The sequence below is a fragment of the Cyprinodon tularosa genome, unplaced genomic scaffold (genome assembly GCF_016077235.1).
Source record: "Cyprinodon tularosa strain WSP-4 unplaced genomic scaffold, ASM1607723v1 ctg65, whole genome shotgun sequence".
Classification (NCBI taxonomy): domain Eukaryota; kingdom Metazoa; phylum Chordata; class Actinopteri; order Cyprinodontiformes; family Cyprinodontidae; genus Cyprinodon; species Cyprinodon tularosa.
This window is the reverse complement of record NW_024039396.1, coordinates 436,478-580,656: the sequence shown is the minus strand read 5'-3', so window position 1 is coordinate 580,656 and position 144,179 is coordinate 436,478. Positions and strand designations below refer to the sequence as shown.

Here is a 144,179-nt window from a genome sequence, read left to right as displayed (position 1 = left end):
TCAAACTATACTGTCCCCTATGCTTAAAGTTTATGGTCCATGATACGCTCATGTTATACAGGAGCTAATTTATAGAAATAAATCCCACCGTTAGAAGCTGTTAAATGGATAATGGAAACAGCAGCAGCCAAGCATTCTCAGAGAAGCATTAAAACCCATTTTTGCTGGCGTATGGAAAGTCATAAGCTGCATGGCGAGCTGATGCTAGCCAGCCAGAGAATATTGACAGAACAATCCATCTTTATAAAAGACAGCAAATAATACCAATCTATTTTCTAAAACCACATTATCAGATGCAATATATGACTACATAAATATACAGGAGGCTCATCGGCAGACACAGATAGGAGGAATCTGACGGGGTGTTATTCTATGGTAAGACGTGCCAAATAAAAAAGTAAGCTGTGTCTGTTTATTAATGTTGATCCCCTGGACTGCTTTTTGATATTTGCAGCAGTCTCTCTGATAAAAAAAATCCTTAATTCTTGTTGAATATCCAATATTCATTTCTCATCTAACATTGACTGTGTGAACATTTGAACTGTAATAATCTATTTGAAGAGCTTTACTTAGGTTCTGAAGTCATGGCACTAAAAAAATTCCCTAATAATGTTCTCCTAGCTGTATAGAATGAACATATATCTATGTGTGTCCAGTTATATCTCAATCATTCCACTCTAACCTAATTTTATCTACAGTTATAGAAAAAAAAAAACAGTGAACATTGATTTGTTAAGCTGTGTCTCAAAGCTCTTTATCTTTTTTTTCCTCTTTGAATTTCATAATGAAAAAACTAAAACTGACTATGTAGAGTACCTCTCAGCATGGTGGCCCCTTTGTTTCTTTAAAATTGCATTATCTTCCACGGATAAAACAGCCTTAAACATATGCCTAGTAAAACAGGCTAAATATTTATTTTCTTGAAAATTTCTTTAACTATTGAAGGATTCTTAAGTCTAATTCAGTCATCTTAAGAGTTCACAGATAAATATGCCCTGAAAATCTGCCTCACATTACAAAAATGTTGTTCCTTTTTTCTTACAAGAGAGCTGCATAACTTTAGATGAGTTACCATTGAGTAATGCTTTACATTTATTAAAGATAATTGATTTATAGGAATTTCAATTTGCAAACAGAAAGAGCTGATAGAATCATTCCTTACAGGCAACTATTTCATTGGGTAAACATGAAACATCTATTGCCATGAGAAGAAATTGCATTAAGGATCTCTTCATTTCAGATGTTCATGTTATTTTTCAGTTGCTGACAATTGAATGTCATATCGATGTTAAACAGGATAATGACTAAAAATTTGTATCATGATGATCATCATTTTTTAAGGTTTAAAGTACCTTTTATAAATAATATTTCAGCAGGTTTTGAACATGTTCTTTAAACCCACATTCTGTGCTTTTTTATGTAGCCTGCTTTTGCTTTAAGGATAAAATAATTTTAATTGATAGAGATAAAGGTTTGAAAACATCATTCTAGCTGTAATTAATCTTTATAACGTTTATAACAACCTACCTTCCTGTTTTTATTCATAATGTGGACTGCACATCCACATACTGTAGCTAAATACATCCTTCTCATTTTAATCACAAATTTAGTGATTAAAGTTGATTCTGAGCTGAAATGAGACTTTAATTTAGATAATGGAAACAAGTTGTTTTTTATGCTATTTTTTTAATTGTTGCTAATATTTCATAAATTTGTCAGTATACTTTAAAATTAAAGACAATTCTGCTCAATAATATTGTTGTTTATACACCAAGCAACATGACTATCAGATAAAGTGTGCCCCTATTTCCAACCTATAGAGATTAATGAATGTTATGTTTCTGCTATGAATTATAATCAAACAATACAAATGATCTGTTATGTTTGCATTAAGTTTCCTGGCCCATACCTGTAGGCTTTTAATGTTAAAGTTTTATTAACAGAAACACGATGATAAACTTGATACCACTTGAGGAATTTCCTTACCTGCAGCTTCTAGTAGCGTCTAATATCAGATCTACACTGTGGAGCTGATGCACACGAAAGAGGACAACTGTAGAAAGAAAATGGAGGAATCTGCAGTGAGAAGATTTTAAGGACAGTTGTTGTTAGCATATTGTGACCAAGATAATCTACATTATCAAACAGTGGCAGAAATGTATAATTACTACCTTAGTGTTACTGCTGGTACTACCTGTCTATTGATAAGCTAGAAATGCGGGTTCTGCTTAAGATGTGCTACATAGCTTCATAGAAGATGGATGCAAGTTGGTCTATTTACAGGATTTTGTATGATGCATACATGAGAAGGATGTGCAAAAAGCAGTAGCCAGTATATCATATGAAAAATCACAGCAGCTACAATATTGAGTAATAAACATAACATGGTGAGACTCACTATGTACAAAAATATTTTTTTATAAATGTGAGTAAAGTGCATTGTGAACATTACCATATCTAATGTAAAGACAACAAAGTAGAATATTATTGATTAATCTTTTTACAATGAGATTCATCTGAAACATGAAAACCACAAGTTCTTATAAAATGAACAGAGTTTTGGCAGATAAGAGGCAGGAAAGGCTCTCCAGATTCGAAACGGTGCTTCCTCACAAAAAGTTAGAAGTTTCAGATTTCTCAAACAACTCCTGTCAGGGATGGCTGACAACTTATTTGATCAGAATAGACGAACCACCACGGGGAACACGGACGTGGGCTGCAAACTGCTACATCTTCATCAGTAGAGTGCATATCAGATTGCAGGCCCGTCAGAAATTTGTGAAACCTTTTTTTAATTACCTTATTTTGGCAGCCTATATGAAGCCTTATTTGGACCCAAATAGGGCTGGGCAATAAGTAATTATTAATATTTATCACAATAGACCCCTGATCAACCTCAGTGGAAAACACAGGACATTGAATGGTGAATAAATTTACTGGGTTCTGATCCAGAACAGCACAGCATTCTAGGTGATATAGATGAAAGTATTTAGCTTCCTGTTAGGTCATACCTCTTCTTAAAGGAAAAATGTTATGCTTTAATAGACTTGTGGATACAATTTAAATCCCCCTTTTTCACCCCATACCTCATTTTAAAAATGTAAGCAAAGCACTAATCAAAGATTATTTATATCAATGAATATCATAATTTTTTAATATATTTATAATTCAATATTTAATTTTAGTTTTTTGAACAGATCCATCCAACTATCTCTTTAATTTGTTATTGGACTTATTATTTACTTCTTTGATTGTAATTTTATTTTTGGAGGTTTTGGGGTTGAAGAGGTGATTTTGTTTGTTTACATTAAATACAGCCGTCTTGGTATGTGTAATTCAATACTCTTCTGATTTATTTGTTTTAGAGGAGTTAAATTTTACAAAATACATCCAACTCTGTAAACTAACACCCCAAGTTGGTGTTTTTTCAATCAACCATTAAAAGCATCCACATTCTGCTCTTTCTTCTGCTTTTTTCAGATTTGTTTTGATGTCTCTGGCAGCACAGATGGATGAAAAACGTAAATGTTGATGAAGTTGCTTATTGTTGTACATCGCAAGCGGTTTAGTGGTTAGGAGTGGTTTTACAATGTGAACATATCAACCTTTAGATTGTACCATTATATACATAAGTACACTTTGTATGTTATGAAATGGTCTCTTAGGATTCCTAAAATTGCACAATTTTAAAGAAACATAACAGGAAAAGAGGAGAAGAAGGGTGGAACGAGGGATTTTTATGGCAATTATTGTGAAGCAATAGGAATTATTTTGGCTTACTGTTTTGACGTTGAAGGAAGGAGAGGGGATGGAGCGGAGTGAGGCTGAAGATCCAGGATGTGACTAGAAGAAGTGTTTGAGAGAGTGGGTATGCGACTGCTGGAAATGACAGCTGCAGTGGATGATGGTGCAGGGGGGGAGGTCTGTCAGAAAGGTGATGGCGTGGAGGATCCGGGGGTTGGTGTGGAAACCGACTTGAGTGTTAGAGAGAACACACAGAAACACTCCAGGGAAGCAGGAATACAAAGCAAAATCCTTTTCCTAAAGGATTCTTTATGCCACAGAGTCTGAGCATCAGGCAGAGTCTGGTCAAACAGCTCCTCACTCTTCTGCAGTCGAAGACATGCATTTACAGTAAATGTATCATTTATAATAAAGCAGTTATTTATTATTCCACCTTTTGGTAGAGATCCTCAGTAAATGAAAGAGTTTCACACGGTTACCCAAACACCAGGATCATGGAGAATCTGCCTCATAAAATAATCATAATATTTCTTCATTGTTTAACTAGGCCTGGAGTTTATGATTATGCCAATGCACCGATAACATTATCCACTCATTTTTTCTGCAGGTATAAACCTCTTTAGATAAGATGCCTGAGAAAGTGCTTGAGTGACAGTTGTCTCTGGCTTTAGGAAGAATAGAGTCAGGCTTTTCCTTTCACACCTACTGCTCCTCATTGCCTATTAGAAGGCTGATATAAAGTCCCTACTCTTTTGTGCTTAACATAAAAACACATTCAAGAGTCAACATTTCTGTATCCAATTAAATTGTTCCTATTTTTGTAAAAACATTTGGACTGCCACTTATCACTATTCTATACATTTTTTTTTCTTTACAAATATCAAAATACCACAGTATGTTTGCTCAAGGCTATCATTTGTGAGGATTTAATAAGGATTTCAGACTAAAACTTCCATCAATAAAATCCAATATTTTATAAGCACAATTGGATATGAGTTATTTACCTAAAGGAATCTTATATTATAAAAGTAAAGGATTAGCGAGACAGCTTTTCAGTGTTTTGCTTTTTAACATTTACTTTTGATAAATCAAACAAAAACAGTGTCTTAGTTAAGTAAGGTCTTTAATGGAAGACATTGCAATGGCCTCCTTGCAGTGGTTGGCTGGCCAACATATTAGCTGCAGCTAGAGTGATTGACATGGTCAATGGGGCCTGGGATTAGAGATGGCTGTACAGAGTATTGGTGTAGAAAGTGTTGTGCTCCCTTCATTAGACAGGCTTGGGGAATGCCCCATCGACCCTATTCTGACCCCTCCAACACAATTACAACCCACAGGCCTGGCGCCGGTTATTGATGCCCATTACAGACATCGGCAGCTGCTCTGGGTTATGCTCTAACTTATAACATTAGCTTCAATGTGTCAGTCTTAGTAAGCTAGGAAAACACACCTGTCCTTGTGATTAAATTATTAAATGTATCTGATACACCAGTGTATGGTGTGACCCTTTGCTGAAACGTTTTTAGATCCATCCATCCATCCATCCATCCATCCATCCATCCATCCATCCATCCATCCATCCATCCATCCATCCATCCATCCATCCATCCATCCATCCATCCATCCATCCATCCATCATTGCTGAAAACAGCAAATGTTAAGAAGAATGGGTAAAATCTTACTTTAAAAAGGTGCTTTTAGACTATTTTCTTGTGCTTCTTTTATGTGGAAATAAATTTGTGGAAAGGGAACATCTGCTTGTAAACTGAGCTAAAACCCTATAAATAATGCCTAGTATTTCAATATTAATATGCTTTTCTTTTTCTCATTTGATGGAAAAGCGCAGACAATTTAAAATCATATTCATGAAGTAGCACCCATTTATATAATTTGATTTTAAAAACATACAAAAATCAAATAAACGATCTAAAAAAAATCACTGACTTGAAAGACATAATTTAATCAGGTTGGTCTGCCAGTAAGGACTCTTGCCAAAAGTCATTCAAGTCTCACTCTGGGAATAAAACTTTTGTTGGAAAACGAAGGGGCACAGTCCACACCGGGTGTGAAGCATTCTCATAACTGTAGTCAGGTAGAGAAGAGGCATGACCGTATAATTTTATACTTATAGAAGAGAATGTGCTATTTTACCAGAGCAACAGATAGAAATTGATTTATAATTAATCAATAACCATTTAATAGAGAGCAAAACAGTTTCTTGAGAATCAGCTCAAATTAATTTCTAAAAAAATATCAATATATTCCAGAAGAAGGAGTATATGTGAAATCAAGTAATTTGACTTGTTGAGAGAACTGACCACCTCACTGTAAACCTCATTTCTCAATTTGATTGTTGAAATACTAGATGGTACTGTAATTACAGTAATTTACCTCATAACAACCTAGACTTAGTGTGTCTGTTATTTAAAACTGGTTTGAGATAAGTCTTCTGTAATTTGAAACCTTTAACTGGATTAAATCCTGTAACTGGATTAAAAGCATACGTAGATTTAAATGTTTTCACAGTAAAATTTTAAGAGCAGTAAATGATTCATCTTAAGCAAAAAAAAAAAAAAAAAAAAGATAAAAGGCATGTGATAGAACTGAAAAGGGTGAAAGAATGAGGTCTACAAATGTGGGCCAAGAGAACACTCTTAATTATAGAAAGACAATGTCCTGTCAGTTGTATACACACATTGCATTTTTATTACAGATAATATTTAACTTAACAGCAAGATTAAATTAAATTCAACTCTATACAGAACATTTATTTCAGTATTAGACAACCGCTTAACAAAATCAAGTGTGTATAATGATACTGTATATTATAGTGGCAAAAAAGAATGCATGAAGTTGTGATGACTTATTTTATTTTAATTGGTTTAAACCCACTAATTTCAGTTTAATCAAATTAAATGTACGTTATGGTTATGGTTCTTTCAATTCCAATTCCCAACAGATGTTCTATCCAGGCCGTTACAAGACAAGTGGGGGCAACTCGTCTTGATTATAGAAAAATCAATTTAATCTGACTTCAGTTCAATTTAAACCAGTTAATATAATTACATTCCAATTATATAGTCACATTTAGATAAGATAACAGATTTCTAGCAAAAGAAATTAATTGATTCAAAGATACTATTATCCTGGTGTTCAAAATATGGACCACTGTTAAAAGCTAAAATCTTCTATTGACCTTTAAAATCAGCAAACCAAAATGGAAAGTTAATTTGTTTCAAAGTTAAAAAGCAAAAGAAGAAAAACCTCCCCCTTAAACTTGAGAAAGAAATTACTTAAAGTAGTTTATAACTGTATTTAGACAGAATAGAATTTTGCAGACTGTAAGAGGGGATGTAGGTGTTATTATAGAAAGACTAGTCCATAATAATAAACCAGTAAAAGCGCTCTTTGTTGAATATTATCTCTCGGAGTTCCTGTTTTCCTCTGTCCTGTGTGTGTGTTGAACAGTATGTGTCTGTAGTTTACTCCTAAACGGTGCTCACTATTATATTTGTGATGTAATACTCAAGGTTGTACTGTAAGTATGCTCGAGGTGAAAATGCATCCAGAGCCCTTTTTCAACTTTTCATTTTCTCCAGCATGTTGGCAATAAGGCAAAGTTCAGGTTATTGATTTTCTCTACATCTTCTTATGGAAAGTGAAATTGTCCTTCTCTTCTTTTCTTAATTCAGTGTCTACACTTTCTAAATCACTCTGCAGCCTGATTCCAGTTGCAGCTTTTTATCTATATTTAGCACATTTGAAAGTCAGGTGCATACCTGCATGCAACAACGTCTGCTGTCATTGTGGCCACAGAGGACGCAGTGGTACAATGATAGATCATGGGAGGATTGTCTGTATAAATTTGAACATCTATAGATTGTCATAACAACATGGTATAATGACATGAGTTGGGGGGGAAAAGTACTGCTTGGGCCAGCATAGATTAATGCAGCAAAACAAACAAAAAAAAAGCCTAGATTGATTCTAAAGGTTGTTCAATTTTTTAATAAAAAAAACAAACAAATAAGAATTTTAAAGAAGTATTATTAAAGAGTCTGTAAATCTTGACAAGCAGCGGAGCCTTTCTAGTGAAATTTTCCTGTTTTTGTTATTAATATTCGATTTTTTTAGACCAACTTTTTTATGTATGTATTTATTTTGACTTGTTATTGTTATTTTTTTATGATTATGAAAAGTGTAATATACCTTAAATAATAGTCATCATTATTATGGTTGTGACTGAATAATTGTTATCATTATCATCCCCATCTCCTTGGCTTAAAACAGCATGTGTCTTTCACTCAAAAACTCCCAGTAGCACATGCAGTTTGCTCATTTAAAGTGAGCAGAAAAACCTGTATGCACGTCTTATACAGTTTTTCTAAATTGCTCACAACCTTCCTACTCATTGCAAGTGAAATAAGTTGGCAGGAAGAGTTTTTTTCACCCCATACAATTTAGAGCTCGTTTTTAATTCTTTCAAGATCAGACCTAAAGATTTGGGAATTCAAAATAGGTTGACAACCAGTCAAGGGTAAGAGCTGTTATACTGATGTGAGCTGTAATAGAATATGTTATGGTTCTCCCATTTGGGACTCTGAGTTTTTAGTTTTCACTTATTAGTTATTCTATTTTTTTTTTTTTTTTTTTTTTTATCTTTGGTTTAATTTTCGTTATATTCAAGCAGTCTTTAGTTTCTCTCTGTTGCATCCTTGTGCTTGTTTTCTTTCCCCTCGGTTTCTTTTTAGTTAGTTCCACTCACACCTGCTCCATATTCAGCTTATTGGCCCATCCTTTAAAGCGACCAAAGATCAATACTATCAAAAGCTAAAAAAATAAAAATAAAAAAAGGTAAAAAAAAATTGCTACATCTCAACTTTTTATAAAAACATCTTTGAACTCTCAAACAAGCCCAGATTGCTTCTCAGCAGCACCTTGTACTGTAGTTCTTATAGTCCTTTAGGAATCCTTAGCTTCCTATTCTCAGTATTAACAGAGAGTAGCCCCATTAATGAGTCTTTGTTCCTGTTTAGTGATGGGGGACATTTATGTCTCGGAAGGTAGCCTCTGAGATCATTAAATTGTGGATAATTAGATAAATGCAAGGGTCACTAGCAGGGAGGAAGTCAAGAATATCCCTGCTTAGTGGTAGTGGCTGTTAAAATCATTAAATGGAGAGTGCTGAAAATAGACTGAAAAATGCAGGCAGCAATTAAGACCAATTAAAAACGACCAGACAAAGACAAAGCTGTGCTTAGCTCCCATCTAAAGCCCAGAACTACTTCAGGATGCATAGTAATTGTTATAACTTCTAAGAATCAATGAGGTGGACAGCTCAATTTAATCATACCTGCGTGATCTTGTGGAAATGATAGTGATGAAGTACAATTAAGAAGCAATACTTAACCATCCCCTGTATCAGCAGGTCTGTTTCAAGTTTTCATTTTTTATGTCAAAATGAGACAAATTGAGGTACCTAAGAGAAGATAAAGGGTTGATATTCTGGGCAAAGGAGGAGAAGATGAAATGAAATCGAAAGAGATTAGACCCATATCGAGAAGAGCGTCCAGCAGATTTATCTCCATCATCACACATTCTTCCTTATCTAAACTGTTTACTTTTTTATCTATGGGCATCATGCAGTCAGTGGAAAAAATGATAAGCCTCTTGATTAAAATAAAAAAAAGAAGGAAAGAATGAACAGCTATATACAATTTGTTTTGGACATGTCAAGGAAACACTGTGTCCTGGTGTTTGACAGGTGTGCCTTTCATTGTAGCTTATAGCAGGTGTGTTGGCCAGCTATGTGTTTGCTACAGCTGACCTCGCTGCTCTGGCATTGGGCAATTAGTCCATAAAATGGCTGAGTGTAAATCTCCTGCTGGAAGGGTTTGGCAGGGCCAATGCAAGGTGAGTCCCACAATGAGGAATTAAACACATATTGTTTGCTAACAGGAGTTTGATGATGTCAAAATGGGTAAACAGTATGGATGGGGACATGAATGCTCCTCTATGGGATTACTGATGCAGCAATGGTGTCTAGATTGTTGTCATAGGAAATTGCTCCACATGGTTCTTTAGAGTCTGCCAGGGAATAATGAGCCATGTGAATAAACACAAGATAGACAAGTGGCTAATATAGAAGGACATATATATATATATATATATATATATATGAGAAAGAGACAATGTGGCTTTTTCTTCACAGAACCTATGGTTGATTTGTGAATATTGTTGCCTGTTGTGTGCTGCGAGGCGTACAGGGCTGATAGGGGAAATTGGGAATTTATTTCCTGTATATTCAGTGTCCAGGAAGAAGAGTGCACCTTGACCCTCTCTTCAAATAAAACAGAGTTTGACCTGCATTGACCCAAAACCTTGAAATGGACTCCATTAAATGACAAGCGAAACAGTCAGAGGGCACCTTTGAGTTTATGGCTTACCTGCACACAGTCTCCTCTCATCCTTTGGCATTTGTTAAGGAATACATGGTCGATTATGCCATTTATGTTTCTACTCAGATGAAGGGATCACATATTAGATGTAATCTATTACCATCTCCTTAGAAAGTGAGCTACCTTCTCTAGGATGTGGTATTGGAAATCACGCATTATTGTATGATAGTATTACATGTTATGATACTGCAAATTGTTGCCTCACATGATGGGTACGGATGCCTTGCAGCAATGTGAGGGCTATCAGGCATAACACTAAAATCAATAGAACACTACTTCCATGATTTATAATCTCATTAGATGGCTGGTAGTAAAAAAAAGGCCTTACATGATTGAATATTACTATTTCCACTGTTTAGATTCAGTGCTCTTATTTTACTGCTTGTTGACCATGGGTTGTTCCTCCCAATCAATGCTTTTGCATCTGTGAAATGTGTTGATGTTAAAGCAATTCCACCCTTTGCAAGTAATCAAAAAGGTTTTAAAGTTTTTTGTTTATGTTAAAACATTCTTTAGATATATGATATTATACTATTTTAACCTTACATAAAACACTATAGTTGTATAGTATTTGCAAGTGATATTAACTCAATATATATAAGAAGGTAAAAGTGGTGAAGAAGTCTTGCTAAAGGATAAATCAAATAACAGAATGTTTAAGAAAGGCCAGTCTAAGTTAGCCTCGTGAGACCATCCTGATCTCGCGAGCTTTCAAGGTTTCACTCGCAGATCAGTCTGGAGACTCTCCGTTAAAGAAAATTTGGAGCCGTTCTCCAAACGAACGTCCAATCAGCGTTGGCTTTGAGGCGAGCTGAGATGTGACGCAACGAGAAGCGCGACAGTTCAGTCTAAAGAACATGGCGGCTTCAGCCGATGAAACTAGTGTTAGCGTGGCTATCGAGCAAGTTTTATCGGAATTACAGAGTATTTCTTCACTGAAAGAAGAGCAAAACACTGCTCTGGAGGCTTTTCTCAGAGGAAAAGATGTTTTTGCTCTTCTCCCGACTGGTTTCGGCAAGAGTAGCCTGGCTTGTGGTTGTGTTTTCGTTGTCGCTCTGTTAGTACGTCATATGCTATCACCAACATAGGCCAATCAGCTAACCAGTATTTTCGCACCTTCCCAAAATTACTTCGACGGAAGGTTTCCAGATGCATATGCGGAGCAAACCCATCTGGCTGAGTCAGGTTAAGTCTAAGTGGCATTAAATGTGGCATGAACGTTGTTACTTAATAGGCTGAGTGGTTCAGGAAGAGGTAATTTACTCACAACCATCCTTAGGATTAAAGAGAATAGTCAAAAAGAGAAAAATAAAAAGAAAACTGCATTGATAATGTCATAGCGTAATTACCAGACTGGTTTAAAATGATAAAAAAAAAACATTAAAAAAAACAAACAAAAACGTAACAATAAATAGAATAGCCTCTTGTTATAGCTCAGTTCTGCATGTACATATCATGTTTAAGCGCACCTGTAGTCAAACCTTGAAGCACCAGAAGATCTTAACAGTTGCCACTGCTGTTGGCAAACTGGCCCATCAATATTGTTACAGTTTGATTACACTGATAAACAAACAGGATGGATCTGTCCTGCTTGGTACATATAAATAATTCATGCAGCTGTTGATTGAGTTAAGAAAGGAGAATTAGAATGACACACTTTGGATCCCCTGGCTCTCTTGGGCCTCTGCTGGGGGGCAAGGTGCCCTTGGGTCTCTGGACCAATGGATGGATCTGCTCTGGCTGCTGGCTAAAAATACAGGCCCATGGTTGCAGCCCCCTAAGGGTCCTGCACTGTGGATGCTGGGTATTCCCCTGGGCTTCCCTCTGCAGGGGGATGCAGTTTTCCCCGGGTTGGTCTCCCTGTGGCTCCCACGTTCTGCAAGCCCATTGGGTGTCTCGGTCTTTGATCTCCTTTGTATCTGCTTCGGGACTTGCCAGGTCATTGGCTTATGAGTCTGGCCACAAACATTATCATAAGCGTTGGTCTACTGGGGGTATTCATGCTTAAAACACATCTCAGGGCAATGGAAGTTATACCCATGGGTCTGTGAATTCCTGGATGACTGCCAGTCACACTGGTCACTCAGAACTTCAGTGAGAGGATCCAAGGAGACCGACAGGTAGCCTCTCATGCGTGATTTATAAACGTAACACATCAGAACCTCTACCTGCATGGATATTTATAGCTACTTTGTTTACTGTCAGTGGGAGTGAGGAAAGAATGAAACGCAGTCATCAGCAAGCAGACGTTCACAACAGTACTGTCATTGTCAAGACGACGATTGGACAAGACCCACAAGCTTTGGAGCCAGCAAAGTAAGCCTACGTCTAAAAAGTATACAGCTGCCTTGTAAAGTAGGTTGCAACATACATTGTTTGTTCTTAGTAACTACCCATATGTTGAATAGCAGATGCTAAGCTCTAAATAGCAATGTGATATCCATATCTACTGTCATAGCTCTGTTGTGACTTTTAAATTCTCTTTACAGCAGAGCTTAAACTTTTAAAGGCGGTATTGTATTTTTATGTGAAAAAAAATAAAATATGTTCCTGTAAATATAAAACAACAAAACATTATATAATGTAAGCAAATTTAATATAAAACTGGAGTAGTGTAATGTGTGGAAGGATGAGACAATTTCGGGTACTTCATTAGATTAGAGATGCTTGTAATCAACGTGGATAAATCTTTGTTCTCAGACATGAAAAACAGAATTACATGTACAACTTGCACAGACAAATCACAGGAACATTTAGCATTACATTAAGTTAGTCATCTTAGTTTACGAATGCCTTCCTTCAATCCATGGGGCTCTGTGTCATTGCCTTGCATCTCTCCTCTTAGTCTGTGCAAGCAATCTGCGTATGCTAAATACCTGCTACGTTATGGCTCCATGTTTAGTCGTCACTGCATATGTTTCCGTCTGAACTCTCCAGCTCCATCCCTGCATTAAAACGGAAAACTGTTCCATTCAACAGAGAGTGTATACATATGACAGCTAATTTAATGGTCAAGTTTTGTAAGGTGCCATGTTAGATGAGAGTAAATATTATGGCATTACAACTAAGTGAAAAGTAATTAGTTAGATTATCTCTTTATTGATTAAAGCTACAGTGTGTAATTTTCAGCGACATCTAGCGGTCAGACTGCAGACTGCAGCAACATGAACATCTCCCCCCCACCGCTTCTCCCCCCAACAGTACGGCGAGCGTTACGGGACAAAATGTCTTCCACGACGTCCGCATCACCTACCTTCTCAAGTGATGAGGTTTGTTTACATAGATAATTTTACAGATAGTATTTCATTAGTCTGTGTAGGGTATAGATTTCATGTAGACTTAAGATAATAAATATACCCGTTATTTTTTCTACATCGTTGTGACGTTTTGGTGAGCTGCTTTGCATGGTGATATAAACAGACGAAGTAATTGTAGTCATTAGTTTAACAGCGAGATTGTGTTCGCTGGAAGAATATATATTCCCCGTTTACAGAGTCCAAGTCATGTTTGTGGCACGGGGGTTACAAGGCGAGGAAGAGGGAGAGGAAGAGGGCAGAGAGGCCGGGGTGGGCGTGCAGCCAGGGCCAGGCGAGGGAGAGGTGCCAGTGGGGTGACTAGAGCAGAGGAGGAAAGGCTTGAAGATCTCCAAAGGAGCCAGAGAGAAGTAACCGAGGTATATATCCGTAGCTCGCTAATATGCAGCTTCATATATCTGTCTCTCTCACACTCACACACGCCACTATCAGATGTGGTAATTTTATGAAGCTGTGGCCTTATCTAGGTAATGCTACCTGACATCTTGACAATAGTTTGGTTGAAACGGGATGTGGGGGTGGGGTATTACGTGTATAAAAAGACAATTGTGTGTGTAGGATTAATTACATGTCCAACAGAAAACTGGCAACTTGAGCGTCACTTTGAAAACCTTTTTCCTCCATCAGTGACTTCCATCGTGTAAATGCCGTGCCAATGTTGATCCGTGTTTTTTGCCGTTTCTTGTCACGCTTGCGTTTATTCTCGTTGTGTTTCCGCTTCTTAGATGACGGGGGTTCGGTGTCCGCCGCTTTTCGTTGTGATACAGAGTAGGCATGATCCTCCATTCGTCTGATGTTTGGCCACACAGTGCCAAACAGTTTGCAAAGTCACTCACGCCTGCCGCCTTGTTCACCTTTCTTGTTACTGAAGCGCTGTATACCTGCTTCTTCCTCTTCTTTGGTTTCAGGCAGACTAAACGCTTCTCAGGCATAATACTGCCATCTATTGTTCAGTACCGTCTCAGTTAATCTCTCTCAACTTGCCGTAGTTACTTTCGAGCGTAATGGGCGATCTCGCAATCGCTAGTTTGTTGGCTCTGCGCTTGCCGTAGCGCAAAGATGTCTGCCTCCATGGCTGCGAGACCCGCTCCTATGTAATTATAAATAACGAATTCTAAGGCAACGCAAATATTATGGTTAAAAGGCTGAGCTCATAGGTGATGATAAATAACATAGTTATGTATAATATATTAAATTTCTGACTTTATATCCCTGTAATTATTACACACTGTAGCTTTAAGTGCATATACTTTCAAAACTGAATATTTATTGTTTGCACTTGTGGCCTTTATTTAAAAGTCAGCGGAAGGAAAATGGGCTTTAAAAAGGGGTATAACAAAGCTGCGAAGATCAAGGGGCTGGGAATCAAACACTTAAAGGCCTCATGGAGGACTGAGACCTCAATACAGTACGTGTCCCCCTACAATTTGTATTTCAATGTGTAACTTTGTAAAATGTTAATAAAATTTGTAATATTCCTTCTGTAAATTCAGTGGAATTTGTGTAATATTTAAACAGCTTTAAGTGTAAAAGTTCTCATCCTTTAGAATGAATATATGCATTGAGGTTCTTTGCCATAAGCTCAATGAAACGGCCAAGGTTACTACGGTGGTATGGTGAGATAATGGGTGAAAACCCATTGCACAGAAGTGCCTGCAGCCTTGAACACTTTATCAACTGACATTCAATAACTTGGTGTTGATTGTAACCAGAGAATCAATAGCTCCCATTTGGGATGTAGAACGTTGTGGTAATAGACAGTGGCAGCATGGGGTCACCTCTGTTTATTGCTTCGAGTCTTTCATTGCTCAAGAGTGCCAACCAAGAAAGATGCTTACATTTTCCTTTCCGGCATCATCAATCAGGGGCAGGAAGAACTATTCCAGCATAATATGCGGATGTTATAGTGCATATGTCAAATAAACTGTCAGATCGGAATTCCTCAGCCTGCTTAATTTCAAGCAATTGCTGATCAATTTTACGGTTTTTGATTAATAGGTGGTGAAGAACTCTTGGTGGTGAAGAATTTTTATGAAACCTTGGCTTATTTTTTGCTCTGATAAAATGCTGAGTTCTCTTATCTTAATTTTTTTTTAATATTCTGCCATTTTATAAAACCAGTTTTCATTGTCAAGCATATTTGTGAGGTAAAGGGAAAAGAATACATGGCTTGAAATTTTGTTGAGGCAGTTCTTTCAGTTTTTTACTCCATGCTTTTTTTGCATGGAGTAGAGAACTGAAAGTTTGCAAGTTTTTTGCAGCAACTACCTGTTTTTCCTTCCAGGATTGTCCTGTATTTAGCTCCATTGACATTATCATGAATTCTTACCATTTCAATGTCCCTGCTAGAAGACAGTATCCCCATAGCATGATGTGGCCACTCTCATGTTTTACTGTTGGGATGGTGTTTTCAAGCACAGCTAGTTTTCTATAATAAATAACATTTTGTGTGTAGGACAAAATGTTTAATCTTGATCCCACAGACAGACAAGGTGCATTTGTCATCTTCTAGAGGGATTTTTCTAACAGTTCTAGAATTGCATGGTCCATGACAAGAAAGTTGTCCTTTCAAGAGATTATTTCACCTCCACCACTGCAACTCTTTTAGAGTTACTATAGACTTTTTTTCTAAGGGGCAGAAGTGACCTAGAAGTTAGGGCATGGCACTTGGAAACCAGAGGGTCTGGGTTTCAGCCCAACTCCCACGGACTGCCACTCTGGGTCCCTGAGCAAAGACACATAACCCCTGATTGCTCCCTGAGCACCACTAAATAGGCAGCCCACTGCTCCTAAAATGCATAAGGGAATTTCTCCAGTGTGAGATTATTAAAGTTCAATTATTATTATGGCTTCCTATAATTATCCTTAAATAGTATAACCTTGTAGCTTTGGTGGTTGACCATGTATTGTTAGGGTTGCATTTGTTACATATATGTCCAACAGTGCAATGGTTTATATCCAAACCTTAGGATATTGCACAAGAATTTTGCTCTGCTTTATCTTCTTTTGCTTTATCTAAGCTTTATCTATTAGATGATGCTGTTTTTTTGGTGAAATTGTTATTAAAAGCATACCTTTGTCTCTTTTATTGAGGTACACAAAATAACCTACATTTCTAAAGGACAATATATCTTTGCTTGGAGTGCTAAACCTCTATTGTGTTCCAATTGATAGTTAAACTAGAGCTGAACCTGGAATATTTAAAATCAATGTCTTTTAATACATTATTTGAGTTAACATTAAGTAATAATCTTTGTAAGATATTTTCATAATTGTTTCAAAGCAAAGTACTCTTTGTACATATTTTGAAATCTCCACAAAAGTATTTCACTATTCAGGTATTTAGCTTAAAGAGATCATTTCAGTAATCTTAACAACTCAAAGCAATAATTATGAAGCTTGTTTAATTTTAAAGAGAGAAAAGGGCCATCTGTCTTTTTAAAGTGCTTGAATACACCGGTAATAAAACAGTGCTGAATTACTGAGTCACTAAGGAAGCAGGATGGCCAATTTTTTATTTATTTTTTTTTTTATAAACCAGGGAACTTAATAAGAAAACACAATAAGAAGACAAAAATAAAACTAAGCAAAATTCATTATGATATGAATGAAAACCTAGAAAGCATGGGAGCATACCCTTTGGATCAACATGAACCACAATTCTTAAGCAAAAAAAAAAGTTAATTATCTTGTGATGTTTACCTCAGACTGGTGATCTGTCCTGGGTGTTACCCGCCTCTCGCCCGTAGACAGCTTGAGATAGGCACCAGCACCCCTCGCGACCCCAGCTTGGATAAAGCGTGACAGAAAATGGATGGATGGATGTTTACCTCAAGCGATTGTTTGTTGATTTGACAAGGTAAAATCATTTCCAATCCTTGCCATATATTTTCTCCTCACAAAGAAGGTACAATTACATGAGAAATATAGAAAATACTTGCACTTGTGTTTGTCTAGCCCTTTAGGGTGAGGGTAATTTTATTTTAATATGCATGTTTTCCTGTTTCACTCCAACTATACATTAGATTGTTGAGTGATAGGAATATAAAGACATTTTATTTAGCCAGACATAATTAAAAAGTTTCAATATCAAATTGAAGCTGCAAGAAATGTCATTTGTCGCTGCTAACGCTAAACCATTACACATTAGACACTATCACATATAGCACTCTTAAAGTGACGTGCCATCACACCAGCATGCTGCACAGCATGTTAAATCACACACATCTCCCCCTTTTTCCATTTGGTTGCAGTCTGCTCTTGTTTTCTTATCAGAAGCACAGAAAATAAGATTCCTGCCCCCTGGGTATCATCATAATTCCCCACTAATCTGTGTGCCGAAAAATAAGCATGTTATCCCTCTGCAGGTCTGTTATTACTGATGGATTCTTGTCCACACTGTTATTGGAACTGCAATGTAGGAGAAGGTTTAGAGCTGATCCTAGAGACACGCTGATGACTTTATCCCACCTCTTACAGTAGGAAATAGAATGCACTGAAAGAAATGAAAGCAGGAAAAGAATAGAATATAGGAAATCCAGAGGTGTGTTTATGCTTACCCCTGGCAGGCACAACTACTTAGAGAGGCGTGATGAGCTCACATCACAACACAAATTATAGAGTAAAGCAAGGGCACAGGTGGAGGACTGCTGCTGAATTATTGGAAACAAAATACAAATTATGTCTTTGCTTTTGCAGTTAATTTATTTCTTAACTTTCTTTAACTGTATTACTTTTCTACCTTGAAACTACTTGAGAAAAATACATAAGCTGATTTTGTGAAACCTAAAACAGTATTCACCCTCTTCCTGGTTGCTGTTGCTGCAGAATGAAATGTGGGACCAACTCCAATGAGACAGTAGAAGCTGCAGTAAACTGGTTTGCTCCAATGACAACTATAATATATATATATATATATATATATATATATATATATATATATATATATATATATATATATATATCTTATATATATATATATCTTGTATATATATATATATATATATATATATATATATATATATATATATATATATATATATATATATATATATATATATATATATATATATTTATCCTTTTAATTTTCCAGTAATCATTTACCAAAGACTATTTTAATGTAAAGCTCAAACATGTTGCACGGTTTGTAGTAAAGTGTAGCAATGAAAATGTACAGTTTAAAACATAAAAGTTAATTGTCCTATTTTGTAATATGTATTGTTTTGCAATACAGTTTCTTTACATGTTTTTAACAGAAGATATCCTAAAAAATGTCCTTTTCTACAAAATGTTTTTACAGATTTCTTAGGACTATGTTTTTTTTTTTTGAAAAATATAATAACATGACCTATACATATATATATATATATATATATATATATATATATATATATATATATATATATATATATATATATATATATATATATATATATATATATATATATATATATATATATATATACTGTATGAATGTGTATGTGTGTTTATTGAGAAATGATTAGCCCACACAATATTTCTATGGTAATTTTTTACTTTTCTTAGCTAGTAGCCATCTTTTTCAGTGATCAGGCCTTTTGACACATGAATTGATTGTTTCACCAATGCATTTCTAACATTGACCTCAGCTGTAGAATCAGTTCATGTCTCTATTCCCTTTAGTGATGAATAATTAAGTAGGTAAAATTAAAGTAGTAAAGTGTGGATAGTGTGTGGATCAGAATTTTGTAAGTGATTTCTAATATGTGGCTGAACAGTGGAGCAGTGGATTCCCACCCCGGGGTCTTCCTGCATGGAGTTTGCATGTTCTCCCTGAGCATGTGTGGGTTCTCTCCAGGTACTCCGGCATCCTCCCCCAGTCCAAAAACACGACTATTAGGTTTAATGGCTTCTCTAAATTCTTCTTAAGTGTGAGTGTGTGTGTGTGGTTGAATGGTTGTTTGTCTCTTTGTTGCCCAATGATAGAATAGCAAACCTATCCAGGGTGTACCCCACCTCTTGCCCATCACCAGCTAGTGATAGGCACCAGCAACCCCCGTGACCCCTGCTGGGATAAGAGTGAAGGAAGATGGATGGATGGATGGATGGATGGATGGATGGATGGATGGATGGATGGATGGATGGATGGATGGATGGATGGATTTCTAATATCTGACATCTTTTTATGTTGATTATATTTGACCTTGATTAATTTTTAGGATATCTAATATAGCAACATGTCATAGATTTTTCTAGCTCTGTTGGCAATATGTTATATAGGGAATAGGGTTGTGATGTCATATCACAGCATAATGCCATGCTAGAGATGAGCAAGTACTCTATGGAATATCCAGGATTTAGCATCAGAGAGTCCAAGATATTGGAATCCAGGACAAGACCTTATTACCTTTGTAACATTAGAAAAAATATGGATATTTTGATGTTAGAAATGAATCTCAATGTAATAACAAGAAACGCCAATTTGCCCGAATATATTAAGAAAAATAACAGAAGCTTCTATAAAAAATGCAAGAAAAACACTCTGAGAGTGAAAGAAATACATTTTTTGGTATAACATAACCTTAGAGGCATTAATGCTGATACTGGCACTTACATTTTTTTCCTCTTTTAACTAGGTTTATTAGCTTTATAACTTTTCAATTAGCTTTTTACCTTTTTTTCTTAACCTTTTAACTTTTTTTCCCAACTTAATTTCCAGTAGGTAATATATCATTTAAGGGCTCATCTAATTGGTCAAATGCCAAAGTAAGATGTGCAGCCATGTAGCTGTATCTTTGCTGAATGGCTGTATATAGATCTTGTGCTTCTAGACCTCACTGAGGGACGGGGGGGACTCCATTTGTAAGGGGTATGCAGGTGATCAAAAACGGTAACTTCATATAAAAGGTTAACCATAAAATGAATGTCAATAAGGTGTCACGTCTTGGTTGGTGTTTGTGGACCCAAATGCAGAGGCAGAGAGGCAGAGGTGAGTTCTTGCAGATTTAATCAAAGGAAACAGTTTAACTAAGGCAGGAATCAAAAAATCCAATTAAAAATGTAAAGCAAACCAGAACCATGGAGACATCAGGGGAAACCAAACACGAGGAGCCAAGGAGAGACGAGGTATGAAGACAACAACATGAGAAGCCAGCAACGACAAGGAACCAACAAGGAGTAACTGCAGAGGAAGAGTATATGTGGTTGACTGAGACAATGGCAGGGCTAACGAGCTGACAAGGAGCAGGTGTGAGAGGAGACAACGAGGGAGCCAAGGGGAAAGGAACACACAAGAGGGCAACAGAGGAAAACAACGGAAAAACCTGAGAACTAACATAAATCTAGAAACTACAACAAAATAGGAATTAAACCAAAAAAACTAGAAAACAAGGAGCAAAGTAAAGCACAACATAACCAAAACCATGACAAAAGGTAAAGAAAACATAGAGAATTTGTAGATTTTTCCACCACCATTAGAAACAAGTGAACCCTATTTGTTGTACGGGTACAGTGCCCCAAGTGCTTCAAAGTGGTGTTGAGAAAATTGCATAATTTTATTGAAATTTATTACGGAATTATTTGCAAAAGACCAAACCAGGGTTCCTGTAACATCTAAGCTTTTTAAAGCTTTGTGTGCCAAAAATATGTTGAGGAACAAAGTGTCTGGGGAAAAAGTTATTCGAAGATACAGTAGCTGAATCTTTAAATCCTAAAAACCTATGAAACATCGACACTTTAATAACATGGTAGCTATGGAGCTGATTGTAAACCATAAAAAAGGTTTACCAGAAATGCTCTGTATACATTTAGAAAATGATTTCTCCCCTACATTAAATTACCTGGTATATCTGATTGGCCAGATTATGCTTTCAGTGACAGTCGCATAATGTGACATTGGCGGATTGACATCAGGAGGCGCCTATTGTGTTCCTAAATGAGATAACCTGTTGGTGACACTGCCAGTGAAGGTCCTTGATATAGAACACAATAAGAGGTTGCAGATGTGTTCACCCAAAGCCAGAATCAGCATAAAACTTGAATAGATTGAGCAGAACAGGTTTGGATGGAGTCTAACCTGTGCGCCCTCTGAGCTGATTGTCTCTATAGATTGTTGCTTTCTCTTCAGGAGCACAAAACCTTCATCCACAATCAAAGGTACATTGAATTCGTATTGACAAGTACTCAGCCGGCAGTGCTCGCAGACTGAAATCAATGACACGCCTGTTATACAAGTTTGCAGGCATCAATGAGAATTGCCACCTTAAGCCGGTGTGACGTGTAAAGCAGCTCAATTGTAGCTGCCCTTTTTCAAAGGGATCCAAAAAGAAAGGTTAGACCAAACTTATTTATCACATACATTGCTTTGCAATAGCAGTTACAAGCCTTCAATCATTTCACATTTTGTCACATTAGCCCCACAAACTGTAATGTATTTTGGGGGGATTTTTGCTATAGGCCCGAAGAAATGATTGGATATTTTTTAAAGGAGAAGGGAAATCATCATTGTTTACTTCTTTTTTTTTTTTTTAGTTTGGTTTGCTAATAGGAATCAAACTCTAGTCTTTGAGTTTGAAGCTTTTTTAGAAAGAAATTCTTACATGTAAATGAATAGTTAATGCATAATTTGTCTTGCAAAGTAGTTCAAGATTTGGAGAAATTAAAGCAGTGAGTGGGAGAAAAATGTTTGTCTTTATTTTTTCTCTTGAAAGGATTTTTGGTGAATAAAGGTCAGAGATAAAAATTGAGGCTTTCAATCTCACCTGGATTTGTTTTGTTTTTTTTCTTTTTGTAAATTCTTTTAAAATGAATATTAATTCAGGGTGATAGATTTTAATGACGTACAACAATGTTTCAATAGTTTATAAGCCATCACTATCTATTGTGTGGTATCATATCATCTCACAAATTTAGAGGACAATTCATCTGCAGTGTATGATGAGTTAAATTCATTAAACTGAGAGAACCCTTTACAGATGCAATACAAATTTTGAATTTTGAATGAATAGGTCTAAAACATTGAGGGGCCTCTCCTGTTAACAGTCAGAGAAACAAGTGTAAAGTTGAGCTGTATATCAATTGGATCAGATATTAGCAAAAAAAAAAATATATATATGAATTATAAATGAGACTAAAACCAAAAAAGATAATCAGATCAAAGGTTTTGAACATATTTATGGGTTGGACCAGAAAAGTGATTATCACAGTCAAATTAATAAATGAGATGCAGGAATTTACAGACAGGGTTATCAAACTAGGGATAATAAATTTAGAAAGTTGGATGACTTTATCATAGTTGGTTGGGATGGAGTGCAGTTTGACATATTCTGTTAAAAGGTCATCTTTAGATATGAGAGGTTATTGTAAGCAGGCAAAAAAAACAATACAGTCAGCCATAGAAAGTTATTATTTAATGTCTAAAGTCAAAAGATATACACTGTCTAAGTGAGGCCCCTTTACTCAGACTTCCTCGAATAAAATCCAGTACAACCAAATCCTTTCACCCTAATAGAAATAACGTCTACCTTTGTGTGACTTATTGTTTGGTAAATCCAGTTGCTCTGTAAAGGCCTCACAGGACCAAAGACCGAGACGCATGGCAGACAGATCGGGGATAAACTGTGGGAACGTTTAAAGCAGGGTTAAGTTATAAAACACTCCCAACTTCAACATTTTGCAGCTGTTCAATCCATTATCCAATATGTGGTCGTCCACCTAAACTAACAAGCAGACGATAGTATCCTTATGGTGATGCATGGTGCTGGCATCATGCTGGACAGAGTTTTTATTTATTTATTTTTTCTGTAGTAACAAAGAAGCTATCCAGACTAAATGGGAAAATATCTGAAACTGGTTTGCTCATCGGCAGGACGACAGAGTTACCCTTTAATTAAAGCAAATTTATGTGATTAAAAAGGCCCGGTCAAACCCAGAAAGAAATCCAATAATTAATCCTAACAAGGACTTCAAGTTCTTCAAGACAAATCAAGTTATTGTCTTTTTCCATCCATTTTGCAACAACTGGAAAAATGTAGTCAAGACCAGGATGGTTATGCATTTAACATCAAAGAACAATGAATGTGCGTATGTGAAAAATCTGCAACCCTGTTACGTGTATAGTTTGCATGCAATCCTACACATCCATGACGATCTGTCTCTGTCAGGTTGGCTTATACCTGAAAAGCTTAGCAGCTGGATCTGCAGTCAGTAACATTTCACCTCTAATTCCCCTTAAATGTATAAGCACAGCTGTCACAGCTGCACTGAATATCCATGTTGCCTTATGTGTGATGGTGGGGTCAAATGTGAGGTGCTGGTGAAAGTTTTCATGGCAGCTGTTGGTGTGGGCCAGCGGAATGCTGCATTGGTTGAGTGCATAGGAGAGTAGATGGGTGCATTCAGCAGAAAAAGTAGAAAAATGCTTGTCTCTCAAACACAGCCCTAATAGTCAAGTTCCCATGTTGTAAGGTCATTGCTTTTACAAGTGTAAACTGATGTAACATTCATTTCTCCAAATACATGCATTACATCTTCTACATACAATGAATTCACACATCAAGTACCTCTGACATGTTGAAGAAATGGAGTAGTTCGGTTGTCAAAGAAGATGATAGCATACAGTGTAATATGATGGAAATTGCCTCTTAGATTTGGCTTGTTCTCTGGATATTGTTTTAGGAGTTTTATATTGGAAAAAAAATATATACATATATCATGAAAGAATACTACCTTTATTTAACATTGCGTAAACCCCCCAAAAATAATATGCCAGCAGGACACATTGATGTTACAGAGAAATCTTGTATAAAATGGGAGTGATCTACTGGCATATACAATAAAAAGTGTCATATAATATGACTGTGACCCTGTAAAGGTTTTTAAAAAAATGTTTGCCACAAATCAACTTTAAACATGTGAATTGTGTGACAGCAACTATACTTATTGTAAGGTTCAAAGTTGTACGGAACAAAGTAGTGCTCACCAGAATCAGAACCCCTAACCATCCACCACCTAATTAGGAGCATACCCTAGCGTTGAAGGGAGGTCATACTGTACGGACATGTGAAGACCCCACACAATACTAAAGCTCATTTTGTCCTTTTGTAACAAAATTATGTCAGAGTTTGATCAGCCTCTAGTGTGTTTTTCCACTTTATTTTGTCTGTGACTCCAAATTCAGGTCTTCATTGGTTAATAGCTTGGATTTCTATTGAGGATTTTTGTGTAATTTTGTTGTCAGCACATTCAACTTTGTACAGAACTAACTATTCAATTAGAATATTTCATTCCTCAGATCTAGGGTGTGTTATCTGAGTGTTCCCAATATTTTTCTGAGCAGTTTATTTATAGTCATTGAAAAAGATAATTTGGTTGGTTTTCAACACTCAGGTAGGGCCAGCTTTGAGGCCCCCACCTGTGCATCGTGGTGGACCGATTACTGTCAGAGCTGTCAGGAGTCTGGCTGCTTTCAACCCAGTCTCATGGGAAAATGTACCCCCACTACGTTGGTCCACACTGCAAAACGTAGTGGAGGTACATTAATGGCCATTTTTTTGTGGTACTGTTACGTTTCTTCTGCCTATACGCTTTCTATTGTTTTACGTCCTAGTCACGTGACTTTCAAGATTCCAGCTGGGAGAAGAAAAAAAATAAATATATGGCCGACATTCGCTCATTTTTTGTGGAAAGATTAATGACTTGAGTTTGTTTTTGCATTAAAATGAGTTTTGATAACATTTCTAGTGAGAAATATATAGTTTGTTGCCAGAATATTTACTCAGGGAATGTACATATTCACTTGCTTGTTCGTTTCTTGCAAAGATTTTTCAAGATAATGTGAAACTGTAACATTTTGGTATAAACATGGCTGAGATTTCTCTAACTTTTAGTGGGAAAATCAATAATTTCAATCAGTTTCTGCATTTAAATGGGTTTTGATCACATTTATAGCGAGAAGTGTAGGGTTTATTTACATAATATTTACTTCGTGAACATACATAATCACCCGCTTGCTAGTTTTTGCTACGGTTTTTCGGATCTCGTCAGGATTATGTGAAATTGCAACGTTTTGGCTGCTAGCCATCGCCTAGCATTTAGCTGCCGCCCCGATTCAACATTGAATTCTTTGTGATTTAACCCCATTTGACGGATCAAACCCTCGCCACTGCGTACGTTGCGTCTGAGGTTGATTTTCAGATCAATGCATTACGTCGTGGCATACGGGAGAAACTAATTAAACTAGTTAAAAAAAGGATCATGGGTTAAGATCGGATGTGTTTAAATTGGAAATCTACCGGATCCTTTGTGCATTTCACTTCCTGTTTGGTGCGATCTCATTGATGGGTTTTGACCAAAGAGGAACTAAAAAAAAAAAAAAAAAAAAAATTTAAATACACAACCAGCATATCTGGAATCAATGACAGAGAGCATACATAATCACCCGCTTGCTAGTTTTTGCTACGGTTTTTCGGATCTCGTCAGGATTATGTGAAATTGCAACGTTTTGGCTGCTAGCCATCGCCTAGCATTTAGCTGCCGCCCCGATTCAACATTGAATTCTTTGTGATTTAACTCCATCTGACGGATCAAACCCTCGCCACTGCGTGCGTTGCGTCTGAGGTTGATTTTCAGATCAATGCATTACGTCGTGGCATACGGGAGAAACTAATTAAACTAGTTTAAAAAAAAGGATCATGGGTTAAGATCGGATGTGTTTTATTTGGAAATCTACCGGATCCTTTGTGCAATTAACTTCCTGTTTGGTGCGATCTCATTGATGGGTTTTGACCAGATTTTGACCAAAGAGGAACTAAAAAAAAAAAAAAAACTATTTGAATACACAACCAGCATATCTGGAATCAGTGACAGAGAGCGACTGGGACCAGAAGTTTATTAATTTCTCCCCACTGATTTCCATTCAAAATGTTTTCTATCCCACCGGGCTCTAGGGAAGGGGCGGGCATACCGCCACCTACTGTTCATGAGTGTGTAGCAACATTGTTTTACATCTATTAAATTCTATTTTTTAATTTTGTATTCTGAAGATAAATAAATAATGCTTTCCTTAATCTATAAATATCTTTTATATTTTCTTTATTTCCCAATAATCCTTTAAGACTCCATTCTTGGCCTGTCCTCTTTTCAATTTCTTCCTTTCAGGTTCATATGTCTTGCAGTTCATCAATACATCTGCATTTTCTATCTCTCCACATCCTTCACATTTATCATTATTTTTCCTCCCTATTAAGTATAAATTGTCATTTAAATAAGTATGACCTACTCTTAATCTGATCATTATTATTTCTTCCCTTCGGTTTCTCTCATTAATATTTCTATTTAATACTGACTTTTGTACTTTATATAACCTTCTTCCTTTTTATCTTCATTCCACCTTTTTTTGCCATTTTTCAATTTCTTTCGTCTTAATAAATGATTTTCCTTTCCCTAAAGGAATTTTTTTTTAGTTCCTCTTTGGTCAAAACCCATCAATGAGATCGCACCAAACAGGAAGTGAAATGCACAAAGGATCCGGTAGATTTCCAATTTAAACACATCCGATCTTAACCCATGATCCTTTTTTTAACTAGTTTAATTAGTTTCTCCCGTATGCCACGACGTAATGCATTGATCTGAAAATCAACCTCAGACGCAACGCCGCAGTGGCGAGGGTTTGATCCGTCAGATGGAGTTAAATCACAAAGAATTCAATGTGGAATCGGGGCGGCAGCTAAATGCTAGGCGATGGGTAGCAGCCTAAACGTTGCAATTTCACATAATCCTGACGAGATCCGAAAAACCGTAGCAAAAACTAGCAAGCGGGTGATTATGTATGCTCTCTGTCATTGATTCCAGATATGCTGGTTGTGTATTTAAATTGTTTTTTATTTTTTTTTTAGTTCCTCTTTGGTCAAAATCTGGTCAAAACCCATCAATGAGATCGCACCAAACAGGAAGTGAAATGCACAAAGGATCCGGTAGATTTCCAAATTAAACACATCCGATCTTAACCCATGATCCTTTTTTTTAACTAGTTTAATTAGTTTCTCCCGTATGCCACGACGTAATGCATTGATCTGAAAATCCACCTCAGACGCAACGTACGCAGTGGCGAGGGTTTGATCCGTCAGATGGATTTAAATCACAAAGAATTCAATGTTGAATCGGGGCGGCAGCTAAATGCTAGGCGATAGGTAGCAGCCAAAACGTTGCAATTTCACATAATCCTGACGAGATCCGAAAAACCGTAGCAAAAACTAGCAAGCGGGTGATTATGTATGTTCACTAAGTAAATATTATGTAAATAAACCCTACACTTCTCGCTATAAATGTAATCAAAAACCCATTTAAATGCAGAAACTGATTGAAATTATTGATTTTCCCACTAAAAGTTAGAGAAATCTCAGCCATGTTTATACCAAAATGTTACAGTTTCACATTATCTTGAAAAATCTTTGCAAGAAACGAACAAGCAAGTGAATATGTACATTCCCTGAGTAAATATTCTGGCAACAAACTATACATTTCTCACTAGAAATATAATCAAAACTCATTTTAATGCAAAAACAAACTCAAGTCATTAATCTTTCCACAAAAAAATGAGCGAATGTCGGCCATATATTTATTTTTTTTCTTCTCCCAGCTGGAATCTTGAAAGTCACGTGACTAGGACGTAAAACAATAGAAAGCGTATAGGCAGAAGAAACGTAACAGTACCACAAAAAAATGGCCATTAATGTACCTCCACTACGTTTTCCAGCGTGGACCAACGTAGTGGGGGTACATTTTCCCATGAGACTGGGTTGCTGCTTTGGTGATTCATTCATAAACTGCACCCATTGAAATACTGCCAAATCAGGTTGCATTGATACCCGGATGACTCTGAACAGTGTATCAAATATCAAACCCCTCTACCTCTTGGATCATTGATGTTGTTTATTCACCTTGATGGGGTTTCAGACATCAGAACTGTGAGAAAAGATATTTCCTCTAGCCGGGTGTGACCATAAAAAAATAAAAACAGCAATTACATCTCTAAATAAACATCTGACTTTATTGGCAAGATTTTCTGGTTGTACGAAAGTTTAACCAATTGATATAAAACTTTAAACTAACTTTTGGTATTAGACTTTTTGTCCTGTGGAATTTGTAATCATAGACAGAATTTTCAAAATGGACATGTTGAAAAGGTTGACAGGCACCTCCCAACTGAAGCTCAGTTCTATATATATATATATATATATATATATATATATATATATATATATATATATATATATATATATATATATATATAAAATACATTTGCGGCTGGTGGAGGTTTCTTCAGGGGGGGTGCAATAAATTCAAAGTGGACACATACCAAAAACCAATCAAGTGTATACTAAGTTATCACACTGGTAAATTTAAATGAATGCCAGCAACAAAAAACATTAAAAAAAAACATAATTTCATGCACAGCTTTACTTTCTACTTAGATTTTGCCCTTCTGATGCTTTGTGAAGGCAAATCTGTCTTTTGCATGGTCCAATATTGTGTCACAGTGGGTGGATGAACATTTATAAATTACTTCTGCAATAAATGAATCACTTGGGATTTTTGTAATGTTTAAGGCATTAATAGGACAAAAGTCAGGCAGAGGAAGAGCCGATTTAAGCAGTGTTTTGACATGTCTAAGAAAAAAGAGTTTTTACAAATTGAATTAGAGACCTTAGCTCAAGATAATGCCTCCAGGTTTTGGTCAAGTACAGATATCCATTTTCAGGAATGCCATTAACACAAATACATATTTAAATAAACATGTCAAATCCAGTATTTGAACTTGCTGAGCATATGGGAAAAAACATGCCTATTTGAAAACACACACAGCTAAAGGACACAGCAAATGATTAATGAGAACTGGACTGGAGAAAAGAATTATAGGTTGGGGGGGTAAAGGACACAAGAAGGAGACAGGTTCACTGTCTATCAATATAAAATCCAGTCCGAATGAACAAAAGTTCCTCTAGATTTTTTTATGATTTATTTATTGCTGACTTCAATCCTCAATATCAAGTGTCCAGGGACACACTTGGGGGGGGGAGCTTTGTTGAGTTTCACCTTGTAGGAAATTTAACTACAACTATATGTATTCAACTTTACTACAATGCAAAACACTTTCTCTACCTGTGGTCATCAATCTCTATAACGCCTCCCTCAAGTGATTCAGACCCCCCCCCCCCCCCCCCCCCCCCCCCGGCCCCCAGGGATGCACGATATAATCGGCCCCCTATCGGTATCGCCCCGTATCGGCCTTAAAACTGAATATCGGACATCGGCCGCCCCACCGATATTTAACCCGATATTTGATCAGCTTCTGAGTTTCTAGAGTCTAAAAAAAAAAAAAATACGACTTCTTCTTCTTCCTCAAAAGCTTCTTTTTTACAGATTTAAAAACTTCTAAAGATGAGGGAAAAAATATTGATACATTAAAATATCACAATATCTTCATATGCTGATATATTGCCATTTAAAAACACCATATCAATCTCTTTTACTAATGAAATATTGCTATATGTCATCGTTATGCTACGAAATCCCCCGAAAATTCTAGAAATGTTGCCATATTTTTATATGTTGATATATTGACGTGGTATCGATCTATTTTACTAACAAAACCTGACAAGAATTTGCAAAATATCACGAGAGTTTGTAACAGAACGATGAAATTTCATGAGATTTTGAAAGTAAAATAGATCGATACCGCGTTTTTAAAAATCGATTTGATATCAGCATATGAAAATATATTTGAGTATATTATTTTTCAAAGTGTCAGAAATGGATAACAAAACTGCTATTTTCAATGACTACTTATTTTTGTTCAGCTTTAACATCAGTATCGATATCGGTTATCGGCTACATGAGTTTTAAAATATCGGCATATCGGATATCGGCCAAAATCCCAATATTGTGCATCCCTAGTTTTTACATATGCATAGATATACATACATATAAATATATATATACAGAAGAGCTATATGTGTATATATTTTATCTCTTTTTATTCTTATTTTTTATCTTTATTATATTGTGTAGTTGGATGTGTGTGTATATATATAAAACTGTAACTGGAGCGTGTAACAAAAGTAAATTCCCTCTGGGTTTATTAAAGTATTTCTGATTCTGATTGTAACGGAAATCAAGTCTTGCTTACCTTGTCACAGTAAAGCTCATGGCGATAGCTTTGTGTAAAGGAAGAATGATCCTATCTATGACCAATGCCACCTCTAGGCATCATGGTGTTCATCAAAGAACAATGGTCATCACATCCTGCCGCCCCCCTCCCTCTTTGAGGCATAATATGCTCTCCCTCTGCTAACTGTTTTTTTTTTTCTCCAGCACTTCACAGCTTCACTTCTTGATATGCAATGCCAGAAGTCTGCTTCTGATTCACATTTTCTACCCAATCCATTGTACCACAAGCAAACAGCACCTCTGTTCATCAAATGCTGTATTATGCCCTGGCTCCCTGGTTTGCCAACAAGACTCTTTGATGTCAAATTGACACTTTAGTGAGCAGCTCTTCATGGATTTGATATTGCCTGGCAACTGCAGAAAACCCACTCCTTGCGACTTCGTTAGGTCGAGGAGTGGCTGGTTGGGGATGACAGTCTGGATGGTGAAGAGGAAAGATTGTGATGGTATTAATAATAATGGTGATGCAGCTTTCTGTTTGGCTTGCCTCGAGGCAGCAGAGTAAAATTAAAGCCTAGAAAATCGGATTATAGAGTCCCCCGGGGAGGGATACCCAGTAGCCAGCTGATGAACGCTCATCTACTCTTAGCTGTACCATGCCCTACAAGGCCTGCTGTTTGCTGGGAGGCCAATTTGTTAACAGTTATTGCTCGTTAGTGCAACTTCCTGCTCATGAAAGGGGGTTTCCGAGCGGAGACAATAACCAAGGTCTATTGTGTTGCAATTATCACAGTTTGAGGGATGATGGTGGTTGATGCATTGCCTCTCAATTCTCTGGGTTTACTGATTGCCAATTTACTCCAAGAATCCCCCTCCCTTCCATTAACAACATCACCTGTGGTGCTGGAATAATAAATGTGGAGGAAATTATTTCTTATTTGTTGGAAGATGTCATCTTATGCCACTTTTAGTAGAATAGTGCACCGCAGTACTTAAATCTGTCAAGTTTTAATCCTAGAAAAAAAAAACACATACTTTTTTTTTAACAGTTTAAGATCACAGCATGAAATATGCTTGTTGCAGGTAAGACTTTAGCAATCATTTATATATTTTCAGAATTTATATTGAGGAGACTTAAAAATCTTGAATATATATAAGAAATTATCCCAAACTGTCATATTTTTTATAGCAGAGAAATGAAAATATACAAAATATATACAAAAAGAGCATTTGGAGGCAAATTGTTCTAAAATATATTCGGCATTATCATATGTGAACAATGTTAGCAAACAAACAAAACCTATAGTTTTTCCTCCTCAAAAAGACTTTTGAAAAATGTGTTAAATTGATGTGCTGCTACTTAACATTTGTAATTTTTACAACAGCCTTGCTATTCAGAAAATATTGTGAAGATCCATAAATTGTCCTCTTCTACTCAACCATACTCAAAAATAGTTCCTCGGTACAAAACAGTTTTTTTTTTTTCAAGAACAATAAAACAGTTCTTACTGTAAGGCAAGGGAAGGCAAGTTTATTTGCTCAGCACAATTCAGTACAAGGACAATTCAAAGTGCTTTACATGAATAAGATGATAAAATATATGAAATATAAAATCAGAATAAAAGCAAATACAGATTAAAAACATGTGTGAAAAGTGAAACAGTTGGCCCACCACCTTTAACTAATAATACCTCAGCAGTTTAACTTCAACAGTCAAAGGTAGCTCTAAACAAGTTTTTAACTCTGACTTTAAAAAACCCTCAGGCTTTGAGCAGTTTTACAGTTTTCTTTCCAGATAAGTGCAGCATAGGAACTAAATGCTGCTTCTCCATGTTTGGATCTAGTTCTGGGTATAAAGAGTAGGTCATTTTTGGTCATTTTATTAAGGATCCTCATCAGCTGTTGCCATGGCAAACAGTTAGTCTTTCTGGGGTCCAAATTAAAAACATACAATGCAAAGCACAGTCACAAAATAATATACTTCCAAAAATGGCATTTCTGAACACATAGTTTAGAAATGATCAGAGAATGCACAAAAGAACAAGTAAAATAAAACAGCCGAAATGGTAAATGGCATGTACTTATATAGCGCCTTTATTAAAGTCAGGAGACTTGACCAAAGCTCTTTACACTACATTCATTCACCCATTCATGCACACACTCACGTTGGCAAGCTACATTGTAGCCACAGCTGCCCTGGGGCTCACTGACAGAGGCGGGGCTGCCGTACACTGGCGCCACCGGGCCCTCTGACCACCATCAGTAGCCAATGCAGGTGACGTGTCTTGCCCAAGGACACAACGACACTGAAAGTCGGAGTCGGGGCTTGAACCGTCAACCCTTCGATTTCAGGGCAAACTCCTACATCCAACGCCACTGTCGCCCCATAAATAGACAATAAATGAAAACATCCAATAAAACAAAAACACTTCAGGGCATCAAATGGAGTCTCAGAATATTTTTTAAAAGATAATTTGCTATGAGTGCAGTAGATATATTGAGATAGATTATGACACAATGAAATGTGTCAATAATGCTTCCAAACTCTGTTGAAAGACACAATGATCTATAATAATAATAATAATAATATCTTTGATTTATATAGCGCCTTTCAGGACACCCAAGGTCGCTTTACAAGAGGTGAAGTAAGGGGGGGTAGGGACAGGGAGGGGGTTAGGAAGGGTAGGCAAGAGAGAAAAGGTGTGTTTTAAGGTTCTTTTGGAACTGTGTCAGGGAAGTTGCGGAACGGATAGGAGGGGGGAGGGCATTCCAAAGAGCCGGGGCCACTGCACAGAAAGCCCTGTCGCCAAAGGTCTTGAGTCTGGTACGGGGGATGGAAAGTAAGTTCTTGCTGTTGGAGCGCAGGGACCATGACTGAGTGAGTGGGTGAAGAAGGTCAGTGATGTACTTGGGTGCCAGAGAATGAAGTGCTTTGTAAGTGAGGAGGAGGATTTTGTAGCTGATGCGTTGTTTGATTGGCAGCCAATGGAGTTTCTTAAGGATGGGGGTGATGTGCTGCCAGGGCTTGGTGTGGGTTAACACCCTGGCAGCTGAGTTCTGGACGTACTGCAATCTGTCTAGGGCTTTGTTGGGCAGCCCAGACAGGACACCATTGCAGTAGTCCAGACTGGAGGTGACAAATGAATGAATGAGAGTTTCGGTGACTGAGTCGGTAAGTGACGGCCGGAGTCTTGAGATGTTACGGAGATGAAAGAAGGCAGATTTAGTGATGCTCTGGATGTGGAAACTGAGTGAGAGTGTGGAGTCCAAGATGACACCCAGGTTCTGCACTTTGGGCGATGGGGAGGTGGGACAGCCATCAATGACCAAGGTGAGGTCTCCAACCTTCCTGAGCAGCGGTGCTGGGGCCACCACCATGAGCTCGGTTTTGTGGGTGTTGAGTTTCAGAAGGTTGTTGGTCATCCAGGTTTTGATATCAAGGAGACAGTTGTTAAGTTGTATTTGTGGGAGTTCTGGGGAGGGCGTAGTGCTGACATACAGTTGGGTGTCGTCTGCGTAACAGTGGAAACTGAGTCCGTGGTTGCGGATGATCTGACCGAGGGGGAGCAAGTAGATGGTAAACAGCAGGGGACTAAGGACAGATCCCTGAGGAACGCCATGGTTAACTGTTGCAGTTGATGAGTTGGAGCCTTGCAGAGTGATATATTGTTTACGGTTGGAGAGGTAAGACTGAAACCAAGAGAGAGTGATGTCGGTGAGGCCGATGAGGTCTGAGAGACGGGAGAGGAGGATCGAGTGGGAAATAGTGTCAAAGGCAGCAGATAGGTCAAGGATGATGAGGACGGAGACAAGGCCGTCATCTGCAGCAATCAGGAGGTCGTTTGTTATTTTAATGAGGGCGGTTTCGGTGCTGTGATGGGGTCTAAAGCCCGATTGGAAAGGTTCAAAGAGCTCATGGTGGGACATGTGATGTTGTAGCTGAGCAGCCACTGCTCTTTCCAAGATCTTGCTCAGGAACGGAAGGTTAGAGATCGGACGGTAGTTGTTGGGGTCATCTGGGTCCAGGCCTGGCTTTTTAAGTGTTGGAGTCACGCCCGCCAGCTTGAAGCTGGAGGGTACCACACCAGAGCCAAGTGAGGCGTTGATGATGTCAGCCACCAGGGGGCAGATGGTGGGGAGACAGGCCTTCACAAGGGTCTTGGGTAGTGGATCCAGGCTGCAGGATGAGGTCCCAGCTTTGGTCAGAAGGGCGAGGACTTGATCAGCATCCAACAGAGAGAAGGTAGGGAGGCAGTGCTGTGGTGGGCAGGCAGAGGGATAGTACATGTCCTGCCGAGATAGTGTGGCCGGCGGGGGAGGTGTAGATGCCTGGAGCTGCTGGTGGATGGTGGCCACTTTCTGTTGGAAAAAGTCCAGGAATCTGGAGCAGAGATCAGCGGCATCAGAAGGTTGCGGCGCATCGGGGGGGTCAAGAAGACGATTGATGGTGGAAAAAAGCAATTTGGGATGCTTTTGTTGGCTATTTATAAGTGTCGAGTAGTGGAGTGTTTTTGCCTGGGTGAGAGCCTCTTTGTAGCACTTGACGTGGTCTCTGTAGGCTTCGAGGTGGACAGTCAGGCCGGATCTTTTGTAAAGCCTCTCAAGCCGACGCCCCATGGACTTAAGCCTCCGCAGCTCTGGGGTAAACCAGGGAGCGGGGCGGGTGTAGGAGACCAGTTTGGTGATGAGTGGAGCAACAGAGTCCAGGCTGAGGGCGAGGGCGCTGTTATAGTGTTCCACCAAGCCGTCAACAGTGCGGTTAGAGGGGTGGATGGCGAGGTTGGCAGCTAGGATGTTAGCCAGTGTAGGTATGCACACACGCTTTATGTTCCTGTATGTGATCAACCTTTTTTTTAGGCTGCTTAGGGAGGGACAGTGGGACAGAGAACAGAATGGCTTGGTGATCAGAAACAGCCAGGTCCGTGCAGCAGAGATTGAAGGGGCTTAAGCCAACACAGCACACCAGGTCCAGGGTGTGCCCCTTGGCATGTGTAGGGCCCTGTACATGTTGTTTAATGTCAAAACAGTCCAACAATGAGAGAAAATCCACAGCGAAGGAACAGCTGCTGGAGTCTACATGGATGTTAAAGTCACCCAGTATGAGAGTAGCTGGGGACATGGGGCAGACCGAAGCCAGCAGGTCCGAGAATTCCTGTAGAAAGCATGAGGAGGCTTTCGGGGGGCGGTAGACAAGAACCACCTGGAGCTGTGTGGCACCAGACAGCATGAAGTGAAGGCACTTAAATGATGATGTTGTGACTGGGATTTCTTTTAACTGGATGTCAGTGCGATGTATAACAGCCAAGCCGCCGCCACGGCCACAGCTGCGAGGCTTTTGGATGTAAGAATATCCAGAGGGAGTAGCTTGATTAAGTGTGATAAATTCATGAGGATTCTGCCATGTTTCGGTCAGGCAGAGAAAGTCCAAAGTTTCTATATCTATATATAAAAAATCTCTTTAGAGCATTGGTTTTTTAACATGGTAAAACAAGCTGCCCATTACTGGAACCTATAGTGTTGTGATTATGAACAGAATTACTAAAAACAATTTGTGAATGTATAAAAGCTGTAACATTACTATTCAGGACTGACTTAAACAGCATATGTGTATTAAAAAGCACCTTATTCTCAATAGTAAGAGTACTGTAGGCTTGAACTAGAAGACCTGAGTGGTCTGGGAGGTTGATACACTGACAACAAATCTGTTTTGTATTGAGGTGTTGATCCATTCAGTGATTTATAGACTAACAGAAGGATTTTAAAGTCTATTTTCTCTGCTACAGGGAGCCAGTGGAAAGACTTCAGACCCAGACTGATGTGTTCCACTTTACTGTACTAGGTGTTTTTTTTTTTAACCATAGCATCATTTTATATTTATTCTCTATATAAACAAATATATATTATTTAGACACAAGATACGATTTAAGGGCAACTTATTTTAAATAGTTGCACAAGACAATACTGTATGTTCAAAAAGCTATCATCTATACAGTTCATACAACAGAGAGAACCAACCAAACGCATAGTTTCGGCGAAGCTGTTCTAAACTGTCATGGCAACTTCAATTTATTCCTTAAAATAAAATTTCACACATAAGAAATTTGATCTTTGTATTTTGATTTTTATGCAGACATTATGTTTAAAAGTACAAAATGTTTGGTGATCTGAAATGTCGTTCTAAAATCAAATAAATTGCTTTCTTCAAATTTTGTATGGTTTTACATGATTCGGTTAGTCAAGGCAAAGCAAGTGGCATAGTTCATGTTTGTATTTTTAACATTTTGCATTTTAATGTTGCCCCAGCATTACATAGGCTTTCAGATTTAACATAGCCTGAATGATAGTGTGTTTGGGATTTCATTTTTTCCGCCACAATATTAAAGGGCAGTTACATATTCATGAGTAAAAATAGTGACTACCAAAACATTTACAAAATGTAGACGTTAAAACTTTGTCCATTGATTTCTGCTATGTTTTATAAATGCTGTAGGATTCACCAATAAAAAGTCTTCTTGTCATGATCTTGGCACTGATGACTGGCTTGGTTGTTCATTCCATTCACCTGTCTAGCTCCACCCAGTTTCTCATCACCGTTAGTCTGTGTCACCTGCTCTAGTCTCTATTTGACCTGCCCGCTCCCAGACATCAGTGACACTTTACATATTACCTCATAAATCATTACCATATAAACTTGACTTTTAGTTGAACACATTGTTAATGCTGTATCGATCCTCTTGATTAGATGTAAAGTTATTAATACTATATAACTTTTTGGCAACATGCTCAACTGATTTCAGTTCAATTTCTTTCCTTTATGCTTTGATTTTTTATATAATTGGACGTACAAGAATAAAACCATTTTGAGCTACAATCATGAATATAACTAATACGGATAAAGAAGTGAAAAATCGGTACGGATCAGTAATGTGTGGCAGTCTTTTTCTAAAAATGTTTTAGTTAAATAATAAGACAAGCCGAGAATTTAACATGCTCAGAAAGCTAACAGGTGAAGCTGGTAGAATAAGATGTTTTACAAACTTAAGAACAATCCGTTGTGCTCACAGTGTGCTGTCTCAAGGCTGTCAGTAGTATCTGTGCTTCTCACCGGACCTACTCACACAAAGGAGCATTGTGACACTGTGCCTCGATATTTATGAAGCAGCACTCCAGCACACGCCTCCCTCTCTGTGAGATCCCTCCTCTCTGCCCACCTTTCTCATAAATATTACAGGCATCTTCTTCAATATTCATAAGTTGGTATCGGTGTGGTCATGTGTGCTGAGACTGAGAGGGGTAAAGAGGGGGGAGTGTCTCAGTGAATGGGAGTCACAACTCTTGTGTGTGATCGTCTGAGTGTGAGGGTAAAACAGAGAGAGAGCAGGCGCCTGTTTCTACTTGTGCCGTCCGCTGAGGCTGCTGTGAGGCTTGCCACATCTGAACCCCTCTCCTGTTAGACTCAGCTGGAGCTTTCTGCCGCTCTGAGCAGCCGTTGGCTCTGAGTGCACGATTCTGTGAATGGGATGGCACGAAGAGATGCTTGCTGAGGAGTGACTGATGAGAACCAGCGCTCCAACGTGGATGGTGACCCCCCTGTGTCTGTGCCACCACTACTCGGGGAGATTTAGGCGCCTGGCGTTTCCACGACGACTATAATGGGCTGCAATCTGTGCACTTTACAGAAGAGAGAGGAACACTACAAGCTGCTGTATGAAATTGCACAGGTGAGTACTGGCATGGCAGACTGTGGCACTGAATCGCAATGTAGGTTTATGTAATTCTTTATGTATGCAGAGAGCAACACTACTCCGGAGGCTTGGTGGAAGTACATCAGGTCCAAGATGTAGGTAAAGGTAGAGAAGATGGATTAGTGCAGAAAATGAAATTGATGTAGAAAAATGGAGCACTGGCACTTACCCAACAGCAGAATGTGTTTGAGTAATGAGTAGTTGCTTAGAGAGCAGCTCGTGTGCAGCCCATTCATCCTGCCAGATGAGCTATGCTGAGAGAGCAACTTTTTATGTAATAGTCTCACCTGCTGTTTAAATGTTTGTATCCATTTCTTTGTAAGTCAAATTTCAGGGTCAATGAAAATATTTTGTTTTTTTAAAAAGATATATATTTTTGCCTCTCTTTAAGGATCCAAATTGATTTTGTTCTTGGTTTCTTAGAAAGCACCTAATGTTAATGTTCTGCATCCCAGTTTATACAATCAAGTATATATTCATGCAGATCTTAAAGGTTTGGAAAACCAACCTATTCTGTTAAATTCAATTCAATAAGACTTCAAATTATTTGAGTTTGTGATTCAAGTTTCTTCAAGAACTCCTGGCAGATGGCTGTGCCTGTGGGCAGGGAGAATCTCATGCAGCTTCTTACTTTGCAACCAATCTGGAGAAGGCTTTCATTGAAATCCTTTATTGTACCGAGGAGGGTCAGGGGTATCCATTTTGGTTTTCATTTTATAAAGCATCCTTATTTGAAAAATGCTTTTAAGACTTCCAATTCTCAGAGCAGAGGCTGCCTATCAGCTTGTCCAGTTTTTTTAAGTCACAGACTCTGATTTTTACTCGAGAAGCAGTACAGTCTGCCGTGTCCCTTCAGCTTCACTGCTCTGTCTTCAGTGTAACCTTTTGTCCAGATGAACACTGAGGTATTAATGCTCCTCCACCACTTCCTTTCCCCTTTATGGTCTTATACATATTTCTGCTTATTTGAAATTCTCTCTTGTCATGTTAACATTCTATATAAGATGCATATTCTCAAACCCCACCACAAAGCCTCACAAAGTCCACCTGTTCACAGCCTATGGTCGGTATATCTGTGTTTATGGTGAGCTTTACCAGATTTGTGTAAATAATGAATTGATCAATTCTTGTTTTTTATGTACCTTAAGGAGTCTGCAGTCCAAACTAGTTACCTGTGGGCTCGAAGGCAGAATATCCACTGAAGAAAAAGAACATTAATTTACATGTCTCTGGTTAGCTTAGATTCTCCACAGCCACATTTTTAATCATTTAACATTATTTACACTGTGGCCATTCTACAGATGGTTTGGGATTTTTGTTTATAATTTTTTTTTGTTCCCCTTAAATTTGAGGTAAACTTAGGTTCTGTCTATGGTACTCTGCATTTAAGTTTTTACAGTTTGTCAGTTAGGTGGCCCATCATGACAAAGGGGCTGCAAAATCGACAACATTTGAAAACATTAAAACAAAGATGGCTAAGTTTGAAGCCGCAATTCCGTCAGGCTACCCGATACACCTAACGGCCCTGACCTCCCTCTACAGACGTGCAATAACATAAACAACATAGGTGGATTTTTGTGCTTCAGTTCGAGTTTTAGTTTTAGAATTTGAAGAATCTATGCTTAAAAAGCTTTCTATTTATTATGGATTATACACCCACTACTTGATGCTCATTTGATTTTGGTCCACGCAAACACCTTTTGCTCTCTCTTCTGCATCAGTATATACATCTCACTTTTTCATTCCACTTTTTTAGCTTCTTTATCTGTGAGGCAGCACTAGTGCACCACCCATTGATGTTGCATAGGTATTACAATGCCTATTACAGCTTTGTTGGCTTTAAGCGATTTCGTCTTTGCACCTAAGTTTTTTGCTAAACTTGTTTCCACTTCATGTGGATAAAACCTTAGAGAAGATTGAGGGTCCATAAAATAAAAAAGGAAACATCCAAACCACAAAAAATAAATAGGGATGCAGAGGAGGCCATCTTACTGACAGAAGCAATTGGAAGTAGCTGAACAAGTATTCATGTCACCACCTCCAGTGTCTCCAGAAGCCCTCTTTCTATGACAGGCTAATAACTGTGAAACAGTGGATCGCTTGCAAGTGGAGTAGCACTCATCCTCTCCCCTCCCCTCTGGTAGTGACTGCCTTCACGCCGCTGTGATCACAGCCTCATTAGCCGTTTTATACAACCATCCTGTGCATTAATTAGACGTGAAACGTCTCTCTTTACCCTTGTGAAGTGACAGGGTGAGATGACGCGGGGGAGGTAAAACCAGTTTGCATTAACCACTGCCCATAGCTTTAAGCTTCTGTGGAACTTAAAATGCTTCCAAACACTGTTGATGTTCATTGTCAGGATGATACCGTCCACTATTAATGATTAAAAAAACTGTAGTACTTAGTCAGTAATGACTGCTTCTGCTTCCTTCAACTAAAAATGCAAGCAAATAGTGCCTTTTTATTGCTTTTTTTTCTGCTCTTTGCTTCAGCTGTTAAGAAATGGTCTCAACCTTTTTACTCATAGTTCAGAGCAGCGACTCAGTATTTGCATAGCGGGACCGGTCTCTTGGGTGCTGTTGGCTCTGACAACAGCTCTCTGGCTCGTCTGTCCACCCACTATTTAACTGAGCTCGTTCAGGCACGAGCTGCAACATCAGCACCTACTTTTTGATCACTATTGTGGGAGGCAAGATGGTAGGGTTATAGAGTGAGGAGGATAAATATGAGGATGGGAATAGTAAGCCATTAAACATGCAGAGTGGAAGGGAAATTAAGAAAGGTGGAAGAAATAAGTGAAATATCAGCCATAAGGGGGGAGGAATTGAAATTAAAGCGGGATGCAACACAGTGTATTTTGTGAAAGAAACAGCTCCTCTTACAGCTATGTACTCGTACAACTGCCAGAGGATGTCCTCTGAGACAAGAAAACAACCAGTGCATTCTTGGCAACAACATAGCAAGTTCAGGAAAACAAGAAACAACAAGTAGAAAAGAGAACGATACAGAGATGGACTCAGGAGATGCTTCTTGTGTAGCAGAGCTTTCTCTGCAGTTGTGCAAGTATGTCACTGCACGGTTTGGTGTGGAAATATGTGGGTTTGACAATTGAAACTGTTCTCGCTGCTCACACCATTGGTAATTTATGCTTTATTCTTTCAAACTGTGTCCAGAATGCTTAGTTTTTTTCCCTCACTATGTCTAGTATTGTAACTTCTCTTATGTAGGTATAGTGACGCTCATCTAAATGCATACATGTACCATTAATTGTGATTAATGCATGCAAATTAGCTAAATGTAGTTTGCTGCAGCCTGACTGACCAGCTTCTTTGCAGCTTTGCATAAGGCTGATGAATTAGTTGCAGGGGATAATGTCAGGCACCCTCCTATTCTTTTTCACATTTAGAAACTATTTTGACACTCTCCTCCACAGCCTGACCCCACAAGCTGTCGGAGATTTATTACTTGCCAGCTCCCCCTCTATGTCTCTGTATTTCCTCTATTCTTTTAGCTGCAGGTGTTCTGCATCAAAATTTGTTCACCTTTTCTCAGCTGGACTGCAGATCTATCTCAAAGAGCTGACTTTTTTTTTTTTTGTTTATTGACTCTGGCTGAACAAGGAGACAGAAACCTTGTGGCAGCGTTTCTCTTTCTGCCACCTACGACTGATTAACACTTGTCTGTCTTGCTGTAGCTGCTCTCGTCCTCTTTCTCCTCTGTTCGATTCCTCTTCTTGATTGATTGCATTACTGTCAACCTCACCTCAAGCTGCTCCTGGTTGGATTCCTCTCTCTAGGTAATCTCCCAGAAGTTTCCTACTCATCTATGGCCAGGGAGATGAAAAACTTTTTCTTTCCTTTGTCTCAAAGTTAGCTGTCTGAACTGGGGCACAAGATCTTGCAAATACGATAATTCTGTTCTAACTAAATTTCTCTATTTTACTGCACAGTCCTATTAGTATCAGCATCCATTCTCATCTTATAAAGCAAGAAAAAATGTATAGTATTGTCTCAGATTATCAGGGAGCATCCTTTAGTATTGCCATCTATTGGGTCTGTGTTTGAAACTCATCCTTTAAAAGGACTTCTTGAGCTTCTTTTCTTTTTAAAGCCATTTTCTCAGGGAAAAAACAACATTCTCCCTGGGGTTTCTTTAATTACCAATTGTAGTTCTTGCATGACTGGAATTGTGGGCAAGACGACCCTAAGGGAGTCCATTCTGCCCTTACATTTAAGAAACATTTGGCAGTAAAGACTAGCTTGGATGTATGCATGGATAGATGAATGGAAATTGCTTTCTCAATTAAACTTAAACTGGTTTTGTAAATCACAATCGAACATCAGCTCAACATTGAGAGATAACTGGAAAGCAAGGTCTTTAATTAGCTGTCTTGTCATGTTTGTTTTTACTTTATAGCCTCCACCTTTAAGGCTGTTTTTTTTTTATATATAAATATATTATTAAAAGATCTAAAATATTTACATCTCATCTTTTGTTAGATAATATTTTTAGTTTCTGTGGCTCATTACACAGAGTACCATAGACAATTTACTATTATTATTTTTTCGCTATGTAAAAGGACTTTGTGACTTCCTTGGCCATGAGGTTCCCTTGTGTGTGGCTCATATTTTCAGTACACATTGTGTGTGTTCTGCTAAATGCAGTGATGTGTGACACTTTGGAGCCTAATTAACAGAATGGCAGATGTTGAGGAGTGGCGGTTTAGCGTAGATCAGTCAGAAAGAGATTTTTTGTAAAATACAAGTTCATTAATGACCTGAAATGTCTTTTTGCTACAGTTATCCCGTAAAAATAAAGGTCAAAGAGAAGCTGCTATATCTGTCAAACTCAACATTTAAGGAACCACTGTGCAATATTAGCAGCCAAAAAAACGTTATGTTGCTGGGTAATGACATTTCCAACCTCATGTTTTATGTTTGATCCTTAAATCTTTTTTTTTTTTTTTTCTAAATACCAGCTGACGTTTTTTAAAGCACCAAGGCAAGTTTGCAAAGTTTTATTAGGCACAAGAAGAATCACTTTCCACCGCATTTGAGAAATAAATGGAAAGCAGCTTCTCGGCTCAATGAGGCACAGCGGTCCCTGATAACTTGCTGATGCATATGAATGAGAATGAGGCACCAATACACACACACACACACACACACACACACACACACACTCTCCATGCACAAATCTCTACAGGAAACCAAAACTTATTCTTGCTGAATATTTTAATATAAATCCAGAAAACAGGGTTGAAGAATCTCCAACTGTGACAGTTCTCAGAGTCAACTGAATTGTAATTTAGTGTCAGAGTACATTGACTCCATGTTGAGTTGGGTGACAGGGTTGGCAGGACTGGGCAGGTGGACATGAACTAAAGCAGATGCTTTTTCTTTTTCTTCCCTGAGGTGAAAGGCAATTCCCCAGAGCTTGGCCGTATATCGGAGAAGAGACTGTGTTTTGTGCTCTAGCAGCAGATTTGAAAGCTGTGGACCAGAGACGTTCTTAGAAGGATACAGTTGACTTGTTGCTGCGGCTGCTTCTGCAACACCGCCAACCATGTGTGTAATGGATGTCCACTAAATGAAAGGTTGAAGAACTATCAGAACTGCCAGGTTTACTAAGAAAGAAGCTTGGCAAACCAAAGCAAGAAGCTTGAATCAACACATACAGGGAGGCTACAAAAAAGATTACATTGGAGTCTTCTGTCAAAGACTCAAATGAAGACTTTAGCGCTGCAAAATGTGAGATAATTTTATTGCACATAATTTAATTCATCCATCAGTATTTTGGCTCATTGCCTTCAGCATGTCTCTGTCCAGTAGAGTTTGATGCTTCACTAAGTTTAAATCAACATATGCACTATATACTTAAGTAGATCTAAAATGCATATAAAATAAAACAGTTAATAACTAATAATGTTTCAGATATGCCTCTTTAACCGTCAATGTTTACAGATAGTTTGTCTCAGTTTTGACAGGCAAGTCTCAATGTGCAGCTCTTGCAAATTATCTGCTTTTGAAGGTTACTGTAAAAGTCTAAAACATGATCTAAAACATAAATATCTTTGCTGTTTGTTTCTTAATATATGTCTCATTTTGCAGATCGAGAAAATCTGAAATTAAAAGCAGGAATATTTCCTATTCGGAGATAAAGAGAACTTAAATATTATCAAGATGAAGACAGTTATGTTTTTTGTTTTATGCGTTTCTTTTTTTTTTTTTAAACAATAAAAATCCAGTGTAACAGCAGGAATGTCTCCCTTCAAACATTTTTTTTAGGACTAATAAAACAAGTAAGTTAGGTAGCAGTAATCCCAAGCCATCTTGAGTTTTGCTATTCTGGCATAAAAGCACCAAGATAATTATTATTTTATTTACACAGTGTATAACAGAGGAAATAAAGACATAATGAACATAAAGTAAACATTTTAAATTGTCTTTAGGAATTTGTCAGTGTTTAACAAGGAAAGTTGTTCTTAAAGAACAAAATGACAGCTAAAAAAAACAACAGAACAGATAAACATTGCAGTATTCCATTCAACCTTCCTATGACATGTAGAAAGTATTTTTCTCTCTCCTAATAGCTCACAAGTTTCTCTCAATCTGCAATAAAAAGTTGTTGCTTTTTTTAATTATTTTTCTTCTCTTTGCCTATGTAACAAATAGTGTTTTTTTATAGCCATTTTCAGTTTTGTTGTTTACATACAGAGCATCAAAAGAAAAAGACCCTAACCTTTAGTTTTAGTTATCATCAGTCAGAGCCAGTTAATTGTAAAATCAGATACATTAAGTCAGTTTCTCTTTATTTTTCTATTTTCTTTGTATGACCCGGTGATTCTACAGCTTCTCTGCTCCCTGAACATCTGCTGCGGTATTTTCCTGTGATGGCTTTGATGGTACATTAATGCTGTTGAACCATGTTCCCCCTCAATACAACATCTTCAGCAATAGCTCCAGACAGTTAGTTGCAAATGCTCTCATCCATCTTCTCGTCCCATTATTTTTTCTTTTGAAAGATGCCCCCAACCATTAAAATTGATAGGAGTAAAGACAGAGAAGCGGGAAGAGAGAAAGAGAAAAAAGGTGCGCTTTGATTGATCTCCTGTCTACCCTGCAAAGATTAGCCTGAGATGAAATTTTGGCACCACTTTTCCAATTTTCAAAACAATACAAAGGTCCAAAATGCAGACACACTAATCATTTTCATGTGTAATGGAAGACTAACCCTTCTATATCCCTCATGTCCCTATCATATATTCTATTCTTTATATTTATATATTCTGCTCTTTCTGTGCTGTTGTTTGATTTCAGCACAATGTTTTATTGGCTGCCATTGCTTCGCAATGTCTTTTCATGTAGATTGAGATTTAAATTTACAGTTGACATTATACATTCAGATGTGATTAAGCTTAGGTTTTATATTTGCTTTTTGGCTGCTCAAAATGAACTTCTAACCTCTTAGAGGTCAAGAAGCTTTCTTTTAGGTATATAATGCTATTAACTAAAATTTCTTTGCCTTCTCATTGCCTCACTGTGAGCTCATAGTTATAGGTTTTATTAAGAGATGCACCAATCCAGGTTTTTTTTCTAGTCCAATCTAATACCGATACCTGGGCTGATCGTAATCCTCTAATATCCTATACCGATCCGATTCATTGAATTAACCATATATATTGGCCATATCAATGAAGGCTTTAGCCTTGTACAAAAAAGATAACAACTTTACTCAAATATAAGTGTATTTTATATTATTAACTAATAAATAAACAGGAAAAAGAAATAAGTACTGTACAAGTTTCATGTAAAGTGCACTGAATTGGATCTGAATTATACATTTGGTGACATGTTTCAGTGTTTCAGATTTAAGTGGCTAATAGCAAAACATTTTCAATGCATTATTGTACATAGGGAGATGATATTGGAAACATAACTGAAGTCCAGGACATATGATTTTGCGCCACAGAAATGAGCTATACTCCTCGAATGGAGACTATGCCTCATGTGCCACGAGGTGTCATAATGTCAACGGGTTATATCACTAACTGCTAAATCTCACTATGAAGGAGCAAAAGGGATTTAAGAGGAAGCTGATGAAATGACCTTTCCTTCTTCCATGTGTTTTTTATCTCAGTAAGAACCAGGCTGCCCTTTTCAGCCTCATATCAAACCTCCCTTGTTGTCTTCATGCTGCTCTCCAACCCAACACAGACGTGGCTCTTGAGAATCAGTTTTTATTCTCTTGTCTTTGCTTCCATCTTACGTTTTTCTTTCAGTTTTCTGAAAGTTCCTCCCCAAACAGAACCACACAAACAAACAATAAAACAACTTTCTTAAGGTGAGTAAAGCCATTTATCGGGAAAGAAATTACTCTATAACTCACTGGCAGGTGTCCGATAGCTATTTTTGTTTGCCTATTATTCAGCAGCATTGTGGAAGGAATGCAATCAACAGCAATAAACAACAAAAGCAATAAATAATTTGTTTTTTCAATCTAAAAATTACTAGAATAATAAAACTATTTGAGTTGTTTTGCCCACCCGGTCCTGGATCAAACGTGAACTGAACCAGATTGTAAGAGTTGACTAATGGGTTTCAGCAGCTCCTGTAGGTTTTAAATTTGAAATACTTAGAGAAATGACCGTATAATCTTAAGGTTAACAAAAGAAAACTGAAATTGCCAAATTAACTGTTCATGTTTGCATTTGCTTGGGGCGATGTTTTAGTTCTACATTCATGTTGCTTATTTCCTATTCCACCACATCCAAAAGCTCCCTGTTGGATAGTGATGTGGGGATTGAGGAGGCCATTTTGATGCATTAAGCTCATTTTTCACGAAGCCAGGTTAGGATTTCTGCTTTGTTACATTGAGCCTTACCCTGCTGGAAGTCACCTGTAGAAAGTTGGTTCAATGTGGTCATAAAGGGGTGGACTTTTTTAACAACAGTACTCATGTGGTCTTTATCATTAGTATTATGCTCTTTTGGCATCAATGAGACTAATGTGTGCCTAGAAATGATTCCATAAATTATAACACCACCACAAGCAGCCAGAACCGTTGATGGGAGTCAAGATGGATGTCTGCCATTTGAATGCTGCGGCTCAAATTGATACTCTTTGGTACAGGCAATGTTTTCCAGAACTTTAATTTTCCAAGTTTTTTTTTTCTGCGTGTTTGAATTTTCCCTCAGATTTCTGTTAGAGTACCCAAGTGGTCATAGCTGTTGTTTTTTTGCAGCTGTTGCCAATCCAGATATAGCGTAATAGGCCTTTTGGGATGATAGTTTGATTTCTTGGCAGACCATCTGAAATTAATGTTCAAATTCCCTTTCCTCTAAAATGTGATTTCACTATGGGAACTCATACAACCACATCTAGATATCAAACTGCATTCTATTAACATGTAGTTTTGCAAAAACTTAATCAAATGTGCCTACAAAAAAATAAACAGATGCATCTAAAAAGATGGAGACTAAGAGTAAATCCCTGTAAAAATCTGTAAAAATGGATGATGATTCAAAATTCAATTTCAAACCGTTTTTCAATGTTTAGTAAAAAAGTACTAACTTCTGTCTCAACATCATTAAATTAGCTTTTGGGTTAAAGAAATTAGGCTTTTTGTGTGAGTGGGTTTAACACCCAGTGGAGGTACGTTTAGGTTTTACTTTGGATGTGCTACATCCTGGGCCACTTTTCTGTATATTTGTCAGATTGAGTGGAGGTTTTGGAGGACCTAAATGCAGAGACGGAAGCTGAAGTGGTTTATTGCAGATTTAAAAAGGTGGAAACTGAGACAAAATACAAAAAAAAAAAAATACAGAAAACCAAAAAACTAGAAGACAACAGGGAAAACACACATAAGAATCCAGAAACGACAAAAAAACAGCACTGAGGAACTACACAGAGAGATTATATGGAAAACAGAACTAGGCTAATCAGCTGATAGGGAGCAGGTGAGGATAGAAGTAACTAGAAGGGAGCTAGGGTAAAGGAGGCTGGCACAAGTGGGCTAAAGACGGTAAAAAAGAAATACATATGAACTCAAAAAATACAAGCAAAAACAACTAGAAAAACACAAAAGGGGAAATGAAACTAATGAAAAAAAAACAAAAAAAAAACTTAAACAGATCCAAAACCATGGCAACATGAGGATTAAATCAAAGTATATGATCCTTAGTGAGTAATACCCTTCTTAGAGCAGTTTTACTCACTAATTCTCACCAAAATCACAATATCAACTTCAGTACAACTGTGGGAACAACAGACTATAAATAATAATGAACTAGACGCATTATTATCTCAATAGCAATCCCTAGTGGATCAAATCATAATTTTAATGAATGAATCCAATAAAGGAGAATTCATGATATTACTCTGGCTGACAAAAAAATAAGATATTTTCTGTTCTATTTTTTTCTTTGCTTTCACACTGGCTGAGAAAGAAACGGAACAAAGAAGATATACATATTCTCCCTTGTTATTATTACTATTATTATCACAAATAAATTTAAAATTATACATTTTGCATCATGCCTTTTACTCCCTCGTTACTCAGTGCAGTTAAATATGTAAAAACATGCTGTTTATGGGAGTCTTTCTGTGGATGTGGGCTTAGAAATGTGTTTGTGTGGAAAGAGTCGGCATACAACTAAGGCCATTTAATTATGCACATGCATGTGTATTTTTATGTTTTTGCTCGGACTAAATGATATTCAAAAATGTGTACGTTTTGGTACCATCAGTGTGTGAACAGACCAGGCAGCTAGCACAAACAGTGGAGAAACAAATAGCTGTTGGGTGGGATCCACAGTGGGGGGAGTCTACGCATCTGCATCCAGGGTGCCACTTAGCTGATTATCTGTGTTTAAGCAGACAGAGGAGTCTTCATTAATTCTATCTATTCACATTAATGCATTACTCGTCTTTTTCCAATTAGAGAGTATTGTGTGGTGGGATGTCAACCAAGGTCCAAAAATAAAGACCTGTTAAGAGTGAGAAAGAATTTTAAGGTTTCTACTTAATGAACTCACAATTTTGTATTGCATGTTAATTGATCAAAACAGGTTAATATTTTAATGTGATTTCCCCCCCCCTTTGTTTTATGTCAGAAGCTCATTTTAAATATTGACACTCAAGCTTACACTGATTCTGCTGTCTGCAATGTCTGATATTCTCTGGAGTTGTGATAACTTGTATTACCTACTGCTGCGTTTTAACTCTAGTGCGACTGAAGGCTGAATACACAAGGGGCTGTAAACTGAGAGAGCAACAAACAACCCATTGCTATGTAATCGGAAAGTGATGGCATTCTTAACAGAGAATAAAATCCATCTCACTTTCTATCAGTTGTATATAGCTTCCCTCTTTTATCTTGGGTAGATCATATTACTGTTTCTCAAGAATGAAAACAATGAGGCTAGGATTTCTTGGACAAATAGCTGAGGTAAATGCTGACATGAAAACAATGCTAATACAGTTTTAACCTTTAGAGTTCTAATACCTACTTTAATCAGATGCCAGGGTGTAAGGCTGAGGTCTTTTTCTATTGTATTACCTGACATCTCTGAGGTAAAGGTTGTAATGAAAGAAAGTTGAACTCCTGAACTTGAATACAGGCATTCTGGGTTTAATAAACTGCTCCTTTCTTAGTCATACACTTTTTCCCTCTATTCTCTTGGAAACAAAAAAAAAATAAAAAATCACCCTGAAAAAAAGTTGGGGGGAAATAATGTTGCGGTACAGAACTTCTTTAGACAGACAAATCATTCAGATAATATTTTTTTTAAACCCTTTCGTAATTTTCAAGATCTTGATTCCAAAACAGCTAGAGATATTATTTTAAGGCAGAGTAGCACCTCTTGCAAGTCCCAAATGTATTTATTTTTCATCTCAAACTGGCTATAGTGTGCATAGAGAGGCTCCTATAACACATAGGTTGAGCAGATGTCCCGATCTGTACAGAACTATCAATCAAAATACAAAGCAACACCCTACTTCATGACCAACCTGCACATCATGCTCCTAAAACAGAAAAGGCTGGATTCCAATATATAAAATACAAAGGGGACAGCGTTTAAAGAAAAGAAAACAGCCACAAAGACCATGGAACGTTAAATACTGAATGAGGGCAGTGAAAGGTGATAGTCAGACAGCTTTTTGTGAGGTTTGTTGTTCTTTCAAATTAAATTTTGTAAAGATTGGGAATAAGAAGCTGTTCATCTCCCGCATCCTAATCATCAGCATCCTCTTTGTTTCATAGTAATTGTTTTGAATAGGATAAACATTGTTCTTTATCTGTTTTCTGTATGAGCTCCTATCGATGGGTGAAGGACTTTATTGCAATGTTTTATTTAGGGTCGGGACTTTAACGCATTCATTTCGATTAATTCATTTGAAACATTTTAACATATAAAAAAATGTAGGCAATAATAAATTTTTCTTTTATATACATACTAAAATCCCAAGCAGACACCTTTGTACTCACTGTTTCTTGTACACCCGTGAATCTGACGCACATGCAGCATCGCAGGTGTTGGTCCAATGTGGTTATTCAAGCTTAAAACCATCATGGCTTGAAGTGAATACAAGTTCTGCGGCAAGGTGTACTTACCGAATACCTCAAATCAGTATGGACATATAAGCTGTGGTGGAAGTGTGTTTGCGGTTGCCATAATAAGTGCTATAACAGTGCTGGCAGTTAGGAAGACGCTAGGGCCAGGAACATGGAATATTTGTGCGAGCAACTGGCTTAATGAGAAATGGCAGCTTCAGTGGCCTAAATGTTTTAATTGCACTAAATGCTGCACACTGAATAGCAGTTGTTAAGCTCCTAAAGACGATGCTTTATGCAGAGCTGAACTAGTTCGGTCAGTATTAGAAATAAAACGTTATCTTCTCTTTACAGCCGATATTGTGTGATGTTGCTGTATATATTATATATATATTTTTTTTCATATTTTTTACTATGTATATATATGGGTTCTAGTTTTTGATTAAATGCAATTCCTTTTGATTAATTTGTTATATTGATTGTGTATGTCCAAGTCTGCCTCATTGGCAGTTTCAAAACTGGCTATTTTATCTGCAATTCAGAGATTTTATTTTGTATTTTCCCCAAAGCAGGTGTGTATTACTTTGCCACCGTGTCAGATGCATGACATTGCCCGCCAAATAACTGCATAGGTCTAGCAAAAATAGACCAGGGGTCTAACTCAGTTGGAGCCACGCAAGCACAATGGCCGAGAACGATGTGCATTCTGACCAACTCCCTGCATTATCAATGAGCTTCAAGTGCCACGAAAGCATGTGATCCTATTTTCTGTTGGATCGGAAACTAAACTGTGTCCAGTGTGTTCAGGCCTTCACTCCATAATGCATTTGATGCAGACAGATGGATGTTCCAAACCTGTATATGAAGGCATATGCCTAACAAACCCAAATTTACACACCTACACCCAACCCCACAATTTGTAACCTATAATGGGGCTATAAGGACATGAAACTCCAAATTTTTACTTAAGATTTTTCCAAATGTTTGATTCAGGATGCTGCCTTTGTGTGTTGGTCTGTGAAAAGTGACAGTTTTTTGGCAAGGAAAGCTGTTATTACATGTATATATAGGTTGTTCTATAATTATAATGTACAATTTTGGTAAAAAGAAGTCAGTTTGATTTGTTCTCAAGATCACTGCACTTCGGACAAACCAAAATGTTTCAAAGTTTATACTGCTTGGTTTTTGGTTTGCAGTAAATTTTAGAAATTTGGATGTTGTCATGATGCTTTTAGGTGATCTGACCCACATGAAGAAAACCACACAGAGAACCAGGGGAAAGTTTAACAGGTTTATTGAGGAGAACCACAGGAAGCTGAATCTGGAACTCAGAGAGCTGATGAACCGGGACTAGAAGTGAGAAGGGAAGTTCACAGCGGTTAGGTCAGTGGCAGTTCAGTAGGAAACTCGACTGAGTTCTTCAATATTGAGGAAGCGGGACTCACTTTGGAGGGGGTTTCGGTCTTTCCCTTGAATCCAGAAATTGTGGGTTTATCCAGAGGAAGGGCAACTCGTTGGAGGGCGGACAGGTTGGTTTTGGTTGGACCCGAGGAGCAATTTGAGCGGACTGCCACTTGGAATTCCGAAGGTACTTGAGGTTTATCCCCTGCTCAGAGTGAACACAAACGATCCTTCCAGGGGGAGAAGGCCAAACATCCAGTTAGCAGGAAGGTTTCCTGCCGAAAGGCAAAGAGAAAAAACAATGTTAAAACTCAGAGAAACAAAGACTCAGGTTACTCAGCTAATCTCAGCTTGGCTAGAGTACCCAAAACTGGCAAACACTCTGGCGTCGAGGTAGTGGCAGTCAACGGCTCAAATACTCCTCAGTGATGAACCAATGAGCCACAGGCGTGCAGGACAGGGCACCACCTGGTGGTGGAGGGAGACAAACACAAAACAACCCACACAAACCGGATTGCTAATAGATGTGGGGCTCTAATTTCTCTCTTTTTTTTTAACAATTAGCAATATACTCACTGTGATGTTACCAAAACCGTTCAGCTCTGAATAGATAAGAGTTAATAACACTGTTTGTACAGGATTTCTCTTATCGGTAATATTTAGTGTACTAAATATCTAATGGTCTGACTGGACACTTAGCATACTGAATATTACAAATAAGAGGGGGAATTTGCACATGGTCAAGTAATCACTCATTTAATAAGAAATGACAAAAAAGAAAAAGAAACGTATTCCATTCCCATCTACCAACAACTAAGAGAAAAATAACAAGAAACTTCCTCATCCTCAGTGATAAGTATCAGCAACAACATCGCTGGTGACATTTAGAGAAATAGAAAGGGGCCAAGCCAAAAGCTGGGTGCACCATCTATGTTAGATAAAGACAAGCGACAAAGTTTCACAAGCTTTCATTGAGAGCATTTTTTGTTCCTTATCTCCCTGTTTTCCTACTAACCTCTTCACATCCTAAAGCTTACTTCTTTTTTCAACCTCTGCCAGACTGCTGAAACTCAGAAAATGTGAGATGACTGTGGAAGCCTTGCTTTAAAATATTTCCACCGCTGTGTGAGGGAATAGCTATCGATGGCACACATCAGATAATCATTCTGTGCATGCCTGTTTGGGGGTGGAGGGCATTGGGGGAGTCATAGTGACAAAAAGCCCACACCCCCTCCCGGATAAGGAAGCCTTGCTGGGTGTCACTCCACAGGTCAGAAGACACCCCCCTGCAGCTCCCATGATAAGCCCAGTCTGACAGCCATTTGATGGGAAGGCCGCCCCACTCTCACACCTCCCTGCTCTGAGGCTCACATAGCCAAGCTCTGGGGAGGAAAGTGATAAGAAGATCTACGGATGCATTTAAAGATGCTGAACCCTGAGGATTCAGTTAGAGCCGCTATTAATACCTAAGCAGTCAACAATAAGACCCAAAAATACCCTACTTGTATGATGTTGTTGTTTAAAGCTTACGGTAATGTTATATGTTCAGACTGAAATGTGGTGTGGTAGGCATGCTGTTGTTTTACTATAACTGCCACCGTAACACTGACACACTGACACAAATACAAGGCTTTAAATAGCCACATGTTGAGATGTTCACATATCCTTTTTTTAAATATATATCTTTCCTTCTATATAAAGATATGAATGTACCATAAGTGTAGGATTAAATTGATTGGACATCTTGGTTTATAGGTTATTCAACTGAGCTGCAATAGATGCTAAAATTATGTGAATATACAGGTCTATTTGAAACATAATTCAAGGTTATAATATATTTTCAAGATGGATTTATGTAACCAGCATTAAACAACCCGAATTAGTGCTAAAGGAAACGGAAAAACAATTTATAGACAGAAATGGAATAGAAATATACAGAATATACAAAACACTTTTTTTAAAAATTACAATTTTTTTCAGAAAAAATGCTATTTATACATAACGAGGATTTTTGAGTTACAAAATGCAATATGGCTCTGCCTATATAGTCATGCCAGCCAGCGAAAACAAAGCTCCGTCAAACTCAGGACAGTTTTAACCACTACAAAGTGAGGCACATTGTTACCTGAGGCATTTAATGAGACATTTTGCCTGATCAGCAAATAAGGAAAAGACAACATTTAAATTTTTTTTCTACAACAAGTCGATAAAGTTTTTTCAAGACAGCAACAGACAAATCAAAGTTAAAGCTCATGCTTTCCATAGACAGAAGAGGAATAATGAACACACTCATGGTGGCTTTGAGTGAAATTGTGTCGTTTACAGTGACAAAAGCAGGTGAGTGAATATGGTCTTTGTTTTCATGTGCATAATCATGCTGTGTATAAAGTTTTAAACGTCCATAGCCTCACGTTGCTTTTGTTTATAAACACCAGCTTTTGTAATTAATTAATCGACACAACATTTTCCAAGCTAAATATAAGCAAACACTTTAATTAGGAAACATTGTAGAAAACAGCTGTTTCCTACAAATCACAAGACATCTCTAGAAGTTTATATTTGCAAACCCTTGCCGTTGGGAGCTGTTACTTGTCCATCATGTTTTTCTGCGCTGAGATGGCTGTGGAGGTAACGGTTTTCCAAGGTGTGCTGCCCCAGGGGGCACGGAAGCTCAGATGAGGGAATTTGGTTGCGGGGTCTTCATAAATTAGTCTTCTCAAAACTTTTTTGCATCTTCAATCCTTCAATCTGTGCTGGTATTGACAGGTAGCTAATTTCTTGGTTCCTCTTTGACCATGACCCTTTTCTACAGGAAGTAATTGTTCTTCTGCTTCAAGTGTACTCTGCTTTTCCAGAATGAGATCCAAATAGGGAGACACAGTATTTTTTAACCCATTATCTGGAGCTAAATCACATAACATAGCAAAAAAGGCAAATTTAAAAAGCTTGCAAACCTAAGGCATAAGCCGTTTAGAGTTGCTATTGACTTTTCCATTTAAGCTTTTAACTGAAACATCCGTAATTATAGTCTGCCGTGCATTTTTTTTTCTTTCCTTTATCATGTTACTGCAATCTACTTCTTTATTCAATTGTTTTCTCATCTATGTTTTTGCTTAAATGTGCTACAGGTTTACATTGCCAAATCTGTGTCACCTTAGTTAAACAGAAGTCACTTTGACCAACCATGTTCTGGAAAGCTAAACTCAGACCACTACCAGACCACTTGGAAATCACTAAAATAAAACCTGTACACACTTTGAAGAAAGTTAAAGTCATAAAAGGTGGAGCATCATTTGTCATTTTAAAGAAACCCCCAAATAACTGAGAAAAGCATTGGCATCCATTACTGTGGAAAGGTTTAAAATACCTTTTCCTTGGTCATTGGATTCTAGAGAAACACTGTGAGAATGTTTATCGAAAAGGGGAGAAACACAGGCTTTGATTGCCTATGGCTATTAGGAAGAGAGACTAGAGAAGATGGCATTAAAGGAAAAATATAGACTAAACATCTGTCTGCAGGTACCCTTGCAATTATGACAAATGTCTGCTGTAAATAATGACACAACCAATTAAATAATTTAGGGGGAAGATATTTTTATTGAATGACTGCATTGCATGATGGCACAGTTTGTAGCAGTCTTTCATTGCAGGAAGAATTTTCCGGGTTTGATTCCTGGCCTAGGTAACCTGACTCCGCCAGATGGATTTGCTCCGCATATCCATCTGGAAACCTTCCGTTGAAGTTATTTTGGGAAGGGGCGAAAATACTGGTTAGCTGATTGGCCTATGTTGGTGATAGACGGGCCAAATAAACCAATCAGATCAACGACGCATATGACGTAACAGAGTGACGATGAAGAGGAGCCAATTGATAGATCAAACTCTTGCCGAAACCAGTCGGGAAAAGAGCCAACGCTGATTGGACGTTCGTTTGGTGAACGGCTCCAAATTTTCTTCAACGGAGAGTCTCCAGACTGATTAGCGAGTGAAATCTTGAAAGCTCGCGAGATCAGGATGGTCTCACGAGGCTATGGCCTAGGGTCTTTCGGCATGGAGTTTGCATGTTCTCCCCATGCCGGCATTTTTTCTCTGGCTTCCTCACACATTCCAGAAAACATGACTGTTGGGGTGATTAGCTTCTCCTAACAGTTATAAGGTGTGAGTGTTTGCATGGCTGAATGTCTCTGTGTTGCCCTGCGACAGACTGGTGCCTGTCCACCAAGGACACTGGCCCCACTGCCCCATCCTGCCTGACAAAATAAGTTGGAAAGGATGGATGGATGTGTGTTTGTTGATCCTTCAATAAATTAGATCCTGGTCTAAAAAGAAAATATTATTTTGTGTGAACTCTTCTTTTTGTATTTGTTTAATGATACTAAATATGAAAAAAAGGGAAAAGAAAAAAGTCAGTGAGGAAAAAAAAACATTGTGCAACAATAAAGATATATTTCAAACATTTAACATAGCAAGGAAAGACGCCATTTTATTGTAGAAAACATATTTCCAGCCTGCTTAGTTAATTCGGTCATATGCATAAAGATTAAATTTTTTTTTTGGACACAACACATTGTTGTTAAACAGCTTCTCACAGAAGTTCACAGTCAGAAGAAGATGCAGTCATTGGATTCTTGGAATGGTGACCGTGTTTTCTCCCTCAAAGCGCTGCAGTCAAACCGGCACCTCCTACACAATCCAGATCTCCTCACATGCTGCCTGCCTCAGAGTCTCAACACCATGAGGCAAACTGGCAGAGTGGAAAGCTGCCGCGAATGGTGCCCTATTTCTTCTTACAGAAACATAATGTTGCAGTTGGGGATTGAGTAATTCAATGCCGGAGGTGTTTTGACCTTACCTTTAAAAAGATTACTGGGTGCCACCTATACTCACAGTTGTAGATGTGTCCTAAATTTTCTTCCTGTTTGGATTAACTGAGTGTGCAACTGATTGTGCAGCTGTTCAGAGGATCTCCATCTGAAGTTAAGTTATTTTCTCTGTGATATCTCTGTATCTAAGTAACTCTAACTGACTACTTTAAAACATAGCACCTTCTGCTGCACTTTTCTACTGAGCACTTGTCAGTTTCACACGGTTTTATTTCTGATAGCAAGAAGTAGCTAGCCTAGGCTAGCGCTAGCTTAGCATTGCTATGGCTTCTCTCTCTCCCTCCCTTGACTCTTTTCCAACTCTTCCTTCTTCCTCTCCTCTCTCCTGCTCTCTGTGTCAGATGTTCAGTTATTCCTCTGCCTCCTTTAGTGATAATGGGATGTGTAATAAGTGTAGTATTTTTGTAGCTTTGGAGGCGAGGGTGTCAGAGTTAGAATCCAGGCTTCAGGCTGTTGAAGTAGGCCCCCCACGTAGCTGTCCTCCAAAAGTGCCTGAGCAGCCAGGCGATTGGGTAACTGTACGCAGAAAGCGTAGTCGTGGATCTCTGCCCACTGGTCACCACCAACCCGTTCACGTTTCTAACCGGTTTTCCCCACTCAGTGACACACCCACTGAGAAGCCCACTCTGGTGATTGGCAGCTCCATAGTCAGAAACGTGGCATTAGAGACACCAGGGACCATAGTCAAATGTTTGCCGGGGGCCAGAACGGGCGACATCAAATCCTACCTGAAACTACTGGCTAAGGATAAGGTTAAATACAGTAAGATTGTTATTCACGCTGGTGGTAATGACACCCGGTTACGCCGATCGGAGGTCACTAAAATTAGTGTTGCTTCGGTGTGTAAGTTTGCCAAAAAAATGTCGGACTCCGTAATTTTCTCTGGTCCCCTCCCTGATCTGACCAGTGATGACATGTTTAGCCGCATGTCGTCATTCAATCGCTGGTTGTCTAGGTGGTGCCCTGAAAACAACGTGGGCTACATTAATAATTGGCAATCCTTTTGGGGAAAGCCTGGTCTGATTCGGAGAGACGGCATCCATCCCACTTTGGATGGTGCAGCTCTTCTTTCTAGGAATCTGGCCACATTTATTAGTCCTCCAAAACCCTGACCACCCAGGGTGCAGACCAGGAAGCAGAGTTGTAGTTTAACACACATCTCTGCAGCTTCTCTACTGTTACCCACTCTTTACTCCATCCAGACAGTGTCTTGCCCACGACCAAAATCTAATAAATTAGCAAAGATTCCCAAAGGAGTAAATCATGATAATCTAATTAAAATCAAAATAACTCCAATTGGGGAAAAAGTTAAAACAATTAAATGCGGTCTGTTTAACATAAGATCGCTTTCCTCTAAAAGTCTACTAGTTAATGACTTGATTTGTGATAATCACATTGACTTGTTTTGCCTTACAGAAACCTGGCTGCAGCAAGAGGATTATGTGAGCATAAATGAGGCAACTCCTTCAAGCTATTTAAATTTTCACATCCCCAGAAGTTCTGGGCGAGGAGGAGGAGTAGCAACAATCTTCGAGTCTGACTTACTGATTACTCCCAAAACAATTAATTCCTACAACTCTTTTGAACATTTAACCCTTAATTTCCCTGATCCAAATTTCAAGGCAAGAAAACCTCTTCTTTTTGTAACTTTGTATCGTCCACCAGGTCCTTACTCTGAATTTTTAGATGAGTTTTCAGAGTTCCTTTCTGATTTGGTATTAAATACTGACAGGGTCATCATAGTGGGAGATTTTAACATCCATGCTGACATTGAAGGCGATAGCTTAAGAGCAGCCTTTAATGCTATCTTAGACACTATTGGCTTTGTTCAAAATGTGAATAGTCCCACGCATTCTCATCTTCATACTTTGGATCTTGTGCTGACATACGGCATAGAATGTGAAGAAATAACAGTATTTCCTCACAACCCTGTCCTCTCTGAACACTTTCTAGTAACCTTCAGGATTACTTTAACAGAGTTCTCCTCCCCCAAAAGAAGGTTCAATTTTAGTAGATCTTTATCAGATAGTGCAGTTATAAATTTTAAAGAATCTGCTTCACTTTCTCTCTGCTCTGTGTCACTGAGCAGTGCTGCAGAGTGCAAAAGCTTAGCTTATTCCCCTTCACAGGTTGATGATTTTGTTGAGGGGGTTGCTAGTTCTCTGCGTATTGCCTTAGACAACGCAGCTCCTTTGAAAATGAAAACCGTTAAAAATAGAAAGCTTGCTCCTTGGTTTAATGCAGAGCTGCGTACTTTGAAGCAAAATGCTAGGAAACTGGAGAGAAAATATCGCTCCACAGGCCTGCGAGAGTCCTTCCTAGTCTGGAAAAATGGTTTACTGCTGTATAAGAGGACCCTTTGTAAAGCAAGAGCAGCATACTTCTCCTCATTAATAGAGGAGAATAAGAATAATCCTAGATTTCTTTTTAATACAGTTGCCAAACTCACCCAGAGCCATAGCTCTGTTGAACTGTCCATTCCACCTGCTCTTAGCAGCAATGATTTTATGGGATTCTTTATAAATAAGATTGATCTTATTAAAAATAAGATCATAAGCACTCCTCTATCCGCGATTGTACCTGAGGTAGTCATGGAATCTGAACCGGGTTTAGACTGCTTTGATCCAGTTGAACTCTCTGAATTAGCAAAATTATTGTCTTCATCTAAGCCTTCAACTTGTATGTTAGATCCAGTTCCAACCAGGTTATTTAAGGAGGATTCCCTTTGATCTCCTCCTCCATTTTAGATGTGATTAATCTATCTCTGTTACAGGGATATGTACCTAAAGCTTTTAAGGTTGCTGTAGTTAAACCTCTGCTTAAGAAACCGTCTCTTGACCCAGATGACTTGGTCAATTATAGACCTATATCCAATCTTCCTTTCTTATCCAAAATTCTTGAGAAAGTAGTTGCCAAACAAGTTTGCGATCACTTCCACCATAATGAACTTTTTGAAGAGTTTCAGTCTGGCTTTAGAGCTCATCATAGCACTGAAACAGCTCTGGTGAAAGTCACTAATGATATTCTCATGGCCTCAGATAATGGACTTGTATCTGTGCTCGTCCTGTTGGATCTTAGTGCTGCATTTGATACAGTTGACCATAATATTCTTTTAGAAAGACTTGAATATTTTGTTGGAATTAAAGGAACAGCACTAGACTGGTTTAAATCTTATCTATCTGATCTAATTCAGTTTGTTCATGTTAATGATAGATCTTCAACACGCTCAAAGGTTACCTGTGGAGTACCACAGGGATCAGTGCTAGGACCAATTCTCTTTACTTTATACATGCTCCCAATTGGTAGAATTATTAGACAGCATGGGATTAATTTCCACTGTTATGCTGATGATACCCAGCTATATCTGTCTATAAATCCAGATGAAGCTAACCCATTACATAGATTACAGGCATGTCTTGAAGACATAAAAACCTGGATGACTCTTAATTTTCTGCTTCTGAATGCAGACAAAACAGAAGTTATAGTCTTTGGACCAGAGTCTCTGAAAAAGAAACTGATTAGCCAGTCACTTCATTTGGATGGGATTAAACTGATTTCAGATAATAAAGTAAAAAATCTTGGTGTTATTTTTGATCAGGACCTGTCATTTAAATCCCATATCAAAGAGGTTTCTAGAATTTCCTTCTTTCATCTGAGGAACATTGCAAAAATTAGAAATATCCTGTCCAGGGGTGATGCTGAGAAACTAGTCCATGCATTTGTTACTTCAAGGCTGGACTATTGTAATTCTTTACTATCAGGAAGTCCACAAACTGTAGTTAAAAGCCTTCAGCTGATCCAAAATGCTGCAGCCAGAGTTCTAATGAAAATGAAAAAGAGAGATCATATCTCTCCTATCCTGGCTTCTCTTCATTGGCTTCCTGTTAAATCAAGAATAGAATTTAAAATCCTCCTTCTCACATATAAAGCCTTAAATCGCCAAGCTCCATCTTATATCAGAGATCTGATTGTTCCTTATGTTCCTAACAGAGCACTTCGCTCTCAATCTGCAGGTTTACTAGTGGTTCCTAGAATTTCTAAAAGTAGAATGGGAGGCAGATCTTTTAGTTATCAGGCTCCTCTCCTGTGGAACCAACTACCAGTTTTAGTCCGTGAGGCAGACACCCTGTCTACTTTTAAGGCTAGACTTAAAACTTTCATTTTTGATAAAGCTTATAGTTAGGGTGGCTCAGGTTATCCTGAGCTATCTCTATATTTATGCTGCTATAGGCTTAGACTTTTGGAGGACATAGGGACCCCCATTTCATCATTCTGCTTCATTCTCTCTCTGTTCTCCTATTCTGCAGAATCTGTTAGTTCAATCTCTAACCTTCTGCTCTCTCTGCTTTTCCTCAGAGTAGCTTTGCCTCGTCTGTTCCTGTTTGGCTGTGACGTCATCCTGGAAAAAAACATCAGCTGTGCTGCTTCTATCAACACCCTTGTTAATAGATGTTGGAGATCGGCCTGTTTTCTAGTGTGGTCCTGTTTCTCTGACCGTGACTGAGTGGATGTGCTCTCTTCGTCCTCTGGCATGGGAGCTGCCTTGGAGCTCGTCTGCCTGGCTGTGTGTTTCCTGGACGGGGCCGCCTTTTACAGCTGCTTTTTGTATCTCTGCTTCTGTCTCCTTGAACCCCAGTCGGCCTCGGCAGATGGCCGCTCACACTGAGCCTGGTTCTGCTGGAGGTTTCTTCCTGTTAAAAGGGAGTTTTTCCTCTCCACTGTCGCTACAAGCATGCTTAGTGTGGGGGATTGTATTTGAGTCAATGAGTCAATGCAATCAACTGGTTTTCCTTAGATAGAAAACTTTGTATCAATTTGACTGTGTGATCTGGTTAAACTGTAAAGTGCCTTGAGATGACATGTGTTGTGAATTTGGCGCTATATAAATAAACTGAATTGAATTAAATTGAATTAAATAAGAATGGTGCCATATGCTTGCAATGAGCAAATCAATGGGAAATGGAAATTCCAAAACCATTCTTCCCTGCCAAAATAGTTTCCTTCATACAATATGATGTTGCTCTTTGAGCGCTGTTTTATATACCCAGGGATATCTTGAAGTTAAAAGATACCAGGAAATAATAAGACACAAAAAAATTATTTATTAAAGTTTTTAACAAGCGAAAAGGGTCCAACATACAACAGAGAGATGGAAGAAAATGCAGAAAGGAGGCTTCAGAATTAACCATAAGGCTAAAGTATTTCAGAGAGGTGTGAAACAGGAAGATTAGTGAATGCTTTGAAAAGGAGAAGAAAAGTCTTTTTATGTGATGCTATGCCTAAGAGGATGAGAGTTGTTTTGTTGTTTGGGGATTGAAGCAGTTTGCTCTGTAGTTGGGGAGAAATAAGCAAGAGATGCTCTATAGTAGGGCTACCAAAAGCCTGAGTGAGAGCCGCTGTGTGACTGATTTGTAAGGGTAGTTTATGGGGTATAGATGATACAAAACAGGGCAAGTGGAGGATGTTGACCTGTGTTTTTAATCAGAGTGAATCTCTGTGATAGAAGCATCATAATGTGGAAACAGTACTAACTAATGTGAACTAATGATCAAACAGTGGAACCCTAAGGAGGTTAAGCCTAGATTTTGATTGATGTTGAGCTGTTGCTGATGTTGTCATTAGTGCTCAAATGAACTTTACTATTGCTTTTCTAAGAATTAACTAGAGAGAGAGTAGATAAATAATATGTAAACATAATGGGAAAGTGTTGTGATTGAACATTTTTAGGTTCTTCTTTTATAAAGTTCATTTGTGTTCTCTCTTTTAAAGATGTTACTCCTTCCTGTTTTTAACACATTCAAGGACTGGCTGCGCTGTAGTTTACTAGCTCCTTTCCTCACAAGTCCTATTTTGCCTTGAGTGAGTGAAATTTAGTCTGATTTTTAAGTTATGTTGACTTTAATTAGGTGATGTGCTTGAATGTTAAGATGGAGAAAAGCAGATGAAGTAAAAACTCATATTAATGCATCTGTTTTTTTAGCATTTGATGAGCACTCAGAAGACCAGCATGATTAGAGATTGTTCAATAAATGGAAGCCCAGGGTTGATATTGATACTGTTTACTTGCACTGAAGTCAAGCTGATGAATAAAGTATGAAAAAATCCTGGATTCTGATACATTTTTGATTAAAAATTCAATACTTTTCCAGACTCTTACCATTCTAAACCTTTGGGTACAGTGTTTAATAAAACTTGTGTTTGAAATTCAATTTGATCTCTTCTGTAAGTTGCAAAAAACAACGAAATTACACATGACCAAAATCAGGGTATTATTTCACTGTGTTTGCGACATTTGGACTGAGTAACAGTTTTTCAGCATTTATAACGTGTGCACCAAATGCAGCTTGTAAATTTGGGAACCTGTGTCTCAGAGCTTTGTCTGGCTTTTTAGATTGAGTTTACAAACCATGGTCTTGGGTTAATTTAAATCTAAAGCCCACTGAAAGTAACGGGTTAACTCAAGGTTTTCAAACACAGGTTGACGGGCTAAAAATCTGCATTTTGCTCTCTTCCCACTGGCAAAAAAAGCTGGGTCTAACCCCTTGCTGGCAAGCTGCGTGTCCTCTGTGCCCCTACTGTTGCATATCTGGCGACCCCATCCCTCTGTGTTAGCATTGATGATGCCACCAGTGCAACAGAAATCAGAAAAGTCAGGAATGTTGAGCATCATGGAAGGGAGCCAGAGCGTAGTAAGCTTTATAGTTTCATTCTTTTGTCCATCCGAATCCCTCTCAGCAGGGCTGCGCCACTTTTATCGGATGTAATCAGAGTTGTTACAAGTTGTTACATCAGACACGGCTGCCGCAGCGTGTTGACGTTCGCACATTGTGCTTAATGGTATCACGTAATATAACATGACGAACCGGGTAACTTGCTGAGTCGTTTGTACAGGGTAGACGCCAGTGGCGGCTGGTGAAAAATATTTTTGGTGGGGCTGATATAGCCTAGTGTATGTCTCCAACTAATCCGGAATAAGAATTCAAATAAACAATTGGACAATACATACAATTTAACAGTAATGATTTAATTTACTATATAATAACAGTAACAGTGATGATTTGGGTCACTGTGACGGGGTTCTTTGGCCTCCAAGAATCCAGTCTCAGTCGGGTTACCGGTGTTGGTGATTTATTGAGCTCAAAAACTCAAAACAGGGTGCAAAAGAAACTAAATATGTACAAGATACTCTGGGCCTCAGCCTCCCTCCAGTTACCAGCAATGTAACAAAGAAACAGAAAACAAAAATTGCCACTTTTCTTCCCACAGCCCTCATTAAATAGTTTACGCCCCTCACATCAGGCTCTCTTATTTCTGATTTCTTCTCATTAATCAGTTTTGTCCATATATTACCTCCACAAACAATTGATGTACAAAAACAAATAATTTTTACAACTTAATTCTTTTACACAGATTCATTGACTTATTCAATTACACCAAACTGGGTTTGAACCCAGCAAAGACGCAGCCAGACTGAAGATGACAAGTCCCCGTAGCATAAACACGTACACACACACACACACACACACACACACACACACACACACACACACACACACACACACACACACGGCTAACCCCACTGAAATATTAAGTGTGCACCCTCAATATGCCAGCAGGTAACCAGGAACAGCTTGTGTGTTTTAAGTTCATGGAGCTACTGGTCTCAGCGCGAGTGTATTGGTCCTCACAAACACAGTATAACAGGAATGTGTGTGTGGTGCGCAAAGTTAGAGAGGTTGTTTTAAGCGACGAGGTGGATTCGTCACAGTCACAATAACCATGACATGAAATGTTCATATCCTACAACAGGGATATTCTTCTGGCAAACGGGTAGATAAATAAGGATCTCACCGAATTTGGTGGAAGCTGCATCTCGGTCGTTACATTCGCCATCTTCCCTCTAACTGTCTGCACCTGCGCTTGGGTGCAGAAGCCTGTTAAAGCGCAGTATTTTCAGCGCCCCAATACCATAAAGTTCCGAGACGCTGATTGGCCATTAAATTCACCTAGCAATAGTACATGATTGACAGATTCTCTGCATATGTGGGGCTGTCTGATAGGCGCCCCCAGAACAGAGACGGTAGGAGTCTGTCTGTGGAAATCCACAAATTAATGACAGTAGATAGGGAAATGTAGTTTATATAATTTGTTTTGCTTATAGGTACACAGTCTAGAGAGTAAAACTGACATTTATGAATTAATTTCTAAAAATATATTTTACGTTTCTCTCTTCTTATCAGGGAGGGCGGTGCCCCAGCGCCCCCTTTGGGCCGGCCGCCACTGGTAGACGCACTGAGCTGTTCTCACAGCCATTAAAAGCCGATTGTTCCTGGGTTAAAACGGCTTTTTTTTTTTTTTTTGCCAGTTGGAAAGGAGTATTAATGTACCTTCTGAAAACCTAACCAATAGGAGAGGAGCTTTTTTCCCCTTTAGTGGAGATTTGGTCTCTTTGTGAATGTTTGAAAGTAAAAGAGTCAGTCAGTCTAACTTAAATCACATAAACATCTGATGAACATGTTTACTTTACTGTCATACTTTTTCTGTACCCATCATTAGGGTCTCTGGGATTTTCCTTTTTGTATTGGTTAGAGTGAGCTTTCTGTCACAGAGAGAACCTTTGCTGGTGGCTGTGCCAACCCATGTTGGTGCACCCCTGAGAACATTTCTCTATCAAGATGACTAGTGTGTATATAAGGAGGCTAAGGATCATCTCTCTTCGATGGATGGTTACCCCTGATGGTATTCCAGCCAAAGATCTTACCAAAGGAATATCTTTCTTGTTGAATCTGTCTTCTTGTGAATCTCTTTAACTTGGACTCTGAAATTGTCCCAGACTACTAGTGAATCTCAGTTCATTGGCGATGACAAAATGAGGCTTTTTGAATCATTGAATCATTTTGAACCATTGTGTCAGAAAGTGCCTTGTGATGGACTGGCAACCTGTCCAGGGTGAACCCCGCCTCTCGCCGGTAGACAGCTGGATATAGGCACCAGCACCCCTCGCAACCCCATTTGGGATAAGCGTGACGGAAAATGGATGAATGTGTCATAAAGTCTTCATTCAGTTCCCTTGGGTGGCATTTACTGGAAGCACCTATTGTTACACAAAATTAAATATGGAGAATGTGATGCATCACATCTGTGTATAAAAGCACTTATGTATTGTAAAGGTGTTTATTTCCTTATTAAAGTTTCATGGTAATTTATCCATGAAACACTAATTGATAAAAATAAGTGAAAACAGAAAACTCATTCATATTTTCTGTGCTGCTGTACTGAGAGTTTTTTGACATTGCAGTATATTTGGTGTAATAAATCAGGTGTTTCTGTTACTTCAGGTGTTTTTATTAAGAAAAGTGTTTTTTGGAAACAATTTCTCCAGCTTTGAAAAATACTTTCATGGGGAAAAAGAGGAGGCTGCTGTTATGAGGCACTGTTTGACTGGGTGGTATGGATTTGGACAGAGTTTGTGCTCTGCCTGATATTTCAACAGATGCTCTGCTTGGTGCAGAGGAGGAGCAGAGACTGTAAGTTATAATGTACCTCAACTTTAGAATCTGAAAGACCTGTAAAACCAAGACCACAAATTATTACTTTAGTCATCTTATCTTTTACATATTTAGCTTTAGTTACATCTGCACCTCTTGCATAACATGATACCATGGATATTGTACTACTAGATAGTATAGGCCAGAGGTCTTCAACAGGGGGTCCGCGACCCCTAGGGGGTCCACAGAGGTACTGCATGGGGGTCACGAAAGTTTTGCAATTTTCCCCACTAATTGAAATGTCTTTAACCTTTTCATAACATGAGGACCCAAATCTGGGTCCTCAGCACTCGCCCCAAAATGGTTTTTAGACCTGTAACATATTCTCTGGGGTCTTGCCTTTATTTTGATACCAAAACAATTAAAATAAACTCTGTAGTTCTTGAGATATATTCAATTCATTTTGGGCATGTTATTTTCAAGCATATTTCTCGAAAACAGGCCTAGTGTCCAAGAGGTTAAATACACATTAACATGAATTCACCAAACTGTTGCCGACATATATACAGTGATGGGACTAACGGCGTTGAAACTAACGGCGTTACTAACGCCGTTACCTTGTTTTAGTAACGAGTAATCTAACTAATTACTTTGACTGTAACTATAACGCAGTTACCATTGCAGGCACCCCCGTTACTGCGCGTTACTCAGGTCGCACAATGAACCTTTTTTCATTATAGGACTCGTGCGCAGCTGCGTGAAGCTGACACCCCACCCACATCAAAAAACTCTGCAAATAGACTGAATGGTTAGTGCAACGTTAGTGCAGATTTGTGCAGAAAAAAATATTGTTTGTTCTACTTTTGTTTAAGAGATATTAAAGATTATTTTTTTAGGTCATCCAGAGGTGCGCGCCTTGTCATGAGAGAGGGGAGGATGAGATTCCGTCTGTCAGTTGAATAGGTGGGTGTTTCTGCTGGTGGGTGTTAACGTACAGCACACACAGAGAGATGGAGAGTGAGGATGACTCCAGCAGCAAAACAGCGTTTTCCACATGGAAATACCGGTGTTACGTCGAGCTGCGTTTCCCCATCACATAACGGTTACCTCTGCATCTCCACACAGCGCAGGCGGCAAGAGTCACCGCGCAAGCGACAGGAAACGCGCATGCTCGCTAAAGGCGCGCAACAGTCGCTCTGTGCTCGCGCCACAGGAGAACTATAGAGAGCGTGAACGATCAAATGAACCTGACAACAGCCAGAAATGATAGCCTGTATGGAGAAAGGGAGAAATCTGGATGGATGGATGGATGGATGGATGGATGGATGGATGGATGGATGGATGGATGGATACTCTGCCTTCTCAACCTACTGTATTTTTTATTTTAAACATTATTTGATGGCCTTTGTGGCAGGGATGGAGATCCATATTTTATGTCACACACAGAGTATACATCTAGATAGATAGATAGATAGATAGATAGATAGATAGATAGATAGATAGATAGATAGATAGATAGATAGATGATAGATGTTGCAGTATCTATAACAACCCAAACACACAGGATTTCAGAATTAGACATCCCCAGTTATTAATTTCATATACTCACCGGACCTGAATGTCCTGTTATAAAACTTCACATCGCGTTCCCCCTGATGTCATTTACGTTGAGTTGCAATAAATGCTAAACTGTCTGCAGGTTCTTGTCTTTGTCGTCCGCTCTATTCAGCTGGCTTTGGAAACACAGGCGAGAAGGTGGGGGCCGGGTGGTGAGGTTTACGGGGGCGAGAAACGCAAAAGTAACGCAATAGTTACTTTTACTAGTAACTAGTTACTTTTATTGTGGAGTAACTCAGTTAGTAACTCAGTTACTTTTTGGGAGAAGTAACTAGTAACTATAACTAATTACTTTTTCAAAGTAACGTGCCCAACACTGCATATATATGGCAGCAAAAGATGCCTTTCAGTCATCAATGCACACATTCAGCGACACACAGGAGCTCTTTCAAGCACCTGACCCATCAATGAGGAATCAGAATCAGAAAAACTTTAATAATCCCAGGGCAAAAACAATTTTGTTTTTCATTACTCCGTATGTAATAAAGTGACTATAGGACCAGTTTGACATAACACAATTTAATGCAATATATATAATTAGGGGGTCGCCGCTCCATCTCGCCATTAGTTTGGGGGTCCTTGGCCTGGAAAACGTTGAAGACCTCTGGTAAAGGCTTTAGGCTTTCTAGTAAACACTAAATGAACATTACCTAATCATGCGACTTAAAATGCACCATAAAAATTCTGAATGTCAAAAAACGAGAGCTGATCCTAACTTATAATACCTGTAGAGCCGGGACATGGATGCACATTAAATGCACTGATTCGCACCTAATGTTCAAAGCCCCACCTCTCATCTTGAAGCAGTCAGCTGAGTGGGTCTGAATAAAGCAGTGAAGGTATTAAAACATGATCTGTGACATCACACAAAGCCAGTTCTGAACCACTGCTTCATCATAACTACCCTGTCGAGTTTGAAACGTGCTTTGAAGCCTCAGTGTTGGAGGTAACATCACAACAGTTTGTCTCTAAACTTCATTGTAAAGGATCATCACCTGTGTGCAGCAGTTCTCAGTCTTCATCACCTGCCTCCCTGCTCTCCAGCACATTGTCTCTTGCATTGCTCTCAGATCACACTTACCTGGACCTCTGGGGTACAGTCTGTAAAGCCAGCTGATTCAAACATTTATAGATCCAAGCAAACGCTCCTTCATCTCTCAAGAAAGCCAAATCAATCAGTTGTCATCAACCAAGTCGTTCCTGATTGGTCTGCTTTCTCCCTTCAGACCAACCAGGAAGTCACTTCCTGGACTCCCTGCTTCAAGATTCTTTTTTGCTTTTTATAAATAAAATGTTAAAATTAATAACTAAAAACTAAATGCCATCATGACACAACGACTTTATCCTAATTGATAGATTAATATTTTTCAAGCAATGTCTGTGTAGATGGAAATAATTAAATGTTAATTTGAACATATAAACTTTTAATCCGAAATTCCCCAAAAAAGAAAACCTGGTTCTTGGAAAATGGCTATTTCATTTAGGAACACAGATATCAGCAGGTCATTGGGAGTAATTCCTGCAATTTACATACAAATAAATTGAAAAATATCTTCAACAGAAAAATTATATATTTTTTCCACATCTTTTAATTTTTAAAAGACATGAATCTATGGATTTATTTATGTCGATGTGATTCTCTTCTGTGGCGAGGCTCATGTCCTGGAGACACAGTTGAGGACAGATTGTCTTCTGACAGCATGATGTCAGGCAGGTCACAGAGCGGCAGTCCATTAGTGTCATTAGCACATCACTAACTCTGAGTTTCAGTGGTCCTTGTCAGTGTCTCAGCACTGCTTGTCAAATGTAAACTTGGACTGACTGCTGTCATCAGACTGGTATATGATGAACAATCAGTGCCAGTCAAACTGCAGTAAAATCCCCCAGTAACCCCAGAAGAGCTTTACCTACTGTAGGTACCTAATGTTATGAAAGTTTGAAATAGGCTTTATATTGAAAGGAAACTGCCTCCGATTGATGGGGGCAGTTTAATAAGATGAATTTGGTTGCACGATTTTTCTCCAAGGCTGGGCTAAAAGCTGAAGGAGCTGAGGGAGTAGCTTAGTTACAATCAATAAAGGACTGCCTGTTTTTAGATACTGAGATCATTATAGACTGTTTGCAAATGAATCAATAGCAGGGTTGTGGAGAGATGACTTTCCTTTACCTGAGAAGTGCTATCCAACAGGGACCTAAAATGATTAAGAAACGACCTTGGCATATACTCATTGTTTTAAGATGTAAAAATGTTTGTGCACTTCAATGCAGTTACCAAGGTGTCAAGCCCATCTTTTTCTAGAGTTAATTGTCAGACAAAGTCAGAAAATATCATACATATTTACTGAAAATCTGTTTTCTTGGTACGAATCTGCAACTTCCACAGCTGAGAAAGTTTAGTCTATCGTGTTATGTTACCTGAAAAAGAAAAAGCAAACAAGGTAACATAACATAAGATGCAGACTAGACTTCCTCATCTGTGATAGTATAGTTTGTTATATTACCTCATGTTATGTTTGTCAAGTCTGCTCCTTAACACCGCTCCTTTATCCTCCCAGTTGAATCTGCAATTTATGGGAACTCAAAATGTATACCAAAAACAAAATGGTATAATTTAAACTAGGGCTCCAACAACGAATCGATAAAATCGATAAAAATCGACTTTTAAAAGCGTTGGCAACGAATTTCATCATCGATTAGTTGTGTCGCGCGATTATTGCGTCATCCGCCGCGCCGTCATCACTGCCTCTTGACTGAAAGAGGAAGAAAAAAAAATACGGCAGAGCGAGTCAGCGCCGCAGGTGCAGTGTTGCCAACTCCGCGACTTTTCAGACCCCTCCAGCGACTATTTTTCAAAAAAGCGACTAGCGACAAATCTGGCGACTTTTTTCGGTGTCACTGGCGGCTTTTGGAGACTCTTACGTGAAAGCATGCATCGTTCCTACTCTGCCGTGGGGCGCCTCCCCCACCCCAACCGCGTTTTCCTGCAGGAGTCCCTCTCAGTCAGAGCCTCAGCGTCCAGACTGCAAATGAAGCACGCATGCACCGGGATTGACGTCGCAAATTGATCACAATAATTAAAATAGCCTGCGCTTTGTAAAGCGAAAAAAGTGATAACATGCAACTTTTTTCAAAAGAAATTAACATGGCACGGAACCACCATGTTTGTTTGGTTTTAAAGTGGGGAAACGTAACGTTAGTTTCTCAGGTAGCTCATCTGATGCTTTCCTTACCTTGTTAGTAGGTTACAGACAGTGATAAGGTTGGCTACTTATTTTACTTTTAATTTCATTTGAATTAGCTTAAGCAGCGTTTATATTTACTTTATAAATAAATTAAATTGCAAATTATGAGGGCAAGACTTTTAAAGTTTAAATCTTCTGGCAAAGATAAAGTAAAGATGATCCTGCAATTTATGGAAGTAAAGCAGAATAAAATCCAGCAAGATCAGTAATATGTCAATTAATTATATGCCACATTCCCATGTAAATATCTGTCTTTGGAGAATGTGTTTTTTAGCACCCCTAGTTCTCTCATTTTTATTCCAAATACAATTTATAATTTGAATCACAGGGCTATTTTTATCTCTATGGTTCAGTATTTTCTAAAGTAGCAACTTTAACTGCTGTACTTTCCTGTCTTAAAAGGCAGAACTCTTCTAGTCTAAAAAAAACTCATTTGTTGAAATGGGGGGGCCTATTGTTTGAACCCCTTAGGGGCTTTTAAAAACAAAAATGTCTTTTTTTGCGCTTTATGAAACAAAGTACCCTATATTTTGTGGATGTACAGCTACATTTCTCATGTAAGTTTGCGTAGTTTTAACACAAACATTTATTTTTCATATTGCACCAGTACAGTTAATGAGCAACCTGTACTTGTGTGCTTGTTTGTTCTGTCTATAATGTTTATTTTGGAATAAAGAGGTTAATATAAAAAATATTTTTTGTCCGATTCATCGATTAATCGAAAAAATAATCGTCCGATTCATCGATTTTTAAAATAATCGTTAGTTGCAGCCCTAATTTAAACAAATTTTTCGGCTTTACTATCTGTGAGTTTATAAGTACTCACTTCTTCTGTCAGAAGAAAAATATTGGTAAAATTAAAAGACCATCTGGAACCAAATCTGCCAGTGTAAAACTTGAATAAATATCATGTGGTTGTTGTCTGAGTACAATATGTAGATGGGTTACAAAGAAATGATAACTAGTTGGTGCAAAATGGGAGTAAAATTTGCAGAAAGTCAAATTTATCCAAATCCCTTTTATATGAACTAGTAAAGAGACTGGATAACATATAAATCCATTACCAGAATAAATAAGCAAAGTTGTTAACGATACATTGACCACTCGCCCAGAGATCCATACAAAGAGCAAAAAGTGTCATTCCTATTACTATCAGATAGAAAGTAGCAGGTTTTTTCAGTATAATAATCAGCAGTGCTCAGCAATGGCTCAAGGAGGATTAATGCTGCATTTCTCTATGATCCATGTAACTGAAGAATCTCCAGACCTTCTAGGACAGGGGTCAGCAACCCAAACTGCTCAAAGAGCCAGTCTGGACCAAAAAACACAAAAAAACTGTCTGGACCTGCAAAAATTTAAAAGGAGTATATAAGCACTGCTCTAAGGTTATTTTCCCACTATAAAAAATGACTATGTGGGCTTAAATATATAATAAACATTCATGATTAAATGTTTATTCTGGAGTAAATATCACATAGTAGCATGAGGTGAGGTAGGAGCTGTGAACGCTTTCTCTGTATGATTTTCACCGCACGCCACTTCACAGCCCTTCAGCGCTCAGTTTAGGTTTCGTTACATTGAAATTATAGAAACACAAAGTAATCTTTCTATGTTTGAAATGTTTCTGTTGATTGATTAATTTGAGAATTTAATGTTTCAGTTATGAAATGGGACGTTTGAAAACATATCTAACGATTACTTGGTGTAGATCCTAACAACTATGACTAAGATGTTCTTGATGCATAATAATACTAGGCTCTTTTTCCAAAAGTTAATTTTGGCTGCACTTTTAGCTTTTTTTTTTGTTATTGTAAGAATGACACAGCAGCCACGTTCATTGCTGCTTTGCACAGTTTGAGCTGTTATTTGTGGGTGTTTGCTTTAATGCCCAAAGCAGATTTAGAACGCAAACCAATGGTGACAGATGTGAAGAGCTTTTAACAGGCTGGCCTCACTGCTGTGTGAGACCAATTAGCATTATTTTTTTTTTAGATCCAACTTCCTTTCCAATAACAGACTGTATTTTCAAACTCCTGTTTACTTATTTTCAAGTTCATTTGGTAGGATCACCAACCCTCCGTTTGCTTTCAACCACCAACCCAATCACCCCCCACCACCACCCCACAGTTTCAAAATCTTAGAAATTTTATCTAAAAAAGAATCACAGCGGAGCAGACGCTTTGCAGCTAAGCAGTTGCTCTCATCTAATTATAAAACACTAGGTAAAGTTGAGCAGATGCCCTCCACCAATCCCCCGTTGTTTCCCTCTCACAGCTTCCAATTGAGAGAGCCATTTGGTCTCATTCTGGAGTAGTGCCTCTTGCCAAGTTGCAACTTTATTATAAACGGACCTAATCGCTCGCCAATGCTGCATACTGTTCTAAAACAAGAACAAAAGGCATTGTAGTATTTTCAGTGGTGCCTAATTCCTCAGCTAGTTCTGTCTGTTGTTGGAGCTTTTTTCTAGGGAAAGAGTAATTACCCTAAATTCGGCTATTAGTGGAGATTAGTATTAATATGAATTTGTTATAGAATGCATTTCTTTTTCACTTTACCTTTGCCAAATCATCATAGTGTTGCTCTTGATAATATAAATATGCAAACTACAGAGTTTAAAAAGGCAAGAAAAGAGTTTTCAGTGGCATGGTGGGTATTTCCTCTTTTTACCGCGTTGTATACATCATGTTTTGTGAGACCAGTTTATTTTATTTATTTAACCAGGTAATACCCATTGAGATTAAAAATCTCTTTTGCAAGGGAGACCTGGCCAAGATAGGCATCAAAATTACATCACATCATTACATACGTACAAAGACACACACATAAAAGCCAAATATGCACTTACAATAAAATTTCAATTAAAACATTGACATGTGAGGGAGTCCAACTCAAAACATCTCGTTCTCAGCTTAAAAGTATTCAAAGGAAACAACTTACTAAGTTTCAAGTTATTTTGCAGCAAATTCCATGTAAAGGACATTAAATGAAATTTGATCAACCTGTAGTGTGTTTTTCCATTTTTAATTTGTTTGTTACTCCTAACTGAGGTCTTCATTGGGTAATAAATTGGATTTATATTGAAGTTGTGTTTGATTTTGTTGTCAGCACATTCAACTTTGTACAGAACAAAGTATGCAGTTAGAGTATTTCATTCTTCAGATCTAGGCTGTGTTATTTGAATTCTCCTTTTGTTTTTATGAGCAGTCTATATATTGTCATTAAGAAAGATCATTCAGTCTATTTCTTTTTTTTTTCTTTTTTTTTATTTATGCATTTTCAGAGTTAAATGGACAAGACAAAAAAAAAGAAAATACAGCAAAACAGTAAAAAAAGTACAACAAAAACAAGACAAAACAGTGTCAGCAAACTGAAGAACTGATAAGAGAATAATTATATTATTATTATATTAATAGAGCATATTAAAGCACGAGGCAGAGTCAGAGAAGACAACAAATAATTCTGCCATAAGCGTTAATATAAAATTTGAATATTCTGTACCAAAAGTCCATAAGGTTAGGGCAAGAGCAAAACATATGACCCAAAGTCCCATTGTCTGATTTACATTTGTCACATATAGGAGAGATAAAGCTTATTAAGTTTGGTTTTAGAAAAGTGCAAACGATGGATAACCTTGAATTGAATAAGATGCAATCTGGAGTTAATGGAACAGGTTTTGATCCTTGACAGACTCAAATTCCACATCTCATCTGAAATTTCAACTAGTGTATCAGAAGCCCAGGCCTCTTTTATATGATTACAGTAGTAGAAGGAGATGAACTGAAAAGATTAACAAAGTGAGAGATTAGCTTTCTCAGTCTATTTCCAACACTCAAGCAGGGCTAGCTTTGAAGCCCCCGCCTGTGCATCGTGGTGACCGATTACTGTCAGAGCTGTCAGGAGAGTCTGGCTGCTTTGTTGATTCATTCATAAACTGCACCCATTTAAATACTGCCAAATCAGGTTGCATTGATTCCTGGATGACTGTGCTATATAGTAGCAGCAATAGATCAGATCTAAACAATGTATCAAATATCATACCCCTCTACCTCTTCTATCCTTGATGTTGTTTATTCACCTTGATGGCGTTTTAGACATCAGAACTGTGAGCAAAGAGAATTCCTCTCACCTGGTGTGTCACATTGTTTCAGAGCAGATCTAATAAACCTTTTTATGTTTCAAACACTACAATTATTTGATATACCTGCAGACATCACCATACAGAAATAAACACAGCAAAAACGTCACTAAATAAATATCTGGCTTCATGAACAAGATTTACGGATGGTTCAAAAGTTTAGCCAATTGATATAAAACTTCCGACTAAAAAGGTTGACAGGCAACCCCTGACTGAAGTTCATATATATATATATATATATATATATATATATATATATATATATATATATATATATATATATATATATATATATATATATATATATATACTGTAAATAAAATATATTTTATACACTCAGGGCTTGATCTTCACAAGGTTTCCATATCTTTAAAGAAAAGCAGAATCCAACTGAGCACATCTGGGACATCATGTCTCGATCCATCCACCAACGTCACGTTGCACCACAGACTGTCCAGGAGTTGGTGGATGCAATTGTCCAGGTCTGGGAGGCGATCCCAGAGGAGACTATCTGCCAATTCATCAGCAGCATGCCCAGGTGTTCTAGGGAGGTCATACTGGCACGTTGAGGCCCCCCACAATAATGAGCATCATTTGGACGTGTTTTAAGGAGATTACATGAACGCTGGATCAGCCTGTTGTAGTTTCCAGTTTTAATTTTGTGTGTGACTCCAAAATCGTGCCTCCTTTTATTATTAGTGTACATTTGATTTCTATTCATGATTTTAGTTTGATTTTGTTGCTAGCACATTCAATTTTGTACAGAACAAATCATTAATTCAGATCTAAGTTGTGTTATGTGAAACTCCCCTTTATTTTTTTAGCAGTGCATATTTTTTTAGCACACACATACATACAGAAACAAATACACATATACATACAAAAATACAGACATACATTCACACAAACATACAAACACACACACACACACACACATATATATATATATATATATATATATATATATATATATATATATATATATATATATATATATATATATATATATGTATATATGTATATGTACATGTATATGTATATATGTATATGTATATACATATATAAACATATATATATTTATATATATATACACTATATTGCCAAAAGTATTTGCTCACCCATCCAAATTATTGGAATCAGGTGTTCCAATCACTTCCATGGCCACAGGTGTATAAATTCAAGCACCTAGGCATGCAGACTGTTTTTACAAACATTTGTGAAAGAATGGGTCGCTCTCAGGAGCTCAGTGAATTCCAGCGTGGAACTGTGATAGGATGCCACCTGTGCAACAAATCCAGTCGTGAAATTTCCTCGCTCCTAAATATTCCGCAGTCAACTGTCAGCTGTATTATAAGAAAATGGAAGTGTTTGGGAACGACAGCAACTCAGCCACGAAGTGGTAGGCCACGTAAACTGACGGAGCGGGGTCAGCGGATGCTGACGCGCATAGTGCGAAGAGGTCGCCAACTTTCTGCAGAGTCAATCACTACAGACCTCCAAACTTCATGTGGCCTTCAGATTAGCTCAAGAACAGTGCGCAGAGAGCTTCATGGAATGGGTTTCCATGGTCGAGCAGCTGCATCCAAGCCATACATCACCAAGTGCAATGCAAAGCGTCGGATGCGGTGGTGTAAAGCACGCCGCCACTGGACTCTAGAGCAGTGGAGACGCGTTCTCTGGAGTGACGAATCGCGCTTCTCCATCCGGCAATCTGATGGACGGGTCTGGGTTTGGCGGTTGCCAGGAGAACGGTACTTGTCTGACTGCATTGTGCCAAGTGTAAAGTTTGTTGGAGGGGGGATTATGGTGTGGGGTTGTTTTTCAGGAGCTGGGCTTGGCCCCTTAGTTCCAGTGAAAGGAACTCTGAATGCTTCAGCATACCAAGACATTTTGGACAATTCCATGCTCCCAACTTTGTGGGAACAGTTTGGAGCTGGCCCCTTCCTCTTCCAACATGACTGTGCACCAGTGCACAAAGCAAGGTCCATAAAGACATGGATGACAGAGTCTGGTGTGGATGAACTTGACTGGCCTGCACAGAGTCCTGACCTCAACCCGATAGAACACCTTTGGGATGAATTAGAGCGGAGACTGAGAGCCAGGCCTTCTCGTCCAACATCAGTGTGCAACCTCACAAATGCGCTTCTGGAAGAATGGTCAAAAATTCCCATAAACACACTCCTAAACCTTGTGGACAGCCTTCCCAGAAGAGTTGAAGCTGTTCTAGCTGCAAAGGGTGGACCGACGTCATATTGAACCCTATGGATTAGGAACGGGATGTCACTTAAGCTCATATGTGAGTCAAGGCAGGTGAGCAAATACTTTTGGCAATATAGTGTATATATATATATGTATATACATATATATATGTATATACATATGTATATACAAATATATATATATATATATATATATATATATATATATATATATATATATATATATATATATATATGTTTAGCAGACTTCAGACAACTCTATCTAGCTCCTGTTGGTGTTCACCTTTTGTTCAATAGTTGGAAGCACAATACACTAGAAGTTTTTTTAAACAGAGCAAACCTTTAACATTCTCATTTACAGTCTTCCCTCAATAATTACCTGACATTATATGTGTGCTTTTGCACCTAATATGACCCCTTGTTCTATACCCAGATTCACAGCAAGCTAAACTCTCTTTTGCACCATTTCCTTCAAGGAGCAAGCATTTGTAGTATTCAGTCTGGATTTAATGCAAAAAAGTGTGACACCGAACCAATAAAGAGAAACAGAAATGCAGAAAAAATAAATAAATAAAAATACTTAGCGTTTAAATCATATGTCTGCATGAAACCAAATAAACCTTTCCCTTTTTGTATGTGGAGCTTTCAATTCTTAATTTATATTTGGCAATAAAGTTTCAATAACTCATAATGGGTTCAAATATACTCAAAGCTTACAAAAATGCTGGTTATCCACTTCAATAACCAAACAACTTAGCAACTTACTTATATTGGTACTCAAAGGGATGGAAATGAACGCATGGTTTTGGATTGCGAGAGACGCGCCCTACTTTGCTTGATTTATGAGAAAACATTAGCCTACTTCCTGTTCTTTTTGAGATGTACAAACCTGTGCCCCCAGCTGGCTTTTAAAAAAAAACAATAGCAAGAAACAGCTTTAGTAAAATATGTCTACGTGTATTGCTGGCAATTTTATTGGCCAATATAGTAAGTTTAATCTTGATTATTACCCGACAAAAAATCCATTGAATAGGTTTTTTTCCTGTTTCTTTTTTTTTTTTTTTTTTTTTTTTTTACTCTGTTTTTAATTTATCAGGATTTCGATCAAACTGACGTTATATATTAAGTATTCATATGTTCTTATGCTACAAGAATCCCCATGCAATTGATGACCCATTGGTTAGAAATTGCTGTGAAGCTTAGAAAGAATTCTTTCTGAATCTGTCAATTACTAAATATGTTCCTCGGAAGCTCCAACATTTTCCTTTACTCAACATTATTATGCACAACAACACTTGTGTCAGAAATTGCAACTTGAATATGATATCAATTCTCATGAAAAAAAAAAAATGTGGTTTTAATGAGATCTTGTGCATAGAAAAATGAAACTCAAAGTGAAGCAAATTATGCTGCATCAAGTTACTGTCATGGAAAAGTGGCACTAGAATATCACTCTGTTTTTGTCCTCATGCAGTCCCTTCTGGTATTACTCTACTGTGCACTCATACCAGCTTCATTACTATTCATACAGATAAGCTGGGTCCCTATCTTTGCATCAGGACAGATGACAGCTCTGCAGCTGTATGCATAGTCTAGGTGTGGGCTTTGGATAAATGCCTTAGTGGAACCTGTGATGCCATTTAACAGCAGATTAAAGCTTAATCCTGGGCTTTCAATTGTAGTAATAAAGCCTTGTAAAGCAAAAAGAAGTCAGTGTGCTCTGGTATCATTGCAGTCAGACGATAAATCTGTTTCAGAATTTTTTATTGAGTACTGAGAGGCAAAGTGCTAAAGTTGTGCTCCTCTTTATCTCTGAAATGAGAATAATGAATGTAGAAAAGCACTAAAATTCATTTTTTACACCTATTAGATAATAAATACAGAGTCTGAGAGCAAGGAAAACCAAACATACAGCCCAGTCAACACATATGTGCCCTGCTTATGGTTCCTATGACAGTGTGAACCCTCCCATCTTACACTTGCATATTATTACCGCATTCTCCTCTGTTTATCCAGTCAGCGGATTCAATTCAGTTGCCTGCACACTTCTTGTCATGTCAAAGTATTTCTCAAGTGCCAGTTAATAAGTGCAGCTCTGGAGTGCCTTCATGTGCCTAATATGTCCATCAGAACATTTGTATTCTCTCTTCTGTAGAAATTTTTACCCGATCATTAATCAGGAACTTTGCCATGTATCGGTTGTAAATCATCACACTCATCCCTTGGAGCGCTCTTCAGACAACAACAGCACCAGGTGTTCTTAATCAAAACTGGTTTGTTCGATTGTTTTTGCATATATTAAACTTGCCAGGTGGACTAATTTTTTTCATCAATGCAGGCTGCAGCGAGAGCAAAGCAATGTTACAGCTCATTTACTGCGCAAAGCTCTGGGTCATATAAACATGTTTGACAGGTGTTTTATTACATTTAGAGCTGACAATATGGTTTTTATATCCATCTGAAAAGTTGCAAAGCTATCTGGGCCTTCTGTTTATCAAACTTTTATAATCAGAGAGGATGTTTTTGCACTGAATTTGGAAAGAACATTTTTGTAAATGTCTTAAGTGACAACAATCCAAAATAGAGAGGACTAAGCAAAGCCAAATACAAATACTGACCTCATCAAATGTAATGCAAAAAACATTTTTTACTTAGGATTAAAAATGCACTAAACATAAACAGGAAGCAGTATTTTTCTGCTCAAATAATACTCAAAATTCCAGATGTTTTCATCCAGTTATTGTTTTCTACCTATCCAGTCGCAGTGGTAATAACTTGCAGGAGTAAAATTCAGACATCCCTCTCAAACTAAAGCTTTATTTATGCTTGACACATCGGTGAGGTCTACATGGCCGGATTAAATAATTTTTAGCTTCCACACTCTTCCATGTACCTAGGAATATGTGCATATACGCAGACAGATCCACATGGAAAACATGGCAAACAAGCAACAGCTCATAAATACCACCACTATCAACATATTGCGAAAAACTGTTGCAGAGTTGTTGCACTAATTTCTTGCAAACTGTTGCAGAAATTATTGTCGCCTCTGTATGGCTAGAAGAGCCTTTAAAAAAGTTGTAAACTGCTGTATGTTTTACTTCCTGTAGTGTGATGTTGTAAGCTTGCTGTTTGTGCTGTACACAAACCCCAGGGTCGACCAAATTGAGAAAAAAGCCCCACAGAGTATAAAAGCTGCACATATTGCATCAGAGGGCTCATTTTCCATGCAGATCATAGGTGCATCACACATAACCCAACACTAAGACTCTACTGGTCATTTTGTGGATTATTTTCAGAGAAGTTCTAAACTGTCATTTAAGGTTCTGGATATGGGTGTTCTCTCTGTGGAGTATATTTGTAAAAGCAAAAATCTATCTATCTATCTATCTATCTATCTATCTATCTATCTATCTATCTATCTATCTATCTATCTATCTATCTATCTATCTATTATCTATCTATCTATCTATCTATCTATCTATCTATCTATCTATCTATCTATCTATCTATCTATCTATCTATCTATCTATCTATCTATCTATCTATCTATCTATCTATCTATCTATCTATCTATCTATCTATCTATCTATCTATCTATCTATCTTTATTCAGTAGAGTGTTATTATATTACAGAAGATTACCATAAATATCAGTTGCTAGAGCAAGTTATTCCCAAGAGACCTTTTCTTTGTCCCCCAAAATCTCTGGTCAAGACTGCAATCAAAGGAAACAATTAAACTGCTATTGAGTAGGTGGCAGTTGCTAGTATTTTCTGAGAGCAGGAAGTAGTTTGTATTTTTTTGAGTGACAACACTTGGGAATATCCTAGTGATGAGATGTGCTGCCAGGGACAGGTATAATTTTCAGTCACTTCTGCAGGAGGTTATTGGTGAATCTTTAGTCATAACTGGAAACCCTCTGTGAAATGTACTGTTGATGCTATCCAGAAGAAGCTGAACTAACATGGGGGCACAAAAAAAATCTACTTTTCAAATCAGTGAATGCACCTCTAGAAGATGTGACAAGACCATTTTGTGTTTGTAAATGAAGTCAGAGGAAGCACAGTAAGAACCTATTCCAAAAGAAATTGTATTTTGTTCGACATGTTGAGACATGTTAGCAGTTGATTTAGGCTGTGAGGACAATAAGACTTTCAGTTTATAAAACAAACGCAAAGATTTTAACAGAAAAGTATCTTTTTCTTATCGCTTTGAGATTTTAAATTCTGATTGTGGGCAGTATATGAAAATATAATTTAAAGAAAACATCTACATTTTCCATAGAATACACATGAATCATACCAATTAATCCTAAATGCACTTAACCCGCATGTGATTTGGGGACAGTGTAAAATGTTCACTTTGTACTAATTTTCTTTATCCAAAATAAACCCCAAAACATAACAAATGTTTTGGATGATTATTATGAGCTTTACAAAAATAACGTGCCTGTGTCTTTTGAACTTTCAGGTTGATATTGGAACCTATGGGTTATAATCTGGTTAATGGCTTTTAAACCTTTCAATCAATCCGTCAATTTCTTCATTTTTTTTTAGTTTCTTAATTGTTTATAGTCAATCATCAATTATCAGCAAATAGATTGGAAATATATATAGATATATGAATGTTGTGGGTGGGGACAATATACTATTTATACATTTTTTGTGAAAAAAACTTGATTTTGAGATAAGTAGTGCTTCAGGCACCACTGTTATTGATAATTCTCTATTATTGAGCACAACAAATGCAAATTTGTCTATCACTCATAGTTAATGGCAGGATTGAAGTTAATTACTTGTCCTATCCTTTTAACACAGGATTCTGGTATGTTCATTTGAAATTGTCTCATGCTTTCTTAGCCTGCCTACTCTTAAAATAAGGTGACATAGTGCTCTTAGCTGACTAAAGCAACATGCAAAGCTTTGCTTCTCCCTTAAAGATTTACAAAATTCTTTATAAAAGAACATGTTTTATTTACTGGATGTGTATTTTATGTGAAAAAAAAAAAACAGTTTTATAGCACACACATTTAATTGCCATGAAAAGTGTGAAATAGGTTCTGTCTGGTGTAAAAGAAATAAAAATGTTCCAAATCTAAACTCACAGCCACTTTTACACAAATGTGTTTGCAGCTGTACTGATAAAGCTGTCAGGAGCAGAAAAATGCATGCCTAAACACAACAAAGTCAGCACTGGCTCTATAGGATTAGTGCAATGACACATTGGAAAGGTGTTTTTTTTTAAAGTTAGTTCCTTTTCCAAGACTTCAAAATCAAAGAAGGGAAAATTTTTTGCAGATTTTTTATTTTAAATGACACTTGCAGCCATATTAATGACTACGTTCTTTTCTTAAATGGGCTGTTGTAAACTTTACATTTGACCCAAGATGCTATACATATATATATATATATATATATATATATATATATATATATATATATATATATATATATATATATATATATATATATATATATATACACTCACCGGCCACTTTATTAAGTACCCCATGCTAGTAACGGGTTGGACCCCCTTTTGCCTTCAGAACTGCCTCAATTCTTCATGGCATAGATTCAACAAGGTGCTGGAAGCATTCCTCAGGGAGTTTGGTCCATATTGACATGATGGCATCACACAGTTGGCGCAGATTTGTCGGCTGCACATCCATGATGCGAATCTCCCGTTCCACCACATCCCAAAGATGCTCTATTGGATTGAGATCTGGTGACTGTGGAGGCCATTTGAGTACAGTGAACTCATTGTCATGTTCAAGAAACCAGTCTGAGATGATTCCAGCTTTATGACATGGCGCATTATCCTGCTGAAAGTAGCCATCAGAAGTTGGGTACGTTGTGGTCATAAAGGGATGGACATGGTCAGCAACAATTCTCAGGTAGGCTGTGGCGTTGCAAGGATGCTCAATTGGTACCAAGGGGCCCAAGAGTGCCAAGAAAATACTCCCCACACCATGACACCACCACCACCAGCCTGAACCGTTGATACAAGGCAGGATGGATCCATGCTTTCATGTTGTAGACGCCAAATTCTGACTCTACCATCTGAATGTCGCAGAAGAAATCGAGACTCATCAGACCAGGCAACGTTTTTCCAATCTTCTATTGTCCAATTTCGATGAGCTTGTGCAAATTGTAGCCTCAGTTTCCTGTTCTTAGCTGAAAGGAGTGGCACCCGGTGTGGTCTTCTGCTGCTGTAGCCCATCTGCCTCAAAGTTCGACGTACTGTGCGTTCAGAGATGCTCTTCTGCCCACCTTGGTTGTAACGGGTGGTTATTTGAGTCACTGTTGCCCTTCTATCAGCTAGAACCAGTCTGGCCATTCTCCTCTGACCTCTGGCATCAACAAGGCATTTCCGCCCACAGAACTGCCACTCACTGGATGTTTTTTTCTTTTTCGGACTATTCTCTGTAAACCCTAGAGATGGTTGTGCGTGAAAATCCCAGTAGATCAGCAGTTTCTGAAATACTCAGACCAGCCCTTTTGGCACCAACAATCATGCCACGTTCAAAGTCACTCAAATCACCTTTCTTCCCCATACTGATGCTCGGTTTGAACTGCAGGAGATTGTCTTGACCATGTCTACATGCCTAAATGCACTGAGTTGCCACCATGTGATTGGCTGCTTAGAGATTAAGTGTTAACGAGCAAATAACTTAGGAACTGTAAGCCTAAATTACATGTGTGATACATTATTTGAAAGTTCACACCTTCTAGTTTCTGAATATAGACATGAAATTTGCTGACTAAAACAGAGTCCAAGCTTCATCAGTTAAAACTAGGGTGACCATATTTTCATTTGGGAAAACCAGGACACCTTGGAGCGGTGGGGGTGGCGGTGGGATGGATCTCTGTTCCCATGCATAGAGATGTCTGTGGCATGCACTCACTTAACATAGACCTAGGTATTCCTACAATAACATTATATTTACAGTTGATTTATTAAAAATGCTTTTTAGTACAAGTCAACAGCAAGAACTCCAATAACAAACGATAATTTAATTCAAAATGTATTTATTAAAAATTCCTGTAATGAATGAATAGCACAATGAAAGAAATAATGTCTCATCTAAACATCCCTCACTTAACAATAAAAGTTAACAATAACTCTCAACTCCCAATAACAGATGATACTCAGCCTCAGCAATGAACGAAATAATGTCTGTTCTGTAGGTTATTGGAAAAAATAAATTAACAAATGAGCTAATTAACAAAAAATACCTCTTGTGTAGCAAAAATTATTCAAAATGTACCAAAAACGAACAAACATATCAATAGACTATCTTTACTTTCGGAGTCCAGGTGGCTTTTCAGATCCCTTGCACCTCCATTGTACACCGAGACATTTATGACTGCTTTGCACATTGTGCACAAGGCCTCCCATGTGTCTCGACCTGGTCTGAAAGTGGGGAAACTCTTTTGTAAATCGTCGGTAAACATACATTTGAGGCTTTGCATGTTGTTGGCGTACTGACAGCCACGCTATCTATATTCTGATTAAGAACAGGGCTACCCGCACTGACGCTGCTCAGGGATTACGTAACACGCAGCGTCGTGCGCAGTGCCCTAGTGCCTGTAAATTTATTGGTCCAATTAAGGTAATTTTAAAAATCAGGACATTTCCTCACTTTCTAAAAAAAACCCGGGACGCCCGGGACAGGACGTGAAATACGGATATGACCCGGGAAATACGGACATTTGGTCACCCTAGTTAAAACATGACTCAAATTTGTTTTTTTTATTCTCGAAAATAATAGGTCTATTTTTGAACAGCAGTAATAAAGACATGCTTGCTTGTTGTGGCTGCTTTGTCTTGTTTATGCTGCGTTCACACCGGACGCAGCTGGCGCGACAGAAGCAGCGAGTTTACATGCAAAGTCAATGGTTGACGCGCGTCAAAAGGCAAAAGGTCCCGCAAACGCGTTGCTGCTCGAGATGGAAAAATTGAATTTTTGCTGCTCGACGCGCTGCGTCAACCAATCAGAGAAGCTGATCTGGGAGCTGGCTGGGAGAGCGACACAGCGCTAATGACACTGACTGCTCTGACCACTCCTCTTAAACAGTTTATTAACGCATAATTAACTTAAAATGCATACATCTGCCGGCAGAATATGTTCGCTCTTATTATTCTGGTGCCTGCAGATCGGATTATTTAGATGAAAAACACCACCAGCTGCCGCGGTGAACCGCGAGGAGGCGACCCAGCCAGAGGCTGCTGTTGAAGGGATTCCTTCTGTCGGCGCACCGCCGGTATGTGGGGGTCTGAGCGGCTCCGACAGAAATAACATTGGGAGGCAGGATTGTAATCTGGATGAACTGACTGCACTGATGAAGTTTTCAGGTGTATTTTCTCACTTAAAAACATATTAAAACTACTTTATTCCTACTGATCACAGCAAATATAGCTGCAAGGCAGACAAAGGATAGTGAAGCTCCGCCCAACGCGCATCAGACACACTTTTGCACCGCGCAGCCAGAGCAGCAAAGCTGCTTCAGCCGCGCGTCAGAACTAACTGGTACAAGCAGCAAAAAGGAAGCAGCAGATGCGATTTTGCTGCTTTTGCTGCGTCCGGTCTGAACGTACATGCTGCTATATCTGTGTTAATTGTGCTTTGGTGTTCGCTGTGTCCAGAAATTTTACTTGGTGGTTGAATTGTGGAGAATCTAAGCTTTCCAACAATGTCTAACATGTCTATATTGGTAAACATTTTACTGGTGTAATTTTTTATGGATTCTGAGTTATTAGTAAAAATGAGTTATTAGTCGCCGGCGACCTGTTTTAAAAGTGGGTTTTGAGAGGGTAATGAAATCACGCACAATATCTTATAGTTAACTTCCCTTGATGTTCAAGGAAAGTATAACTTTCCTTAAATATCAATTTAATTTCCCCTCTTTATTTGTGTAATCAGGACACAGTGGTAAACACTGAGTTATATCCAATTTACTGTGTAATGATTGAATCCCATACAGAGGATTGAGGCCAAAGACGGCTGAGATGAAACCACAGACACCATCACCCTTACTCTGTCTTAGTCTCTTGTTTCCACTTTTGTGGAGCAACGAACAGCACAACAGGGAGCCGTGAAGTAGATTGATTACACTTGTGATCACTCGTCTCAGATAATGTCCTTCCTTGTAATCATGCATTGTGCCTCTGCACTCTACAGATGAGATTATCATCAGAAGCTTTATCACTGTCTTATCCTGAATGCCACCCTAATTGGACAGATTAGCTTTTTTTGTTTGGGGATTTGATGTCCTGTACCTCTCCGTGTCATTGAACAGAAATGGCTTTGAACATCAGTTTTTACTGTTCCTTCTGTTTCTGTCTTAGATGTGTGGCCTTTACCCTAAAAAAGAGATACGATGTCTTATTGTCTGAGACTTGCACTTCAGAAATATTCACAGTTGTCATTTGTAAGGTGATACCAATCAAGCAACAAAAAGTTTTCCAATTCCAGCGGTTCTTTATCAAATCACATACTAGGTGCTACTGTAACTCAAATCACCTAGATGAGAGCTTAATTGTTCTTGGCTACTATTGATTTGGGCTTTTTTGTTACAACAAAATTGGTCAAAATCAGAAGTGAACCCCAACGTCATGGAACTAAGTTCAGGTTTCATTGCTACATTCCTTTTTAATCAACAGTAATTGTAAGTACAAATTTTGCCATCTAGATAGCAAATGACATTGCATCTATATGGTGTGTGCAAAATATAGTAATTATTAAAAAAAAACTTCTATAACTTTGGGTAAACAGAATTAACAGCATTTACGGTGGAGCAGCCGATGTAGCAAACAGTGGAGAAATTTTCTGAAAGTCATCTGAACTGCTCTGTAGTTATTGGCTATGATGCATATCAGTGGATAGCTGCAGGGGTCCTAACTGACCTGTTAAAGCTGTCTTGGTAATTGTTTTCATTGTCAAAGCCTGTGTGCCACCACCTTACATCCTCCTTCATTCCCAAATTTGTCACTATACTAGAACACAAACAAAGATCCTGTTAGAGAGGTGTTAGGGAAACGGATGGGAATCCTTTGTGGTGATTAAGTGTGGCATTATGTAAATACGCCTATCTGGTGCTAATTGCCTCCGCTAGCAGGATGAGAATATCAGACGTGAGGGAAACAATTCACTACTTCTCCAAGCAAAAAGAAACTGTAATGACACCTGGCATTTTATGCCATCTCTACTGCAATCTGCAAGCAGTTTCAGCTTATCTGCACTTTATAGACAAGGAAACATTAAGCTTCTCTTTCTGCAAAATCCCTAGTTTGTCTAATTTGGGGATAATGCTCATCTGTTTAAAAAATCTATCAAATTAATGGTTCAATGGATTTGTTATAATATGAAAATAAAACAAGCAATTACAGCAAGTTAATAATACCATAATGACAACTAAATTAAACATTATGTAAAAGTGTTTGGAATTTGCAATAAATACTTAATATACTGAATATATACAAGTAATTTAATACTGTGTGCCTCCTTCTGTAATTACCATTTCTTATTTCCAGCCCATAAAAGGTATTTTATCAAAGCACCCAAGTGGTTTGGGTTCAATTAGCAAATGGATAGCAGTGTTACTGTATGCTCATGCCAGCTTGGCCATTTTGCTAAGAATACCACCTTACATTCTACCCCTTCCCCCAAAAAACAATTACCAGCTATAACCAAATAAGCTGTTCATCCATAAGTTACACCTGACTAAATGCAGATTTTGTCCATAATTGCATTCACTCCTGTCATTTTACACAGTACCCATATCTAGGATGGTGAAATCTTTCAAATTAAGCACTAGGATTAGTTTATGCGTGTGTAAATCCTTTAAACAAATAAACCCTACTTCTATCAATAACCTTGAAGTGGCCAATTAGCTCCCCTTAAAGTCGGTTTCAGAACTTTGCAGCACAGTCGCATAGAAGAGATGAAACAAGACTTTTAGCATAATCGTCTCACATCCAGGCATTATCCTTTGATCAAATAGGAATACTCTGCGGATCTAATTTCACGCAGAAGTGATCATAAGCATAACAGCAGTTAAAGATGGAGCTGGAGAAGCTGCTGCAGAGGCAGTGTTCCATCAAAAGGCTGAATCTTTGGAGTGAGACCAGTAAGAACACAGAAATGATATTTACTCAACTCAGGAAATAGCTTAATTTAAGTCAGCTTACATATTTAGAGTGCTCTGCAAAAGTATTCATACCCCATTTTTACATGTTGTCACTTTACAATAAGGACGCTCATTACATATACAGTATATATGCTGTTAGGAATAACAAAGTAAGAAATTTGTTTTCAAATTAAATTTGTTTATTTATATGGTAATGATTCACAACACGTCATCTCAAGGCCCTTTACTTAGAAAGTTCAATCAAATCATTCAGATAAATTGGTTAAAACCTTTTCTATATGAGAAAATTCATCAGTTTGCATCAAGTCGAATAGTTGCAGTATTCACTCTCCCTCAAAGTTTAGTTCATTTATATAACGCCAAATCATAACATATGTCATCTCAAGACACTTTACAGAGACAATTTAGTCAAATTGTTTTAAAGTTCAAATAGTTTTCTAAGGAAACCCAGTTGGATGAGCTTGTGGAGACAGTTGACATTTGCTTATATTTTGTAGTTGACTCTGCAGCAATCCCACATATCAAGCATGCATGCAGCGACAGCTGAGAAGAAAAACTCCCTTTTACCAGGAATACACCTCCAGCAGAACCATGTTCATTGGTACGGATCCATAGATACTTTCAATGTTAGAAAAGGTTACATTACACTATTTCCATGTGACTTATCTAGAAAAAAAAATAAAAAGTCATATCAAAAAGGATGGAAAAGAGTGCACACAGTTAGTCACTCTCATAGGTGAGCCCAGAGCTGTCTAGGACAGAAACTAAAAAAAGAAAGAAGGCCCAACATTATGATCTATAATGGAAATTGGTGATAGCAGCAGCCCAGCTGATGCCTCCATCTGTGGTGTCAGAGACAAACATAGTGCCAGGTGAGTTGAAGCTACTACGATGAAAAAAAGCACCTCTCAAATACTGTAGATTTGGAGTAGAATCAAGCAGAATAATAAAAAGTGGTCACTATGTCCTCCAGAAACCATAGCCTATAGCAGCATAACTATAAAGATAGTGCAGGATAAGAGCCATTCTAATTATAGATCTGCCTACCCTTCTACTATTAGAAATTCTTGGAACAACTAGTTCCACAGCAGAGTGGGAGTAAAGTGCTCTGTTAGGAACATGAGGAACAATCAGATCTCTGATATAATAGAGATGGGTTAATTATGGCTTTATAAATGAGAATGACATTTTTTTAATGTATTCTGCATTTAACAGGAGGCCAAGGAAGGGAATATAAAACAGGAAAAACATGATATTTCTTTTTTATTTACCTCAGGACTCTGGCTGTGGCATTTGCATCAGGTGGTTTTACAGTTGGATATAGATTTTGTGGATTTTCTGGTAGGAAATACCTGCAATAGTCCAGCCTTGATGTAACAAATATGTTGAAATTTTTTTAGCATCCCTGCTGTGCAAGCTATTTCTAATTTTTCAATATTCTAGAGATGAAACAAAAGAATCCAGGAAACCTTTTTGCTATGGGATTTAAATGACCACTCTTGATAAAAAATAAAACCAAGGTTTTTTTTTTTTATGCAAGATACAACTTAAGATACAAAATATGATTTCTAAGGTGATAAAGTGTGGAGTTGTTTGAAAAGATTTCCCACTCTAGAAGCCAAAAGCTTTGGCTGGATGTACAGTATATGAAAAAGACCAGCTATCTTAGCAGCCATAGTGTTTTCATACAATTCACGTTGATTGATTTAATAACTCCCCTCTTTATCAGGTCATATTAATTAACACATGTCAGCTTGTTTATAGCCGGAGAGTCACCTTCTGATAACTCAGCACCTAGATGATATAGTAGATTGCCCCTCCAATCATTGAGAGGACATTAGCAGTTAATTTCTCAACTAATTGCTGCCCTGGTTTCTGATGAGATGAGGAGCTAGAACTAAACGTAAAAAAATAAGAAGAAATAAGAAGAAATGAGCACCCCTGATCTATTTTTAAACAAAATCCTTTGTTTTTAATGCTTACTTGTCCACATTGGATGAAAACATTTGCTGCAAACACAAAAATCTGTTTATGCTAGACATAACAAATCTGTGTGTCTACAGATAACAAATCTATTAGACCCAAGGACAACAGGTAATAGAGTAATCTACAATCCGTTTATGGCAATTAAATATGAAAGCAGCAGTGCATTCATGAAGTGACACTCTACCACTTCTGCTGCTCAACAAAAAACACAAAGAGGAGAGCTAACATGTGGAGCTCCTCTGCCTTTGTCCTCTTAAAATAGCCGTCCTTGTACTGAACGATCACAGCAAGAGATTGGATAATAAACACACATAAAAAGGCATCCAATGAATTTCACAGCATATTGAGAGAGGTGATACACTTTGAGCGAGTTGTGCAATAAAGGGAGTACTCCGCTCAAGATTGGTGCTCAAAGAGGAAAATTGGCAGAATTCATCAAATGTTCTGCCAACATTAAACCTCAGCAGTGGCACGTTGGGTCTTTAATGGGAAAGATAGCCCAGGGGGCCTTGTGGGGTGTGTTTTATGTGGTTGGAGGGGTTAAAGGAGGCCTGTGCATTGGTTTATGTAGAGATGTTGAGGTGATTTTCAGATTTCCCTGGTGGCATGACCACTCTCTCTTTCTGTTTCATGTCACTGGAGCGTTGCTGGAGTCACTGGGACAGTAACGGTGACTGTCGACAAATGATTTATGTAGTCATAAGGGCTGTACTGTAGCATATCTCTGCCCGTATTTTATTCTGACACTTATTATTGAAATGAGACATTTGGGTGTAAAGAGTAACTCAATCCATTCTTTTACTCAGTGTATAAAGTACAAGTCATGTTCACATTGAATTTCCTCTCTCTCATATTTGCAAAGTCTTTTGGGAGTATTTCATTTCATTTCTCATGTAAATAATCTTATTCTTGCCTTTATATAGCTTTTAAAGATGAAAATGCTTATTCATTGTCATACGCTGATGGGAGAATTACAGCAACCTGACACTAGCTACGTTTACATGGACACAACTAATCGGATTGAAGGCCTGATCAGATCAAAAATGTTTCATGTAAACATGTCAGACTGAAGGTTCTAATCCGATTCGGTCCGATCGGATCTAAATTTAATTCCGAAAGAGAGAGGTGGTTTTTGCTGATCGCCATTCCGATTGGCGTCCATGTAAACACCCATTCGGATCTTAAGAGTAAAATAATCTTCACTGCGCATGTGTGCGATGTCAGCGTGACGTTTTTCCGCCTTGTCAACAACAGGAAACCACCGGTCGCTCTCGCTCTTGTTGTGAACAACATGGCGGGAGGAGTCTAGGAACGCCGACTTATACACTCAAGTTCATTTAAAGCTGCAGGAAGCAGGAATTTATCCTCCTCCTCTTCCTCTTTTCTCTCTCCACAGCCCACTCGCTCTCCCACGCCGGTTCAATCGCTCATTCTCTACATTTTCTCTCGGACATTTAGCTGCCAAGCGCTTTTTTCCTCCTCTCTCCTTTTTTCTTTCCGCTCGCTCCGAGCGCATCGTTTGTCAGGCCTCCCAAAAACCAGACGCAGACAGAACTGCCAAGTTTGGCAGGAAGTTCTGCGCATGCTTAAAAGATTTAATCTGATTGGTACATGTATACACACGTCATGATCGGATCATTTCATTTAGTGTCCATGTAAACGGAGATTTTGAGTTTCCGATCAACCAAGGTTTGGATCGGATCGGGGAAATTTTGCACATGTAAACGTAGCTAGTGTTCTTTATTCAGGCGGCAGTGAACTTCTATAAGGAGATCATTGTAATCTTCTCTACCATTGCAAAGGTTCAGATGAGGAAATCTAACCATGTTTTTTTCATTATACAAGGAAACTGTCGTTTCATTCTAGAATGTAAATCAAACTTTGGTTCAGTTAGGTGTCATGTGGTTTGTACGGAAGAGGATTAGGGCCACTTTTTTTTTTTTTCAGTATAGCATGGGAAAAAAGTCAGAATTCTGACTTGAATCTTTTTTATTGTCAGAATTCAGTCAGAATTCTGAGATTAAAGTCAGAATTCTGAGAAAAAAGTAAGAATTCTGACTTTAATCTCAGAATTTAGAGAAAAAAGTCAGAATTCTGACTTTTTTCCCATGTACGGTAAACTGAAATAAAATTTAAAAATCAGTAAACTTTTTTTTTTTCCAGTGGCCCTAATCCTCTTCCGTAGGTTTGAGCATACTGATGCTTAAATAGTTACTGATATACAGAGCTGAGGCTAACCTGAACCCTTGTCAGCACCAATATCTTTAAGTAAAGCTAGAGCCAAGATCAATAACACCTTTGACAGATTTCAATTTAAAGTGATTTTTTTTTTTTATAAGAAATACAATCTGGTTAAAAAAAAAAAACTAATAGCAACATAGAAAATCTCAGATTTAGAAATGACATATAATTTGTTGGTTATATATTTATTTAACAAAAGACAACCAACTATGTTAAAAATGGTTTAAACCATTTCTGAAATGCTTCCTAAAACTCTATGGTTGCATATTTCCACTGTTGTTTTAATGATTTATCTTTAGTAATACGTAAGGTAGTAGAACACCTCCTTGCCATAACCCTAATCTTTAGGACCCACCACAATTCTTACATGAAGAGAATGTATATATTATATTATTATGCAATTATGAAGAAATAAATACATGATAATAAAGCAATGGTGTATACAGGGCAGTTATGTGCAATGGGAAGATGGAGGAAGGCAACAAACTAAAGAAGGAAAGATGTTCACCGTCGTCTTTTCAGTGATAAATACAGCACAGCTTGTTCGTCTCAACATCTGTTTGCTGGATATGCTTCACACTTTGTAGTTTTACTGCTATGATCCTGAAGAAAATCTGGGCTGAGTTTTATTGGGTTTGAAAAAGAAGGGAGGATATTTGTTTTCTGTTGGTTTTCAGCACACACACAGAATATTTTAGTCCAAGCTGCAGGCATGCTTAAATATTCAGTTTGCTTGGAATTACTATCAGAAAGAATTAATATTAGCTTTCTAGAAAATCATGCTTGTTAGTAACCACTATCTGTTCACAAGTGTAATAAACAATAATGCAGCCAAGTAATATTTATAACTAATTCAATATTATACCTTAAGCAGGCCAATGCTGTTAATATTCTTTAAATTCATTGATCTGTCAGAGAACTCTTTCTTTTTCTAACTAGCAGTAAAAGGAAAATTTTAAAGATAAGTACAGTAGGTATTTTCTTTGTCACTTTCTGAAATATTTGTTTACAGGATATACCATATACAAATATGATTTTAACAACAAGTCACAAAATCAGACATCTTGTGACCAAACATGTTCAGCTCAAATCAGCTTCTAAAACAGTTTTATTAAATCCAAATGTTAATCAATTCCTTCCATTCCCATACAATCAGATAAAGCTGACAGATTGTAATTCTACATTATAATGAATTACGGTCTAATTAAGATAATCATATCACTATCCTGAGTCTGCATGAGGTGATAACAGACTTATTGGGTATTCAGATAACAGAATCAGAAACAGGAAAAATAGAAAACCCCAGTACACTTATTATTTTTTTTTATTATTTGTTTATTTGACAGGGACAGTACAAATAAACATTGCAACCAAACAGGTGGCCGATGTTCAAGTACATAAGGCTTGTAGCCATGGGCTAATTTGCAGCCTTCGTCCCTGGTTAGGCTTTTAAAAGGTGTTAGCATTAAGGGGGAGGGAGGTTAGTAAAGACACACAGATGCATAAAAAAAACAAGAGAAGTTAAAAACATAAAAATAAAAAAAAAGCCATTTTAGTGCTCACACTCTTGATTGTCTTTGAGCCTTTTTTCAATCTTGTGGAGAAAAGTCGAATATCAGTCTGTGACTTAAGCTCCAGAGGCATCTACAAAAGTAAAACAAGGGTAGAGCAGTTAAGTCCGGCCATTGGATGAGACAATGACTGAGCTACACAGAGAGAACAAAGGAAACTGAAAAAAAAACTCGGAATCCTTGAAAGCATATTATTAATCCATTTTCCCAACAGCTCCCAGGAAGACGGAGTTTCTCAGCTGGAATCCCCTCGACATCACACAGCTACACAAATTGGTGCACAATAGAGAAGCAGTTTTTTGTGTGTGTTTTTATGTTTTTTTTTCTTGCCATATGTACAAATAGGTGATTGTGGTTATTTATTTTGCCCCCATGTTAATTCCTTTATATATTGGACTCTAAACTGTGCAGTTAAAAAAAATGTTCAGTGAATGTGGACCATGGGTGGATACATATTTTCCAAAATGAAACCTTTTTCAGAATAAGAGAAGGATCCATACCTAAGCATCATGTGACAAATGATTGGGTCTAGAAAAAAACAACCTCACTGCAGCGCAGGGAGAACAATGAAAAAGTATAATAGACCATGTAGTGTTTTTTTCTTTTGTTCCCAACCCACTAGTCATCTGTCCAGGTTAATCAAGCTTAAGCTCTTTCAATTCTGGTTATCTTTATTATTCACATTCATTCTCAATTTTCGGTGCCTTTTTATGTAATAGTAAATAAAAAAGCTACACAAACACAGAGAAGGTTCAACAGATGACAACATACTTAGGAAAAAGCTCCCCAAAAAGGTCAAAAATGAAAAATGCAACTCTAAGCAGCTGACATCATTGCTCAAAACTCCCAGCTATTCCATCTACGGGGCTCCACACAGCTGAGTAGACCCTAACAGTGAGGGGTCATGTTGCCTCTTCCCAAAAGATGAGGCCCTAGATCAGGATTCTAACTGGCAGCCATAAGCACAGCACTCCTGGGGTTGGATGACCTACATATTTAACTTTCTCCATCTGTCTGTACACACTTGCATCTCTGCAGGCTGCCACTCAAACCAGCAGGTGATGGCACTCAGCAGACACAGTAGGCTGTCTGTAACGGAGGCTTACTGCCTGCACACAGCACCCAAGGCTGAACAAAGAGGAGCATAAGGTGCTGCTACGATCCTGATCACATCGTAAACCTCAGATTTAAACACAAAAGCAATTCATTAAGATTCAAACAGCTCCATGCAAACTGCAAAGTTAGAGCATGCAGTTATTTCAGGGGCATAGAGCTAATGGACTATTAGTGTTTGCTGCCTTAGGCTTGCTTTCTCCCTTTGCAGAGGAAGTATATTAATCGTTTCTATTTGTGACTCCTTGGATGCTGCTGGCGGTGTTTGTCCCCCCTGTAACAAAAAAAAGCAACCAAAGCAGAGTCTGATGTGGCTGAAGTTGTCATGTTAACAGATAAACAGACTGCACTTTCCAACTACCATCACTATATTAATCTGCCCCCAGTCACTGGCAATATTGATAGGATGGCAGCAGTTGATGAGACAGCAGCAGTGATAAAGGAGGGACCTGAAGAAAGGCACAAAGCTGCTTCATGTTTGTTCCACTATGCTTGTCTTCTATCCTAGAGGATAAATGATAAGATGGAACGGAGGTAAGAGCATCTCCAAGTCCGTGTTACGCTGTAGGCAACAGCAGCCTCAGAGTAAGAGCACTGATTGGAAAAAAAGAGTGACTTTTCCCAAAGTTAGGTTTGTAGTTTAGCAATAGCTTAGGACATCTTTAACTGTTGTTTGACATTAACCAGAGCGAAGACATACTTCCTTCCTCTGCCAAAAACAACCTTATTTTATTTGGTTTTTGGCAGCTGAGGGACTTTGCAACTGAGAAATGAAGGAAACAGAAAAAAGTGGCTTGATTCTTCTGTAACACCATGCTAAGCTGGTTGACTGCGTTTGTTGTTGGGAAGCGGGTGTTTGTCTCAGGGGCTTTAAATGAAAACACATTTCTCTCCTGGCAGCAGCCGCCTCATATCCCCATACAAACAGCCAGCAGATGTGTCTTGATCCAGGATTCCTGTCTCGCCGTCCCATTTTCTTCCAACTTCACATTTACCTGATCGACTCCCATCCCAATCGGTGAACAAATGATCTCTCCTGAGTAACTGCCATTGTTTGGTTCCAGGCTGATAAGATAATTCATGTTGACTTGCTGCATATGGAGCAGTTGGGGACATGAAGCAGCTGTGAGGTTGCTTTGGACCCGCTGACGGCTGCAGCTGCAGCTGCTAAACAATTTGTTGCAAATGATTTTGGTAGCCAAATTTTTTTCGTGAATCTAGTTTGTATTATCATATTTGCATTCTTACTGCTGTTTTGTGTTTATGTAACTTAAATGCTATTTTAGAGGGATAATTAAGGATGTGCTGAGCCAGGATGTGTGAAATGCCCTGTGCTGTTTTATGTTTAAGATTCCAGAATTTCCATCGATTCTTTCTCATCTGCATTCGCTGGATCTTGTTTTAATGCAGACAAAACCAGAATCCTGGTAATAATCTCCAAACTTTATATTTATCTCAAAAACGTATATATATGTAGGTATGTTACAGATTTGTGACATTTATAAGAAGGCGAAGATTCTCAGTCATCCAGGTCATATTCATTCCCAAAAAAGAAAGAGTTAAAACAATCCACTGGACTTTGTTTTCCAAGTCTGAAGAAGTTTCGCTTCCCATCCTGGAATCCAGGATGAACGGGTGGACCTGTTCGTTCATTCCAATTTGCATGTTTTCAAAACAAAAACAAGGCTTTGATGGGCTACTGTATCAAACCTCGAACTCAACGCTATTCCTGACATTTTGAATTGGATGGGAAACAAAATCATCTTCAAACTTGGAAACAAAGTCCAGTGGACTGTTTTTAACTTTTTTTTTGGACATTTATAAGAGTCACTGATATCTTAAACCGTTAATAACCTGTTGTAACAGAGACTGAATGTGTAAAAAGTTGTAGTGAGGGAATGCAATTCTCATCATGGCTGTGTACATAATGCAGCAGGTTTGTTGCATATTTGCAAGAAGTTAATCACTGGCTGTTAGTCATTATTATTATGTGTTTTGATTATACTAAAGATTCAATTATGGTGAAAAACATCGGATCCCTCTCTGACTGATCAGCAGCTTTAGTGTCAGTGACTAGTTAAACTAAATATATTGTAAATTGAGACAACATGCAAGTAAGATATAATATTACAAGATAAGTAACATATGAAATAACTTATAATCTTTTTGTGGCATTTAACTTTAAAACTGGGAAAATGTTCCTTTAATGGATAACGGGTTAATGGTGGGAAATCAGTTTAAAAACCTGACTTGATGACATGTTCCGCAGACAGAATTTTTGATCTCTTCTATAAACATATCTTAAAGATCTTCCATCCCATCTGTGAGACACCTACACATCTTGACAGTTTAACAATGCTTATTGCATTCAAGCGGGCAAAATAAATATGGCAAAGTCCTTCATGCAGGACTTAAGACTGCTTAATATTCATGCTATTATTTGGGATTAATTGCTCCATCTGGCTCTGTTCAAATTCAGTAAATAAAAACAAAAACAAACTCACACTCCCCCTCCTTCTGTTCTCCTTTACATGTTTGCTGTTTTTATTGTGGCTGTCAAGTACGATTCCTGAACGGTGTGGCTTGGAGGAGGAGGAGGCTGGACCAGACAGTCAGTACCGGAGGGAGAGCTGGGAAATGTGATAATTTTTCTTGGGTTCTGTCAAACGCTATAGGCTGCCTCATTTGTCAGTTCGGCTCCTTTGTTTCCACCAGGCTGGATGTTGTAGGATTAGGCTGAGGAGCAGGAAACAGAAACGCAAAGAAAAAAAAAAATAAGGGGGACAGTTAAAGCTAAATATTATGGTGCTCAATGATTCTTTAATGCGTTACAAAATTCTAAAATATTTGATGTAGTTTTTCATACATACTGAGTTGTCAAAAAATGAAGAATATATGCAAAACAGGGGAAGGAGGGAATAGGGGGGGCTGTTAAACTACACACACTTTCTTTCCTTTTTTTTTCTCCAAATCGTCTTGCAGTTTCACTTGAGTACTGTTGACCCAGTTTATCTCCCACGCAGGTGATTAATGCAACTTCACAGCAAACAAAGGTCACCTCTGGAGACATTGGAGCAGGTCAGAGCACAACTAGAGCTAAAGGAGGCGTCTATGAGGAATGTTACAGCTCAGATAATAAAATCTTCCTGGTGGAGCATCACTAAGTCTCTGGGGATCCAAGTAGAGTATTAAAAGAAACAGGAAAAGATGGACACAATGTAGGCTTCAGAATAACATGTTTTTAAAAAGATATTTTTGGAAAACATCCATAAATTGATTTAAATTGATTTTTAATCTGTGTCATTATTGTATTTTTGTATCAACAATTCAAGATGCTTACCACCAAAACACCAATACAGTTAAGTGCATCACAGGAACAGATTAATATCTAGAGTAATAGGAGGAAATGGGACATGAACCTGCAGCTTTTGCATTGCAGGATACCGTTCCTACCAAGCCACAGTCACCTCATGCAGAAATCTCTATAGTGTCTCCAACCATGCAGGTTACCCCTGCCTGCCCTGCTTTTCCAGACTGCATGCTGGGCAGGTCATTGTTGTGTCTCCTGTCCTACATATAAATTGTACATTGCAGGCTCATGTCAGGATGATGTAACGGTTCATAAATCAGTTCTGCACCTGCTTCCTCCTCTGGTTCGAACTTTCTTCCAAATATTTTACTAATCTCTATCGGAGAATCGTTCAACAATAACAAGCGCATCAAAACGACATTCAGGCTTCACGCTTAGAGTTACTTAATACATTATTAAGTTAAATAATACATGAAAAGTGTTAAAAATTCACTAAACTCTATCTCGTTCTAATCACTTTAAAACAAAAGGTGTTATTTTCTCTTTTTTTAATACTTGCTAGTATTTCTCTGACTGTACTCGCTTCACGTGGCTATGTTTATTACCTTTCCCTCAATTAGGCTTCCAAAAAAGTAAAAACTGCAGAAACCTGAGGGGTTTCTTTACATTTAAGGTTAAACCCCCATTAGTTTAGATTTATCTTTGAATTTTCCAATATAAACATTCAAAGGTAGAAAGTGCAACAGAAGTGAAAATTCTGTATGCAGTTTTAAATTAATTCAGATTGCAAGTATTTAACATTTTGTAGAAAATGTGAAAAAGGCAAATGGAAATAAATAATAGTAAAATTGCACTCCCTTAATTTTATAAAGGTCAAATGACTTGCTCAAACCTTTCTCCCTCACTTTGTATTTGGTACACCTCCAAACACAGGACACAATTTTGGTTGGTAAAAACATAATAATTCAATAGCATTGCTACACTTGAAAAAGGCTTTGCTAATCAATGATAGTAGCAAAGTTTTTCACATTTACTGCAAAAAAATCATCATGTATAAAAATGATCTACTTTTAATAGTCAGCAGGTGTTTTGGATTTACAGAAAACGTGTGAAAGTGTCGGCATTCAACTGGGATCCAGAGATCATTTATGCTTGGATGTGTTGAGGATTACTTGATATCATACTGAGCCATTTCCCACTGGGTTTAAATCACTGAGATATGTTTTTGTGACGAGCATGAACAAAGGATTAGTGGTGGAATTTTTCTCAACTCTAAAACAAACAAAGCTCCTCTGTAACAGTTCCCTTCTGGTTGCTTCGTCGGCTGCTTCTGAATTTAGGTCATGGTGTTCTAGTAACAGTAAGGTGATGTGTTTTTATTTCTGCCAGTATGCCCAATCTGCTTATTTGGATGTTTTTCAGCTGTTTCCTATGCTTCTTCATTTCAAGCACGTGAAGGTAAATGGTTCCTTTAGCTGTTTTTTTTTTCACCTTGCTTTGTGAGGAAAATACTTTTCTCCAAAGCCACATTTAAATCAACCACTATCTATAATTATGCTGCCTTTGACTTACTTTTTTTAGTTATCTAAATTATAATCTCTGCTTTCAGCAATTCTTCTAAAGCAAGCTCTCCCGAGGTATTCCAGATTCGTGGTTTCGCCTTCAGAGAAATTACTAGGCTAAATGAAGCTATGATTTTCTTTATGTGAGCCAGCTGCAGTGCAAATGGTTTTCAGTCTGACTGAAAATCTGCTCATTTTGTGGAGATGAGGGTGAAGATGGAATGAGTGAACAGAAGCCATTTGGGCTTTGATCTAATCTTCTGATAATGTTGCATCAAACTCGTAACTTGTATGTGTGTTGAATTGGTGAAGATTTCTCTGTGATTGACTGTTGAGAAGACTTAAAAGGGATTAAAAAAGGAAGACTAATTATTCTATCTGAATGCATCTATGCACGTTGGAGTTGTACAGAGAGAACATGGCAACATTTCAATTACTGACAAAGTTTGAATCCAACCTCATCTGTGGCATTTCAGTCAAAATAAAGCACTTTTTAAATTGCTATGTTAAAATGTGTGCAATATTTTCTGTCGTTTTTAGGTAAATGGGAAGGAGTTGTCAAAATCGAGCCATGATGAGACTGTGGAGGCCTTCCGAGCTTCCAGGGACCCTGTCGTGGTGCAGGTCATCAGGCGTACCCCCAGTGGCCGCCCTCACGGCCCCCCTCAGGAAATCCATGTGGTGGATGTGTGCACACAGACAGACATCACCTTTGAGCACATCATGGCGCTGGCAAAACTCCAGCCTTCGACCCCTCCTGTGCCTGATGTCTGTCCCTTCCTGCTCTCTGACAGGTATGTCCAACCTGAACCCATAGGGATTTGTTTTATGCAGCAGTGCCTTGCAAAGGTACTAAAGATCCTTTATCAAGCCTTTCAAAGTCACCTACAGTTAAATATCACCCAACAATGCCTTTAGCGCCGTGTGTATTAATTTGTTGTGAAATATAAAACTGTCTATCTTTCAACCCAGAAGAAATACACTTGCTTTCAATGCAAATCCATTTCATGATGTTTACGATTCAGATTACTTCTGAAGGCTGAACCAAGACCAAGACCTATATATTTTCACGACTAAGATATTAACTTTAAAAGAAAAGTTTCTTACGTGTGCAAATTAGCTGCTAAAAGAGCCTCTTGGTCTACTGACTTTAAGCCGTAATCCTCGTGCTTCATTAGCCTCATGAGACCATCCTGATCTCGCAAGCTAAGGTTTCAAGGTTTCACTCGCAGATCGGTCTGGCTACTCTCCGTTAAAGAAAATTTGGAGGCGTTCACCAAACGAACGTCCAATCAGCGTTGGCTTTGAGGCGGCTTGAGGTGTGACGCAACCAGAAGCGTGACAGTTCAGTCTAAAGAACATGGCGGCTTCAGCCGATGAAACTAGCGTTAGCGTGGCTATCGAGCAAGTTTTATCGGAATTAAAGAGTATTTCTTCACTGAAAGAAGATCAAAACACTGCTCTGGAGGCTTTTCTTAGAGGAAAAGATGTTTTTGCTCTTCTCCCGACTGGTTTCGGCAAGAGTTTGATCTATCAATTGGCTCCTCTTTGTTGTCGCTCTGTTAGTACGTCATATGCTTCGTTGATCTGATTGGTTTATTTGGCCCGTCTATCACCAACATAGGCCAATCAGCTAACCAGTATTTTCGCCCCTTCCCAAAATTACTTCAACGGAAGGTTTCCGTTGAGATGAGATGGCGGAGTCAGGTTACTGCTTCATATCACTCCTTTCTGGTGGATGTTTTTTATTGGACACACACAGCACTGATTAATAAAAATGAAATTGTTTTATAAAAATGATTAATAAATAAGGTCATGCTGCAGGAAAAGTTATGTTTATATAAAACCAGTTGTTTTGGAAAATTGTTAGGTTTTTTTTTTAGAGAAGATTAGCAAAGAAAGTGAAAATACTGTACCCTTTTCTGTTGTTTTCCTCTATCATTCTATAAAAACGAAGCATGATTATGTTTTATATGTTTCCACCTGTTTCATGACATTCAAACCCATGGGAGAATGTGAAGGAAGCAAACAAAGAAAACCGTCTTATGTTTAATATCTCTTTTTTTGTCACCACATAAAAAGCTTAATTCGGTGGAAACCAGACTTTATTGCCTCTAATTTAATTCTGTTTACATGATTGTATTTTTTTATGATTTAATTTTTGTTTATTGCACTTTAAGGCAGCCTGTTCATGTAATGTGCTCAATGACAATAATAGAATTATATATATATTTTTAAATGTTTGGTCCCATGTTATGCTACGTTATGCTACATTAGAAAATAAAAAGCATTAACAATGAGGCCTACAGACTAGGTAAGCAGCCTTTACTGAAAATCTCCTTATTCAGCCTCTCTTGATAAGCTGTTTTGGATCTGTCATGAATCCACAACCCGCAACCATGACAACCAGTAAGAGTTCATAAAAAAAGCCTGGGAAACATGGAATAATACATGAGATGAAGTTCATAGCTTCACCACTGGGCTCCAACAGACCGCTCTGGACAGCTTGTTTCCCCCTATGACATCATAAGGGGAATGCTTTTCAAAATGACAATTTCAAGCACACATTAGCTGAGAGGTTGAGAAAGGCAATGATAGATGTGAAAGTTTTTTTTTTTCATATGTTAACATCATACATCAGCCTCAGGACTCATATAAATGTTACAAGATATTTGTAAAGGGACTGTGTGTGTGTGTGTGTGTGTGTGTGTGTGTGTGTGTGTGTGTGTGTGTGTGTGTGTGTGTGTGTGTGTGTGTGTGTGTGTGTGTGTGTGTGTGTGCAATAAGTGGGCAACATGACTTTGAACCCCATCTTTCTCTTACGACCTCTCTCACTTGCCTTTAGAATGCACAAGCTGCTCAATTAAATTGCAGAAACCAAAACAGTTTGCACATCTTAACATTTGCACAGCAATCTTTGTAGATCACCTGCAACTATCACACTTATAGCACACACACACACACATAAAAAAATTGCAGGTGCAATTTAGCATCCCTTGTAGGTGTAGGTGATAATTATAAACTCTTTCGTCACAGTTTAAAGAAAAATATTTGAAGTAATGGGGAAATAATCTGATGGATCCTGATGAATCCCAGGTCTTTCATTGGGAAAGGGGCTTGTGATGCGTCTCAGAATTTGGTGTAATTTCCAACATTTGTATCATTCCAAAATAAGCCAAGTGATAATGATATGCAACATGAAATTTTATTTGAAAAGCTAAGAACTTGGAAGGTGTGGCTTAAAGGTGTATAGTAAGGTTATATGCTGATACAAAAAAAAAAAAAAAAAAATTTATTCATCATGGAATAAGGTTATATTACACAAGTGTCCATCCTGATAGTGTTTTATTTAATCCTTTTTGAGAAAGAGAAGTCAGCAGCGGTTGCGATGAGCAGACATGGTGCTGAGTGCTTGCAGTACCACAAAACTCTCATAAAGGCAAGATGGTGATTATTAAATATCGGACTTTCCTGCAATGCCTTGCGAAAAACAACAGCTTGGTTTGTTCGAAGACCAACTGATATTAATTAAATAAACTGTTCTAAAGCAACAAGTTGAAGTCAGTCCTCCACAGAGTTTTCTATCAGAGAATGGAGGGGGGGGGGGGGGGGGGTATTAATAAGACGTTTAATCATACAACCTATTTAAATAGTAGCCACATCTGAATGCCTCGTCAGCTTTAGCTACCACTCTAAGTTCACTGTGTTCTGAACTGTGTAGAAGTCTTATCCCTCTTGGAATCAATTATTTATTTTTATTTTTTTATGTTTTTCATACTGGATCTTGGACCTTTATTATTTCCACATTTCCTGGTTGTCACTTATGGCTAATCTGCAGAAGACTTCTTCCTTGTTTATCCCCTGTGCATATGCACAGTATTATACCTTTGTTCTTATTGTAGATATACACAAAGGGCTAAAGCTTAAAAAAATATATAATAACAGTATACCAGAAGGTCGTTGTTATCCTTCCGAGTGAGTTACTGACAAATAGATACAAAAGTTAGAGTCAAATAACATCTCCATGTACCTTTTAGTTCACTATACGAGTGTTATGATAGGGTTCCATGCTGCAGCCATTCCTATCTCTGTTTTTCAGCTATCATAGAAACTTCCCTTTAAAGAGTTTTAATGAAACACTAGAAATAGGAAACATTTTAGCAGTAGACTAATTAACCTTTGTCATTTTTTGCGTGTTTTAAATTCATCAGAAGACTTTGATGCTATGGATTTCTATATTCTGTTATTCAGGTGAAACATGTCAGTATTAAGGGTACAGGTCTATCCTGGTTTAAGTCATTCCTTAAACTCTACAATGACGTGTGAGGGGTTGCTGTCGAGTCAATGAGTCGAAGCAGTCAGCTGGTTTTCCTTTGAAAGCTTTGAACCAATCTGACTGTACGATATGGTTGAATTATCTCTGTAAAGTGCCTTGAGATGAAATGTGATTTGAATTGGCAATATATAAATAAACTGAACTGAATTTGGGAATCATGCTGTTTTTCATGATTCCCTTAAATCAAGCTTTTTCCAACTATGACTTACTAAAATAAACAAAACCGTATCTCAAGAAAATTATTGTCGTTATCCCTTCTTTACTGCACTTTTGCAACTCTGTGTTGTAAATTATAAAAGGCCTGTACTTACACTCACCGGCCACTTTATTAGGTACACCAGCAGCCAATCACATGGCGGCAACTAGGTGCATTTAGGCATGTAGACATGGTCAAGACAATCTCCTGCAGTTCAAACCGAGCATCAGTATGGGGAAGAAAGGTGATTTGAGTGACTTTGAACGTGGCATGATTGTTGGTGCCAGAAGGGCTGGTCTGAGTATTTCAGAAACTGTTGATCTACTGGGATTTTCACGCACAACCATCTCTAGGGTTTACAGAGAATGGTCCGAAAAATAAAAAAACATCCAGTGAGCGGCAGTTCTGTGGGTGGAAATGCCTCGTTGATGCCAGAGGTCAGAGGAGAACAGGTTCGAGCTGATAGAAGGGCAACAGTGACTCAAATAACCACCCGTTACAACCAAGGTGGGCAGAAGAGCATCTCTGAACGCACAGTACGTCGAACTTTGAGGCAGATGGGCTACAGCAGCAGAAGACCACACCGGGTGCCACTCCTTTCAGCTAAGAACAGGAAACTGAGGCTACAATTTGCACAAGCTCGTCGAAATTGGACAATAGAAGATTGGAAAAACGTTGCCTGGTCTGATGAGTCTCGATTTCTGCTGCGACATTCGGATGGTAGTGTCAGAATTTGGTGTCTACAACATGAAAGCATGGATCAATCCTGCCTTGTATCAACGGTTCAGGCTGGTGGTGGTGGTGTCATGGTGTGGGGAATATTTTCTTGGCACTCTTTGGGCCCCTTGGTACCAATTGAGCATCGTTGCAACACCACAGCCTACCTGAGTATTGTTGCTGACCATGTCCATCCCTTTATGACCACAATGTACCCAACTTCTGATGGCTACTTTCAGCAGGATAATGCGCCATGTCATAAAGCTGGAATCATCTCAGACTGGTTTCTTGAACATGACAATGAGTTCACTGTACTCAAATGGCCTCCACAGTCACCAGATCTCAATCCAATAGAGCATGTTTGGGATGTGGTGGAACGGGAGATTCACATCATGGCTGTGCAGGCGACAAATCTGCGGCAACTGTGTGATGCCATCATGTCAATATGGACCAAACTCCCTGAGGAATGCTTCCAGCACCTTGTTGAATCTATGCCACCAAGAATTGAGGCAGTTTTGAAGGCAAAAGGGGGTCCAACCCGTTACTAGCATGGGGTACCTAATAAAGTGGCCGGTGAGTGTATATAGCACTTTTTCAAGTCAGGAGACTTGGTCAAAGCCCTTTATACTAAATTTAGTCATTCACACACACACTGACACACTGATGGTGGCAAACTACATTGTAGCCCCAGCTGCCCTGGGGCTCACTGATAGAAGCGTCTGTATGTCAGACTAGATCTATCATCCTTATAACATTTATAAATGCTTCAAAATGCTGCAGCTCATCCTAAAACTGGTACAAAGAACCATAAAGATATCAGTCTAGCCTTCTGGAGTTATGTCTTAATTGGGTTCCCCTCTGCTCACACATTGATTTGAAAATTTTATTGCTTACCTTTAGAGATCTAAATGGTGTAGCCCCATCCTATCTATTTGATCTCATCAAGATCCACACACCTTTGAGAGAACTCCAGTCAGCTTGCCCGTTTCTCCTTGACGTTTTGAGATCAAAGTTAAAACGTTGAGGTTATTGAGCATTCACTGCGGCTGCTCTAAGACTGTGATATAACTATCTACATATCTGCTCTGCTCATAGCATAGAATCATTTCAATGCTTTTTATAAACTCAACTTTTTTCCCTGGGTTTTGACTTTAATTGCAATTGGTCCATGGAAATCTTTCCAATTTTTTTTTTTTTTTTTTTTGTTCTATTAAGGATTTTCGTGTAATTGTGAAGCACTTTGGTAAGTTGTTGTTTTTTAAATGTTGAAAGTTAACAAAATAATTTGACATTGAGACAAATCCTGAGCCTTTCCTTCACAGATGTAATAGATATTACGAGTAACAGTGATTATAACTGTTCAGTGATTTCTTATTATTATGATAAATTCCATTTCACTTTTATTTATTCATTTGGTTGACTGCCATACTGAGGAAAACAATTTGTTGTTGCTTCACTGGTATGACTTTGTCTTTGACAGTCTAATTAATGTGAAAAAATAGGAAAAGACATCATTAAACCATGAAGGAGAAACAACATTGTTTGTGTGACTTACATTACAAATACAAAGAAAATAAATAAATAAATGGGATAACAAGCTTCCGATGGGATTTCTACAAATATAGATTTCGTTGATAAATGGTTCTCTGATGTCTTTCCCATCTTTTTGCCCGAGACTCAGAAGGTAAAGAATGCAGAGAAATTAGCTTAATTAAAATAGTTTAATTAGATAAGAAAAGACAGTTGGTCAGCAGGCTGTTATGTGTTAATGAATACACATGGTGACCTCTAAAGTTTGATCTTATAAACATGTAAAGGATTGATCCACATCACAGTTTAACTTGACATGGATATTCAACCAACTAAATATTAGATTTTGTGAAAAAACTAATAGTTTCATTGCAACTCAGCAGGATTGGGTTTATAAGTAATTACAGTTCCCCTTAAATGGGACAGCTTTAGTTACTGTTACAGCAGTTTATACTGTATTTTATACTGATTTGCAAAGATGAACTGCAGCAAAACAAATGAACAAATAAGTTCTCTCTAAGACATGTAGGTTGCAGTCAGGGCTTGACGTTAACACCCTTCATCCCCCCAAATGCATGAATTTCAGCTATGGCAGGTAGCGCAGCTTATTTTTTGCAGATCTAAGAATTACTCCAACTTCCTTATTGAAACAATACATTTTTACAGAGGAGTTTAAAGAAAAAGAGAAATATCAGTTTGGTAAATCCCTATGGTAGAGTAAAGGTGTTTGATATTTGTCTAAATATCAGACTCACAAAGGGCTTATTTTAATTAAAAGTTTTACAAAAATCAACTTTAATTATAAGCATTCTTATAGGGTAAAGTCATTTCTACATAACAGAAAGTGGAGGATTTAATTAACACCTTTCATTGACCTCTTCTGTTCTGTTGTTTTTTTTTTCGTTTTTTTTTTTGTTCACGTATTGGTGTTAGACTTCTATGTTTTTATTTAGTATAAACCTGCTCTCTTATTTATCAGAAGTTGTTAAGAAATATGTTAAACCCTTGATATAAATACTTGAACAAACCAGTTGATTCTCTAAAAGTATGAAAAAAATCCAAATTCAGCCTAAGAAATTGTCACAAAAAACTAACAAAAATATTTTAAAAAAAAAATAATAATAAAAAAGAAGTAATACAGTAATAATATTGCCCTCAGATAAAGGATGTAAAGAATTCACAGCCAAAGAGTGATCTGTATGATATTCTGAGATTTCTGGAGCCGACAGCTTTTTCTTCTTAACCAAGCTCCACTTAGATTAGGCTTTTTCCTATGGATACATTTTATATATACAGGTAAAGGATTTAAATCACCTTATGAAGATTATCCTTTAAATCAGCTTAAGCTTTACTTTACATGCATAGACAGAAGCATAGGTTTGTTTTACGATTAATACATTAATACCTAATTTAACACATTTCCTTCGATTTCCCTTTGACAAACAAGACCTTCAGTCTGTTTTAGAGGGATTGTATGTTCTGGACTATTCTATGGAAATCTATCTCAACTATTCGTGTTGTAAAATGTAAAAACAAAATCTAAAGAGTTCACATTTCGAATTGTAAGCGTTTGAAAGAGTTTCAATTCACAAATTTTTTCTTCTCTTGTTATGTGTGGAAAAAGAGCCAAGGAATTGAAAGATATTCAAAGTGTCAAGAGAGGGTTTTCCTCAAACAACAAAAAATGAATTTGATCATTATTCTGTCTTCCTCATTTGAGTTTATTTTTGGTTCATCTCACAAGAGCAGAAAGCTTTGAAAAAGGAACATTAAGCATAGAGAAATATCTGGGCTTCACCTCAAGGGATCGAACATCACAAAAGCAGAGGAAGATTGGGAAATTCAATTCTAATCTACATCCAGCTTATATGATTACTTCTAAGCACAATAAACTTTTTAAAATGTGTGCATGTCATCATTTGTAATTTGGGGCTTTGTTAGATATGCAGAGATAAAAGCCCAGCTGGATTCTCCATCTGTGTAAAAGATCAATAAAACTCACCAATATGAACAAGGCTGGATTCTAGCTATAAACTAGTGTACATGAACCAATCAGAAACACTATGGATTTATGTATGTGTCGTAAAACCAGAATTCCCAAGGGGGGCATTTAGCCGTAATTGGAGCTGCTTAGAGGTTCACTTTGGACTCAGGTAATGTTTACAGGGTGATTAAAGTAAAATGGTCAATTAAAAAAACAAAAAAATGCAACTAAAAGCAACAGCCACAGGCTGAGTCCAAACTTAATCAACGTGCCTCATAAAGCAACATTTTCTTTTTCCTGTTCTGGGCTCAGACGCACCATCCAATAAACAGCCAACTTCATATAGATACTAATATGTTGAGGCTAGATTGTTTCATTTGTTATTTTATTGTTTAATGTTCAATCTCCTCATAAAAAAACATAATTAGTAGGAAAAATTCTGACATTTCCAAATGTTAAATTTATAAGTAAGCTGTCTTTTTGGATAGGACACATTCCTCTCCTTATTTAACGCTAACAGTTTTATTTTTCATTTTTTGTGATTATTTATTTACGGTCATTATCCTGGGTGGTGCTGAAGCTGCCACACATTCTGTTAGACCCCCACAATAGAGTTTTGTTAAGTGATTGAAAAAGGGATAATAGAATTACTTTGTACAGTCTTGGGGGTTCGTCTGTCAAAAGCATGAAGCAAATTACATAGTGTGGCTACACTGTTAATAATAAGAGGCTGTGCTTTTATCATGTTCTACAGCTGCATGAAGTCTTTAACATATCTATTATTCTGCATTGTGCAGTTGAGACAAAAGCAACAAAATGTTGTCACTTTGAGGTTTTGAGTTTGACAAATGACTAAAAGAATTATTATTATTATTCCACCAGTTTTCTATTTTAAACTTGTTTTGTCTTTGTCTTACTTATCTTTCTTTCTGTCTCTTTCTGCCCTGACAGCTGTCATTCCATTCATACAATAGATCCAGATTACTACGAGGGTACGGACTACCTCTCCCCGGTCCCGGCTGAAGGAGAGAGAACAGAGGAGCTTGAGTATGAGGTAGGAGCAGAAATCTGATGTGATGGCCAAAGAATGCTGAAGTTTTGCAAACGTTTAATTAGCCGCATGAAAACATAGTCTTTAAATTTTTATGACAACAACACAAAGTAGCACACATCGTTAATTGAAAGGTGAAGGATGAATGCTTTTAATCAGAAAAAAAGCTTTTCTGAAAATTCACCTTTCGTTGCAAGTGCAGCCACAGTCCTTGAGAGGTATGTTTCATACAGCTTTATACATTTAGAGATTAAAATTATATCCATTTGTCTTTTTCAAAATTGCATAAAATTAACCAGAATGCTGAAGAGAATCTGTACGTACAAAAAATTCTTAAAAATTAAACCAGATTTAGTTCTAGAATTAGACTGGTCAATTCTAAAACATTAGCATGCTTTGATCTTAACCACAGGTCTGCTGCCTTGAGAATGATTAACAACTAGGAAAGCACTATCACAGTACAAACCTCAGCCAAGTAGCAAATATTACTGCATATTACGACTTACATAGGTAAAACTACCTCATGATCTGGATCATTACCAGATTTTGATGAATTGTTCCTTGGCATGAGATGCACCTCTGGTAAAAAGTTAGTGTTGCACTGATACCATTTTTTTGCCCTGATATTAATACCCGATACCTGGCTGTGCAGTATTGGCCGATGCTAATACCGTCTGTTTGAAATTGATGTGTATATATATGATAGGGGTTGAACGGTTCACAAAATCCACGGTTCGGTTCACAGTTTCATGGTCACGGTTTTCGGTTCGGTTCAGTATATGTTGATTGTTAGCCGGACATGTTTGTTGTGTTGCTGTTAGCATAAACAAAACGTGTTGCACAATGCTTGCACACTGTTTTTATCCACAACTTTTTTTCCGCCGTCATCGTAGGTCACTCTAAATGCAAAGCGCTCCCATACAGCAGACCTATAAAGTGCTGCTGGCGCATCTTCCAACTCCTGTTCTTTCCCACTCGCCATACCCACACAATTCTCCACAACAACTGATTTTTTTCTGCTACACCCAGCTACGCTGCTTCGCTTCTTCTTGTTTACTACTGGTGGTTGGCTTTGGTAGCAGTACCGCCACCTTCTGCTCTGGAGTGTACACGCTTCACCTATGAGAAAAAGGAGCAGCGCATGAACCGAACGCGACACACGCGAACCGAACCGAGACAGTCGAACCGAACGGTTCGGACGGTTTTCATAAACCGTTCCATCCCTACTTTTTATTGCCTACCTTAAATGGGTGACAATAGCTGAATAAACATTTGGCTCTCAAAATGGCATCGTGCCCTATTTGTTGGTACTCGCTAATACTGATACCACAATTTCTGTGCTAATCGGGGCCCCACCTAGCCTCGTGAGACCATCCTGATCTTGCAAGCTTTCAAGGTTTCACTCGCTAATCAGTCTGGAGACTCTCCGTTAAAGAAAATTTGGGGCCGTTCACTAAACGAACGTCCAATCAGCGTTGGCTTTGAGGCGGGTTGAGGTGTGACGCAACGAGAAGCGCGACAGTTCAGTCTAAAGAACATGGCGGCTTCAGCCGATGAAATGGCTATCGAGCAAGTTTTTTTGGAATTACAGAGTATTTCTTCACTGAAAGAAGAGCAAAACACTGCTCTGGAAGCTTTTCTCAGAGGAAAAGATGTTTTTGCTCTTCTCCCGACTGGTTTCGGCGAGAGTAGCCTTGCTTGTGGTTGTGTTTTCATCGTCTCTCTGTTAGTACGTCATATGCTTCGTTGATCTGATTGGTTTATTTGGCCCGTCTATCACCAACATAGGCCAATCAGCTAACCAGTATTTTTGGCCCTTCCCAAAATTACTTCAACGGAAGGTTTCCAGATGGATATGCGGAGCAAATCCATCTGGCGGCGTCAGATTAGACCCCGCCCGACCCTTGTATCAGTATCGGTGCAACACTATAAAAAGTTATTTAAAACCTGTTCTTAACTATTCATGTAATCCAGCAAACAAATAAACAAACACCTCTAAAAATCAATATGTACTGACTTGACAGGAAGGGATCAACACACTCACTGCCTGCTTATTGCTGCAGTACAATATTCTTTAGTTCAGAGTTACTAATGGCTGAGCAGACATGGTGCCTGGCCTCTGACTGCTCTGATGTATGATGATTGCTCAACTCTCCCTCCTTCTATGCGTTTAATTTGAATTTGTGCAGAATGTTTCTAACCACAAAGCGTGCGGTTTTTCTTCACATCCTAAGCAGATTTGTTCACCCACTCGTATTGCTGCGGCTCCAATGTCAAATACAGAATGTAGAACTGTTTAGTATCTGTTTATGGCACGTCGCTATTAAAAAAACATTTTTACAATGTGTATGTTCAGTAGGCTTCAAAGCTTTATGCATGATCCGAGGGGGGTATAGCACCCTAATGCAGACCCACTTACTGTATGACAGCTCACAACGCTTGGAGCGAGAATGAGGCGAAGCTAAAAAGCCTCTTTCTGAATGGAACAGATTTTTGCTGAAGGAGAGATGCATGAAAATATTTCTGCTAGGTGGAAATGCTGTGGGAGAAAGCCCTTCGCCATCATATGGCAAAGTCAGGAATTAACGAAATATGATTTACTAATTCAGTGGAAATGGAAGTTAATGAAGTTGAGACAGTCTTAAGTATGCTTTGTATAGCACTATAACATACAATGTTCACTCATTTGTGAAGCTCTCTTAAAATGTGAACAACACACATGCAGGACTACATAAAATGCCTGCATATGAACCACATTATGTCCTTGTATTGGGACTGTGGATGCTACATGCTGTCTGCAAATAACTGTTGATCCCTACATCTATGGGTGCTTTGTTTACACTCATTTACAGCTTCCGGAATCAATACTTTTCTTTTAAAAGTCAATCAGGTGGCTACAAATCATGTGAACTGTGCAGCACTCAGTAATTAGCCCCATTTAGAAAACATCCCTGCATTAATGTACGATAAAAGGCAGCATTAATGTGAGCAAGTTGAATGAAGTATGAGGAAGACATGAAAACAGAGCCAAGACGGCTGGTTGAGTGAAAGGATTATCACACCCTAAAACGCTGGAGTGTTGTTTTATGACACTTCCAGAGTGGATTTTACAGTTAGAATATTAAGGATGGCTGCAGATACTTAAAATCAGGTTATGTCAGATTTAAGCCTAACACTGGAAAAGGATTGAAAAAATTACTCTGTAAGGATTGGAGTTCTGACCCTATTCAGTTCTGTAATGTTTGTCCTAAGTCGGCCAGAACATATCAGGTTGGCAGGTATCGTATTAGGTAAAAACCTACAATAAAAGCCTAAGGTATAAAACCTTAGGGTTTTTATTGCTCGTTGCTGTTTGCTTTTTTAGACTGAGAAAAAGATTGAACTAGAGCAAACCTTTTTATGAAAAGACACAAACCAACAACAATAATGCACAACACTGGTGTAGATGATGCCAATGTAGGAAGTTGAGAACTGCTGGTATGCATTTGAACTCACTGGTTTTAATCAGCACCACTGGTAAAACTTGAATCTTATTTTGAGGATGTTTAAAAAAACAGCAACACATTTTTGGTAATAGCTATTTATTCTTGCTGGGAAATTGAACTTTCTTAACTCTTTGGCTAAAATAAAATAAAAAACCTAAACATAGAGAATTCTAAATACTGTGATTTTCACAGTTATAACATATTCACTCACTGGGCTCTTTATTACAGTAGTAGCCATTCAAAATTGCCTCCACTTTCCTTATGGGCCCTTGGCTGGTCCCCTACAATTCCTTTTTAAACATCAATATTTGTACTAAAATATTCTCTATATCATGATTCTGGATTCTGGATGTAAAGAGAAGCGTCATCTCCTGGTCAAACCCTGTAATTCACTGAAAAGGTGGAGTCAGAGTAAGAAAATATGCAAGAGTGGGTCACTCCAGCTCTAGTTTGGAGGGGATTTTGCTGGAAATTGGAGGAAAGTGCGCTGCCATAGGCTGGTGTTTGACTCGGAAGGGACATTTTGAATGGCTGCTACTGTAGTTACACCTTGCGAGTACCAGGTTGGGTCCTTTTTTGTCTTTAGAACTGCCTTAATCCTTCATGGCATAGATTCAACAAGGTACTGGAAACATTCCTCAGAGAGTTGGTTCTATGTTGACATAATAGCATCATGCAGATGCTACAGATTTGTTAGCCTCACATCAATTATACTTATCAGCAAACATCCTGTGTATCTTTAAAATTAGGAGCCATTTGATTTCTTTTACATTAAGGACATTATAAATAAAGACCAACATAAAATATCTGAATGAAATTCATGTTATGAAACCATTGCTTTAATTTGGATTTCATTTGGAAACCTTGTTTTTTTTTAATCTGCAAAAGAAAAGGGAATAAGGTAATTGTATTGACCAAGTTTTGAGGTATTATAACAATAATTTAATTTTGCTTCTGTATCTCCCAACAGGAGCGTAAAAAAAACAAACTCTTTGCTCTTCCCTCAGGCTCTTAGAGTTTGTCAGCCATTTATTATTGCTACAATTTCACGGCCCTACATCATACTTTTCAAGAAAACTCCTTGATGTGTGTTGCCACTGAACCATGTTAGTTACCATCCCCTTGATTTGTTTTGGTGTGTTCAGAGGAAGTGAAGCACTCAGGGCTCGAAAAAAAAAAAAGCCTTCCCTCTCATTCTGCCATTGGTAGCCATCAACACATTTGGCAACTGCTTTTTCAATTACCAGTAATCAAAGGCACGATTATCATGACAGCATCAGATGTGCTTTGATGGTGGGCAGCAATCTTCTTCTTAATCACGCCATCCCAGCTATTAATTTACTGTCAGCCCTCGTCCCGTGACTCGCTGCAATCTCCTGTCTGAGAGGCAGAGAGCTCGGCAAGGAAACAGAGGGAGAAAAAAAAAATATATATATAAAAGAGATAGTAGAGAGACAGAAATCGGATGAGGTGTTTTTGATGGTTCAGGATGAAGCACTCGCTCAGATGCTTTTACATAGTATCTAAGTGAGTGGGAGTTTTTCTTACAGCAAAAAATACTCAAAAGGCATCTAATAGAAAAAACGGGTCACATTGTTAAATACACACAGACTGTGCTTCATTTAGCATGTGCACTGCAACAATCTATTTCTCCTGATTATTTTACCAAAAGGTCTCCTGCACTACATCCAGTTATTAATTAGTCATAAAGTAACTTGGGGCTTGTTTTGCAGACAGAGCTCATGCAGCACCTGCTCTCACTTCTCCTTAATCTCGCAGCCAACACCTAATTCGTGTGAGTTTATTTTTAGAGACACCTCAAAGACACCTCTAGAAATTTCAGTATGTCCCACTGATATCCCTATACGCGTTATATTAGCATGCAAGATGTGTACATAGTACCTCCAATTAACAGCTACAACGGGTTTAATGCCTCTGAGGCTGCTTTAATAATCCAGCTACCAACCCCATCAATTAAAAAAAATCTTTAATAAAGATGATGACTATTTTTTAGACTTAACATGTGGTTTTTCCTAACTTATGTCCTTATTTATAAGTTCAGTTCAGTTTATTTATATAGCGCCAAATTCACAACACATGTCATCTCAAGGCACTTTACAGTTCAACCAGATCATACAGTCAAATTGATACAAAGTTTTCTATCTAAGGAAAACCAGTTGATTGCATTGACTCATTGACTCAAATACAATCCCCCACACTAAGCATGCTTGTAGCGACAGTGGAGAGGAAAAACTCCCTTTTAACAGGAAGAAACCTCCACCAGAACCAGGCTCAGTGTGAGCGGCCATCTGCTGAGGCCGACTGGGGTTCAAGGAGACAGAAACAGAGATACAAAAAGCAGCTGTAAAAGGCGGCCCCGTCCAGGAAACACACAGCCAGGCAGACGAGCTCCAAGGCAGCTCCCATGCCAGAGGACGAAGAGAGCACATCCACTCAGTCACGGCCAGAGAAACAGGACCACACTGGAAAACAGGCCGATCTCCAACTGGGATATAAGCTGGGATAAAGTACCACTGTGTCTATCAATGTTCCATAACAGCCAGATGATATCTCTCATCTTTTTTTTTTCAGTTTACAAATATGCATGATCATTTAAGGGTACTTAAGCTAAGAGTTGTATTTATGCACAGATTTACTTCTGAGGATAAGTGTTTGTAGTTGAGTTTGCAGCTGCAGCAACCTAAATTCAGAGACACTTGAATGACCTATTTGAGCGTTTTGTTCAAATTTAAAGTTTCATGTAAAGAAAATAGAAATTTCTTCATAAATAATTTTGTTAATCTCAATGATTTGCTTCAAAAAGTGGGTGTGTGTTTACATTGCTGGCTTTCGGTTTCACATTTTGGTATGCTTGTTTCGACAGCAAGCCCCCCTGACAATATGTCTTAACCATTGACAAGGGTAGCATCAGAGATGACAATGTGAATGAGCTGGGCAGGCCCACAGGTTCAGCCTCTCCATGCAAAGCTGTAGAGACGCTGCAATTGATTGAAAAGGATGCCCAACCAAGTACTGTATTTGAATGAATTTACTCCCCATCCTTTATCAGTCGTGCCGCATTTCTGTGTTAAATTTTTGTTTATCTATCAAAAATCTGAACAAACATTCTTATTCATTAAGAATTTGTGACCAAACTGTTGCAAAGGCAGGAGCAATTCCAGTCAGGGTCATTTTGAATTATTTACAAATACTTAGAGAGTCTAAGGTTTGCAAGGGCGTCAACCTTTTAAAATAAAAAAAAGGATTAATAAGTATGTGAATGTGGGCACTGTACACAGCACTGTAAGGAAAATTCAGCTGTTAAAGAATCTTTAAAATCACATTTGAAGCCAACTGGGTGGTAACAAAAGCTGTGATTTTCAATACTTTTGCATATTTTAGTTTCCTTAAAAGTATTTGCAAACAGAGAGTTCATGCCAACAAAATGCAGTTTTTCTATGATATTTGTGTTATATCAGTGCATTGCACTGACAGACATCATTGAAATGTCCAAAAGATTACAACACAAACTTTACTGTAACAACACAAACAATATTTAAGTTAAAAATTTAGAGAAATTACAAATCTGGTAAATATCAATGCTTTCGATGCCTGGAAGTTGCATCACGATTGCAACTGGATCTGAAATTAACCCTTAAAGTGTTACAGATTTTTCAGTAATTGATCATTTAATATGAGGTAAAGACCTGAAAAGTCTGAAAGAGAGCAGTTATATAGGTTTTAATCTATGAGAGATTTACATATCTAGATAACTATAAATAGAGAGACTTATCTACTGTATACCCATCAACAGTTATGTATAGAGGGCTGTAAAAAGGGATTTAAAAACTTGATTTTAGCTACATCTATAGGATGAGTCTTAGTTCTGTAGTACACTTTTAGTAATTTTAATTTAATTGTTTCGTAATTTTAATACCTTAAAAATTTGTTGTCAAATTTCCTCTTGACAGATAACATATCTTATTGTTTGAAAGTATATGTACCATTGTTTGTGGAAAATTATATACCGTTTATATTTTTTTTTTCAAGTTTTTAATTTCTCCTCTTATTAAATGTGTTTTTTAAAATAGTAATATTGAGAAGATGTATTGGAAGTAAATACAGATGAACTAAGAAATGCTGTGTTGTGGTATTGTTCATTTCCAGGTTGGGGGGGGGGGGGGGGGGTCGTTGGTGCTCTGCTGTTATAATTTATCTTTGCTGTAGTTCATTACAGATTTGTTGATTTATTTATATACTCTTCAAAACTCATACAATCACATGACTTTACGGAAAGTGTTTTGTGTCAAAGCAATGGGGTTTCTTTTAAGTTACTTTTTTTTTTTTACCTTCCAGCAGGCTAAAAGCTGTAAACTTTTGAAAAGTTGGTCAGTCTGGGCAGGGATGCAGGTAGAAATAAAGGTTTTACATCATATTCTGACCTAAGGGGGCGCTACACTTTTTATAACCGCAGATTTCTTTTGGTTTAGTTATTAGTTTGGTGACATTAGGCTTAGGTATAAATCCTATGTTGTTAGGGTTAGTAGATCGTATACTGGTGAGGAGAATCTGTAATGGTTTGAGTCATAAATATATCATAGGTCACAGAATAGAGTGTGTATGTGGAGCAAAACAGAGAATTTGCAGATTGAGATTTTACTCAAAACAGGTTCACTTTAAAAACAATGTTTACCATGTAAAACCTCCAAAACTATATTTTAGAGGACTGAGTGGTTATTTTAAATCTCCAACTTGCACATTTTACAATAATATGAAAATCACTCTTTTCTCTTTTTTTTTTGCTTGTTTTCTGCCTACTTCTTTCTTCTTCTCTCATAGAGCATCACATTTTTTAGGCATTATATGAGTTTTACTTTCTTAATAAAGTTCCTGAAATGAATAAACATCATCAGTCTATTCTTACCTATGGATGGTCACCTTTAAAGCACAGAAAGATGTATTAAAGGAGATTTAAAGAATGGTATTCTAGCCAAAATGTTGTGTCTCTAGGAAGCCAGAAATGATAAACCGCAAAAGAAGTAAAAGCCAACATAGTGTTGACCTATTCCTCCTTCTCTCCTTCATCCCGTCACTTCCCCTTTCTCCATCCCATACCTAAAGCAATGCTATATCTAACACATGTAACCAGCCAACCTACACTTGTCACAGACAAAATGGATTTTTCTCTTTGTACGAGACCCCTGTGAGTCCTGCCAGAGTTCTTGCAACCACCTCATTTCTCTCTACCCTGCTCCATCGTCCTCTCCACTCAACCACTTCGCTCCTGCTGCTGAGAGACGTTCTGTTTCTGCTCTAATGAAGACCTTGGGAGGGAAGGCCATTTCACACTTGATTCCCTCAAACACCGTTGATATGTTTCAGAGGTTTGGAAATGGGAAAGGGACTAGTGCTGTTTGGTGTTTTGCTGCAACCCCTGTTGTGGTAAAAGTGAAAGTGCAGAGTTCAACTAAAGTGGCTTGATGTTGGCAAACCATTGGAATAAAATAATATAATAGGATTAACATCTACAGTTAATCAAGTTTTATTACAATGTAAAATAATGATACAGTTTAACGATAAAACATTGACATAAAAAATACATCAAATCTGTTTCAAATGTACATACTCTAGCTACAAGTATAATTAACATTGTAAAATCTGAGGATGTCTAATAATGTCTAATAATTATGGAACCCTCTGAAGAAAATTACCCATGTTTTAAAGTTATTTAATGATCAAATACTTGCATGACTAGGCGCAGTTCTATGTCAATTTAACTGCAATTCAAATGTGTTTAGAAAATGTTTACTCATCCCAGCTGGTAGCTGATTTATTAAATTATTCTTCCCTTTTTCTCCGTAGGAGGTTGAACTTTGTCGTCTCAGCAGTCAAGAAAAACTTGGCCTTACCCTTTGCTACAGGACAGATGAAGAAGAAGACGTGGCCATATATGTCAGTGAGGTGAGTCTATGTGACATCATACAGACATTTAAAGGTGATTATTAGTCCAAGTGTTAAACAGATCTGATCTGTATTCAAATTATTTTAGAATCATATAACCATTGTATATGAAACACAGCATCAGGCTGATGGTTGCTGAAGTGAGGCACTTTCTCTTGGCTATGCAGCTTAGGAAGGCTGCTGTACTTGACTGTGACATTTGCCAATGAATTTGGGCTAAGCAGCTGGCAGAAGTTCTCAATAGGCTTTTTTTTTTTACCTTTGCCTGTCCCAATCCACTGTCGCATCATATCTGAAATCGATCACCCTATTGTGCCAAGGTAACCCCACATTCCCAGTCTCAATGACTACTGGCCAGTGGCACTGACACCAGTGGTCTTGAAATGCTTTAAAATGCTGTTCAGGGCTCACATCCTTTCACTCCCCCAAAAAAGTGTCAACATCCACCTGTCTCCTTAAAGGACTAATACATCCACTAAGGATACACTAAGGTTTTATGTAGACCATAGGTCACCATTTAAAACCATCAGGCTTGTGGACAAACTGCGACTCAGTCCCCAGCATACTTCACCTATCTACAAGGTTGTGTGTTGAACCACCTTTTCTGGTTCTACTTCTGTTCAAGTTTACAGATGAAACTACAGTGACGGGGCTCATCTCTAAGGAGTATAATTATGCCTATGAGGATGAGGGACACTGAGGTGCACAGAGTACAATTTCATACACTCCAACACCAAGGTTATTATCACTGATTATAGAAAATATGAACAAGCATTTTTCCATAGATCCGATGTGTGGATAGGATGGTTAATTTCTACTTTCTTGGAGTCTATATCAGGGAGTTCATTATTTGGAGCATGAATACCTCTGATTTGCTGAAGAAGGCCAAGCAGAGCCTGAATTTAATGTCTTTATGATAAGCCATTATTTGTGGAAGTTTATTTGTTTGTTTTTTAATGAAAGAGGTATTCCTTCTTTTTTATATTTATTTTAACTTTCAACTTCAATTAGATGCAAACACAAAACTTGAAAGCACTCAATTGAACAGAACCATAGCCAAAACAGAAGCAAAGTCGACCATGAAATTACATGCAATTGGCAACAACGCTACCGTCCTGTCAGACAAAGCAAAGCTCTGCTGTAAGCAGGGCGGAGCTACTATGTAAGAATTTATCAGTCAAAGGGAGAAGCAGGGAGCCAACTCTCTTTTATCTTTAGTTTTGTACATGTACATCTCATTAGACCAGGAAGAGATCTGGTCAGACAGACATAAATTAAGACTCAGAGAACTTTTATTGTCATTTTGTATTAACAGTGTTTACAAAAAGAAATTTCGTTTTATAAATACAGGTGCTGGTCATAAAATTAGAATATCATGAAAAAGTAGATTGATTTCAGTAATTCCATTTAAAAAGTGAAACTTGTATATTATATTCATACATTACATACAAACTCATATATTTCAGATGTTTATTTTGTTTAATTTTGATGATTACAAATGACAACAAATGAAAATCTCAAATTCATCATATCAGAAAATTAGAATATTACTGAAGACCAATAAAAACAAAGGATTTATAGAAATGTTGGCCAACTGAAAAGTATGAACATGAAAAGTATGAGCATGTACAGCACTCAGTATTTAGTTGGGCCTCCTTTGGCCTGTATTACTGCAGTAATGCGGCGTGGCATGGAGTCGATCAGTCTGTGGCACTGCTCAGGTGTTATGATAGCCCAGGTTGCTCTAATAGTGGCTTTTAGCTCTTCTGAATTGTTGGGTCTGGTGTATTGCATCTTCTTCTTCACAATACCCCATAGATTTTCTATGGGGTTAAGGTCAGGAGAGTTTGCTGGCCAATTAAGAACAGGGATACCATGGTCCTTCAACCAGGTACTGGTAGCTTTGGCACTGTGTGCAGGTGCCAAGTCCTGTTGGAAAATGAAATCTGCATCTCCAAAAAGTTGGTCAGCTGCAGGAAGCATGAAGTGCTCTAAAACTTCCTGGTATGTGGCTGCGTTGACCCTGGACCTCAGAAAACACAATGGACCAACACCAGCAGATGACATGGCACCCCAAACCATCACTGACTGTGGAAACTTTACACTGGACTTCAAGCAACGTGGATGAAGTGCCTCTCTTCTTTTCCTCCAGACTCTGGGACCTTGATTTCCAAAGGAAATGCAAAATTTACTTTCATCAGAGAACATGACTTTGGACCACTCACCAGCAGTCCAGTCCTGTTTCTCTTTAGCCCAGGCAAGACGCTTCTGACGCTGTCTGTGGTTCAAGAGTGGCTTGACACAAGGAATGCGACAGCAGAAACCCATGTCTTTCATACGTCTGTGTGTGGTGGTTCTTGAAGCACTCACTCCAGCTGCAGTCCACTCTTTGTGAATCTCCCCCACATTTTTGAATGGGTTTTGTTTCACAATCCTCTCCAGGGTGCGGTTATCTCTCTTGCTTGTACACTTTTTTCGACCACATCTTTTCCTTCCCTTCGCCTCTCTATTAATGTGCTTGGACACTGAGCTCTGTGAACAGCCAGCCTCTTTAGCGATGACCTTTTGTGTCTTGCCCTCCTTGTGCAAGGTGTCGATGGTCGTCTTTTGGACAACTGTCAAGTCAGCAGTCTTCCCCATGATTGTGTAGCCTATAGAACTAGACTGAAAGACCATTTAAAGGCTTTTGCAGGTGGTTTGAGTTAATTAGCTGATTAGAGTGTGGCACCAGGGGCCATCAATTTTGAACCTTTTCACAATATTCTAATTTTCTGATATGATGAATTTGAGATTTTCATTTGTTGTCATTTGTAATCATCAAAATTAAACAAAATAAACATCTGAAATATATGAGTTTGTATGTAATGTATGAATATAATATACAAGTTTCACTTTTTAAATGGAATTACTGAAATCAATCTACTTTTTCATGATATTCTAATTTTATGACCAGCACCTGTAAATAAGCAGCAGCTTAGCAGTGAAATGAATATTTCAATTTCATATAGTGCAGCAGTGATTAAATATAAACATCGTGGGAGAAACACATGGTGCAAAACGCATTGATATGGAAGTTCAGAGCAGTGCAAAGACATATGGTGCAAAAATGCTGTAGAACAAATTGTTAAACAGACAAGAAGCTCAAATTCTTAATTACCTTAAGATAACAAATTAAAGGTAGAAAACACAGCTTACTGAAAAATATGATGATTAAACCAGTAAAGCCTTCTGAAATGAGCTGGGCATCTTTTGGCAACTTTTAGATAGTGTATTTATAATGTGGCTTGATTGTGATGGATTGGAAAAGGATTTACTGAATTTGTTCCAAATTTTATGCAAAATAATTGAAGCTGTTGTCTTGTAATTTCATCCACCTGCCGTCCATTCATCCATCATAATACCTACAGGGTTATGAGGGGGTTGGGTCCTATCTTTAGGGGATGAATAGGTGAGAGGTGGGATTAGGCTTTAGGCAGGTGGATTACTCATCACAAGCCAATATAGAGAAAAAATCTTTTGAATGTATATTGAAACTGTGATTTTATTGCAAATTTCTCCAACTAAAAAAGCTTTCTATCTACCGTTTGCATTTTCCTCTTAAATATCGGTGATTACCAGCTGTTTGAAAAATGAAAATATCAAACCTCCCAAGGCAATAGCTCTATGCATATTCTACAACTCTTTCAAGTCACATTTACATGTTAAACTCTGTTGTATAAACCCACCATCATCTATCCAGATCTGAGGATCCAGGTAAAATGTTGCACTTCTCAGCCCGAATCAGATGTGACATTTAATATTCATCCAACATTTTATTATTTACTTTGGTATGCATGTGAGCAATGCAGGTTACTTTATTGCTAGCTGTGCTTCAAAATTGAACTCTCATCTGACACAAATTGCATTACCAAACAGATGATTTAACCGTATGGTTCTGCCATCAGCTGGCAGGATGAGACGGCCACCATGCAAAGAAAAAAATCCCAAAACAAAACATAAGAATAAAACAAGGGTTTTTAGGGTGTAGTTTGTTATTCATTTATCCTTAGAGGAGCTGAGGAAAAAGAAAATATTTGACAGACAGAAGAAATGACTCAGTTATTGATTATTTTTCATCTTTTTCAAATCCTGTTTACAAATCTCCTAAACTTACTCTTGAAGTAGAGAGGCTAGCTGAATATAAATGTGTATAGGATTAGTTTTATACAACGTAGCTGTTTTTTTCTTGTTTCTTTTATTGGGTCAGGAAAAAAATTAAGACTAAATATTAACATTATTAGATGAGTAGACTTAATCTCAACAGCATGTTTGAGGTGATCATTAAATGCAAAAGGACCAGAGATGGGATGCTTTTCCTAACATTACTGTTTGTCATTTTTCAATGATAGGTGCTGAAATACACTTTAAGTGTAACTGTACCTAAAATTTATTTTGGTCATTTAAACAGTATAAACTAGTCCTTTTGGGACTATTTTAGTGTAAATGTTTTTTTGAGGGGGGGTTTTGCTTTGTTTAGTTTTATATATTTCCATGCAGTGTTTCTTAGTTTTGCAATATTTGTCTCAAGATAACTGCATTGCTTTCAAAATGGTGGCTATTGCAGATGAGTTTTCCTATTATGGTGCAAACTGTATATGCTAATACACACCTGCGTCGCTAGTAAGGCAGGGCAAGGCAAATTTATTTGTATAGCACAATTCAGTACAAAGACAATGCAAAGTGCTTTTCATGATTAAAATACAGGAAGATAAAACAGAATCAAAGCAAGTAGGAAAAGATAAAGAAAAGAAATAAATAAAATAAAAAATGCAGAAACAAAAAACAGTATTAAAAACAGTTGGACTAAAGAAAATATGTTTTAGTTGAATTGTTTAACTAGAACAGTGGAAGGCAATCCTAAACAAATGTGTTTTTAGTCTTGATTTAAAGCTACAGTGTGTAATAATTACAGGGATATAAAGTCAGAAATTTAATATATTATACATAACTATGTTATTTATCATCACCTATGAGCTCAGCCTTTTAACCATAATATTTGCGTTGCCTTAGAATTCGTTATTTATAATTACATAGGAGCGGGTCTCGCAGCCATGGAGGCTGACATCTTTGCGCTACGGCAAGCGCAGAGGCAACAAACTAGCGATTGCGAGATCTCCCATGACGCTCAAAAATAACTACGGCAAGTTGAGAGAGATGAACTGAGACGGTACTGAACAGTAGATGGCAGTATTATGCCTGAGAAGCGTTTAGTCTGCCTGAAACCAAAGAAGAAGAAGAAGAAGCAGGTATACTGCGCCTCAGTAACAAGAAAGGTGAACAAGGCGGCAGGCGTGAGTGACTTTGCAAACTGTTTGGCACTGTGTGGCCAAACATCAGACGAATGGAGGATCATGCCTACTCTGTATCACAACGAAAAGCGGCGGACACCGAACCCCCGTCATCTAAGAAGCGGAAACACGACGAGAATAAACGCAAGCGTGACAAGAAACGGCAAAAAACACGGATCAACATTGGCACGGCATTTACACGATGGAAGTCACTGATGGAGGAAAAAGGTTTTCAAAGTGACGCTCAAGTTGCCAGTTTTCTCTTGGACAGGTAATTAATCCTACACACACAATTGTCTAATATCACTGCAGTTTTTGGAGTACAGGATGCTCAGACCTGTCTAAAACAATAACATGCTGCGGCGTGATGATGCTGTTCCTCTCCAGTATACTTATTCAGCAACGTCCCTGACGTTTCATAGGTAATGATTCAGTAATTTTCTGTAAAATAATTTTCTGGATATATACCTCGGTTACTTCTCTCCGGCTCCTTTGGAGATCTTCAAGCCTTTCCTCCTCTGCTCTCACCCCGCTGGCTCCCCTCTCTCGCCTGGCCCTAGCTGCACGGCCTCCCTGCCCTCGCCCTCGTCCTCTCCCTCTTCCTCGCGTTGTAACCCCCGTGCCACCAAAATGACTTAGACTCTGTAAACGGGGAATATATATTCTTCCAGCGAACACAATCTCGCTGTTAAACTAATGACTACAATTACTTCGTCTGTTTATATCACCATGCAAAGCAGCTCACCAAAACGTCACAACGATGTAGAAAAAATAACGGGTATATTTATTATCTTAAGTCTACATGAAATCTATACCCTACTCAGACTAATGAAATACTATCTGTAAAATTATCTATGTAAACAAACCTCATCACTTGAGAAGGTAGGTGATGTGGACGTCGTGGAAGAAATTTTGTCCCGTAACGCTCGCCGTACTGTTGGGGGGGAGAAGCGGTGGGGGGGAGATGTTCATGTTGCTGCGGTCTGCAGTCTGACCGCTAGATGTCGCTGAAAATTACACACTGTAGCTTTAAAGGAACTCAGACTTTCCACACTTTTACAGTTTTCTGGACGTTTGTTCCAGATAAGTGGAGCATAGGAACTAAATGCTGCTTCTCCATGTTTAGTTCTGGTTCTAGGTATGCAGAGCAGGCTGGAGCCAGAAGACCTGAGTGGTCTGGAGGGTTGATACACTGATAGCAAGTCTGTGATGTATTTAGGTGCTAAGCCATTCAGAGATTTATAGACTAACAGAAGTATTTTAAAGTCTATTCTCTGAGATACAGGGAGCCAGTGTAAGGACTTTAGAACTGGGGTGATGTGCTCTACTTTCTTAGTCTTAGTGAGGACACGGGCAGCAGCGTTCTGGATCAGCTGCAGCTGTCTGATCCACTTTTTGAACCTGTGAAAACACCGTTGCAGTAATCAATTCGACTAAAAATAAACGCATGGATTAGTTTTTACAGATCCTGCTGAGACATTAGTCCTTTAATCCTGGAAATTTTCTTGAGGTGATAGAAAGCTGACCTTGTAATTGTCTTTAAATGCTTTTGGAGGTTCAAGTCTGAATCCAGCACTACACCTAGATTTCGGGCCTGATCAGTGGTTACTAGCTGAAGCGACTGAAGCTGTGTGCTAACTTTAGATCTCTCCTCTATTGGTCCAAAGAGTATTACTTTAGTTTTGTTTTTATTCAGTTGAAGAAAATTATGGCACATCCAGGCATTGATTTCTTCTAAGCAAAAGAATTTGGTCTTAAGTTATCAGAGAAGCTTTTGCTCTAATATTTGTTCAGTTCCCTTCATAGCTTGTGAGAAAGTGTTTTATAAATCAGACTTCTTTTTTTTTTTTGTTTTTAGTGAGATATTCAGTCAGGTATATGTTTATAACCTAACCTTCCCTCTCTGACCTGTCTGTTTGTTTATTGGTCTTCATGGATGCTGTTTGTTCACTAAGGTTCTTTAGCAAATTACAGTGGGCTGGATCTATCCTAAGACTAAATTACCCAGAGGTTGACTCTATTTAGAGCCATTTAGTTGCAGTAACTTTGTTAGGGGTATTGAATTAAAGTGGGCAGAATACAAACACAGACTTCACTGACTTGTAGATTACTTTTTAAAGTTCTTTACAAAAAGATTCAAATGAAAAACAATGAAATTTATAAAAGTTAAGCTGAAATTAAAATCTTTGCAAGACACTGTAGTTCTTTTCTGTTTTCCATTTTTCTATGACTCCTGTCTTGTAACGTCGCTTCTGGTTTAATGAGTGTTCCTCAGTGTGGGAGGAAACTATTATGAAGATGGAGCAGCTTTGTGCCTCAACATCCTCACAAATTGGTGAAAGTAAAACAAATTGCCTTGAAAACCAGTTTATTGTGGAATGAAGAAAGTTGTGTCCTTGTTAGAAAGCATTGTGTTCAAGAAGAACAAGTGCATTGTCTGCTGAAGTGGGTTTGAAGAATGGAATTGCTTTTTGTAGTTGCTCCTGGGAAAAAAAGAGTGAAACAATTGCAGCTAAAAACTGAAATTGTAAGCTTCTGATTTTGTGGTGCATTTCAAATATCGTTAACTCCTGGTTTAAAGTTGTTTGACAGCCTATCAACGACACCATGAACATAAAAAATTTAAGTTAGCTAGCTACAACTTATAATACATAAAATAACAAATAAAAACAGTCTTGATTCTCCCAAACATAAAGGGTAAAAGCATTTTCTTTGATGTACAGGTCAGTCCCAACAGCATAGCTGCCAGAGACGGACGGATCAGAGAAGGAGATCGTATCTTACAGGTACAGTATGCCATACACTCACAAACCTCCTAAAAAAGCTCTTCTTTGCCTTAGCAAAATAATTTTTCTGTTGTCTTGTTTTACTAACAAGTATCTTCCATTAAGAGAGCACATTTTTCTTTAATGGCAGCACATTATAGTGGGAGCTTGCCCCCACTGCGACTGTTAAGGAGGAGGAAATGCCCCCCTGGCTGTTTTAGTTACCGACTCAGCACCAACAGGGTTTTTTTTTTTTTAAGGGTTCTGCTTCAGGACAGCTATGGGTTGCAGCTCGTTGCCTCCTGTGTGATGGCTCAGAGGCTGTGACTACCATTAGCCTTTAACTTCATCTTCAGCCTGAGAGCAGAGAGCGAGATTTGTCAGGCCTTACAGCTAAAGGCTGGTCTTTGTTTCAATAAGAGCAGGATTGGGGGGTCGTGTTGGTGAGAAAGGGACGGATTGTATCACATTTTAATGATTTTCCATTAATGATTTTACTTCACTTTTCTTACCTCTGTCATTAGAGGGTCTTAAAAATCAGAATCTTTGTTGTTGCTGCCTACAGATACATGACCATTGTCCTTTAATTACTGTTTCTTCCATCTGATTTTCACATCTACTTACAGAGATATTCTTTTGTTTTAATTAATTCATCTAAAGCTCTGCAATGCCCACAACATGTGGTAAACACAGCTTTCAGTTTATGGCAGCACATTAAATCTTTTCTGGTTTTATGCTTTGCTGCATCTTCAGGGTGACTTGCAGTTCATTCCTGTTGATGCATTCAGTTTTGTCTTTAAAAAAAACTTCCCTTTCAACCTCTTTGTGTTCAGTCAATTTGACAGGAAGGGAAATGCAAATAGTATGAAAAAGCTAACATGACTACATTCCATAGTGTAATTTAAAGATCTAAAGCACTGGCACATATCAACAAGGACTGATTTTTTTAATATAACAATAACAACAGAAATTTCCCACATTGGAATATACCATTAAAGTTTATATATTCACTGCTTGTACTTAATCAGATAAAAACAGATCCATTAGCGTACAGCATTATTTAGAAGTATGCTGCAGAATTCACAAATGTGTATCACAATAGGCATAAAAGAGTGCCTTAAAAATCACAAATGTGTCGACTTTCTCAAATTTGCACCATTCAAACTTCAAAAGTAATGGTACACAATTTATACAAACCAGCAAATGTGAATGCTTACATTTCCAACTGTTGATGGCTCGTTTACAAGCATACTGATCAGCTGTGCTTAAGGACTTTCTTACAGCAAGGTGATAAGATGATGTGTACAAGGCTGGAAAAAAAGACTCTGATATACAGTGGGGCAAAAAAGTATTTAGTCAGCCATCAATAGTGCAAGTTCTCCCACTTAAAAAGATGAGAGAGGCCGGTAATTTTCATCATAGATATACCTCAACTATGAGAGACAAAATGAGAAAAAAAAATCCAGAAAATCACATTGTCTGATTTTTAAAGAATTTATTTGAAAAATATGGTGGAAAATAAGTATTTGGTCAATAACAAAAGTTCATCTCAATACTTTGTTATATACCCTTTGTTGGCAATGACAGAGATCAAACGTTTTCTGTAAGTCTTCACAAGGTTTTCACACACTGTTGCTGGTATTTTGGCCCATTCCTCCATGCAGATCTCCTCTAGAGCAGTGATGTTCTGGGGCTGTCGCTGGGCAACACGGACTTTCAACTCCCTCCAAAGATTTTCTATGGGGTTGAGATCTGGAGACTGGCTAGGCCACTCCAGGACCTTGAAACGCTTCTTACGAAGCCACTCCTTCAATACCCGGGCGGTGTGTTTGGGATCATTGTCATGCTGAAAGACCCAGCCACGTTTCATCTTCAATGCCCTTGCTGATAGAAGGAGGTTTTCACTCAAAATTTGACGATACATGGCCCCATTCATTCTTTCCTTCACACGGATCAGTCGTCCTGGTCCCTTAGCAGAAAAACAGCCCCAAAGCATGATGTTTCCACCCCCATGCTTCACTGTAGGTATGGTGTTCTTTGGATGCAACTCAGCATTCTCTCTCCTCCAAACACGACGAGTAGAGTTTTTATCAAAAAGTTCTATTTTGGTTTCATCTGACCATATGATATTCTCCCAGTCATCGTCTGGATCATCCAAACGCTCTCTAGCAAACTTGAGACGGGCCTTGACATGTACTGGCTTAAGCAGGGGGACACGTCTGGCACTGCAGGATTTGAGTCCCTGGCGGCGTAGTGTGTTACTGATGGTAGCCTTTGTTACTTTGGTCCCAGCTCTCTGCAGGTCATTCACTAGGTCCCCCTGTGTGGTTCTGGGATTTTTACTCACCGTTCTTGTGATTATTTTGACCCCACGGGGTGAGATCTTGCGTGGAGCCCCAGATCGAGGAAGATTATCAGTGGTCTTTTATGTTTTCCATTTTCTAATAATTGACCCCACAGTTGATTTCTTCACACAAAGCTGTTTACCTATTGCAGATTCAGACTTCCCAGCCTGGTGCAGGTCTATAATTTTGTTTAGGGTGTCCTTTGACAGCTCTCTAGTTTTGGCCATGGTGGAGTTTAGAGTGTGACTGTTTGAGGTTGTGGACAGGTGTCTTTTATACTGATAACGGGTTCAAACAGGTGCCATTAATGAAGGTAACGAGTGTGAGAGCCAGAAATCTTGCTTGTTTGTTATTGACCAAATACTTATTTTCCACCATATTTTGCAAATAAATTCTTTAAAAATCAGACAATGTGATTTTCTGGATTTTTTTTTTTCATTTTGACTCTCATAGTTGAGGTATATCTATGATGAAAATTACCAGCCTCTCTCATCTTTTTAAGTGGGAGAACTTGCACTATTGGTGGCTGGCTAAATACTTTTTTGCCCCACTGTCTCAGCTTTGCTGGATTTACTGAAAATATAGTTTATTTTGTGTTTTACTTTTTCTTTGGCCCAGCAGCCCAATATACACTATGTTAAAAATATGCACTTTTTAGATTACAATACATTTTCTGGATTAAAAAAAAATGGTTCAAACTACTTTTAAAACAAGCGAAGTGTAGGTTTGCTCCACTGTCGCTACAAGCATGCTTAGTTTGAGGGATTGTATTTGAGTCAACTGGTTCATGTATCAACATGATATATCATGTTCAATCAATCAACTGGTTTTCCTTAGATAGAAAACTTTGAATCAATTTGACTGCATGATCTGGTTGAACTGTAAAGTGCCTTGAGATAACTTGTGTTGTGAATTTGGCGCTATATAAATAAACTGAATTGAATTGAATAAAGTTTAGGTTCTTCTTTTTCTGGAACAAAAATAAACTCTGAAAACTAATGCGAGCAATAGCACCATCTTCGAGCAGCACTTTAGCCTTTATCATGGGACGACGTGCACAAGTTGGCGGGACATCCACAACGCAGTCAATCTTCTGAAGTATATGAGTGGTCTTAATGTACATTTGCAGAAAATAAATTTAACAGTTGATGTAAATGAAAATGACTGTATTATTGCCTTTTATCATCTGAAGACAAATAAAGTTACAGCAGACATTAAGTGTCAAGTATTTCTGACCCTGTACTTGGCTATTTGCTTATAAAATGTTCATTTCCATCAATATCAACTGTAATTTTTATTCTTTACTTTAAGAAGAAAAAATACCAATTAAAATGTGTTTATTTTTGCAGTATGTTATAAATAATTACTTTTTGTTAGTTTTTTTTTTAGAATCCAATACAATAAATGTAATGTAAAGTTAAAGCAAGTGAACATTTTTAATATAATGTTTGTTGGACTACTTTGCCAAAAAAACAAAAACAACTTTATTTCCTATAAAGTGGATAATGCTGAGACATCACAGTTTTCTCTCGCATTCTCAGATATCTGAGCTTTTCTCCAGCCTTTGATGCATCATGTCATTCACGAATCACCCCTCAGTTAGAAAATCAAAGTCGTTAAGCACAGGACAGCTGATCTGTTTGCTCATGTTGACCGATCCATCTGCAGCTGGCAAATCAAACATTACATTTTTCAGTGTGTGTGCGTTTTGTATTATATCTCTTCCAGTTTTAATCGTGTAAATTTTAAAATCTGTTTCCACATTTATTAGTGTTATAATATGCATTTATGTATTTTTTAAAACATATTTGTGCATTTTGTTGTACACTTAAATATCTTATTGTGTGCTTGTGGATCATTTTAATGCATACAAAACTTGCTAACTTTTGGAAAAGTAAAGAGTAGGTAAAAACTAAGAGCTACATAGAAGTACCAATTTGTTACAGCTGATTTTGAAATTGTAAAAAAAACTCAAACTGAAATATGTTTATATTCATAAATAGGACTCACTGCTAACGTTTTATTTGTATTTATAGTTACATTAGTTGTACATACATGTATTTAGGCTACATGTATGTTTTGAGACATAAGTGACCAATTTATCGACAAACTTATCATTTCTGTGCATCTCATGGTCTGTTATAAAATTATCTGTGTTAACTTTGCATTCTGGTTTGCAGTTTTAATGGAAACAAATGTAAGCAGAACAAAACAGCTTGTATTAATTCAATTACATGTGCAAGATGAAGGAAAAGGTTAATCAGATTCAGTGTAACAGAAGAATCCAGCAAGAAACAATGGAAACCAGGGATATAAACTACTGAGGGAGAGTGATATTTAACCTGGATGAGTCTAATCAGAGGAATGTTAATCAGCCGATGGAGAGTGTTCAAAGGGAAGAGGACTAATTAACAAGGGGAACACAGAGGAAGTTGAAACACATACCAACACTAAGAAAACTGTCAAAGTTCAACAAATGTGGAAAAATGTGAACGGTAATAAGAAAAAATGAGTATAGCAGGCATTAACAACCTAGATATATACCAGTGGAATTAGTGTATAACTACAAAATTACAGTTTGTACATAAAGTATAAAAAACATAACATATATATTATTATTTAAGAAAAAAACAACTAAGATTTCATATTAATTTTTAAAAGATTTTATACAATTATTTGTATCACAGTTATATTAACCAAAAGCTATTATTTGGTTGTTGTTTTTTTATTCTAATAGATGGAAATAAGCTATTAAATTAGAAAAAACATATCCATGATTGTACCAAAAAACATTTCTAGTTGAATGTATCCTCTTCGTTTCAGGGAGTAAATATAGCAGCTCTCTATTAGGCATATGGAAGTGTGCTGTAACGTGGATTAGAAGCATAACTTTGGTATTTTACAGTATGTCCTTTAAGTGAAGAAAACTCTGCTCAACTTTGCTTTTTTTCTAGCATTTTGCTACAATGCACTTTAGGCTCCTTACAGATTTTTGGTTTTAAATACTTGGAATACCTTAATATTACACTACTAATGTAGTTGTACAAAACATGCATCTGTTCAGAAGTCAAAAACTTTACTTTGTTCAAGCAGTAAAAGCTGATTTGGCAGGTCAAATAAATCAATTGTTGCTCTACTAACAAGTTTACTATAAAAATAAAAATAAATGATGCACATTTGTTCTGCATATAACACATGCCATCAAATTATACAGTTTTAATGTTGCCTTGATATGACCGTTAAAATTACACAGCAGCACACAAAAAGTGTATGGTGATTCGTTTCATCTGGTATGCCAACAAATATTATTTTAACATACCTAAATTTGGGACATTCCCGGTAATAACAATAGTTCCCCTAAGGGTCCGTGGAGTGAGAAACATAACAGAAGAGCAATTTTTTTAAACCCGAATGTTGCTGAGCATCACCGGTAGTGGAAAACAGTACATTTATATGCAAATATACTTTGATACTTATGATAAATTGACTAAGAAACTAATTTTACTGAACAAAAGATGAGGGGACTGGATGCATAAGCGCTACTGTTCGAGCTTATGAGTTGCGAGGCTGATTTTAGCTACAATGAGGCACATGTTTGTAAGGCGGACCAGTACTCTGGCCCCATTATCCACCACTGACAGGGCCATTATTCTAAAGGCAAAAAGATGGAAGCCGCCTGCCAGAGGTCAGCTAATTGTACAGCTAGATGCATGTACACTGTGGAAACTTTGGTGAGCACCACAAGTCTGCTGTTTCATACATGATAACAGCTTGGGTAGTGGGTTATACATGTATTTTTCAAGAGACAAGAAGTGTGTCCTTTCTCCTGAAGAGAGGAAATTATCTACAGTACATCCCTCATATATCTTTGTAAATATTTATCTTTCATATTCCATCTTTTCATGGATCAGCACCTGAAAGTATCAAGTTTGTACAGTTTGTATAACAGTGTAAATTTTCTGTGCCCTTAAAGATAACTAAATATACAATTAGATAGATGCTGAAGTGATGTTCCCAAGTGTCAGTATTTTGTGTGGCCACCAGTAGTTTCCTGCACTGCATTTATCACTCTTGGACATTAAGTACCGTAAATTCTGGACTATAGAGAGCACCTGATTACAAGCCGCATGCTCTAATTTTAGAAATAAAATAAATTTTGTACTTTTATAAGCCCCACCAGATTTTAAGCCGCAGGTTTCCAACGTTGTACGAGATATTTACAATTAAAGATATTACACGTGAGCATTTTTTTAACGTTTGACTTAATCCGTATGATAAAACAAACAAATACGGTACATATTATGAATGCTTTTTTTTTTTTTTACTACCTGTAACACATTTAAATATACGTATGTGTTGGTAACACGCAAATAACGCTGCATATACCGGTACTTTTAATTGAACAACGCACAGAACATTGCAGCCGACCAGGAAAAGTCATTACTTTCTTCTTCCTCCTGCGCACTAAAACCCTCAAAGTCCTCTTCCTCGGTGTCTGAATGGAACAGCTTCAGGATGCTGTCACTGACTTCAGTCTCATCCTTTTCGCTCTCAGTTGAGCACTCCCGGTCCTCTTCATCCCGCAGCAGCCCAGCCTTCCAAAACCCGCCGGTGATGCTTGATGTTTACATGAAAAAAAACATGTATTAGCCACACTGTACTATAGGCCGCAGTGTTCAAACAGCGGGGAAAAAGTAGCGGCTTATAGTCCGGAATTTACGGTATATTAGATCTTAAGATTGCCGCAGGACTCATCCTAAATCCCCCCTGAAGCAAATCACATGCTGATGAATATCTGGAGATCCTTCACCTTCTGTTTGAGAAGGGTTTAGCGAGTCCAGCATTCCCCCCTTAGTTTTTGTAGTAACGTTCTGTAGATCTTGTGAGAGAGTTCTTTTATTTTGGTTGTTATAATGCTTAAATACTGCCCATTTGCCCAGTTTCTGAAGCAAGGGCATCATGCTCTGCTTCCCTGTGTTACAAGTTGTATATCATTGGAAAGCTTGGACACCACTTTTCCAGGATCTATAAGTGACTCAAAATAACCCACCGGCCTGTCACATTTACAAAAATGTAAGGGGTGTACTCATTTGTGAGAGCAAGACCTCAGTTGATATTTATGAGAGTTATTGTTGTACTTTCTTACTTATGAGTCAAATAATCATATTTTCTTAATTTGCAGATTAACGGTCAAGATGTGCAGGACAGAGAAGAGGCAATGGCTGCTCTCTCCAGTGATGACTTCAGGAACATCATCCTACTAGTTGCCCGACCTGAGATGCAGGTTACAATCACTCAGCTTTTATATTCAAGTAACAGCTGGCTTAAAGGAAAACTATTTATGAAATACAACTAAAAGGGATTTGCCATTAACATTGTTTGCGTAGAGCAAGCTTTACTATTCCCAGTTTAGCAACCTCTCCCCTCCCATCAAGCACACAACTTCTGCTGATGGAAGCCACTGCTGGGACATCCCATAATATTTTATTTTTATGTAGCACCACTGTAATTGACTTGCAATGGTAAGCCATAAATGCTAATGGCATGCTAATGTGGAGTGAGTTCAGGCCCAAGGCCAGAGACGAGTAAGTGGAAGGACTTTGCCGCAGTGCAGATGAGCAGAGAAAGCAGGAGTAGGGGCTTTGTAATTAAGTAGCTCTTCCAGTAGTGAATGTGAAGTCATCAGATAAGGATAGCATTTGGTTCACATCAAGCAGCCTGATGGATGATGCAAAGGTAAAAGGTCAAAAGCCATTGGTTTACGGCCATCAAACTGAATTGGCCAATTTTAAAGATCAGCAGCTCTTGGTAAGAAAGCCAAATATCAAATATAGCGGCGGTTTCCCATTTTAAACCCATGCAGGGGTATTTTTCAGGAAATCCCATTTGTGCACCCATTTGGAAAATCTAACTATTTGTTTTTGAGGCACTGCATTGTCACAGGCTCTGGGCCGTGAAAAAAAATCATGGTTTTTCTTTTTTTTCTGTTTCCCAGCAATCACCATTTTCCTCATCCATGTGTTTTCCTTATGCTTTCACTCCCCAGCTGGAAGAGGCATGGCTGGATGATGAGCATAGCGAGTTCCTGGAGCAGCTGAAGATGGAAATGTTGGAAGAGCAGCAGAGAGAGGAGATGGAATTAGCTGCCTTGCAAGAAGAACAGGAGAAGCAGCAGGTCAGAGAAATAGAATTTGATGGCCTAACACATTGCAATGCTTTTCAATATCAATTTCATAAGCAATAGACTTTGCTCAGTTAAATTAAATGAAGAAAACAAAAGTGTTCCACACTACATAGAAAAAAATGTTATTTGAAAAAGGAAAAACACTCCCTTGACTTTATTAGAGTGCCAGGTGAAAACAGGCGCTCCAGTCCCTTTGAGGAAAGAAAAAGTTCTTAATGAATATGTATGAAGAGGGACTACTGAATCATTCAGATTCCAAACAATAATAATCATAATCTAAAATTCTCTTTTGGTGGGATGAGAGCATTCGTTGACAATCCATACAAATGAAACTTCAAAGACATGGCAGAAACATGATGATCTCTGAAGTATGAGAGCTGTAACACAGTCTTATACACACACTCACAAAGAAAAACCTAATGTGTGTCCTTTGGGAGGGTGAGGTATTGGTTTGCCCTTCCTGCAGAGAGAATAAAGCAATGCAAGTTTTATTTTGTCTTTTTATCTTCCTTTTTCAATGAATCTTTAAAAATAATAGTTTTTGAAATAACATTTTATGATTTTGGATGCATTTTTATTGTGTCTGTATAGATTTCTTTTGAAGAAAAAAAACCCATACACATTCAGAGAGAACTACAAAAACATTCGTTACAAATTGAATAAATGCACTTATTTCTTCACCTGTAGATTTGAAAGAAATATGTGGTGAGAGGAGTCCATATTTCAGCTTTAATTCAGCATAACCGGACAACGAGGATTTATTTCTCATAGAAAAAAAGACAATTTAACCCTGAACAATGAAAAAGACAATGTCCATGGGAGAGGTATTGATACAAGCACATTAGTTAGTGAAGATTATTATCTAGTTTGCTGAAAAGAGTTTGGAGCAAGATTGGGAATCAGGTACATTTTAACTAGGAGATGAGCTTCTGGTTGCTGCCACCTACTTTCCTGATCAAAGTTATAAAGGGAAACCATTAAAATCAAAATCAAGGCATCTTTCTGCTAACAGCCTTGTAAAACATGTTCTTTAGACTGAACTGTTGCGCTTCTTGTTGCGTCACACCTCAACCCGCCTCAAAGCCAACGCTGATTGGACGTTCGTTTAGTGAACTGCTCCAAATTTTCTTTAATGGAGAGTCTCCAGACCGATCTGCGAGTGAAACCTTGAAAGCTCGAAAGATCAGGATGGTCTCACAAGGCTACTGCTCTGCTACAACAAAGATATAAACAGTTTAAAAAGCTATGATTAGATTGTAATAAATAAATGCAAATTTCTTGCAAAACAGACTGATACTGTGCTCAGTATGTCCCACGGTTCTGTTCTGTTATTGTTCCATTTAGAGCAAGGCCGATGTTCACATGCTTACTCTTTATTTCTATATGACTCAGTGATATTTTGGCTTGTCACCTATATTTTACATGTATTGACAAAAACCTAAGAATTGTTACAGTTCCAGGTTCAGTTCTTGAGAGCATTGAGAGCTGTCTGGATATCTGCAGGTCAGGTGACAGAAAGGGGTTTGCAACCTTTCTCCCTCACTGTTAACTTTATTGTAAAGGATAAAGGCTTTCAATTAGAAATACCTAAGCTTGACTTAAACTAAAACTCAATTTTTAGGCCATCCACATCAAAAGGCGTACTTGTAAATACCTGCTAATATACACTATATTGCCAAAAGTATTTGCTCACCTGCCTTGACTCACATATGAGCTTAAGTGACATCCCGTTCCTAATCCATAGGGTTCAATATGACGTCGGTCCACCCTTTGCAGCTAGAACAGCTTCAACTCTTCTGGGAAGGCTGTCCACAAGGTTTAGGAGTGTGTTTATGGGAATTTTTGACCATTCTTCCAGAAGCGCATTTGTGAGGTCGCACACTGATGTTGGACGAGAAGGCCTGGCTCTCAGTCTCCGCTCTAATTCATCCCAAAGGTGTTCTATCGGGTTGAGGTCAGGACTCTGTGCAGGCCAGTCAAGTTCATCCACACCAGACTCTGTCATCCATGTCTTTATGGACCTTGCTTTGTGCACTGGTGCACAGTCATGTTGGAAGAGGAAGGGGCCAGCTCCAAACTGTTCCCACAAAGTTGGGAGCATGGAATTGTCCAAAATGTCTTGGTATGCTGAAGCATTCAGAGTTCCTTTCACTGGAACTAAGGGACCAAGCCCAGCTCCTGAAAAACAACCTCACACCATAATCCCCCCTCCACCAAACTTTACACTTGGCACAATGCAGTCAGACAAGTACCGTTCTCCTGGCAACCGCCAAACCCAGACCCGTCCATCAGATTGCCAGATGGAGAAGCGCGATTCGTCACTCCAGAGAACGCGTCTCCACTGCTCTAGAGTCCAGTGGCGGCGTGCTTTACACCACCGCATCCGACGCTTTGCATTGCACTTGGTGATGTATGGCTTGGATGCAGCTGCTCGACCATGGAAACCCATTCCATGAAGCTCTCTGCGCACTGTTCTTGAGCTAATCTGAAGGCCACATGAAGTTTGGAGGTCTGTAGTGATTGACTCTGCAGAAAGTTGGCGACCTCTTCGCACTATGCGCGTCAGCATCCGCTGACCCCGCTCCGTCGGTTTACGTGGCCTACCTCTTCGTGGCTGAGTTGCTGTCGTTCCCAAACACTTCCATTTTCTTATAATACAGCTGACAGTTGACTGTGGAATATTTAGGAGCGAGGAAATTTCACGACTGGATTTGTTGCACAGGTGGCATCCTATCACAGTTCCACGCTGGAATTCACTGAGCTCCTGAGAGCGACCCATTCTTTCACAAATGTTTGTAAAAACAGTCTGCATGCCTAGGTGCTTGAATTTATACACCTGTGGCCATGGAAGTGATTGGAACACCTGATTCCAATAATTTGGATGGGTGAGCAAATACTTTTGGCAATATAGTGTACATAACTCTACAGTTAAACTAATCAGAAATTGAATATTGTCAGGGAGTCCTATACTGATCAAATAAAAATGTTCTTATGGGTAAAACAGTGTCCAAGCCAATACCTGGGATTGGATTTACTAAAAGTATTTTGTTATATTTTTGTCTTTGAACACTGTAAAATTTTTAACAATTTTGCAAGGATCAGGCCCTTCATTTCTGTTTTCTTTTTGTCATTTTATATTTTCAGAGGTCAGAGGATGACAAGCCTTCATGTTCTACATTTTCTTGTTCAAAAGACAGTGTACAAAATCCAAAAGAGAGAAAAGAAAGCTCAGACCATAACGTCTTAGCCCAAATCCAGAGACATCTGTCCCGCTGCCTACGAGACAGTCAGGACTCGCAGTCTACCAGTGGTAGCAAACGCTTTGAAGATAACGATTATGAGGACAACGATGAGACAGAGGGAGATCGTTTCCAGCAACTTTTGGAGCTTAAGTGTCAGATACGCAACAGTGGCGAGTACGACCTGTTCTACAGCCGTCGCAGCACTATAGAGTGTAGCATGGCAGAGCAGAGCGACGTCCAGCATGAGCTGCGTATGCTTAACGAGGAGTTGCGCAGTATTGAACTTGAGTGCCAAAACATCATGCAGGCCCATAAGCTGCGTAAGAGTCAGCAGTCTCCTTTAATGGGACGTTCTGCAGCTTCCATCAAAAATCAAAGCCCCAACCATGGAGAGTCTGTTAAGGGTAAGCTTGCAGACATCAATGAGAGGATGGAAAAGTCTGACAAGGACAGCTCCAGTGCCTACAACACTGCAGAAAGTTCTCGGAGCACTCCTTTGGCAATGGACCGCTCCCCAGAGCACTCTCTCCAGAGAATGGTTAGCCTCACCAACCAGAGGAACCTCTATGGTGGGCTTGCTACTGGATACTCCCCTAGCCCAAGCCCCATCCTAACCTGTAGAACCCCTGTTCCAGGCAAAAGCAGCAGCCCTGACCACAGCAACCCTTCCGAGTCTGATCAGACAACTCATGCTGAGGACAGTAAAAAAAAGTTAAAACAATGCACTTCTCGGATTCCTTACTTCTCTCCTTCGCACAGTTCCCAGCAGAGACAGGCCAACATTCCTGCCCATGCTCGTCACTACCAGAGCTACATGCAGCTGATCCAGCAGCGTTCAGCTGTTGAGTATGCTCAGAGTCAGCTCAGCCTGCTTAGTGTCTGCAAAGAGCCTCAGAGACCCATTACTGAGCCCAAGATGGAGTGGAAGGTCAAGATCCGCAGCGATGGCACTCGCTACATTACCAAGAGGCCTGTGAGAGACAAGATCCTGAGGGAACGGGCCTTAAAGATTAAAGAAGAGCGCAGTGGAGGAATGACCACAGATGATGATGCAATGAGTGAGATGAAGATGGGGAGATACTGGAGCAAAGAGGAAAGGAAGCAACATCTGGTCAGGGCAAAAGAACAGAAGAGGAGAAGAGAATTCATGCAGCGCAGTCGTCTGGAAAGCTTGAAGGAGAACCCTCAAAGCAGCAGCGAGGGCCGTAAAGAGGTCAGTATTATAGAGCTCAGCCACAAGAAGATGCTGAAAAAACGCAATAAGAAGATCTTGGACAACTGGATGACTATCCAGGAGCTGATGACTCATGGCACCAAGGCTCCTGAGGGAGCAAAGGTTCACAATGCTTTCCTCTCAGTCACTACTGTATAGGATAAAGACAGCTTACATTGTACCACATGTGGTAAAAACATACTTGCCTCGTTAAATGTGGCATTTTTAAGTGGACAGTCAGAGGAGTACTTTTCACTCTTTGTATCCCAAAAAGAATTTTTAAAGAGTTTATCAGTGGCGTCATAACATTTTTGTGATGTTTTTGAGAATTGTTTTTCACATGACCTGGGGAAAATGACATTTTCTAAGAAACAATGACAATTATTTTAATACTTCACTCTAAACATGTTTATCTTTTCAATTATATTTTCATATTTATGTTATGCTATATTTTATGAGGGTTGTTTGACAATGGTCTCACAGACCAGCGGGTAACTTTCTTTCATTTTTATGATTTTAAGTCTTTCTAAGTCAACAGATTTTATATGCCTTTGTTCTGGAGTTAAAGTTGCATCAGGTTCCTTTGTGGTTTTCAGGTGGGTAAATAAACAACAAATCACAAACAGTTTAATTGAGTTACTAAAATCCTAACAGTTTATTATTTTTCTCTTTTAAATGCTGTTTCACAGAAAACTTTTGACAAGGTTAGGTAAATTTTGCCAATAGATTTTCAACTAAAATTGACTCTTTTCTATAACAACATATATTTACTCTGTATGTATAGAAACAAATGCATTCCATATGCACAGTGCTCTCCACAATTATCCGCACCCCTGGTAAAACTGGTGAAACAATACCTATTTATTACGGAGCCCCTCTGATGACATGGTCAAAAAATTTTTTTAATTGTGGCCACGAAGTAGTATTTCGTGCGCACGAAGTAGTATTTCGTGGCCACGCAATATGTATAACGTGCGCACGAAATACTACTTCGTGGCCACGCAATAAGTTTAACGTGCGCACGAAATACTATTTCGTGGCCACGCAATAAGTTTAACGTGCGCACGAAATACTATTTCGTGGCCACGCAATAAGTTTAACGTGCGCACGAAATACTACTTCGTGGCCACGCAATAAGTTTAACGTGCGCACGAAATACTATTTCGTGGCCACGCAATAAGTTTAACCTGTGCACGAAATAGTTATTAATAATATTAATATAATTCCTGGACAACTGGGTAAGCAAATCGAGCGCGCCTTAGACCTTAGAGAAGGCGCGCTCGATTTGCTTACCCAGTCGGTCTCCGCCAGTCACGTGACATTTGTTGCTAAGACGCCATTTTAGGTGGAAAAGGCGTAGTGTAAACAACCGCAGCATAGCTAAACGAAGGACTAAAGGCCCGTTTACATAGCAGCCTGTCCAAGATAAGTCATTACAGTTAACATAAGCCTGAAAACAGGGGCGGATTTATTGATATTATTAATAAGTATTTCGTGCGTACGTTAAACTTATTGCGTGGCCAGGAAATACTACTTCGTGCGCACGAAATACTACTTCGTGGCCACAATTAAACATTTTTTTTGACCATGTCATCAGAGGGGCTCCGTAATTTATAATGCATTTAGGGTAAGAACTTTGGTGACCCAAAGAAAGTACTCTTAGATGTAATTCTTCAACTGTGATTTCTTCAAAAAGAAAATACTAAATGCTTTTCTTCTCAATTTGCTTGGTGACATGATTAAACTGATTCATCAAGCTTTGTCTGTCACAGTTGAAGTTTAAAATTTTTTTACATTACTGTTTTGATCAAGGTTTGGGGTAATTTAAGGCTTGTAGCACTTTCAAAGCCCTTCACACCTGTCTTTTCTGAATGACTCATTATCTTGTCTTCCATTTGTTATGCAACATTAATGTTTTTATTATACACTCTGGTAGGGGTGGTAAATATGTTATTCAATGTTTTGAATGTCATATATTGTTTGTGAACACGCCCCACTAGCTGTGTGTCAGATCAACAAATGAAAGTGTGAATCGGGCTCAAATCGAGGTTGAACAGATAACTCTGCACATATAGAATAAATAAACCACAACTTCCATTAAATATAACAGTTTATTGACAAAAATAATTAAGCTCCAAGTCAAATATATTTCAATTAAAAACTCTCGACTAAACTAGGAAATTCAACTCATCTAATCTATCTGTACACAAAGAAGAAGAAGGAAAAATATTGTTGGAAACCATAATCAATGAGATGATGCAATGATATCACAGTTCAGCATCGAGTTTATGTTTGAAAACCAACGTTTATCTTGAAGAATTTGAAATGTGGTCAAATTAGTTTTGGCTAATTTAGAGCAATTAGAATGTGTTCAGACCAATTCACAATTGTTTGATCATTATTTAATTACTGCGGTTCAGTCCGAGAAGGGATGTTTCTCAGATAGTGTATACAAAGAAGGAAATTTTTAAGTATTAAAATAATTATTTCCAGTCATTTTTAACAAAATCACTGATATACTCACAAATTGCAGAGGGGAAAAAAACTAAACTTCTATCTTAAACATTATTTAGCAAAATAATGTTTTATCAAATGATGTGCTTAATTACAAAATAATATCCTTTAGTTAACTGATTCTCAGCCTTCTTTGATTTCGCTAGTAGCTACCAAACATGAGGATTCCTGTTGAATGAATTTTGGTCATAATTTGGTAATCAAAATTTAATGAGCATATGAGAAAACACATGGGCGTTAATGTTATATCAGTTTTTTATATCAAACAACAATTGAATTTTTCCATTCTGAGATCAATAAAGTAATATTTAATCTAATCTAATCTAAACGCTTAGTGAAATAAAACCTGTTCTAGCTTTATAAATAACAGTTCAAAAAACATGTCATGCTGTACCATGTGGTTCAACCTGTATGCCTTTACTCAGCACTAAACACATGAAATTAT

The 144,179-nt window shown here is 38.1% G+C and overlaps 1 protein-coding gene across 1 annotated transcript; it reads left to right on the top strand.

Annotated features, from left to right (window-relative positions):
* The first annotated feature begins 37,929 nt into the window (after positions 1-37,929).
* Positions 37,930-142,079, top strand: LOC119799108 (PDZ domain-containing RING finger protein 4-like). Its single transcript, XM_038308853.1, has 8 exons — positions 37,930-38,382; positions 101,425-101,678; positions 110,599-110,701; positions 120,046-120,144; positions 128,195-128,257; positions 135,764-135,865; positions 136,628-136,756; positions 139,910-142,079. The coding sequence occupies exons 1-8, from the start codon at positions 38,314-38,316 to the stop codon at positions 141,377-141,379; spliced, it is 2,289 nt and encodes a 762-aa protein (XP_038164781.1). The 5' UTR covers positions 37,930-38,313; the 3' UTR covers positions 141,380-142,079.
* The last annotated feature ends 2,100 nt before the right edge of the window (positions 142,080-144,179 follow it).

What these genes read in the sequence shown, in the direction of transcription:
- LOC119799108 (XM_038308853.1), top strand. Translation starts at nt 38,314, where the DNA reads ATGGGCTGCAATCTGTGCACTTTACAGAAGAGAGAGGAACACTACAAG. An exon ending in AAGGAGATCGTATCTTACAG is followed by an intron (nt 128,258 to 135,763) that starts GTACAGTATGCC and finishes CTTAATTTGCAG; the next exon opens with ATTAACGGTCAAGATGTGCA. An exon ending in TTGCCCGACCTGAGATGCAG is followed by an intron (nt 135,866 to 136,627) that starts GTTACAATCACT and finishes TTCACTCCCCAG; the next exon opens with CTGGAAGAGGCATGGCTGGA.